Raw genomic sequence first — 144,179 nt, 5'->3', positions numbered from 1 at the left:
TTTAAAACAAAATGTAAAAAAAAGTAACAAATTGACTACGTGCTGCTGCCGAATCTTACAAGTATAATTGATAAAGAAAATAAAATTGGATAACAACGTAAAACGACAGTAGTGGGTGCATGCTGGTGGTGTTGGTGAAAACAGGGGTTGATCAGCAATGTAATACACAAAGTAATTCAAAGTGCTTTACAGAATAAGAAGGACATTAAAATCACACAAATCAAAACATAAATAATCACAAATAATCATCCTAAAATTAACATTAAAACGGAAGAGTGCAGCATAAAAACCTTTCAATAAGCAAATAAGCAATTAAAGATTGCTCAGACGTGCACAAATCACTCTAAAAAACAACTATAAGATGGTTAACAGCATAAAAGATGGAAGAATTGTCTGTAATGCTGTAAAAACAGACAAAAAATGTGTGAAAATACAATCTGCAATAATGCTGCCGGTGTGAAGCGCTTTCCTCGGTCTTCAGAAGCGGGACACGATGGCAGGTTTTCCTAGTGTTTTTTGAGCGGAGGACATAAAGTGAAGATTGACAGATGGAATGAACAACCTCTGTCAAAACTCCATCAGGCTTGTCTCCACTGCGAGTCTTTGTGCCTTCAAACACAAACACTCTAGCACCTGCACATTATATATAGCGCTCCTGCTGTGGTGTACCAGCAATTTCCACTATTTCATTGGAGGGAAAGTCATGTTTTATGTATTTTTGTGGACATGTGTGGTATAAACGCTGTATTGCATTTTAGAGCATGTATGAATTGTCATTTAAAGGTCCTTGAAATAAGTTGTTTACATTATTATTGTGCTGCAACTTCCAAAAAGTAGTGTTAATGTGTCAATGTATGCATGTATAATAATACACAGTAAAGGTTAAACAAGGGTGGAAAGTCTATGTGTTATAAAAAGTGCCCTGATTGTAGACCAGCTCCTCCGACATACACCTGCGTTATAAGGTAGTCTGTGTTAAACCCTTACAATTAACCTGCTGCTCTTTGGCCGGTGACATTAAGGCACAGACAGGAGCTGGTTCTGAAGTGTTCTCATTACTCCCTGTACAGCACAGGACTAATGTACACACCACTGCGTGTCTAATGTTTGGTGCAGTGCTCTCCCTCTGCCTCTAGGGGAGCAGACTGCAGGGTTTCTGACAGACTTCACTATGCTCTCATAGCAGCCCCAAAACTGAAACATTCATCTAAAATAAATTCAACTTCTGTAGAAAGGGAACATGAGTACAGCTCTATGTGTAATAGGCATATTCTCTGTAGGGTCTTTGGTTGATTTTGGCAGCTAGTGCCCCCCAGTGGTCAGACTGTATAAGGCCTCCTTACTTTCAATTACTACCAAAATAAATACAATGTAAGAAAAATGAATCTCTGTGTTTCAGTTTGAACTGTATGTCCGCATAGACTACAGCAGAGAATGTCAAAGCTCTGTTTCTCAAGGACTGTCTGTGGATGCAGAGGCTTATGCCAGGAGGCTGATAAAAGGAGGAGCTGCCTTCCCTGTTTAGACACTTGAGGTGAGAGGTTGTGCACACTCAAATGTCATTTTTAGCACTTGACTTCATTCTCACAGCTCTTCAATGAGGAATGCAGCATATGAAAAATTACTCCCATTACAGGCTTGACCCTACCTGATCTGAGCCATTGACCCTCACCCTCACCCTCTTATATGTGTGGCCTTTCCACAGCTTTGCAACCTCCTGACCTTTGGCTCCAACGTGCACGCTCATGTCACACATGCACATGCACAAATGCACAGCCAGTGCTCCAAGCCGCGCGTGCTCTTAGATTAATAATGACTGTGGAGGTAACTGCCAATAGTCACGTGGTTCATGTATGTAGCTCTCGCTCTTTCTAAATGAGTGTAAATGGATCTGTTTCACACCAAAGGACAGGAAATTAATCTGGTACTAATCACTAGCATGGACTACTTCACAAGTCCTCTCCATCAGGCAGTACAGGATCTATACTGACTAAATACTGCAAAATCACCACACCGTTAAATGCTTCAAAAACAATGAGAATAGTACCATTTTGTGAACAGCACTAATATATGAATGTATTTTATACCAGGGAAACCTTGGGATAGCAAACTGTGATCTAAAAATATTACCAGCTGGTAGATAATTGTCTTTGATAGAATACTTAAGCCTACTGGATATTTTTGCATATTCCCATCTGCCTGTAGCTGTATCTCTCGTATCGCTCATTACTCATGCAAGTGTTGCTGTGAAAATAAGACCTCCTATGGCTTCACAAACTCCAGTGAATCACTAAAAGTCGTTAATCAGAGTTCACTGCATATAAATACTTTGCCTAATATTCAAAAATTCCAAATACCGCAAGTCAATCCATGTCAGTTTATTTCTGCAAATACGGGAAATCTGTGTGGAACATCTATTTTTTTATGAGCTTAATGTCTGTGTACATTGTCCGTTGAAAAATAAAGACTAAACTAACTAAATAATTATGGCTGTGATGTTGTACACTTATAGTTTAAGGAAGTCTGTTTAGTTCTGATAAGTAGGAGACTAAATGTTATGCAATTTCTTTAAAAAAATAAAAAAATAAATAACGCTGTCAAACATAGCAGGTGTAAAGAGATGAAGAGCAAACTTGTTAAGTAATTGGCAAAAAAAAAAAAAAAAAAACACGTTAAAAATAATATATTTTGCAACATACTTAAAGATGCACTATGCAATTAACCTCAATTTTTTCAGTCACAGTGTGGTATTAAACTGAGTACACATGAATAACTATCTTGAAAAATATTCAATTACATATTTCTATTGACCATCTTGAAAAGCATCGTCACCTCTCCGCAGATCTGACTTGTAACACGGCTTACTAGCATCTCCATAGATCCTCCATCAGAAAAGTTGCATAGTGCACCATAAAATCAAATAGTAATGATACTTAAATCCATTAATTCTGAAACCCAAATGAACAAAAAAATATAACACAACGTTTAAAAAATATTTCAGGATTCAAACATTTGGCATCCTCATTGCAATCTGTATTTCCACGAGAATTGCCTACTGTAAAAATCTTTGAAGTTTTAATGAGATAGGCCTGGCGCTGACATACGGGCCATTTAAAGGCAGGGGGTGTATTAAAAACAACAGGAATAGAAACAAGGTCATTTGGGACAAGTGGCCAACTGTGATAACAAGGGACCAGTGAGAGGAGCGAGGGGTGTGACGGATGGGCTTCGGGGACAATATGCAGGGAGTGTAGCCTGAAATTTTAATCAAGTCGTGACCAAAATCAGATCTTTGGGTCCAGAATCTGAGGTGTTATGGAGTTTCGCATGGTCTTGACGGTCAAAAAATGCATATGAGAACTAAGAGAGGACGAGCATCACGTTGAAAAGTACTTGTTTGCAAATGAAACAAATCACCCCACTGGGTTTGGAGACCAGTCTTATAAAAACATAATTGGTTTTGACTAGTGTAGCATTTTAAATTAAACACTGAGCCGCAACAGCATAGAATAATCAAATAACCCAAATTGCTAAACTAAAATGATTGTCGATTAATTTCACAAGGACAAAAGCTTATGTATTACCTTCAACAGTACAAAATATGTTAATAAATAAAAGTATATCGCAAGCTTAAGTTGAAAAGCTTGTAAAAAAAGTGGCACTAGTTGTAAAAAAGATGTTGTTTTATCTTTTGTTCTAGGTCAGCGTAAAAAAAAGTGGTCAAGAGCGGACTTATTCCCTTTAGTCCTTTATCACACATCGATGGCTGTGGCTGCATTTCTCTATACTGTAACATTAAAATCATATACAAAAAAAAAAAAATCATAAGTATTACACCACCAAAATGTAATTCTTAGAAACAGAATAGTAAGCAATTATGTGTTAAAGCATCAAGGAGGAAATTGAAGTGGTGAGAATGTTCAGAGCAAAGATAAGAGTCACTTGAAACTGCCTTGACTAGAACTCTGCACACAGTACATTATTATTATAGAAACACACGGGTTCGGAAGCTGGCATTCCTACTTGATGCCCGTAGACAATGGGTGACCACAGTGGAGCGTATGGGGACCCGTCTCCTGATCTCGAGCGAGGCTTTGTCAGGAGCACCCAGCTGAAGGACACAGACGTGCTTCGGGATGATGGGAGAAACAGGAGCGTGCGGATTAACCCAACACAGCATGCACAGGGAGAACATGGAAACACCACAAACACAGCACCAGGGACAGAACCAGAGACTTTCTTACCTAACCAGTTTCTTTCATGAGTATTGAAAACTTTTATTGCAACCTACACATTCTATGATATTTGTTATAACGATGTGCCAAAACATATGGTATTTTTAGTACATTTCTCCAAACTGTAGCACTACAGTTCTGGCATTTATTCACAGAAATTAAACTTTCTAATGTAATACAGCTGGCATGATATTTTTTAACCAAAAATATGTCTGTAAAATGTATTTGTTTCTTTAAAAAAAGGTAATATGTAAGTGATGGGGCTGTGATTCCCAGCTCTAATTTGTTGCAGTCCTATCTAGTCCCCAGTAGCTCTCAAAACTCTTTCCTCACTAGCTAATATAGTTTAATCCCATTGAGAGAGCTTTGATTGGACTTTTATAAAGTTGAACACAACTTTCACATAGATAAGTGAATTTGCATAGAGTAATCAAATAGCACTAAATCCTGATAGACTGATTAGTTTTTTCCTTTGAATCTTAAACCAAAAAGTGATGTCTCAGCTGAACATGTTACTGTGGGCTATTTCCACTGGCCTCCCGTTGTTTGAGTGGGTGAAATTCAGACAGGACTCAAGTCTTCTGACAACTAAATCCAGCACGAGGGACGCACACTGCATTCAGATAAACTTTTTTTTACTTTAAGTTTAAGGGAAGTCATCTCTCTGGTATCGTTACACTTGTATAACTACAAACGTCTTCCAAATTATACTCTTTTTGTGGTTTATTTGTAAGCTATTGTTACAAAAGCAAATACCAGTGAATTAGAGCTGACATACTAACTAAGCAGGGAGGTTTTAAATTGGATTTGCAGATCAACATGGCTATTTGACTGCAAACTTTGTTCTTAAACATTTAGATGCTGAGATGCTGAGAGCGCGGGGCGTGGAGCTCTAAACAAGAGGTGTGTCGTGCCCAAATATCAGGTGGACTGGAGCAAATTGAGGGCATGGTGTGGTGCAGTCAGTGAACTGCCAGAATCGTAAAAAATAAATATCAAACTTTCCACTGAAAAACATAATGCCTAACATTCTCAAGGCATAAAAAGCCTTCTTTTATTTGGAAATGTATTAGGATGGTAAATGCAAAACACTTCAGAGGCAGGTATAGTGGCAAATGTTTGGCAAGTAGACACACGTAGAACGATAAATTGTCTGCTACTTCTAGTTGTGATACATAGGCCAACGTTTTGTAAGACTGGTGTTTATGACTAGCAAAAAATATGTACAACACGGGTTTGTAGGTGTAAACATCAAAGAGGACCAAGAGTCTGAAACAAAAAGTCAGAAGGGTTTTAATGAGTTCCACACAGGTAAAGTGAACAAAGAAGCGATGGACTCTCTGGAAAGGATAGAAAGAGAGAGTCCTGAGTCATGTGCATGTGGACAGCTTTTATAGTGTCTGTCAATGTATGTGTGTGTGTGTGTGTGTGTGTAAAGTGGGTCCTCTTCTGATCTGCATGGCGTTACACATTAACAAATTTTAAGCAAAGTCGAACAAGGTGACTGTTTTATAATCTTCTCAGAGTAGGGGTCACACTTTCCTTAGTGAGAGGGGCTACAGATAAGAAGTGGCCTTAACCAAAATGACCAGAACATAGCTGTTATCTTATTGTCCACACGTCTTTTTAAGGTCCCAGGCTGGTCTGCATAGCGTCATGATGATCCCCCACACATTCCATATCCACCGGTGGGCACGTGTTAAGTCCCTTAGCATTAGTAAATCAAGATAACAGTTTGATGTAGTGTGTGTTTGAAGTGTGTGTATATGAACTATTGGTATACATTGGCTATTTTAAAACTAAATTAAATGCTTCACAGTGAGATGTTCATATACCGTCTGAAAATCTCCCATTTAACACATGAACTGTCTCTCCCTCCTCAGTGCTTATCTGTCAATCATATCATGACTTGTGTGGAGCAAATGCAGGTTGTGCATCCTCCCCGTGTGTTACTGGTTTAATCCATGTCTGTGTGCAAAGTAATCCGCGAGACATCCACCCATTTGAGACCAAATGTAGTGGAGTGGACATCCGTGAGACGAGAACGTGAGCAGTCAGGAGTATGCAGTGTTGGAAACTCGTACCTCAGGTGAGAGACACGGGAGCAGACAGTGAGAGGAGATCAGCGGGTCTGCTGTGTGATGGGGAGCGCACGAGAAAGAAATGGGACTGCTGCGTAATGGGAGGCAAAAGAACGGAGGAACAAAGAGAAAACTGATAAGCTGGACATGTGATGCGCGTGGAGTGTTTAGAACAAAAGCCCAGCCAGTTCTGTCAAGGCCCATCCAAAGTTCTAATCCTGGCGTGCTACTTGGACGTCTTTACATCGTGGGGCTTCAGAGCTGTTTTATTGTACCCATATATGATTTTGTTTTTTTTTACAGCAGAGGACCATCTCTCCCTCGTAAAGCACTCACAACTCTCTTTGCTGCGTCGTAATAAAGCAAAGATCGAAAACATTACCCACGTTAGCAGTGACCATAGTGACACCATATATGTACTTGTACCGTCGCCACTCCATGCTCTTTATGCTAGCGTTAACGTTGTGTAGGAAGCGGGAATCCGTCCTGGACACGCCCGTTCGTTAGCGCTACTGCTCCATTAAGACTGGGGCCGACATACAGCCCTGATATAGTTTGGGGGATAGTCTCAACAACCGGAGCAACCTTCTCTTAATCTTGAGTTAGGATCCTGATTAGACGTCCCATCGAGGATTATCCGACAGTGACGTGCAAAGTAAAAACAAAAGGGTAGTTATTTTAGCTGTATAAATAAATTTCTTTGTCACTAACTCACATGCCCATTATGCTATTTTGTACACAATGCTCATTTCTCAGAACCGGTAGAAAGTACACTTTCTCTCAGAGTTTTGAATATTCCAGTATTACCCACAGTCATTAGAAGCGACTGCCTCTATCTCTCCAGGGGAAGTGCTTCTCTGTTTATTTGAGTCTGATTATTTGCATGATGTATTCTGGTGCTTTATATTCACTGATGGAGGGAAAGCGACATCCTGGCAGGCTCACATTGATGCCCAGGGCTGCTCAGGCTTACACACTAAGACTTGTTCATGACAGGGCTCAAAGGGCACACGTCTTTAGCCCAAATTAGTCACTGTTTATCCAGAGTCAATCCTGCTCAGGAAGGATGCGGAAATAGAAGAGTTGGGCTGCCAAACTGAGGAAGAACACATTTTGGACTAAGTATAATCAGTTGTTTACATTGGGCTAATGATGGTTAACCTTCTGTTGCTTACTACGATTAGTTTGTCTATACTCACCAACGTTATCTCCTGATGCATTGGGTTAAAGATGCACTTTTTTACCCGTTTTCAGGTTAAAGTGAGGGTGGTCTGATGGCTGATACCAATGGCTGATTTCTTCGCAGTTTTCGGGCACTGTGTTGCATGTAAAAAGGGGGGGAAAATCAGCTAACAACTCATAGGTACTTTGACTTAACTTTCTGGCGACTTGTTCTCGGTAACGCTCAAAGTACATTTTCTGCTCTGGCGCATGCTGCTCGTTGAGATGGAGAGTGTGTGATTGGGACAGAGAGGGGAGACAGGAGAGGGGAGGGCCGCTGATGCTGTGTGAATCTGTTAACCTTTCCGGCTTGTTGCAGTATCAAGCCTCGCGGACAGGATCGCACTCGGACACGTTTGTGGAGGATGACAAACGAGCTGTCCTTGCAGATGCCTGATTGCGTGACCTTTATTCACTAAGTGGCGCTGGTGGTGAGGGCAGTGACAGCGCTAAATGGAGCCCGTGTCAGTGAGGGCTCACTCTGGAAATGCACAATTCATTCACTGCATTACAATCATCACCCACCAAAGTACTGTACTGCCTCTGAACAGCTGTGGGCTATACTTATAAAGTTCAGATCAGGTTATCTCATCAAGTGTAAGGATTCAGAACTTACACTGGAAGTTCTGAAACCTGTGTAGTAAATACGTCTTAGATTGAACCAGGGGTCATGGGCAGCAGGGCATTAACTAGGCATTAAGTGTAGTATTAAGTGTAGCAGTGACACAGACAATCATTCCAGTACTGTAGAGTCCATTTAGAATCATAAATGATCCTTATGCATTATCTTTGGTGAGTAGTAGCACCAAGACTCCTCTCAGCCTTGCAATGGACTCATTTCCTCTCACATACAGTCACTATACAATAGGAGAAAGTTTTCAAGGACTATGAGCTAGAGCAGTGTTTCTTGAACTCTCATTACCCTGTACTCCAGGTCCTCTGCAGTATTTTGTTGTATTTTATTTATAAATTGAAACTTTATTCAAGCTTAATTTAACCTTTATAATGGTTTAAACTGAAATATATATTTTATTTCTACACTGTTAAGAATTACAACATTGGGTTCCTTGTAGGTCTATCATCAACTACAGAAATTAACCCTATAGTGTTGAATGCTATCGCCGCCGATAGACTCGTGGTTGCGGACTTTCCATTACTGTAACTCCGCAACCAATTGTGCTATGATGTAAATTCAAACGGCATCTCAAAGCGGAGGTATGGCGCTTTTTAAGGACTGAGCACGGTATAGACCATGGGTGCCCAAACTCTTTTTACCGAAGGCCATATCTTGAAAAATATTCGACATGGAGGGCCAGTGGTCAATACAGTCAATAATTGAGATGGGTATTTAACGTAGTTTTGACATCATACTTTAAATAAGGCTTGAAATGTTAATATTAGGTCTGTGTGGCAATGCAATGTGATGTTATTTAGGTTATATTGGTAGAATTACTCAAATTTGCCGTAAAAAGTACTGATTTTGATCATTTGGGCCAGTTCACCCCCTGGGCCATAGTTTGGACACCCCTGGTATAGACTATTATAGCTCACCTAGACTATCAGCATGCACTTTTGCCTTTTTTCACACAACTACCTCTCTTTTACATACCCATCCTTATTTTTCTGTTGATGCATCAAATAACTGACTGAGAGAATCCAGGCGGCACCTGCGCTCTGATTGGTCATCTTCGAAAGACAACGAAAGCACATTACCGCAATGACAGTAACATATTTAAAGAGCGTCATGCCTCTGAATTTACATGATAGCACAATTGGTTGCGGGGTTTACGGTAATGGAAAGTCCACAACCACGGGTCTATCAGCGGCAATAGCACCCAACGCTATAGAGTTAAACTAATGACATGCCCTGCTTTTCGACGACTAAAAGTTCTCAAACATTTCATTATCTCTATGATATGACCATGTAACTGCACTTAAAGTATTACAACTGCATGTGAGTTCCCAAAACAACTATTTATACAGAAAAGTACCATGGAAAAGTGTATTTATATGAAAAAGGCACATAATATACAGGATTCACTCCCAATGTTAATATTAATGCCTCTAAATTTAAAAATGAGTCAAAAAATCCAAACTTTGGTCTACGAAGGCAACATGGACCGATCGCCTAAATGACTAAAGCTCTATTTTCTTGAATACATTAACCTTTCTCTGCCCACTGCTCCCATAACCCTGACTGTTGTCTCCATGTTCGCTGCACATGTGGATGCTGCATGCTAAACAGTGGTACCTAGAGTCACTTTGCTTCAGTGCGTCTCCCCTACCTAATCGACTTAGAGGATGCCATCTCTATTTGCAAGCAGGACATTAAGCTTGTCTCTGGGGGAAATTCTGTCAAAGTAAATCACTTTTAATTAGAATAAACCTTAAGATTAGATCTGGCCTTTCCCTCACAGGCATTTGCATAGCTCTTCAGTCGTCGTCGTGATAAGTGGAATGTGAAGATGAGCGGAGAAGGACTGAAATACTCAACAGGTTATTTATATTCAACAGTGATAGATGTGGAAAAGTTTTGTTTTGATATTTTTACTGCATAAACAGATATTTTGCTTGAGAATATCAACAATAAACCAGTAGCCATGGCTTAGGGCTGCTTAGGGATCAATGGAACACTCGGGTGTAAGGGCTGTTCGATTATGGTAAACCTCAATCATCATTTTGGCCATAGTTTAAATCACTATTATTTTTCAAAAAGTAGAAAATGTATAAAAATAAAATATGATGGATCCCACAAGGTCGTAGAGCTCTTTTCAACTTGTCACTGTTTGACTTTCTAACTTTCTGTTGGTTGAATCAGCCATTTTGCTCAGCCATTGGAGGTGACTGCTGTTATGATTTCACATTAAAGAGCAATAATAATGTTAAATAATGAATGCAAGTGCTTTTGTAATATTGCTCTATAGAATCATATGCGTCAAAAAACGACAAGAAGGACAACTTCATTTCTCAGTCTTCCAGTTACATACACACAAGACAGTCGGGACCCGAGGGAGTTCATAGACTGGTAAAAATAAATACTGGCAAGTTACCTGGAAAACCCAAGCACACAAACAACATTGACTCAGTGGAAACATGAGAATTTACACAGAAATAAAGCCTTAAAAAAGGTTCAAAAGACGACGGTCTCTTAAGAGTAGATTCAGTACATAGCCTCAAACCAACAGAAGCAAAGTATAACAGTAAATACAAGACAAATGTCGTTTTCATATTGTACATACTGCAAAATGTTAAACTGAGTCTCTTAGTAAATGAATGTACAATTATTTAACTGCAAATTATAATACTCATACTCACATAATTCCCTCATAATTACAAACATATGTGTTACAATGTGATATACATGTATTTATTTATTTTGTATATTTTGTATAATTTGAGCCATGTAATTAAAAACATTGTTACTTTAAAAAAGTGTATACCCTGATGCCATTCGCAGGTACAAACAGCACTCTCTCTTTGCCCTCTGTGCTTCCTAACAGGCCAGGGCCAGGTTATGGATGATTTAATGTTTCACTCTATGACTTTGTTTGACAATGTTAGGCTACTTCCAAAATGCAATGGGGAAATAACATACCTCCCAGTTGCCTGGAACACAGCATAGATTTAACCATACTTGTACCTCTTTTTAGGTGGAAAAGTGCCGAAGGAACCGAGAAGTGACTAGTTCATATAAGTGCACCATTTATCATAGGAAATATGCATAATTACATTCTATTGTTACTGGAGCAGAGAGGCTGGCTGCAGTGGTATACCTCTGAGGCAGCTGTGACATGTCCCAGTCTCCCCTCACTCACTCAGGACAGTCCATCAGTCACCTGCTCCCCATCCTGCACCCCTCCTGAATCCCCTCCTGCAGGGGATCAATGTGTGCTGAGGTGGACAAACCACAGGACTCTGCATTAGTATTAGTATTCCTCTGAGGTGAGCCTGTCCCGCACCGACCGACAGCAGCAGACAGCAGCTTCACTGTCGATAGACTGATAAGACAAGCTAGACACAGCTCTGCGATGCAGGCCTGGGACGAGTGATCTAACCTGCAACCAGATAGACCTTTAGGAGCTAACACAATATACATGACATAACTACACAGAAATAATGTGTGAATACTTATGTCTTATCATACTCTGAGCCATGAGTCTACTCTCATGGCTCAGAGTAGGCAAGTTTTACTTGAAATAACTACTCAACTAAAATACTACAATAGCAATGTGTATAACTTATTTGCTGAAAAAAACAATTAATTAAATTAAATTTTGCAGTAAGTAAACATCATTGCATTAAATGTGAGATTTAAACTTCTAAACTTTTGCAATGTTTTTCATGTAAGTAGTAGTGTTTCATTAAAGCCGCTTCATGTAAGATAAGCCCCCTCCCCCAAAAAAGAAAATACAAAAAAAAAAAATAACCAACTTGAAAAACATTGCTGTGAGGGGGCCTGTCTCTCCACAGATCTGTCTTGTCGCCTTTCTGATCAAGGGTCTATAACCTGCTTGTCTCCATGGAGATGTCCTTACTGGGCCTTTAACATTTGAAACAATGGCTTAAAACTGATCTCTCTCCAAGTTTATGTTTAACTTTCTATCTCCATGGAGTCATGCAATTTTGCAGGTTGTCATGCAACCAACTGAAATGAAATGCTTCCCTGAATTTTCAAAACTCCATGCACTACACCAAACTTAACTACTTAAATCAAATCAGCATTTGAGATTCTACCTGTTCCTACAGTTATTTAGTCTCTCCTGGTATGGAGTTTAATATTCAGCAGAAGAACTACACAGCCACATCCACGCAGCCTAAACATATGTAAATATATAGTTTGGCATGTGCCATTACCGGAACAGATATGGACACCTCCGCAGGATGAATGGGTGGCTGGTGTATGGACAGTGGGATAGCATAATAAAAGGCAGCACAGGCATTAATCTGCTGCTGGGGATCGCTGATGTCTGCGGCATTATGGCAGACCACTAACATTTGTCACCACTGTGTGAGGGGAGTGCAGGCTAATGCTAAATCACTGTATGTGCGGTGCATACAGGATCATGGCTCTAGTCTAAAATGAGCTGCATTCTGAAAAATCCCCTGCACTATGGTAGAAAACAGATGTTATGGACTCCAAAACCATGACAACACCTCATTTTGATAATACGATTAGTTTTGGACTGGGTCTATTATAATAAAGCAAATGAGCACATAATTCAGTGATACGACCTTTACGGAACTCAGAGTACACTGTAGGGATTTCAAGTCTCTAATCAGTAATGGATTTTGTTCTCACATGCTAGAGAAGGCATTGTAAAGTACGAAGTAGAGCCTGTCATTAAGTACAAATACTGTAAAACATATTTGTGTGTCGGTCATAAATGAAATAAGCTGCGTTCTGTGTGGATCTGCTTGTTTTGGTCAGGTCTACCTTAAGGAACTGAAGTTGGGAATCAGTGAAAAAAACAAAAATTGCTGTCATATATGCAAAGTGCCACATGTTATAGGTGATAACAGAAAAATAAAAACCATAGGGCTACAACAATGAGGTTAAGAACTGGGAGAAGCTGATAAAGTTGTAAAAATGTGTGAGCAGTAGTTGAGCTAACAAAGAGATTCAAGGCACTCTTGTATACAAAAGTTTAAAGTCCTATTTTAACACATGGACTGAGCTATGCGTTTCAAAAACCATATGTCTTCCTCAGGACTTGGATGTGAACTACAATCAAACAAAACTGTGCATAAAGAACCTTTGTATTTAAGAATTTGCCATGAGGAAATACTCGCTCAACTTGAGTAATAAAAAAAGTTATATGCATGCCCCTTTGTAACTAACTGAAAAATAATCAACAGATAATCATTAGTTGCAAATCTAGTTCAAAGAGCCCCATTCAAGGTAGGTTAGAATGTTTATAATGCATGCATCAAGTAACTCCAAAACTCTACAAGTTGCCCGCTACCTATAAGACTAACAAGAAACTTCAGAGATCTTTGTCTGAACTCCAGGCACATTATTGTAAGTCATAACAGTTCAAAGCAAACAAAAGCGGTCTTCAAAGTAGCTCTAATAAATCCAATTCCCTGGTTAGATGAAGAATGACACCATCAACAATGGCTTGCATACACTCAGTGCATTATGGCCCAGTAAGCACACTAACAATGTGGTCAAGGGCAAGCATAATAATGCATTGATCGTCCTCTGAGAGTGTCATAATGAATGTGAATCAGACTGTGGTGTGTGCTTTTAACAATCAATATGCGTATGAATTATTGCCACCCTCTCTTTGATTGATTAGGTTCATTTATTTTTAAGTATACGGCAGCACTATATCAATTATAATTATCCAGTATTTTCCAAAAAGCATGTGGAGAAGTTGAAGAGGTTAAAAGATGAGATGTTTTTTGTTGGTAATAAGTTCGTTTTTGAAATTAATTTCCAGTGACTTGTCAATATTGCTGAAGTCTTACACATGCAGAGCAGGGGTTCGGCGCTGCATTAAGCTTTCATGAAAGTGAAAGTTAATTAGATATGATGACTGAACTCCTGGGATCGTAATTAGCCGAACTGCGTGACTGCTCTCCTGTAATTAAATGTCATTTTCCCTCAGTTCAGTGAGCCTGAAAAAACTGGGAACAAGACGAAAAGTGGAAGAGGAGAAAGAAGGAGAAGAGGAGGAACAGCATGGCTGGAAAAATGTCAAAAAAAAGTAATTCAACTCCCGTGGCTTGGTCCATGCAGGGCAGTTTGGGAACACAAGATGAGAAAAGATTTTTAGTAAACTTGGTAAAAGATCCATTCATGGATTTCATCTGCCTGTTTTCCTGTTCTGTGCAACGTTGAGGACTTTTACCCATTCAAAAGTTGTTATAAATTGTTTTTTTCACTATGTCAAAGGTCTCAATTTCTCATTATTCTGAAACAAATGAATACTTTCTTCACATAACATCCAATAATATGGATACACTGGAAAAACGCATTGACTGGTCTATACACAACACATCAAGTAATGGTTGATAATTAATATATAGGACTTTGACAAAAAAAAAAAAAAAAGTTATTGGCCAATATCTACAATCTAGATACCAGGTTGCCATAGCACCTTGAGAATACCCTGATTGGTTCTTGAAATCTAGGTTTAGTTCTGGTTAAAAATGGGATTGGAGAGTGCTGGGAATACCAGGTGTTGTGGTCGGGTGGTAGTGGCTCTGGGGTAAGAGAAAAATTCCACATAGACCAATAAATAGTTTTGTTGTGTCCTTGAGTAAAACATTTCACCCACCTTGGCTGCAATATGTAGGCTTGCTGTGAACCGAATTTCAGAAATAGCAAAGCATCACTAATACCTTGTAGTGCTGACATTTATATTGTGGTACGGGTCAAAAGAGCAAAAGAGAAAGGTCAGCAAACACATGAAAGGGTCAGACAGTGGAGGTGGTGATGAGGAGCGTGTAAGTCATGTTTTGGCAGGTAACAATATAGAAACATCAAAATAGTGGCTACAGCGTGTTTGTGGCAGGTGTCACATGGATCGCCCCGGGACAAGAGGAGAGCAAGGGGAGAAAGAGAGGGTCCAGCAGAGTGCTCCACAGGTCTGCTGCCCCGTGTGACGGAGGAGAAGTCAAAGCTGCAGGAACGAAACTATTGACTGACATCAGAGGACAAGCGCAAAGGACAATCAACGAGAGACAACAACAAGCTCCACTGCTGAGAGCTGCTGCAGTCCATCGACGCAGTTCATGAATGATAAAGGCCGGTGGAAAATTAGGTACACTATAAAATCAGAGTAAGATATTTAATTATTACTAATGATGTGACACTGTGTTTCATCGTTTACTAAAAGACTATTTGAATTATCTTGACCAGGGGTTCCCAAAATGGATATAAATATTGTAATGTGTCAGGAAGTTTGTCAACACCCAGGCTTATGCATCAGAATCAATGTCTTTTGTGCTCATATGATTTGCTACAATGCCTTTTGAAACCATTTCAGAATTGTTAAAATCCATTAAACATATTAACAGTTTGAAGCCTCTTTCATCTGTATCAGTTGTCAAGCGCTTTATGGGCAAATTCATTATTATCTGCTCAGCTGATAATGACTAAAGGCCTTTTTTAATCTGATTTTTACTGTGGACACTTTCATGTACTACCCCTGACAGAGAGAGTGTGTGCAGAGAAGCTAATTAGCTCTGACGGATGGAGAAGTGATGAGTGTGAATGTAATGAGAGTTTGGGTGTTTGCCTGAAAAAACGCCCCATGGCTTCCTGCTGAGGCTGGAATTAGAAAAACGACAGGTTAAAAACCCACCTGTGTCTTTGACTCAATCAAAAACTAGGCCTTTCCTCTGTCCTCCCGTGAGTTTGTAACAAATGTCATTATGGCACAGACTGTATTAGTAGCCCTTAGTAGTAGATATGGCTGTCATTCCGTGCCTATTCTCTTTCCAACCAACCACACAATTACATTTGTTCAGAGACGTGCTCTTCCCATCTGGGGCCTTTGTCTGGACTTAAAGGTTCTCTATGGATTTGCGTTGGCTTCCCTTGCTCTAACAAAGCAGTTTGGCATACAGTTAAAATGTGTGCAAATGAGCCTTACTGTAGCTGTTCCAGACATGACGCCATTTTTTTAGATTTGAGCTCATCCTACGAGGAAGTCGTCTGGTCGATTGTTTTTCCACTTAAGTGATTAGTTCCCTACAGCATCTACACAAACATTCAATTTGTTTATACCTCATTTGTGAATTGTCTGCTTCAGATTACTTGATCACTAAGCCTCTCTCTGAGACCAGTCTCCTGTTGAAAGTGACTATCACAGCAAATATCACATTTATATAAGCAGTTTACAAGCCTCCAGACAATGAAGGAGGTTCAGAGACCAACTATAGTCTCCTGTTTTTCTAAACAGTTGTGTCCGCTCTGACCTTACCCTCCTCTCTGCTGTTTGCGATGCCAGTGGCCGTCCCCTCCCGCCTGCCTGGGGGCACTTAAGGTGGCTACTGCTAATTCCACCTGAGCCCGTAATTACCTCATTAATTTGGTCTGACAGAGGAGGTCAGAACCCCAGTGTGATCCCCAGACTCCTAACACTGATATGAGCCTCTGATCAGAGAGGCCGTCACCCCAGCATCCCTTTAGCGACCCTACAAGTGTTTAACAAGGTTTATTGTGAGGGCTTGTCTGCATTTTCCCGCATCCTGGACTGATATGGTCAACAATATGATTATGGTGGAACAAATAATCCAAAGTCATGGTAAAAGACACTACAAAAGAATTATAAAAAGTACTTATAGTTTACCAGGTCTAAGCCAAGACTAAAACAATGCAAAAGGCTAAAAATCAATTAAAGAGCTAGGGACAAAAACAAAGACCTCTGAACAAAGGAGGGAAAGAATAGAATAGTATACTATACTATAGTATAGTATAGTCAAAAATAGAATTTTGGCACTCAAATAAGGAGTAATAAACATGTAAACAACAAACCAATGCAAAAGACTTTGAGGATTTTGCTCCCAAGGCAAGAACTGTAGAAAAAAAAAAACTATTGACTTAACATGTTTGATACATATATTGCAGACAAGGTAGACAATGATTTCTATGTTGCTTTAATAAAAAAAATGTTCACATCTTTGGGCATTCTTTAAAGATGACACAGACGGACAGGAATCCAGAGAAATACAATAGCTTGAAGGCAGACTGAGATGCTATCTGGACATTGAAGTAATAAGGCCAAGGCTAAAGGACGCTTGTGTTGGTCAGAATGGGTTGTTTGGGCATGTGTGGCGGCCCACCTGTCTCCACAATCAGAGAATTAAAAAGGCAAAGGAAAGACAGGCTGCGATAGAGAATGGACAGCGGGAGATAGGAAAAGGGCCAAAGAGAAAGAGGAGGATTGGACCAATGTCTGACATAGCTCTGGGAGGTGAGAATATTTCTAGGGGATACTGTAACACAAAAAAGGTCCAATTTCAGAAAATCTCCCTTTTTTAAATTTGGTAAACAATGGATCAGTCCCAGCTCAAATCACAAAATTAAGTGTTGAAAGATGCGATATTGTTATGCTTATGTATTACCATATTTTACTAAAACTGTGGCAATACTTAAACTGTGTTTCTGTAGATTCTTTTTGAAAAACTCCATCTGCCATCTGCTGTATGCAATGTGAATGCTGAATTACTTTTGTGTACTTCCCCAAAAGCTTTACAGGAACCAACACAGTGAAACATACTCTTAAAGACACTAGAGTTATGGTATGGAGTGTGCCAGCTGGAGACTGTACCACATGTGTTTGAACTGGGTCAAAGTTCATAATTACATCTACGCAGTGCAGATGTTGTTGCATTGAGTGCACTGGGATATGGCTGTTTTAAATGGTAATTATATGTAAAATTATTGCAATGTGCACAATGCAAAGCTCACTTCGATTGCATGTAAGTGGCGAGAGGAATCCAATATGGGAAGCTCGCACATCGATACAGTAAGTATATGCTAAACATGCAAACAGAAGGCCCATGTCTAACATGATTGTTTCTGCTCTGGAGGATGGGCCCCTGTATAAAGCCACATTAGGGTGTATAAACAGCTGTAATGTCAATGGCGTGCGAATATCAATGTGTAAAAGATGCACAGCTGAAAATACAGCACACTGCAGTCGTGACCACACTTAAGAATCTATGACCTGAGGCTACACCAAAGAGCACATTGTGAAACATGTGATGATGATGAGGGCAAAAATATGCTTTATAAATAATAAGCCATATTTCTTTTCTATTATTTATAAAGTTAAGTAAACTTGATTATGTAAAACAGTGAAGCAAAGGCACAGTGCTAGATATCAAAATATCTTTCTTTAAAAAAAAAAATTATATATATATATATATATATATATATATATATATATATATATATATATATATATATGGTGTTACAAAGTAACAAAGATATATGAAAAATGTATTTTAAATACATAGCGGTCATAGATTATCATGCAAAACATTTTCATTATCACAGTATGTCCATATTCTTGATATTGTTGGGTATGCAACATGTGCCATATCATCATAGTAAGAATTTAAACATCAGCAGTTACTTGTACAAAGAAACTTCTAGAATGAATGAATTCCCCAGCTGTTCATCCACTGTTGGAAACTAAAGTAATTTACTTCCCCTGGGTCTTAAAGACCGATTTAAGAGACAGTGTACGATTTGGTTCAGCCGCAAATCAAATTTTGCATAACATTAAATGAAGACAATTGACCAATATTGCACTATATTTTTCTCATAAGCTGTTACATAATCTTAATAAAAGTTACAAGGCTTTTGTGACAGTTGGACTTTCTTATTCCAAGAAATAATATTAAGCTGAACCCAAACAAGACCCTCCAACTATGTTTGAGAAATAATCACACAGAACAGCTTGAGGCGACAGGAAATGCAATAGGTGAGACAAAATTATTAGATACATAGTGTAGAAACTTTTCTTATATCAACTTTGCTAAAGTGGGCCAAAATGAACACAAAGCAATAAATCACCCCGATTTGTTATATATATCCTGATAGCTGATGCCACTGAAATCCTGTTTTTTTTCCTTTAACCTTGAAATACACTGGAGAGGCAGCTTACAGTCCATTAAATCAAGAAAGAAAGGAGAGGAGATGTATCACATTTGTGTTGATGGTCATATACGGCCAAAATTTGAGGTGCAAAGTGGTGATATGCTGCACAGGACGAGACATATGGAGAAAGCCATGTCCATTTGTGATAAGTGACTTTTGCCTTGAACCCTTCGCCTCTGTAATAAGAGTTGACACCTACTTGTGACATATGACTGGCTTGGAGATTGCCTGGGGGCCAAGATAGCATCCAACCATCCGATGAGGGGGATAGCCGATTTGAGCAATGAAGAAATCCCATGGTCTGTGGTCACTTAGATAGTATATCAGTAGAGATATGGATGCTGTGGGGGTACAGGGGGAGGACAGTCAGACAAAGTGGGAAGCAGGTGTCAGGGACGGATAGTGGTGCAAACATGTGGGTGTATTTTATAAAGATGCATATTCAATTGACTTTCACAAAAATAATTACATTAAACTAATTTCATAGTTATTTTAGCTTTCAAATAAGCTAAAATAACTATGAAGGAAGGTCTAAGAATAGGGGATGTCCTGTTTGTTTCACAGTTGGACATTTGCTTGCCGGTGTAATTGTCTGTTTTAAGGTTTGATTTGTGAAATTTGCAGTTATCATTTAGACCAGAGGTGGGCAAACTTTTTGTGACACTGGCCACAATGGGTTCTAAAATTTGAGCCAGGATCTATATATATGTATATATTACATTTGAATGATTTAATTAAATTAATGGTTATACTTTGGTCATGTTCGCCGTGTGTGGCCCCCGGGCCGTAGTTTGCCCATGTCTGATTTAGACTATTTAACTGTATTTGTTTAGAATGGGTTTACTCTCTGTTTAGTATTGTAGATTTTAGCATGATTGAGCACTGCATTTATATTTAGGCAGCTTTTATTTCACAGACAGGTTGTCATGGTGAATGAGAACGTGTTCTCAACCTTAATTAACCTACTTGGAAAAATGTTTAAACCGTCTAACAAAGCACTTAAAAAGGCTGCAAAAAAGTAAATAAAAAGAATAGAAATGTAGAGTAAATTTCCTGTAAAGGGTTCTTAAGCGATATTTCTGCAGTTTTAAGATTAAAGTACCAAGGGATTTATGGGCATGTTTAAGCACATTTTTGATGGACTGCAATACTATTATATAACCATAGTCATTACAATATGAAATAAAATCACATTATAATAGAATTATATAAACTATATATGGTGCGTCTGTGTATGGTTTTAATACCATCCACGTACTGTCAACATGCAGAAGTCATCATCTCATATACTGTATCAGCACTTTCTCATATTGTGCCATCTTAGTGTGTGGTCGCTTTCAGTCCATCAGTGAGATATGGATGTTGTGAGGCTGAAGGGGAGAACAGGGCAGACAAACTGGAGTAGAGGTGTCTTGGTGGGATAGAGGAGGAGACGGATGGGTGTACAGGTGAATATAAATCCACTGGGGACCTGCGGAGAGCCATTTATTCACAGATGTACCCGGTGGTTGGAGCGGTGAAAGGGCAGAGCAGATGCAGGCTCGGGTCGGTTTCATCCAGTTTGGGAGGTCCAGGTCAGTCAGGGACACCTGTCAAATAAGTCCTCCAAAGCCATCTTTCTCCATGGCGCACTATGACTATTATTTTGTTAGAAGCAGGAATACAACACAACTTCCTCAAAGCAGCCAACCAACACATTTACTCACAGACTGTTATTGCAAAAACGTCAACATATATACCCTGTAACTAGGTGTTTCAATTCAATAGATGATTAACCATCAAATATACCAAGACAAGTCATCCTGCAGTTACCAGTTCCCAGATAAAACCATACTGATGATCAACGGGACACAAAGAGAAGATCAGCACAGGTCTGTCCCACATTTCAAGAACAAAATAAACGACTATAATATATTGTTGATTTCAAATATTTTATGAAAGGAAAAATCCCATTCTTTTCCTAATTAGAGCCTCCATTCTCACTGAGAGGTTTTGCATTTGACAGTACAGTTCATGTGATTTTACTGACGCTAAATTATTCAATCCACACATCAGAAACACGAATATATATAAAATAAAGTTTAAAGCCTTCGTCTGATCATTCTGAAGTCATCACCTTCCCCCAATATTTATAGATCAGAGAGAATATTCCTTTAATAAGATGTATAATTTTTCACATTTAAATTCAGCCGATTTCACACTTGAGGAAAGAAGCGATTAAAAAACTATACACGTACAAACCTGTAGTCACAACTTTGATGGACAGTACAGTGGCCTTGGATGAATCCACTCCTCACACAGAGTACAGGGTCACACAGAGAAGTACAAAGTTGCTGTTAAGAGCTGAACTTTATGATGAAACTGATATTGATTGTTTGAGGTGATTGTCATTCTGCAAGTTGAAAGGCCTCCCATCTCCAGAGAATACAGGTGTCCTCAAATGTAGTTTCATACTGACGAGGATACGCTTAAAGTTCACCTCAGTTTTTAATCATTCTCAAATTGTGGGAAGTTGAAAGGGAGCCTATAATATTATGCACAAGTGTTCTGCAAAGATATAATGATGATATTACTTCATAAAATATATATATATAACGGGAGTTCTGTCCTGTTTGTTGATGTTGTTCTCATTTATGTATATGAGAAATACTGCATTATCTGACACTGCATTTCTGTGAGCACCCAAGTTAATTTATTGCTTCCTTGAGCCCTAATAGTGCCTCTTATCCAGGCCTACTATAGTAAAAATTTATGCTTTTGGCTAGACCCCTGCCCAATCTTAAGTACACGCGGGGATGTTTAATGCTGTGTTATTCAGCATTAAAGGTGATTATTTTAATATTATAGATGAACAAGGACAACTTTTGCGATGTCAAAGCTTTGGCAGTTACAGCTCTATTATAGTTACCAGGCACAAAAAGATGTGCACCTAGAACAAAAGAGAAGCTGGCTTATGACAAAAGATTAGAAGTTCCATCCCTGCCAACTCCAGAGCGTACGGCTGTACACGACCAATTGAAGTTATTGAAGGTAGAATTATTGAACACAAACAGAATGGCTCTACAAAACAATGACAGCACATAAATTCAGTGCACTGCTTGGTGGAAATCTCAATGGATTCTGTCCTCTCATGTTGAGGAGGAATATTTCTCCTATTTTCACTGGTCTGTACAAGCATCTGACAAAGTTCTATCACCGCCGTTTTTATTTTCATCAACACAATCTGTCTTAGTGGTTCACATTTTCAGTGTATTTGAGTTTAACTTCACCAATGCAAACTCAGGGTTCATGTGATAGAGCATGTCACAATATCACGGAGGAGCTAGAACTTTTGTCGTTTTAGGTCAATTACGTTTACCAAAATTATTTCTATTTGCGATAATGTTTCTGGTCATTGTCCAATTGGAAGACCCATTTGTGCCCATGCTTTAACTTCCTGGCTGATGTCTTAAAGATGTTGCGTCAGTATTTCCACATAATATTCTTTCCTTATGATGCCATCTATTTTGTGAAGTGCACCAGTCCCTCCTGCAGCAAAACAACCCCACAACGTGATACTGCCACCTCAGTATTTCACAGTTGGGATGGTGCTCTCAGACTTGCAAGCTTTTTCGTTTTTCCTCCAAATGTAACGATGCTCATTATGGCCAAACAGTTCAATTTTAGTTTCATCAGACCACAGGACATGTCTTCAAAAATTAAGGTCTTTATCCCTGTGTGCGCTTGCAAACTGTAATCCGGCTTTTTCATGTTTCTTTTGCAGTAATGGCTTCTTCCTGGTAGAGTGTCCTTTCAGCCCATGTTGGTACAGTACTCGTTTCACTGTGGATAATGACACACTCTTCACATTTCAGACCAAAGCATGTTCATCTCTGGGACACAGAACCAGTCTCCTTCCTGAGCGTTATGATGGCTGGACATTACCATGGTGTTTATACTTGCCTATTATTGATTAAACAGATAAATGTGGCACCTTCAGGAATCTGGAAATTGCACCCAAGGATGAAACAGTCTTGTGCAACTCCACAATGCTCTTCCTGATATCTTGGCTGATGTCTTTTGACTTTCCCATGATTTTACACAAAGAAGCAGTGTGTTTCAAATGTGCCTTGAAATACATCCAATGCTTACAATAAACCTATCAGAAGCTTCGAAAGACATGACATCATCATCTTGGTTTTAAAGGCAAAGTAATCTTTATGTAAATGTCTGACTTTGAAAAAGTAATGAAAAATTGTCTAAAAATCCTTCTCTAATTATTCTGGCATTTAGCAAATATAAATAAGTTTTGTAATCCTAACTGACCTAAAACAGAAAAAGTTTAGTCTGATTTCATGTCAGACAGTGAGAAAAAAAAGCATATGTGTCATTTTTTACACTGTATGTAAACTTCTGGTTTCAGCTGTATATGGTCCTAATAAATGTAATGTAGAAAAAGCAGAAAGGAAGTCACTACATGCCACATCCTGTCATATCTACATTATACACATGGGAAAAAGTATAATTGAACATACAATATATGAACATAGTCTATATATACTAAAGAGGCGTTAATATAACAAATCATCACAATGAAACATAACTAGGAATAAGACGAGATTAAAATTTAGACTCAATCATGATTAACAATATTATCATGATAATTATTAAACCTAAGTTTACAGTTTTTTGTTTGTTTTTTTTAAAGTCACTAAAACATCAATCATGTTTTTTTATTACCATAAATGTCCAACTATTGAGTGCACTGAATACTGGTCGCATCAGCTAAAATTGAAAAGAAAATACATTTTGTACATATATAAACTGTATTTGAATATAAGTCGCAGTTGTAACATGAGACATTTACACAAAAATGGTAAATTACAGGTATTCAGATTAATTCATGGTTGTTGTAAAACCATGCGCCGCTGCACTCAGCTGTGCAAAATGCTATTTAGCTAGCGCTAACCAAGCAATAGCAAAGTCAACACAAATACATACCATTATTCATACAAATCCAAACTAACACAAACTACATTCAATAGTTTATTTCACATGGTGTGTTACTTACAATGGATATTTTCAGCTCAAGTTTGGAAAACAGTGCAGCATGGTCTTATTGCAAATGTGAATCTAAGTTGCTCATGTTTGCCCTCGGAGCTGCGACTTTTTTTCGCCAGGCTCTGCAGAATGGTGGCTCATCGCTTTGTTGGTCTTGTTTTTCAAAGCCATAATAATTCCACTCATCAGACTTCACCTTCTCGAGTGGAGGATACGTCATCGGGATCCAGATCCACCTGCTTAGACATGACGGTGATGAAGAACCATCCCCAATTCAGAATAGTCAGAGAAGCTAACACGTTTCATTGCTATGATAGAGGGCCCCCTTGTGGTCAAACACCAGAACTAACATCTAAATATCTGAAAACGGAAACATGAGGCAGTCTGGTGCCGTAAAGGTGATTACAATCGGGTGCAATGATCACGATTATTAAAAAATGCCACAAATAATTAATTGCTTACCTTTTTTATCACGATTAGTGGTATTATCGTATATCGTCCCATCCCTAAATATAACTAGTTTGTAATATACAAATGCATACAATAGCTAGTATGTAACTGCAGAAAATGTTGAATGCCATCATATGCATTTCATATTCTTTTAATATACTATCTTTCAGTCTACATTCAATATGACATTTTCTTCAAAACAACTTTATCACTATGTTATTACCTGATATTTGCCATTGCCTAAGCCTAAGCCTGACTACCATATAATGGGTTAAATGCTATGTGGATTGTCCCTTTGAAATTACTTTCACTCACTAAACAGAACCACGCAATTTTCAGCTCCGACTATGAAAGTGTTTTTTTTCTTTTCTTCTTTTTTCCCATAAAAGCACAGCATGGTAGAAATCTGCCATCTTTTTGGTCCCAGAATTGGATTAGCCAAATGTTTCCCCACTGAGTCAAAGCGGCACAAACCTCAGAGGTGGTTGGTTTTATACGGTTTGTCTATGGAATGGAAAGGCATTGAATTATCTACAACAAAATGTGACTATACATGTACAGTAAAGTCCATTAATAAGCCAAACATCCATGCTCTCAGTTGGACTCATAACAATAAAAGGATGTGAAATGAGTGGAGGCCCTGGTGCATGCTGGGAGTGCTTTTAACACATGACTGGAGTCCACTGTGCAGGCAGACCTCTCACTGCGCTCTGGTCAGCTACACTTGCATATACAAGACAACCATTGACTGTGGTAGACGGTTACAGATATGAACATCTCAGTTTCACAGCTATTATCTCTATGAAACCTGATTGTGTAGTAAGACATGATCCTAATATGTGTAATATGTGTAATAATGTGAAATATGAATTTAAGTTAGTTGGGGTTAATCATATTCGTCTGATTGGTGCAGCTTAATCTGATTCACAATATGCACCCAAGTCCTGAATTGGAGGTAAGAAATTAGTATGTTTTTGTTTGTGTTTTTATGTATATCGATGTACTTGATATTCCTGCACTAACTTTAGAGTCCATTCATACTTAAATCTCAAATATGCATTGTTGTGTTTTTTTTAGCACATTTCTTTCTTGTATTGCCAAAACAGCTGCTGATCATCATTATCGGCTATTCTCACAGCTATAAACTACATTAATTTTGTCTGTCAACAGTTAAGTTTCATTAATATTTTGAGGTGTCATAATTAATGATTGAAACCTGCTACCTAATACATCCAATATTTCATTACTACATATCATTTGTTTGCGTTCCATGTGTGCAAATCGGAAAACGATATTAGCTGAAGAACAACGCATAACCTTTAAAAATAGATGCTTATATTTCATCTGAATGTTGTTTATGTAATAGCAATTGTGTTTACCCCCCGAGAACAAAGTTAATGATGTGCGCCAAAACAAACTGCACTTTCACTTACCCCGGCACTGGGTTGTGACTCAAGATGGGTAACTGGTTGGATGTTGTTTCACAGTATGTTTTTATGATTTGTTTTCAAATGTTATGTATGACCTACCTGGTGAAATAAAGAATAAATAAATAGATCGCCCCCATTGAAAGCACAATAATGTCTGGGTCACAGTTTGAGCCAACACACTATACTGTCACTGTCATGTACATTACCTTACTACTGCTAATACATGTGAAAATACTATGTGTAGGGCTGGGGAATAATCACGATTTATTTCTCGATATTTGATAAGATCTTCTTCCATCTTATTGAAAACACAGCTGGATTCGGGTATAGAGAGCAGGGTGTCAGGATCGCTACAGTTTTTTATCATTTTGTGTTGATTGAACCAATCATTCCAAAGAAATCCACATTTAAAATTTGCATGCAAGTGTTACCGTCATCGGCAAAAAACACGAGCAATGTCGCACTAACTGAGGTCTTAAGTTTCTGTAACTTGGATTATAATGATGAGAAGCACCAGAAGAAGGAAAAAGAAGAAAAGGTGAGGAGTTGGATCAGACAGAGGGATGGGGGGTGGGGCACGTGGTATCGCACATACAAAGGCACAGGGAGAGATTACACTGGACATTTTCTTAGTGATCTATGCTATTAAGATCTGAAACATAACACAATAACACAACTCCAACATAAGCAAACTGGTGAATGTTTAACTTGTCTTTAAATACTCCGACAATGCTCCAAGTGCAATGGCCACCCCAGTCCATTAAAGCTGAGCCTGGCCTGACAGAGGAGGCCAGATGGGTGTGATAGCTCTCTATATAACCCTGTCAGGGAGCAACTACTCTACCCACTATGTGCCTGTGTGTGTGTGTGTGTGTGTGGGGGGGGGGGGGGGGGGGGGTGTAAGATAGAGAAAGAGGCAGTGTGCATGTGTAGTCTCCCAGCCCCATGTGCCAAATGTGTCCAGAACTCACCTCCACTGATTGGCTGCGATCACAGTGAGGTCAAAGGTTAAAGGGAGGCTGGTACAGTTCATCAGATTCTTGACATGATATGTGGAGGCAGAAGAGAAGACAGGTATAGCTCTGCAGACCGTTGAAGAGAGATAACAAGAACAAAAGTATATAGCATTAACTTTAAGATATAGAGTAAGTGCAAATAGTCTGCACAAACCTGAACATGTAAGATAGCACAGAGGAAACATTTATCAAAATGTATAATGTACTATGTAGTATAGTAAGAGACTTAAAACATTATAAATGATTCCACAAATTAGGCCATCGACTTAAATGTGATGCTTGACACAATCCATGTATCACTATCAAACAAAGAATGCAAGGTACTGAAGGTGATTTCCAGATGCAGATCCTATGTATGTATGTATGTATGTAGCCTACACAGAACGGATGTAACTCTGTCAGCTTTGTATGCTGTTTTGTTAAAAGCTGACAGTGGAAAATGCACAAAGCGTTGTTTTTTTTATTTGTTTTCTTTTTTTTAAGATTAAGAATACTAATCCCCGGGAGAACAGCCCCCCTCTGTCGCTGTTTGAAAAGAAGCGAAGTGAGTGCTAGCATACACTCCCTCGGATTATAGAGAAAAAGGCCTTCCATCATAAAATGATTACAGCACCTCTTAGCCCATATGCAACCGGAGCTGAATGAATGACTAATTACCACAAATGGAGGCTAGGAAGTGAAGCAAAGAAAGTCTTACAGTATGTGACTTATTAGAAGTGAGCTGGATCTGTCCAGTTTTATCTCAATGGTCCACACTGTTACACTGACAGACAGTGACCAGAAAGAATGTGTGATGGAGTCAAGCATTGGCCCTGAGTATTGCAACTACCTCACAATACAATATCTACTCCGATAAAGTGTCCACGATACAATACTTGGAGCTTGATACGATACCAAAACCTGTCCAGATACAAATATTCTTAAAGCCAGTGTAAAAAGTTTACCAAATCAATCTTTTGTATAACTGCAATGTATAATTACGTTATTTAAAACTATCACGATGTGCGTCTCTGTTTTGATACATGTATTGTGAAGAAGTCTGTAGCAATATACTGTATCAGTGTTTACATAAGTGCAGCCCAAACACTCACTCCAATGTTTTGTTTAGTTTTTTTTTTTTTTTATTTCTGTTGCTTGTTGTATATTTGTCCGAAAATCTTTGGCAAATGTTTAAAGCAGGTGGTGATAGCAAGTTTTCCACCTTCAAAACAAGACAAACCCCAGCACTGGCACACTACATTCTGTTTACAATGGGATCAATGGAGCATTAACACAGCTCTGAAAACATTTGTAAAACAGAATGGAAAAACACGGCCTGTATTGAATTAAATTTCTTCTTCTTTTTTAGCTTTATTTACTTTTGGGTACAATAAGGAACAACAGGCTAGAGCAATTCAGTTTACAAAGAGAGTTCAATTGCTATGGATTTCCTTTTGAGGGCAATAAATTGTTTCTCATTGCCCTGGTGCGGTCCACATCTTGCTGAAGATATTACTGGATAGTGACAAGGGAAGAATTTTTTATGAATATAATCAAGTTTAATCAGCATGTGTTTCTAAAAACTACAGCTCAAATTGAATATTAAATGTACCAAGGCAGAGTGAGAAAAAAAAAAGAAAAGCATATTGAGTTGTATTGATGTTTTCTTCTTCTTCTTCTTCTTCTTCTCTCACATTTAAGTATCGCACCAAGAAGATTCACTTATGAACTATTCTTGACAGTCTTATTTTACTTTGCCTAATATTTTTTTTTTTACATTTTACATCGCCATAATTGCAATATTACTATTACTTAAGATTTTTTCCACACTTCAGTTCTAGTGCAGCCAGTTTTTAGATGTAGAGAATCATAAGATCTTTATTAAAAGTTTCCGTGTCAAAGCAAATGAGATATTCAGGCAGTTTATAGTAGTCCCTGAGTGTACAGTGATGGGTCTTAAATTCGCCTGAACCAAAGGGTTATGTGAAAGAGTGTATCTAAAGTTTTCAGAAGTAAAGGCTGAAGTCTGCCATGTTTATTATACACGGGCCAAAAAAAAAAAAGTTGCCAGCCACAAAAAAAAGGTCACGCTCTAATATTTTCGCTGTGGCATTGTTTCGATAAGATTCTGCGATGTCACAAGATTTATTTCCATCCATTGTTGCATGAAGTTTTTCACCAAGATGTTGCATTGATGATGGTCGAGTCTGACCACAGCACAAAGCCTTCTCCAGCACATCCCAAAAATTCTCAATGGGGTTAAGGTCTGGACTCTGTGGCGGACAATCCATGTGTGAAAATGATGTCTCATGCTCCTGATCCACTCTGTCACAATTTGAGTCTGATGAATCCTGGCATTGTCATCTTGGAATATGCCCGTGTCATCAGGGAAGAAAAAATCCATTGATGGAATAACCTGGACATTCAGTATATTCAGGTGTCAGCTGACCTCATTCTTTGAGCACAGACTGTTGCTGACGTTAGACTAATATCCAGTAGGAGGCTCATACCTATTTATTTTTTTGGCCAGTCAGTGTATCTCCATAGTCTAGTGCAGAAAGAAAGGTTGCGAACAATTTCTTTTCTGTAATTCAATGGAATACAAGATTTGTTTCGATGATAAAATTATCATTTTGATTTTAAACTGTTACATAATTCTGAGATATGTATTTTGAAGTTTTTGTCAAGCCAAAACCAAAAGTATTTATAGTATGTACCATTTAGTGCATAAAGTGGGTTTGTAGCTCGCACATCGCTAAACTTAATTTATCATTGAATGCAACAAAATTAAGATTTTTGAGGGAATTTTGGATTTCTTAAAACGTTTACTGCAGTTTTTAAATTGCCTGATCAGCAGGGGGAGCACTTGCACACAACAGCATCATCTGCATATACATGTATGAGGCTTTTTGTTAAATTGAAACTATGAAACTAAAAAATATAATGAAAAGTAACAGGCCCAAAATTGGGCCTAGGGGCACTCCTTTGCTTAAAGTAAAAAAAAAAAAAAAAAAAAAAATATATATATATATATATATATATATATATATATATATATATATATATATATATATATATATATTAACCTGTTGGCTATTACTGCCTTGGTTCTGCTTGAAAGATAATTTTGGATGAAGCTCATCAGTTCCCATGGACTTCTTTAGGTCTATGGAGCCGAGTGGATTTAAGACCACATTCAGATTCAACATTCTCAAGATCAGCTGATCACCATTATTATCCAAAATATCACATGCAGAGATTAAATGCCTATTAAAAGCATCACGTATTTCACCTTTAGAATTTGCAATACTAGGTTCTGAGAGGCTCTTACTGTCCTCCAGGACTTTGCCAGATTTCTGTGACTCTCTATCAGCGCAGACATGAAGTAAGAAGTGTGATGAAGACTTGCTCACTGAAATGTTTATACATTTCAGTGAGCAAGATGTCTTTGATGTCTTTTTAACTTTTGTATTTCGAATACACCCACTTGGACAATGATCACTAAAATCCTGCTGGAAAACACCATTTGCCTTATAATTATGGGGTTTGTTTGTGAAGATTACATCAATGAGTGTGCCTTTATTTAAATTTCTAGGGTCAAGTGTAGTCGGAATAGAAATTAGTTGTGTGAGATTCAGGTCATGGCATAGGTCATTCAAAGTTTCACACTCTTTCCCCAGACAGTTAATATTTATATCGCCCATTGTTAAGACCTCATAATTTTCTAGTTTAGAAAGCATCATGTACAGATTTTTAAGACAAATTTTGGGTGCGGAAGGTGCATGATAAATACCAGCAATAGCCAATTTTTTATCACAGTCATTTACATAGCTAACAGACAGAGGCAGATATTCAAAACATTTCGGCTTTGAGCAGGAGAATAGAAGGTCCATAGACAGATGATCTTTAAGATAAATGGCAACACCACCTCCTTTAGATTGCCTGTCACAACAAAAAACGATATATCTGGATCTGTTTGATTTGTCCAGACTTTAATGTAACCTAATTAAGACGCGATACTACATACACACTCTTTGGGGATACTAGGTCTATTTGAGATTGACCGGGATCTATTTGATATCTGGGAATTAGATTTGTTAGTAGTATTGATATTAAACATGTTACACAACCTCTGATAATTTATGTAATGTCTATGAGATTTTCTACGTGAAATCTGCACATCAATTTGTTTTAATGCTAAATGTAAATCAGTGAGCGCTGATTTTGTCAAAGAGTCACGTGAGACGACGTTCATCCTATGTGCAAAGAGTCACTCAGTTGGCCTGTTAGGTGCAGACACTAGCATTAGTTTGTTTTTTTTGTTTTTTTTTCCCCAACCCCATTGAAATGCAGTCACATGCAAATACATTATCCCCAAATTATCCACAAAAGGAACTCCTAGAGCACTGCAATAACCCTTCAGCTAGACGTGAAGTTGGTGAAGTTGATCTTGGGAGTCCTCCACATGCAGAGGACACAATGTCTTATCTAACTTTGCGTCTCATGTCTTTGTACTGCTTGCAAGGAGACAGCTCACCAGTGGCTGAGACCTTTTATGAATACAATAGCTTTAGAATCTTGTGAAATAAAAACAATTCTGACCTCCTCTAAAACCAATTTTGACCTTAATAATGTATCAATCATTTCATGTCATATGGGTTTATGGGCTGTCAGGTTTTAAGTTTACTTTGAAGAAAGATTTTCAAAGTTGTTGTTTTTTTGGGAAAAATCGTAGAAATAGAAAAGTGAACGTCTGGTTAGGCATTTAAAATGTATAGACGCAACCTCATATGGGAAAGATCAACATGGGTCACTGACATTGATCCACTATCCACTACCACCACTTTTATTTAAGACAAAATAGCATCAGGTCAAACATCAACAACATTTATTCATCGTCCTTTAATTATTTTTATGGCCAGTATTTCAGACCCTCTCCAGTAACTTTGGACATTGCGTGTGATACACCTTGGACACCATCTTAACATTAAGTTCTAATGAGCAAATAACACAAACACAAAATTGGAACTGTCATTGTCTTAATCGCAAAATACTGTACTGGATCTTAAGAATGTAGCTTTGGTAGAAAATCTATAAAGCAGTTCATAGGGTTGTCTCTGGTTTCTTGGTCCAAGATTCAAGCATTTTCCATCACATGAAAAAAAACGTTCTTTTAAGCATCACTAAGCCTCCAAGTGCAAGTTAAAAGCAACTCAATCAATCCATTATCGACTGTTTTAGCTTCGCACTGGATCTTCAGGTAAGTCTAAATGAGTAATCGAGTTAGCCCAAGAGCTTCGGGTAGCTTTGGTCTGGTAAATAAAATCCTTTTTGAACTGTCTGCCCTTACCAGTTGGGGGCACATTCTTCAAAAGGCAGACAACGTTGGCCCCAGCGCTCTGTGAGGTCAGAAGGAATCATCACATCTTACACTGCAACATCAAAATGTAACAAATGAAAGGCATGAAATTCTCTGTGTTAGGAGCACAGAGCATAGCATCAGGTGGCCGTGGTGCAGCGAGCTGAATGGCAGAAACACTGTACATGTCTTTACGAGAAGGTTCTAGGACAAAGAAAACTGCATCCATACACAAAAGTCGTTCAGAGAGGCTAAACCAAACATGTCCCACCAGTTCAGCTGAATCATAGCATCTGCTTAAGTCTACATCCTCATTGAAAAGTGGTATAGCTTTTTCACAAATCATATTTTTGTCCTGTTGACAGAACTCTAATAACTAATTTTCTTTTAATATATTTTCTTGTTGTATTAATTTCTTTTATTGGGTGTTATTTAAGGTGAGGCACTGTATTTGAATAAAAAAAGAGCTAAAAGTGAAACTGCCAGTAGTTTACTTATACAAAAATGTGAATAAAAATATAAATCCAATCCAATGCATTATGTTTGTATATTAGAAAAATACAGAGGGAATTTTGGGTATGTTTTTTAGTATATTCAAGTAAACAAGAGCTTTCAGGATTTATTTATTTTTTATTTTATTTTTTTATTTTATTTTTTTATTTATTTTATTTTTTTATTTATTTATTTTTTTAAATTATTATTATTATTATTATTTTTTAATTAAATACGAAAATAAGAAAAATAAAAAAAATAAAATAGGCTTAGAATTAGCCATCAACAAATCTTTCAGTTAACAGGATTTCGACAAATTTAAGTAAAGTTCTTTAAGGGTTGATCTTTATGTCCTTATGACCGAAAAATGCATTTTGTGAAAACAGTTATAACGTACAATAACAATGACTGCAAGTTGATCAAATAAAATAATTGTATCTAGGTGAAGATTGGACTGTTCTGTTTGTCTGTAGTGTCCCAATGAGAGCCAACTTTTTTGTAAATAATTCTCCAATATATTAAAAACAAACTGCATTTCACAGACATTTCTTAATAATTATGTATAGATTTACCTCACTAAACATCTCAGCTGCTAACACACGCTTTGATTATCACCAACCACCTCTCCACTCCACCCTCCTCTCCTGTTTTCCTTTCCTCCTTCACTGCTACAGTGTATTGCCACGGTGCTTACCTTTTCCCCTGCAGGGCTGTGTGTCTGCGGTAATGAATAGTACTTAATTGCCAACTGGGACCAAAGCCTTAAATATAAGTCTCAGGACAGTTAACCTGGGCCAGTATGAATGATAAACACACCTTAATAAATAGGCTCAGGCAAGGAGCACCGGAGAAAGCCATTCCTCTGCACGGGCTCCTCAGCACAATGCATTTTCTAGGACTCTTGCGATCATTGGGGTTCTTAAATGGAATTCCCAATCGCAGTTTCCAAAGAAATATCAAATACTTCTAGGTTATCTTATTCGTTTACTTAAGTGAAAGTTATTAGCGACAGTCAGTTCCGTTGTTAGTGTGTTTTGTTTTGTCAATTGGAGATTTTATGGTCCACTCTATAAGACGACCAAAGCGCAAATACTTTTTATGGAGCTATGGTTAAAAATTAGAACAGGTGGAGAATACAGAAGGTTAAATTGACTAATTTTGCCTTGACCATATCAAGAAAAAGAAAAGATCTTGTAGTCCACCACGCAGGATTTAGACAAGAAGCTGTGACGTTTGTGAGATTGACTTCTGAATAAGCATGTAACTTGTATTGTTGACTTTGCCTCTTAAAAATGTCTTGAGAAATCTTCTACAAGTGTGACTCGATTCAACCTTGGTATTCTAAAATGCTCTTTCCAAGCAGTATCACATTAACTGCTGCATTGGATAAAAATACTAGAGGTAATTTTGAAAGTACTGGAGATTCAACAGCAACAAAGTTAAGTGCTAGCTAAGATTCTTGCAAGGTTAAAGCAGTGCTGTGTTGCAATTTCTGTAACTCGGCCCATGCCAGCGAGGGGAAAACAGCCGGCTGTGAGTGAAGAATGATAGACTAACAGCAACAGAAATACTTAGGCAAGGATGAAGTCTGCTGACAGTCAACTCATAATATAGACTGAGTGGAAGAAGTTGCCAATTTAAAAAGTAGTTAGGAAAAGCAACAAAATATATACATTTGAATAAAGTTATAAGTATGGTTCTTAAAAGGTTAAGGGAGGTTTGAGCTCACAGCAACAACTATGATTAATGGATAAGATGTATATTGTTGTAATATTTTGGTTCATTTATCAAGTATTCAGCTTCATAATCTATAAAAGATCATCTACCCTTAACAAAATATCTAATGGTCCAATCCATCCTGAGATTGTTTTAATTGTCTCTAGTTGAATCTTATTGAGACTTTTAGCACGCAATCATTTTTAATTTAAAATATCACACCAAACACCTAATTGCAGTACAACATTAGGTTTTTCTTGTTGTTAAAGGGTAAAGAGCAGAGCTCAGCTCTGAGGTGATCCACTGCTCCTCTTGTATTTACAGTCTGTTATTAATCACAGGAAGATCATTTGCTGCTCTGAGCCGCCCAGGAGCTTAATTTCATTTGTTCCCATCGATTTAACGGCCATTTGAAAAACAGGGGGAGGAGGCAGTGGAGTGGAGGTCCAATACAAGCTATTGATCAGACTAAACAACCTTGTGCACACAGCAACACAGTTCAGGGAGGTGAAGAAATTACATTCTTTAAGGATCTCATGTGTTTAAGACTAATGTGAATATGACATGTTTGTAGAGGTTTCATCTAAACCCTATATATTCTCATTCATTATTATTTTTATTTTTTTTGTGAGGGACTATACAGCTCTCACAAAAGTGCACTGTAAATATAATAATGGAGAATGTAGTCATTTATATTGTATAATTTAGGGAAAAATAACCAAAATTTGCACTAAGCACATGTTACAACTACAAAACTTGAAGCTGAACACAATGCTCTACAAAACTATTCATCAGAATTTACGGGCCTGGAGGAGGAATTTATACATATGTTCTAATCAAATAAAGATTCTGCAAATCATTTCCTGATCATGCTTTTCATTTTATAATTAATAAAGACGAGATTTTGCTATCAGATTTTATAATTTTTTTGATGATGACAGAAATAAAATAAAATACAAAACACTGTGGTTGCACGTTGATCAATTTTAAGCTTCTCAACATTTGTATTGTCAAGATGAACGTCCATCGTAGCTTTAAAAGTACCACACAGGATCAGTACTCCCTCTGCAATCTGCATTCATTTACCTAGCAGACCTCCTGTTATCATGCTTACCGTAAATTTCGGACTACAGAGCGCACCTTGATATAAGCCGCACCAGCTAAATTTGAAGAGAAAATCAATTTTGTACATATATAAGCCGCACCTGAATAAAAGCCGCAGGTTTTCATATTGTAACATGAGATATTTACACAGAAAGATGGTGCACAGACACGCTTTTTTTTTAAACTGTGCCTGAAAATTGGCACCAACACGACAACAACACGGGATGAACACATCTGCAGGTTTAGAAAATAAAGCTGCACCAACACGGAAAATCTGCTTTTATTTCCTCTGAAAACTTTTGTCGTCTTTTTACATTGACCAAGTTGGATTCATTGATGTCGAGCTTACGTGCAGTGGCTCTATTTCAGGGGTCGGCAACTCGCGGCTCCGGAGCCGTATGCGCCTCTTTCCGCCTCATACTGCGGCTCTGCGTGGCTTGGGAACTGACACAGACACAGCTCACAGTCCTGCGTAAAGAGCCCTGATTTTCAGACGCTGTGCGCGCAGGGGTCAGGAGCAACTTTGGCCCGTCCCTAATGACACACTAATAAGCTCGTCCGTAGATGTATCATGAAAATCCTGCTGGAAATCGCCACAGAAATCTATTTGATGTAGTAGCAAGTATATTATCTGCTCTTGTCTCCGCGGTGACGTATCACGTATAACACATCAGACACGATGCCCAAAAGTAGAGCCACAAGCGAGTGAAAATGAGCCAAAACAAAAGTCTTTGGAGATCTTTTTAACAAAGGGGAAAAGGACAACTGAGGAGCCAGAAGAAGAGACTACGACCTCCAAGAAAAAGAAAGATAAATTTAACAGACAATGCCTACTTAAAATCTGGGTTTGTCGCTACAGGTGACTCACGCACAGAGTCCGCTCTGCGTAACATACGGGAAAAGCAAATAAGGCAATGAAACCTTCAAAACTGCTTTGGCACATGGAGAATAAGCACCTGGGATTAAACGATACGCTACGAGTTTTTTTGTTGTTGTTTTTTTAAAGAAACTGCGGAGTAGAGTAGACATAATCACATAATCAGCGCGATGCATGATGCAGCGGTTTGGTGAGTTGTATTTTTTTAATGCACTTAAGTTGTTTTTGCCATATTTATCTGCCACGTGTAGAAGGCTTGTCCGTGAAAGTAAAACCTACATTATTCCGTTACATTATTGTTATTATACAGTGTTATCTTCATTTTAGATGTCAAAAAGTATTTGCGGCTCCCAGTGTTTTATTTTACGTGGAAAGTGGGTCCAAATGGCTCTTTGCGTGTTAAAGGCCGACCCCTGCTCTGCTTCCTTTCTGTTTCTTTATCTTAAAAACTGCATCATATCCATTTCATGATGCGCAAAATGATCGTTCAAAATCAAAACTAGTGAATTCTTCAGAGCAGAATCTTTCCCCACGTCTGTCTCACTTTTACGTTTACAGCTAGAGAGCGCCCCCCAGGGGCCGTTATCCAGTAAAATTCCATATATAAGCCGCACTGCTGTAAAAGCCGCAGGGTTCAAAGCGTGGAAAAAAAGTAGCGGCTTATAATCCGAAATTTACGGTATTTTTTATTTAATAGTCATTGTGCCAAACCAAACCGACGTAGATTTCATTCCTATGTCTAATCCCTGATCTTATTCCAGAGTAAGCAGCCAGCCCATATCCACTTCTCTTTAAAATCTCACCAGGTATAGGTAAGTATAGTGAATGATGGATATATCTTGTTGGCTGGCTTACCTTATCACCACTCAGGCCACTATAGGTTTCATCAAGTCTCGCGATGGAGCCACTGATACAGGTAAAGCCGGGCAGCACACACGCACACTAAACAAGATTGGCTTGTCTCTGGCCTAAAATAAATGGTATTGCAGAAAGCTGAGATAGTCAAAGAATAAAAGAGAAGAGCGCTTTTAAGGTGCAGTGGGTGTGATAAAGGCTCAGCAGTGATTATGAAGCTAAAAGGAAAAAGAACGCATAGATTCATTTGGTTTTAAGGCGGCTGGTGGAAAACTGTCGAGGACTTTGTTGACTTAGTAATGGAAACACAGAGATTATAACATGGGTGAAGGATTTCGTATGATGGCGGACAAAGGTAAAACATATGTCTAGCTGCTTTGTGTTGATCGCAATAAAGTATATGCTCGAGTATGTTATTTCTTAAAACACTAAATACTATGGTGTTGAAATGTTGTTATCTTGCGTTTTGCGTCCAGATCTGTTCTCATAGTACGTGGTAAACCGATTAAAAACGTTTCATAAATGGAACAATAAGTACTGTTTACTAAAGGTGAACCACGCGACTTGTAACTTCTAACTTGTAAATGTCGGGGCGTCTACTCCCGCTCATCTCTAGGAACAGGTAACACCGTTGCCTGGAATGTTTCACAATATGGCGTTAAACTATCTGTCTTGTATTTATTCAAGATATGTTTCTATTGCTTAAAAAATACCATGATAAACAACAACGGGGTGAGGTTTCCCGCTTGTCTCCATGGAGATAGGCGAGTTTAATACTATACTATAGAACATTCCAGGTAGGCAGTTTTAAATCTATGGAGACAAGTGTGTAAGACCACCAGCAAATTCACATATGGCAGCTTTAAATTAGATATTGGACTTGTATTTCATCTCTCTCATTTTATTTTTTTTAATTTTTTTATATACAGCTTCTACTACACCTATTACAACAGTGTTTTTATTATTTCTACTGCATGCCTGGAGTAAACCCGGTTACAATAAGAACGCAAAACACTAATATTGAAAGCGTTTTTGAAAGTTTGCATTTTTATTCTATGCATTAGTTGGATTTACCTTGTAAGTTGTAAAAGTTTGTATTATCTTGAAGTTCAATAACCCTCTTTTCTGATATGTTTGATATTGTAACACGTCTCTCACAATCCCTCTGCTTTACCTTGAGCAAAAGCTACACGACCTCGCCACAAAGTCTGAAAGAATGGTCATGACCCGCAGAATACAACAGAAATCCAGGGGTTACTTTCGAGAGGAGAGGTGACAGCATTTGTCATGTGGGCTCTCAAAGGCACGTCCTCAACAAACGGCCCAACGTCAAAGAAACAAAAGCGAAAGAGGGAGAACGCAGGCTGTGACCACCTGCTCTGACACCAGGCCAACAACTTGACGAATAACATTTCAAGGCAAAAAGAAGAAAAGTAGCAGGACAAAAGAAAAAAAGTGAAAGGACTTGGACAAAAAAAGAAAAAAAAAAAAAACATGTCCTGCTGCTTGTGTCAAATAGAATAGTGAAAAGATTGATAACAGAGATTCACTGAGATGTCAAGCCACACAATAACCTGCGGAATAATTTTCACGTTACCAATAATTCAGCTGGAGAATTTGTTCCCCTCTATTGACAGATTCAACATTCAAGCACCCAACAGTGACCAGCCATTGAAAAGAAATACAATGTAAAATTCAATAAATACACAAATGGAAAAATAACTGAGGTTTTTCTAGGATTAAATTCCAACAGTAGACGCAACGTGTGTAATAATCCCTTATATATACATTTTTTAAATTCCAAATGTTCTATTATTAATATGAATCAGCCATGTAAAATGATCCTAAAATTATGTGGATTTTCCCCGGAGGTAAACCCAGGTGATTGTGGCTTAAGTAATCGCCAGTAATAAAACCAATTACCAAAAATAAATGTAGCAGACCTGGACGACTGAGGGTCTACACAGATATATAATGAAACAGCATGAAATCAGATGTAAAAGGCAGGCAATTATCATTTACATTTCAATTCAAATGTTCAGAAAGAAGACTGAAATGAAACTGTCCAGAATAATGGAAAGGTACAGAGCCGTCGTGACCGAAGTGAAAGGAGAAGAAATGGGAATTTGATTGTGAAAGGTCATGGGTCAAACTGAAGAGCCAACAGATCAAAAGGCAGTCGAGAAAAAGACATTTAGAGGAACAAAAATGATTGTGGTGCTGTAACAAATGAGTGAAAGAGTGAACGAGTGACTATAGCCCTGTCGCTTTGAGCTGATGTACCTTTTCCTCATCTTGTCTCGCAGATGGAGCGTTGGTCTCAGTTATAGAAAGAGCTGCTTGGGGAATTGGGAGGAGTTGGGATGGCTGGATTACAGGCCCAGCGTGGCCATCACTGTCACTCACATCGGAGCAGCCTGTTCTGGTGACACGCACTGATCCCCTGAGTCACAAAGAAGGATTTTTTTTTTGCCCCTACCAATTCCCAAAACACTTTCACAACAACAATTCCCTATGCTCCAGATTCTGCTGTTCTGCTTTTTGGATTTTTATTTGTCAAAACAGGATGGTGCATCTAACAAATGTCAGCTGCAAGGGAGAACCAACGACCACAAATAAAAGTAAGTGGGGCATTACAGAATTACAACGCGACTTAACTGTGGGACGTTTCAAACATTTTCAAGTGCTAAAAGGATCAAACTGTGACTTGATACAGCGCGATACTACAACATTATTCTTATCAAGTCTAGATTACATTGTACTTTTGTTAAAATTATATAGCCTGTTGTCACAAAAAGATTGGAAAATAGATGTTCCCTTAAAAACGTGGAAAAAATAACCAATTCCATGGTTTTGGTGTGTGTTCCAAGTATGTCCAACAGCAGGTGCGTACATGCTGAGTTGCTTTCTCGCTGCGCTCCCATTTACAGTCTGTACTTGTATGTGCGAACTATCCCCTTTTAGTGCGGCTTCACTCCTATGTCTATAAGAGGTGAGAAGAAGAAGAAGAAGCACATAAAGAAAATAAAGTGCGAGTAAAGATGCTGTCACTCTTAAATAATCATACTCAGGTATACACAAAAAGAAAAAATGTGATTGTATAAATATTCTGTTATGAAGAAAGGGAGAGAGACATAGTATGCAAATAAAAAAGTAGATGATATAGTTGACTGAGTACCCAAATCCCACTAAACTTTCAATATTATGATAGTGATTCCTCACCGTTTGCCTTGACAAAGTTGTATTTTGATTGATTCATGCATATTTGAGTGATTCAGTACTGTCCTATATTCAAAAATGTAGTCTTCACCTACCCTCCATCCCCGGGATGTCCAAACTTTTCTCATTAAGGGCCACATAGAAAAACACAGACAAAGCTGAGGGCCGACCGAGGGCCATGGACTGATCGCCAGTACAGTGAATACTTCAAATCTGTGTGTTTATTGCAAGTTAAACTGAGCCACTAGACATTTATTCATGCTTACATCCTCATTGGGACACATTAAATATCTGATATGGGCTTGTTAAAGTAGATTTTCAGAAATGTAGAGTAAAAAGTACTGTTTAAGGTAATATGGGCCGATTCACCTGGAAGGTTGAGGGCCAAGAAAAATTGGTCTGAGGGCTGGATTTGGGCCACGGGCCACACTTTGGGCATACTTGCTCTATCTCATCTCACTTTCTCTTTAGTGTATTCATCTTTTGGAATATAGGGTCTGGGGGCCCTTTGCTAATAGCTGTCCAGTCCCTGTATGACCGGAGCAGGAGATGTGCATTGCCAGCAGTAAGTCAGACTTATTCCCAGTGCATTAATGTATTTATTTATTTATGTATTTACAATGTAATCTTATTTCAAATGCATAAATTCCTCAAGTAAAAGTAGCAGTGAATTTGACACTTCACATCATTATCTCCGTGTCCATACAAACTGTGACGTTGATTTGCGCTGACCACTGGCTCAGACCTTGTTAGACAGACTCCTTTGATGAACGCTCCACCCCTGATCTTGAGAGGGCGGATGCGGGAGTATAGGAGCGGACTGAGCTAACACATTACCACACTTCCTGCTGCTATTTTCCAATTAGTCCAGTATTGATCTGCAGCAGGGTCCGCTTCTCTGCTTGAAGCCACTTCTCTCGCAGCTCTTTGTGATTTCTCTACTCACTCCGGGGTTAGGAAGAAAACACTTTGGTACATGCGTGTGATTTGTACCGGACTTAAGTCATTTCATTACATGTTTTTATTTATTTTATATCTCGACAGGTTAACAACTTCTTACTCTAACAGAAAGACGGTGAATCACTCTCATAACGAGCTGTGCAGTCATTGAAATGTAAATCGAATTGTGATCAAATCAAACTGGGTTGGGTTGTCAGTAAAAGCACATTGGAACAGCTTTCACTTTGGAAGGAAAAACATATTTTAAATTTCACCGTTGAAAGCGTTTAGTTTTATGCTATTAGGCCAAAATCAGCGCTTTACCAATTTTTCTATGTTGATCTGTTCTTGACCACAACTCACCATCTCATATTGTTATTGTGTCGAATATATCTATAATAAAACGTTACTCAACAAGTCCCAAAAGCAGGCTAACTCCTCTTCCATTCGGTTGCCAGGGCGACGTGGGGGTGCTCTTGTAGAACAAATCACACTGTCACACTGAGGACCTGTCAGATGAGCAAGACATCAACAGAGACATGACGGTGACACCTCACACCAGAGAGGGTCGCACTGGGGAGGGGGCATGTAGGGTCAACCAAGGACGACCACATTGTGACATTAGCCTCTCATTAACTTACAAGAGCTGATGAAGATGGTTAAGTCTATTCAGTGCGGTCCCCATACCTTCCCACTGTTTTCATAGTGACAACTTGTAAATGACATGGCCTATTTTAACATATATAGTAAAAGAATTATAGCTGACAATCAAATTATTACACATTAAGCATTTTCTATTCAGGTGTTCTGCAGATCCAGATTTTTCTGTAGTTTTTAAAATGTGATTACCATATTTTTCGGACTATATGTCAGTGTATAAACTGGACCAGCCAAAAAAATTCATAATAATGAAGAAAAAAACATTTGTAAGACGCACTATTTTTGGGGAAATTTCTTATACAAAATTCGAGACCAAGAACAAACATTTTATCTTTAAAGGCAAGTGATAATAACAATAAAATAGAGAGCAACAGCAGTACAGCACACTAATGTAACACATTTATATTTATTCAGCTACATACGTGTCTGGTATGTTTACATAAGATATTAACAGTTAATCAGATAACAAGCTAACAAGTTTACTCTTGATCTCACTCCAAATCACTAAATCCATTGAATTCTTCATCCTCTGTGTCACTTCTGAACAACTCCACCAACTCTGGAGGAAGTTCCTCTTCCTCTTCCGCTTCTGCGTGGCTGGCATCAGACTCAGAAGAACATGATTTTCTTTTAGTCTTTCTCAGATGTCTTTTAAATCACCGTAATGTTGAAATTTTTCATTTTCAATGGTACAGGAGTAGTAGATACTGGTAGACAAGCCTAGAGAGCCCTTACGCAGTTGTCAGTGTGACAATAACGAAGATGTGAAATTATATACTCAGATGCAACTTAGATTCCACATCTGAGTATAAGTCACACCCTCAGCCAAACTATGAAAAAAAGTGCGACTTATAGTCCAGAAAATACAATGTAATTTTTTATTTGAGATGGGAGGAAATAATATGAAGCTTGGGTGAATCAGAGTTTCCAGGGTGCTAAACGTTTTGACATGAGCACAGCTGTGAACCAAGGTCCAAAACTATGAACAATTAATCTAGCTCCAAATTATATAACAACTAAAACCCTGTGTTTGAAAAATGTGATAATGTTATAGTACCAATCAAGTTTTTTTCTAATTTGTTCATTGATTCATAGCTTTGACATCTCCCAACTCAAAACATGACCTTCTACTCCTCTGAGATATGATTTGAGGAAGCTGATCCGCTGGTCATTAATGAAGAAAACAGCTCAAACCCTTAATTAACAGCAAGTAAAGATTAAAATGTTGGCGGAATGCTAATGAGCAGCTAATTAGTTACTGGAATCCTTGTTAATGAATGTTTTGTTTTGTTTTCATGTTTTCTATTGTATTATTGATTTGATTATAGAGATCAGCACTGCAGGCGTGTTATTGTAAAAGCACAATTGAATGGGAGGATTGTGGAGACAAGGCTTTGGGGAGTCGAATGCAAATTGTCATTACAGTCACATATACTACAATGTGAGGAATGCTGTAGTGTCAGAGGTACACAAAATACTCCAAAGCACATACTATAAAATTAAAAAAAGGCTACAAATATTGAAAGTAATAGAAATAAATGCAAAAAGAAAAAAAGGAATTTAAAATGGGACAAAGTCGGAGCTTTACTGAATAGATTTAGAATGGTTTTGATCTGTATTAGTTGTTCATGATCATACGGCGACAAAAATAAATAAATAAATAAAAAATACTATTATATTATGATGTCTGTGTAATCAGATTTCAGTTTTCCTTTTACTATTATACTGATGTGATGAGAATTGCATTATATTTTAAAAACAGAGCAGTTTTTTTAATGGTCATTCTGTTATAGGAACTGATATTGAGCTTTATCCTTCCAAGTTTCAACTGATAGTACTGTGACAAATATCTCATTGCACAAACCTCCCAGCGTACAGTCTATTAGATGATAAATAAGGAAGGGCATCATGATGTAAACCCCTTTCTTCCAAATTAACTTTCGATTGGGGCCAGCACAAAGAAGACTTTGATTTTAGTAATATGATTTAGTGGCGGGAAAAAAAAGAGATAAAAACACAACAGGTAGAATTGTGGTTGATGGCGCTGCGGGTCAGTCGGGTTCAAGCTGCCCTCATCCTCAGACCAGACTGAAGAGTGTGTCTTTGAGGCAAAACGTGTGGATTAAGGGAGGCCTGAACTTGAAACAGGAAAGGACAGAGCAGTCAATAACGCACTGATTAATGATAATGGCATGCAAGCCAAGGGGATAATCTTTCTAAGCTCTTTTTATCTAAGGACCCATTGACTGGAAACACAGAGGACAGAAGGGAAAGCACAGATCCCCATGGTTACTCCAAGAGACTAAATATTTGTTATAGCATATGGAAAAAATGCTTAAAAATTAATACAAAATTTCAGATTTTAGATAAACTAAAATGGTCTAACCTGCAGTTGCAATAACAATTTCTAAATGTGAAAAAAAAAATGATTTAACTGCTATAGGATTGACTGTAGACCTGCTGATTTAAAAGGTCATTAATGATGATTACACTATGATTGAAATTTAATTAGCACATAGGCGTACTCAATCATAAAACCTTTTCTACAACTTTTTTCTACCTTTTCTGCAATGGATCAGACCTGGACAACTGAGGGATTACACACACATTTTCTACAAACGCACAACCCCTCATAGGTGAAGTCTGTTGCTGTCATGACCCCAGTCTGCTGTGTTTTGGTGCTGGTTTTCCCCCCTTCCCTTTTGTGTCAGAGCCCGGAGCTGGGCGGAGATTCCGGCTCCTCCCATGCACACCTGCAACCCATCCGTAATCAAGCCGCACCTGGGGAGGACAAAAGGACCCAGGACCGGACACTCAGCGCCGGGTCGTCCGCGTATCCTCAGTGGAATAGCTCAGCTTGGCTTTGTCTTGTTTTACGCTTATGACTTTTGTTCACAGTTGGATATCTTTTGTTCTTCACCAGATCCCGTGAACTTGAACCTGCACCGTGTCTTCGCTTCCGACCCAGCTCTCCACGACCGGTACGACCATGACCCCTCTCCGCCCAAAGAGTACTGCATACAACCCCACTTTCAACTGTTTGCTCCGTCTACCTTCATTCATATTATTGTGACTGTAAATAAACTTTGTTCAAATCTTTGTTCCCCCTGTCAGTCGTTAAGACAAGTTGTTGAGAATAGGGCTGCGCAGTTAATCACATTTTAACTGAGACAGATATTCAGTCATGTCTAATTGTTTTGTTTTTGTTTTTTAAGAGGTCTGCAACCAACCCTCACCTGCATAAAAGCATGTAGTTTGAAGGAGAGTTCACTTTGGAGGAAGAAAACTGACTATTTTGGTGTTACAAGGCACTGGTTAAAGATAGGGCTTGTTCAACTTCATGAAACAATATTGAAATCCGTTTTTATTTTGTTTTTGAAAAGAAAGGATAGTCCAAATTTGAGATTAATCAATATCATGTCACCCAGCCCAAAACTTCATGTGGGCAAGTGTCACAGCAAGCGCCAGGGTACAGCACACAAATGGGAAGATGAGGGAAAGGTGGAGTGAAGGATTATGGGATTGAAGCAGGACCTCCCACAGGATCCAGGTTCACAGTGCTCAGCAGGGATCTCTCCACTCGCAGCGAATGCAAACATCGGTTCTACAAAAACACACTAAAATACACCCGATCCATCTGCAGCAAGCTATCACGATTCTGTGTGTACTCTGCTGTGGATGCAAGGAATAATTGTGTCCATGACGATGCATAAATTAGTCGATGGTTGTGACAGGTCCATAGCAAAGTGAGGGAGCTGTTACATTTCTAAACAGTCTCTGATGGGTATGACTGATTGAACGGTCCCTGCATAAACCAATCATTTCCGATCCTCGTCTGTCGATAAGCGTTAGATACTGCACAGGAACAAATGTGTTATTGTAATGACGGTGGCTTGAATGATCATATTTGGTGGTGAAGGTGAAAGAAAATTGCACTGATGGATGATTTGACTGCCAAATGGACAGAGGAAGAAGCTTATGAAAATAGATGATAACCCCAAACAGTGTCGTTTAAGCATTTATAGAGAGAAAGAGCTTTGGAGTCATGTGACCTTCAGTGCAACAACAGCAGCATAACAGCATGTGCACCGGCGTAATAAAAAGTCTTTAAGTATCTTTAAATTACTAAAAACATTTGTAAAGTGGAGCAAAAGGATTGTTTGTAGAAATTTAGGCCTGTCACGATAACACATTTTGAACCACGATAGACTGGCACAAAGAAATATTGAGATAAATGATAATATTGAAACAACTTTATGCCACGGACATAAAACAGGAGAGTCCCAGTAAACCCATGTTTGCATATACTGTATCATTTAAAGGCCTGAACTGCAACAAAAGTTCTGAGAAGGTTTGTGAGTCCCTGAAGTCCAAATGCACAGATAAGTCTCTCCAAGTCTGGTTTAGACACATGCATATCCAAATCTAGAATCTGAAATTTAATTTAAAAAAAGGCACCAATTCTTTTTGTCCCCTCATCTATTACTTGTAATTTAGCCCCACTCTTCCAGTTAATCCTACATATGTAACTATACTACAAGACAGCATCCATATTGACCAGATTGTACATAATGGTCCATTTCTAATAGGTCTTTGCCATTCTTCTTTTCCTTCTCAGCTTTTGCATTTAGGAGCTGGCACCATTTCCTCTACCCCCCACGTTTCCTGTTCGATTGGCCCAATAGTTTATTCACTTTATGCAGACACAAAAGACATCAGCTTGAGTGATCAGCGGGCAGGGGCCATGGCACAGTTGATCAATGTGGCATTTGGCGGAGGTGCAAGAGGGAAGAGAAAGAGGGAGACAGAAATAGAAGAGAGAGAAACTACCCTCTAGCAAACTTGTATAGGTCGCTTACATGGGGAGAGTGTAGACTGTATAAACAAGTGGACAAAGTGTCTGTGACGTCACCCCTGGCGTTTAGCTCCAGTCAAGGGGTGAATTTGGAGCCGAGTTACATATTTGGTTAGTATCACAGCAACCAAGGAGCCAGTCCGGAGCACGGTTGTTGAAATTAACGCCCCTTCCTGGCCGCACCACTGGTTTAGCAGGGGGCGGCCACTTAGCAACTGTCAATCAAACCTGTTGCTAACGCTAGCTAGAAAAAAGGCGCCTTATTGGTCTGTTACAAATGTTCATATCTTGATTTACATTTATAGACAAAATAGACAAATAAAAAGCACCAGGATCATGTAGAGTGGATAAATACAAACATTTTACGACCAAAATGACGAGCCTGACAGCAGCAGTTATGGAGAGAGGGGCAATAGTTTTTCAATAGAAAGTGAATTGGAGCCAGAGTCGATGAAGCTGGAAGCGCGCCCATGCTCACTTCCTATTTGGAACGTGGAGGCTAGCAGGTTAGCCATGTGTATGTATATTTACAGTACATATACACTATGGGATAGATTTATGGAAACTTGTGCTGAGTTGAGCTGGGTTCACCTGTACTATTTTGTATACTCAATTTGCCCTACTACACGCAATGCTTAATATGTATAGTAAGAGGATTTCTGCATATTTTGTCCTGGCAATTTTGATAATGTGAAATATTGATCAATAAACTTCTTTGAAACTACGCCACTACAGATATTCAAATACATCGTCATTTACCATCACTAAAGAGATGGTATTTTACTTCTATGGGGTATTAACTGCTAACACAACATATTTAGATCAACATGTTACCTTTTATCGTTTGAAAATGTTATATTCATCAAAAACAATGTATTAACATAAGGGGTGTTGAAGAAAAATCGATTCTTAAAAAGGGTCATGATTCTACGTCTTAACAATTTTGGATTGATTCCAAATTCTTAAAAATCGGTTTGATATTATAATAACAGTGACTGCACCAGGGTAAAATGCCCCCCTTAAAATTCCATTGCTTCTACAGGGTTCACATGTTTCTCTTTGTCAGTAAATTGGCTCTGTGCACAAGGATAGCTGGCTAGTTTCAATCAGAGGGACAGTCAGCATGATCATGTCCGGTCTAATGTAATGTCTATGAAGTTTTTGCAGCTAAAATCAATAAATCCTGTCCCTTTAACTGGAACTAGCTGGCTACCATTGTGCACAGAGCCAACTGGAAATAAGCCTGTGCATTGTATTAAATGTGTTTAAAAACACGTGTTGTGCCATAACTCCATTAAAAACTGTTGTTGTGTGTTTAAGTCACTGTTTGCCTCTGAGCTCTCTTTACCGCTCCACACACCGGAGTGAGGAGGAGGGGGGGGGGGTGTCTCTGAGTACACCATAGACTGTAGTAAAAGCCGAAGTTAAATCTCTCAACTGGACAAAAAGTCGTAGGAGTGAAAACGTTTCACTGCTCATCCAAGCTGCTTCTTCAGTTCTGGTCAGATTGCTGGTTGACACTGCTTTATATCTATGTAGTCTTGGTCTATTAAATTACACTAAGTGTGAACTGAGCCTGGGACCTGCTTAGCACAATCATACAGCCTAAACAAGCCTACTGGCTAGCTCTTTTGTTTTCTTTGTTCCCTGTGTTTGCTTTGGGTGTGAGGATGGAGTTATAAATCGGTGATAAATTATGTCTCAGGCCCCCATTCCTGTTCAAGGAAGGATTGTCTTTCCTAACAAAAATATTCTTTAACTCCTCTCTCAAACCATTTCTTTTCTCTGGCTAAGATCTGAACCTCACTATCTTCAAAGGAGTGGTTAGTGGCTTTGAGATGGAGAAGTAAAGCAGACTGGTGCCCAGAGGAGATCTCGCGATGGTGTTGGTATATTCTCTAATTGAGTGGCTGTTTAGTTTCTCCAATGTAACGCTCAGAGTTTAAGTGTAGCTCCTCCCTTCAGATAGGGGCGAATTTGGAGTCATGTCCAAATTAGGAAGTGTGAGTATCAGAGCAACCAAAGACCCAATCCAGAGCGAGATCGTTGAAGAGAACGGCTGTTCCCACCCACTGGGTGGGAATGGGCTGGTTTAGCAGGGAGCGTACGCTTAGCAACACTGTCAATCAAACATGTTGCTAACATTAGCAGGAGCTACCTCGGGAAAAGAAGGCGCCTGATTTGTCTGTTATTAATGTTCATATCTTGATTTACAGACACAATTGCGAAATAAAAACACCAGGATCATGTAGAGCAGCACACACACAGAGAACCAGACTTATGTGACACTGCGCTGAGACAGAGGAGAGTTGAATGGGATATTAGCACTACTTTGAATCACTTTACTACTACTACTACTACTACTTCTATTTTACACATCCATCCGTATTTTTTCTTTTACGCATCGAATAAATGACTGGGAAAATCCCCGCAGCCCCGCGCTCTCATTCGTCACCTTCAGGACAACAGAGGCAGATTACCTTAATGATGATAAAATATTTAGGTAGCCCCATGTCTCCACTTTGAGACGCCATTTGAATTTACATGAGAGCATGACTGGGCGTGGAGTTACGCTGCTGGAAAGTCCGCAACCACGAGTCTATCGGCGACGATAGGATCCGACGCTATAGGGGAGATGGGGAGACAGCGCCGGGCGACATACACCACAATCTGCCAATGGATTGCGGATGCCTGGGCTGATATATCAGTCTGAACTGTGGTCCGAGCTTTCACGAAGGCAGGAATTGTCACTGAACTGCCAGACAACAGCAGCAACACGGATAATGGCGATTTTGACAAAACGGAATCGGGCACTTTGAATGAGCTCGCCCAACTGTTCAACTCAGACACTGAAGAGGAACAACTCGAGGGATTCATGAATGAGGAATGAACTGAAAAAGTGAGCTTTACGTGTTTCTTTCACATGTTTACAACTAAACAAGGCTGGGAGATATTGTGACTATGGACATTAATGTTTGAACAACGTTGAGTTATTGTTATTACTTTGCACTATTTCGAGAGTTCCTATATTGTGATGCATTAACTTGTTTTGTGAGTGAACAAAGTTTTCAGAATGTTTTTTTTTTTTTTATTCTATTAATAAAGTTTGACTGACTTATCTGACTGTTTTGTTGACATTCCCTTTAGCGCAGCTCCATCTCGTGGATGCGTAACACAACCCCAGATACTACAGTAGTTTATATTCTATGCGCCTTATAATGCGGTGCGCCCTATATATGTGAAATTTGTTTTAAAATAGGCCATTCATTGAAAGTGCGCCTTATATTCCGATGCGCCTTATAGTGCGGAAAATACGGTATGTATTTAAGTTTAATCACTGCAGTATGGAATTAACTGGGCCTAGATAATGATTGAGTAGATCTATTATTTTTATTGAATTATGAACTAATAAAATAATGATGGAATACAAATTAAGTACCATCTCCTAGATTCTTGTATGAATATGGGAAAAAATAAAAATAATTTGTATAGACGTACAGTTTATGTAAAAAAAAAAAAAAAGAAAAAAAAATTACAACTTGAAATGTGTAAAATAAAAGTTATTCGTTTTCGCTTCAGAATTGAATTTAGAATTGTGTTAGAATCAAGAATTGTTTTAGAATTCAAGAATCATTTTTTAATCTAATCTGGACCCCAATAATCAAAATCGAATCGCTAGAGACTTACATTTTTATTCACACCGTAATTAACATCTTTTAACAAGTCTCACTGTTGTTTTTGACGCTCTTAGACTCCCCTTTGCTCCCCGCTTTAAGTCACTCCCCCGTCAAAGCTTTATCACGTTCCAATCAGCATCCCGCTAATGAAATTACATCGCATCAGATTTGTCAAGTTGCCGTTTGTCACCGTCTGTACACTGACAGCTAAACGTAAGGAGGGTTAAAAATAGTTAAAATACTCAAACATGCATGAATGACATCTAAAACCTCTTCAGGCATTTTTTTTATTTATTTTTTTATTTTTTTTGATACGAGAGCAACATTATAATATGGTAGAAAGCTTAAAAAATGATTCTGCAAAATACCTCTGTACTCAAGACATAGTATATCAAAGTAGGGTCCAAGAAATAACTCAAATAAAAAAAAAAAAAGTAATCAGTATTTGGGGAAACTACCACCGGAGTCAGAGAAATTGTAAGAGCAAATGCTTGAATGTGATTAATACTGTTAATGTAATTCGAAGGTTAAAACATTAAATAATGAAGAAAATATGATGCTTTAAAAGGATCGAAGAAAAACAACAAAACAAATCACATTGGAGGGAGTGGTGCATAGTACTAACCCACCTCTGCATAATACGACCAACCTGTACAGAGGCAAGACCTGATCATTTTGTAATTTGTATGTACGGACTCAGAGCGATAGCACGCAGCCTCGATAGCATCTGATTCATTTGTTGATGTGGATAACAGCTCTTCCGTTATCGCTACAGTAGGAAATGTGCTAATGCAGCCTGATAAATGTCCCGCAGTAATGAAACCGTTTGTGAAAAAGGAAAAGAAGGGCATTGATCGAGCCCCATTCAAGTCTTTGTTTGTCTGTCCATCACAGTAATAGCACAGACACTATTGATTCCTTATATTGGCCCAAACAATGGTGGCGCCGTAAGTGTTTGCTTGTCACTTTTCAATGCGATTTCACCCATATGATAATTTCTCAAGACACAATGAAGCGTTCCCTGATAGTTTTGTTTATTGATTAAGACGTGTTGAAAGCGAGACCAGCTTTTCCTCTGCCTGCAGTGTTGTTTGCAATGCTACGCTAATTGTCTTCTGCTCTAAATTCAGAGAAAAAGCGGCACTGATAGCCTTTTTACTAGAGCATTCATTTAGTCCATTTTTGGTGAAGGTCTTTTGAAAGTGCGAGTTACACTGTGTCATTATGACTCATGATTTGTTTACACGCTACATTATTATCATTATTAATACCAAGGCATTTAGCTCCATGTCTGTTATATTATTTGAGATTGTGATAAGTGATTGTGTTGGTTTGGGGCAAATAAACAAATCAGTGTGTATTGTCTTTTCTGAACCAATGGCTGCAGAAGAAACACACACACAGAGAATGCATTTGCACAGCATTCATTCAAATCACAGAGGAATTTACACTGGAGTTTCTGATGTGATGTTTCATTTGTGCCAGGGTAATTAGAGCCAACAGTAGCACCTGCAGCAAAAGGCAGGATTCACCCCAAATCGTAAATGTAAAAAAATAAAAAATAAAATACATTGTTTTGATAACATGATAAAAAGGAAAAAGGGAATTGATTCTTTTTTATTACTTCTCAGAGGCTCAGATGGCACAGATTAAGGCTGGTTATATAATAAGATAGTATCATTTAAATACATTAAATTAATGTGCCTATTAATTCTTGGAGACACAAGTAGCCTACTCTGTATTCTAGGCATACAAAAATCACAATAACACCGACTGCCGATGTGCTATGGATCCACTGGCAAATATTTGCCTGGACTGATCAATAATTTGAACCAAAAAGGAAGCTTGGGGTTAAACCACATTAACTCCATATCTCCCATAGAGACGTTTCCCATGTGGTGTGCCTGTGTGTATTTGCGGCCAGTGTTAAACCAACTGTTTTGTGTGAACTGTGTGTTGTTTTACATGATTTTGGCTCAATCTCTGGGCCCCCACTGTTGACTGCTGCTATTTACAGTTTGTGTGTTTCTGACACATGCAGCCTGGTCAAATACACTCAGATAATCTATGCAAATGCAACACAGTGTTTTCTCAATCAAAAGCTATTTAGCTGCCTGCCTGCTCCTGTACGTGCTCCCAGAGGACTTCTGCTGGAGCTGGGCTGGAGAAATGAGCCTGATTAAAAACATCGCAAAGTGCTTTGTTTAGCGCTGACAACACGAGATGAGTTTGTGTTGCTTTAATACACGCTCAATACATTATCAGGAGTATGTTAGACACGTATTTCTTCATTTGCCGTTTCGTCAAAGCAAACAAGTTCAGTTTGTGAATATGTGTTGTATTACTCAATCATTCATAAAATACTTTCTCTACATTCACTTCTCTTCAACAATAAATCTCAAGTTTGTGCCACCTCGGTTGGATTTCAAATTGCCTGCCATGAGTCTGGAAAAGCGAAGCCCACAAAAAGGGGACATTTGTTTGTTATGGCAGGAAAGTGGAAAGAATCAATACAAGGGAGACAACTACATCTTAAAGTTGCTGAGGGTCACTAACATTATGCTCAAATGTAATGATTAATTCACATCTCATCCAACACAGATGGAATCAAAACTATTTTTATTCTGATATGGCATTACACATCTGAGCTGTGCTGTAAAAAAATGCTTTTACCCCTTGGCATTGATTTTAAATGCTGTAATTGCAAAACAAAAACTAAAATTATATGCCACAGCACCAGCACCACATTTGTTTATTTTGAACATGGATTCAGTTTTCTCTTTAACCATCATTTACAGACCCCAGTGATCGGAACCGCTTTGCTTGAGGCTACTTTGACAACATTTCTGATGAATTATGCATTTTTCTAAATATTAAACACACTCTGTCAGTGAGCTCGTGTCATTGTCACTGTGCCTACATTGAACATGCCAAATACTGTTCAACCTTATCCTATTTTCTCTGCACATCCTCTGCTAACGTCGGCACAGAGCTGAGCCAAAAAATGCCTCTTCAATCAACCCACTCTCCCTCCCACCCAATACATAAATTAAGCATTTTGCACTCCATTAGGTCTAAAACTGAAGAACACTGAAAAATTGCAGCGTTGGTGATCGAGTTTAGAGCTTAAACATGTCTGAAGGCTTATGGCTTACTCTGGTCATTTCTTATTGCAAATTATTCCGCCACCATCCGCCCTCAGAAAAAGTTAATTATATAAAGCACAAAAGTGTATTCTCCTCATAAACTTGTGCTTTCACTGGTGTTAAATATGCATCATTTATTATGCAACATATTACTGGGCCATATTATGCAATATGGACTTTTGAGCTTTAAAAAAAACACATATTATGCATTTATTATCGCTTTAATTCCCTTTTTAAAGATGTGTTTTGTCAACTTGGGATACGCATTTCACATCTTCTTAATTAAAATCATGTCTGCATTTGGTAAATATACTTTTATAAACTTCACCTTCATTTCCAACTAGGCATTTAGGTGCTGGAACTTCTTATGCTGTCAGCAACGGGAATGAGCAATAAGAGAGTAAACAAATAAGGTCCCTATCCTCCGTGAATGATTTGCTAAGAGCGCGTGAACAGTTTGACCGCAAAATGACTCTGGTGATAAAAACTGTGTAGGAGATGTTCGGATTTACCTGCCAAAACTACCATATGTTTTGCCACAAGAAAGCACGTGTGTTCTTAAAATCAGATTTTAATTGCGTTCCTTCACCAAAAGATGTATTTTGATTGATTCGTGCACATTTTTATCATGCTGTATTCAATAAAATGTCTGATTTCCACCGCACACTGCTGTATTCTTACATGCAATTATTCAACCAATTTAGACTCTGAGTCACACACAAGTAAGGTTCGTAAAAATGTCACATAGCCATTTTATTTTTATTTTTTGCCACATTTTTATTTATTTTTTTTACATTTCCGATGGTTAGTCTACTTACAGTTCCACAAACACTTTACAACAAGTATAATGAGCAGAGACAATCATTTGAACGTCTATACTTGTAGCGTCTGCATCCTTCTTGCCTCCTTGTCTTTGTCTCCTCCTCTTCTCTCGGTGGCTCCTTGCCCTCTTCTCCTCATCTCCGCTCCAAACTCCGGAGTCTCCTAATTCCTGTCATGCTAATTGGAGCTGACAGTCACAGCTAATTATGCATAGATAATCTGCTGCATCTGACTAATTATAATTCCCATTAGCTGCCGATAATGCTCATTAGATTAACTTTCTCCAGGAGAAATTGGAAATAATAGGCCAGGCTTGACGCGGCATCTTTTTTGGTAATCACGGAGCGGTGTGCCTTGGCAAGGAGGGAGAGAGGTTGTTTGTTTGGTGAAGATGAGACAGGCTGTTGGACTTCAATGGCCACAATGGAAACAGTTTGATCCCAATGATATCTGATCTGTCTGAACTGCACAAACTTAAATTAGGAAAGACAGCACAGCCAGGGGAGAGCATAACATGTCATGGTCAGAAAATAATGAACAGGATAGGTGACAGGAAGGAGGTAGCAAAGAGGCTGAATGGACGTCTGCTGCTACTTTACTTTTTAACATTTCATGGATTGTTCTGCGGCTAAAACAACAAAACTGTGATCTAAAGCCTAATCATGTAATAAGATAACCTTTCTATTTGCTACAGTCCATTAGGCAGTACCAATTGTCTGAAACGCACATATTACCTCTATAAAGAAAACTATCTGTTGCTTGGGCAGTTTTCCGTTTTCAAACTCCGTGCTTACATTTGTTGCATGATAGCACAATTTTGCGGGATTGACTTGCCCGCCTTGCTGTACTACCTGCTTCCTGTACCGCGGTGAGGGAGATTATTTACCCTTGGATTGATGTGCACTGGTGTCTGCAAAACAACATAAAAGCAGGCTTAGACCAGCTACACATAAAAATGGAAGCTCTATGTCAGTGGATTGAATAATTTAATCAACCTGAAACATGATGCACGCATGCATAGGACATTTCCATATTGTGCTGTTCTTGAGCTGAGGCTATATGTGCAGTGGTCCCTCCATATATCGCAGTTCACCTTCCGTGGTCTTTTTTTTTTTTTTTTTGTGCAATTTTGAACGTAGATTGTGTTCTGCGTCCTGATTGGCTAAGGGACTGTAGATCATCGTCAACTAATCTCCTTTGTGTCGTATCTCCTGTACAGTATAGAATGCATTCAGCCAAATTTATGTAATCTTTAATTTATTTGACACGTATTATTTTGTGTATTAACATTTATTTGGGTCATTAGTATTTAGTTTATTGTTGTGGTACAGCGCATTTGAGGAGCACACTGATAAAAAAGTAACAAGAGTGAATGTGCACAAGATGAGATGAGTTAAGTTGTTGAATAAAGACGAGCTGTACACTGTCCTGCCGTGATGGTCTATTTAATCAAGGAAGACAGCAAGAAAATGCATAATATTAAATCTAAATGTAACCCGCCAAACCCACAGCCTCAAAAGACTGGTGACAACAATATATTAGGGTTACATTTACATAAACGTTTGATCGCAGTGTGACTCTGAAGTCCTGTATGTTTGCAAGTTTTTTTCCCACTTAAGTGTTTCTCTGCACGGGGAGGTCGCCTCTGTGGATACTGTTGGAGCAGAGGCACGTGAACAACACATTTAAAGTGATCATCGAGGAAGGGGCATGTAATATACAAAGATTTGAATTTTGAGAGTGTTTCAACAAGAGAGAAATGTGAGTAAATGTTAATGTCTGTCTGAGAAAAGTGTATAAAGTGTGTGGTGAGATGTTTTACAGCCTTAAAACATATGTAATAATTGTAAAAAATAAAGCTGACTCCTTCGTGGATTTCGCCTATTACAGGCTATTTTTAGAATGTAACCCCCGAGATAAACGAGGGACCACTGTATATCAAAGTATACATCTCTGCACCTTATCTCCAACTTCCTCCCAGTGTCCACACAATAACCAATTTTACTGCAAAAACAAAACGAAACATGTATTTAATGCTGTTCTACCTTCAATGAGCACTCGCCTCTCTTTACGTCAAATCAACCACATCAAATTAATAACATCTGCAGCTTTTTACCTTAAAACACTGCAAAAATTAAAGGTATACTGTCAAAACCAGACTTGGAGAGACTTATTCATGCATTTGTCTCCAGTAGGTTAGGGTACTGTCACCACCTGCTCACTGGTGTCTCCAAACGAGCCTTAAGACAGCTGCAGTACATCCAGAACACTGCTGTTTGAGTCCTGACTAGAACCAGGAAGTACAAGCACATAAGTCCTGTGCTCAGGTCTCTGCACTGGCTCCTGTGGCTCAGAGAATGGATTTTAAAGCAGCTCTCCATGGCCTAGCACTAAAGTACATCTCCGACATGTTAGTGCCATATACTCTAAACCAGGGGTCCCCAACACTGTGCCCGCGGGCGCCATGTCGCCCCCAAGCCCCACATGAGTCGCCCGCAGACCGGTTCTAAAAATAGCACAACTCACTAATGAGCTGCATCTAAAATTTAATTTTATTCTGTTGCTATTTTTTTAATCACTCTTGCGTTTATATAGATTTAAAAATGACAATATCTTAAACTTATGTTCATTATACGTGAAGTTTAGATAAGTTAAGGTGAAGTCTGACCTACTCAGTTCAAAGGTCAGTATTGTGCACGTGACAAAACCAGTGCTCCGCTCGCCAGCGCTGTGAGGATGCGCTGAATAAGAGAGAGAAGAGATCACTTTCACAACAATTTAAGACTGTAAAAATAACCTGCGCGTATCTCATCTGCGACTGTGGTGACGGCAAAGCGGCACAATGTGGAGGGACACTTCACTACGTCTCACAAAGCTCCACACTAACTACCCACGGGGACGAGCGCTCCCCACGGGGACGAGCGCTCCCCACGGGGACGAGCGCTCCCCACGGGGACGAGCGCTCCCCACGGGGACGAGCGCTCCCCACGGGGACGAGCGCTCCCCACGGGGACGCACACTATGGGCAGAACAAGCCCAGAGCTAAACGCAGCTTTGGGTAAACAACAGGCTTTAAAAATATGTAAGCTTATTTTTCTTTAACATTACATAATTGATAACGTTATGAAACATGGTGCAATGTGTATTATTTATGTTTTGTTAAAAAGGTTTGTCAATGGATAGTGAAAATGGGACACTTTTCCTATGAGATGTAGTGATATAAGTGTCATCTGGAAATTTAACAATTACTAAGATTAGTAAAGTTAAAGTGCTGAATACTGATATCTGTTTCCCTCCTTGCTCATTGTTGATAATTATTTTGAGAAATCATTAATGTGATCAGTGTCTTGCAACATGATCAGTGTGTTCACATAGATGATTATCATTTATCATTATTAATAATGTATAACTAAAGGCAAACTGAGAAAATGTGTTATTTCAGAAGAGCGTCTCAAACTGGTAGCCCTTCGTATGACTCAGTGCCCATAAAAAAGCTCTCAGGTTAAAAAAGGTTGGTGACCCCTGCTCTAAACCATCTCACACCCCGAGGACTTCAGGGACCGGCCTCCTGCTGGTGCCCAGAGTCAGGGCTAAACAAGGGGAATCAGTGTTTCAGTTTTCTGCAGCTAAAAACTTCCGGAAGATGTGGCACGCCTCGATTTGACAATGTTTAAATCCAGGCTCAAAAGATTATTTACGTTTTGAATTGTTTATATTGTGATTTTACAATTTTTCTTATTCTGTAAAGCACTTTAAAATGACGTTGTGTACGAATTTTGCTATACAATTAAACTTGCCTTGCATTGCCTTTACATCAGGGAAACACAAACACTCCAGTGTGCCTAGACAAAGCAGGTTAAGTTGGTCATTAGCCTTTTAAATAAACTAAAATGTACTTGTAAATGCCATTGATCTTAGCCAAGGCTGCTGCATCATATTGTTCTAATCACACTTATACACTCAGTTAACTTAATGTTTTACTTGGTTGTTTTCATTCTTATGTCCTTGTTCATCGACTTGTTTTTAATTGCGTGTCTACGAAACAACTGCCCCTTGAAGTTGGTGGCTACTGCTACCCTGATGCTTGGTTATGCTGAGAAAACCATTAAGTGTTTTTGTACTAGTTCACCATGGCAAACCTCATTAACAACGAATAAACAGGAGCAAGAAGGGAAACTTTTTGTCCATACGTATAGTACAAGAGCTGATAAAACTGATATAATGCTTGACAACATATAGACAGTAGATTATTGTTTCCAGTTGAAGTAGAAGTATCTTGTGTTATTCTTGCCAAGGATAACAGGGATAAAGTAAACGTAATTTATTGACACAATTTAAGACTGAGGCAACTCAAAGCCAAAGGAACACACAGCTCCTAAAACCACAAATGGGTTATTGATTGTTCTGGAGGAAGAAGGAAGCAGTTATATTTAACCAGGAAGTTACACACTACCCACACTCAGCGCTATATGTACAGAGCAGTTCTGCATCTGACCAGCCTCACGATTTTATTTTATTTTATTTTAACCGTGTTCCTAATTCATAAAGTACAGTGAGTAAAGTGGTAATATCTATGGAAAATGTGCAATGTGATGTTGTCATAAGAAAATCTATATATGCTTGTTTTACTAGAGTGAAGGACGTGATGAATGGAAAAGGTACAGTGAATTTACAAAAACACTCAAAGAGCATCCACACCAAAGGAATCGAAGGCATCAAAGAGGTAACACAAATGTCTTTTCTGTCATTATTAGCATGTTTCAAGCGTCTGCAGAGACATCACAGTATGCATTTAACCTGCTCTGAGTGTTAGCATTAGCATTAGCCACAGACGTCAACAGCAGCTGCTCGCATCTACGTGACCTCATTCTGGAAAACACAGAATGGTATCGGATCGGTGATTTGGTCTGAGTACTCGCTAATGCTGACACCTGAAAAATGTGGTATCGGAGCTTTTATCAAAACCAGTATCAGTATCAGTATCAGAACAACCCTCTACTATACAGTTTCAGTTTTGCAGGTATAAGTGGTTGCTGAGGGGCTAAAATTTGTTGAGCTCAGCTGGAAGTACTCGAGTGAGAAGCTTGCATCGTGATAGCAATAATTTAGCTGAAAACTGTTAATTTCTATTTTCTACAGTTCAGTCTCTAACTTCTGCGCACTGCCGACTAAACTCAGCTGTGTCGCATTCAGCCGTGCACGTTCCTGTGACAACACATCAAATCGCCCGTCGGGAAAGGAGCTGACGGCACCTCAGGGTGTTTGAATAAAAGGACTTTGATACAAACTATACAAGATCCTATAGAGGAGTATATAGCTCTGTACTGTATGCTGTGATAGGACAAAAGAGCTCCCGTTCCTTTGCTCCACTTGTGCGCATTCATCTCTTTATTCAGCCCCTGGGGCCAACAGTAATCCTCCGTGTATCTACTGTGTGAGAGATTCTTCTACTTTCTGCACATTCGCACTGCCCTGAATTTGATCACAACCAGCACGCCTTACACACAGCAAGTTGAGATTGTCGTTTTTAACAGTGGCTGATACAGGCAGCTGCAAACAGGCGACATGCTAGTGGAAAGTGAGCAATGTTTTGATGATACTAATACTACATGTGATAAAACAGCATATATGGACAATGGCAATGGTAAAAAGAGTTATGGTTAATATGGACACAGGATCCCACCTAAATGTGCCACTGACACGCACGTTTCGGTGGAATTGCTAGTAGTAATGCGACCCAAGAAAAAAAGAAACAATAGCACTGTGATTATGGCAGCCCTCACTCTGGCCTCAAAAGAGAGTTTGATTTGATTCTGCATTTCATATTCGGGTAGCTCCAGGCATTCCAATTTTCACTGCAACAAAACAAAAACAGATCTCGTCTGTGCTGTGAACTAGAAAGAGGTGAAGGTAAAAGTCCTAACTTCAAAAACTTCAAGGGCATTCACAGACTTGAGGTTTCTATCATCTTCTCCCACCACATTGTCCACTCTTTTTTTAAGCAGAAAATACTCCAAAGACTTAAAAGGCAGGTAGCAGGTCCGCTACCTGTGTTTCTCTGTCTTGCACTCATACATCATTATGTTATACCGTGAACATTTTAAATCGCAATATTGACCTAAAACAACTTAATAAAAGAAACAAGTCTACTGAGTTTAAGTTTAGAAAACCGTGGTGCTCAATGGAAGCCGTCTCCGTAAACATCATAACAAAGATCTGCAAATCATGCTAGCAACCCAGATTTTTTTTCTTTTGTACCAAAGTGACTGCGCGATGCTGCTGAACAATTGAACAAGAAAATGATATTGGAGAACTACGTAAATAGACAGCAGTGGGCGTATGCTAAGGATGGGACAATAAACAAGAATATTGTTTATCGTAATAAAAGGGTAGGCACTAATCATTTGTGGGACTTATCTCCATGGAGACAATCAAGGGGTGGCACCAGGCAAAGTTACGGGTCAGGTTTATGGAGAGCTTACAGTAAGAATGCATGTTTCCCAAGACGGAGCTTCCACTGGAAAAGTTACATAACGCTCTTTCTATTACCTTAAAAATTACAACCTCTGCGATGAGGTAATTGAGCTTATTCAAATTGCAATTTCGATTTGATAGAGATATATTGTGCAGTCCCAGTTAATAACGGCACTAAAATAATATGAATACCAATTACTTCCTTAAAAAGCCAAACTTTGTGGCGAATGTCATTTGAAAATACTCCACTGGCCAACCCAGCTTGAGAGTACTTTAGTAAAGAGTGTCTTTGTTCCATTTTACTTTATAAATGGACTTGTATCATTTTATCCGTTATGCTTTTGTGAGAGTCGTTTGAGCACAGAAGATGGTTTTGGCTTTGTGCACAAGGACAAGTTACCAGGTCATGTGGATTGTTTAGTTCTATCTGAAAAATGTCCTCATTTTACCTTGGCCACCAGTATTAAAATTTAGGCAAAGCAAAGAGTGAAAGAATGGAAATAAATAAAAATGCAGAAAGTCATTAGTCAGTTGAGTTCCATTTAGATGTGGGCGTTATTAACAAACATTATACAGATATTCTTTTCTAAGACATCGATTAAATATTATGGCAATCATCACAAATGTGCAAAACGTGCCTATAAATTTTGTGAAAAATGTGCCTGTAGATTTTATGCTTGTGGGTAAAACCAACAAGCACAAAACAAACTGGAAATTGAACCACAAAAGTACAGAAATGTAACTTTGATTACACTACAAATGTTCATTCTTTTGATGTTTAAATAATCTCTTTTTACATCGTTTTGCATAGTTTTTTTGGTACAAATGACATGCTTAATATTAAAACTGTATGATCTACTTTTCAGTATTTGCCACCTCTAGTTGAACTGTTTGAATTCTTTGGTTTTTGAAGTCCTTGAAATAAGAGTTTAGAAGTCAGTTGTACTATATCAAACATTTTCATTTTCTCTTAGTAGTAGTTATTAGTTACAAATCCCACTCCCATCACTGCAATCTAACTCTACGTCTCACTTAACATCTTGGGCTTTCTGGTGTCCATCTTGTGACTAAACTTACGTAACAGAAGTCATCATTAGTCGTGGTCATCGGTTCATGGGGTAGATACAGAGCGTGCGAGTTAATGAGCGTGTTTTCTCAGATTCGGATTCAAGAAGTTGTCCATATCCCGACGCCTGTGCAAAGCCATCACTTCTCACATCGTAATTACCGTGCTGCAGCTGCCTGGCTCTCAGTTCAATTAACGGTGAAAGCTGAGGAAGAAGAGGTAGTATAGATTATTAACTTGAGTGTTTTACATGTTAGGGCCATTCAACAAACTTTGCATTTCATTTTATTTTATTTTAAATTGCAGAACATTAATGAACATTGATGGCTAATGATTGTCAGTTTTGCCAACCCAGTTACTGATCTATTTTAACATTTAACAAAAAAAAAATGGTTACACTGTTGGCATTTCACAACATATATATCAAAGAAATGCTAGAGATTGTGTAAGCGATGTATCTCACAATAAAAAATACTTCTCCCACACTGCATTTTCACATATTAAGCACATATAAAGTCTTCGTCTTCATCTGATTTTCTCTCAGCGCTCTGGCTCACGTCCCTCTGCTGCACATTTCTATAAGCAGAAACTACAGTGGGAGAAATTCAAAGGGGAGCTACACTGTCTCCAATGAGCTCCCGTAGCACCAAAATGGTGAGAAAGCACTATAGTGTATATTGTCCTATTTGCATGAGCAGACAGAAGGTTAATAACACCGTGCCTGCTGTGACAAAGGAGAAACAGCAGAGAGGGGCAGGTAGGAGGGATGGAAAGTGCTGATCCTAGACTTCTGCCTCCGGAGAATCCATCTAAGACACGAGGGAGGAGCGTGGAAGTAATTAGAGCCCTGGATATATGAAGGTTTCTGCACAGCACCACCTCCTCTTTTTACTGCATAACTCTAATTCCCCATAATGCACAGCGGAATGAAACGCAGGCAGTAAACAGTGGCCGAAAAGTAGTGGAAGTAGCGTTGACAGAAAAAGAGAAAGCAAAAAGTTGTTATGTGAAAATACATCCACAAATGTTCAGAAGTCAGTGCAGTTTTGGTGCTGAATGCCAAGCTGTTTTAAGGGTAGTGGGTTTTCAGGGCTTATTTTTTATTTTTCTGGGGACTATAGATTGCAAAAATTCTCATCCTAAATCAGGCATATTCAAATAGCAAGCATTGGTGCATATTTAGCCGTCCAGTTTATCTGATCTTGGGCTCATATTGCTAATGGGAAGTTGGGTCCAATACCCAATACAGACATTTATACTCAGATGTGACTTATATGTGAAATGATTCAAATATATAATTTCACATCTTCATTCATGTCACGCTGACAACCACGCAAGAGCGCTCTAGGCTCGTGTACCAGTGTGACAGCCACGCAGGAGAGGAAGCTGCACCTCATCTACTTCCAGAGTTGGTGGAGTTGTTCAGAAGCGACACCGAGGATGAAGACACAGTGGATTTAGTGATTTGGAGTGAGATCCAGAGTTAACTTGTTAGCTTATTTTTAACGCTCTAGCTATCTGATTAATGGTTAATATCTTACATTAACATATCAGACACATATTCAGTTTGCTGTCTATACTTCATGTAGCTAAATAAATATAAGTGTGTTACGTTAACGTGCTGTACTGCTATTCAGCCTGTTGTTCTCTATTTTATTGTTATTATTATAACTTGCCTTTAAAGATAAAATGTCTGTTCTTGGTCTTGGATTTTGTAAAATAAGTTTCCCCCAAAAATGTGACTTATATATGTTTTTTTCTTCATTATTATCCATTGTTTGGCTGGTGTGACTTATACTCCAGAGCGACTTATAGCCCAGAAAATACCGTACATTTACAGTGCAAAAATAAAAGCTTAATAATCCAATATACCACGGACTCTGCCTGAAGTGAGTGATAAAAATGAGAACAAAAGAAAAACTTTTTCAGAGTTTCTTGGAGTCATGTATAGTGGCTGAAGAGAGCAGCTCTGGAGTCACCAGTGGGATTTGACTATCAACCGGCTGGGGCTGAATCTTTACACTCCCAGGCATAATGAATCTTATTCTGGGCCCATCAGGTGTTTTTAGCCTCGTCGTCGCTATTCTAGGATCTCTAGCTTCTTATCTGTATCCTCGGATCATGCCAGCCTAGATATGAGTGCACTGGGAATACGCCGTGAATACATTTCTTAATTCAAAGTTACAAAGCTCTTTCCTTTTCCACCAGCAATATCCGCATTGCAATTGTTCGGCTGTGACAGTATTTCATGATAGGAATAAACAAACATATGCAAACAGTGACAATTAAACCCATACTTGCTGGAGCGTGAGAGGTTTGTGCATGTGCAAAAAAGGAAGAAAAAAAACTTGACTAAAAATAGCATGAGATCCATGGCAACCCTAGATTTGTTGTTTGCTGTCACTGAGAGGAGAGAGAAGCATGGGGACTTAAATAACACAAGGAGATTGGTTTGTGAAAGAGGCAAAGCCAAAACAAATTACTCTTTTTCTATCACTTTGGGGCCCGCCGGTAAAGCATCTGAAATAGCTTTGTGCCCAGGGACATTTTACCACTGAAATAATATGGCGGCAATATCCTCCGAGGCCCCTAAAAACAAAGGACAGAGATGGGATCCCGTGGTTTAGTGTGGTTCACAGGTGGCAAGTGCTACAACACATAACTGTTTTTAGACGTTTCATTTGCTCAACCGTCTCTGTCGCTTTCCATAAACGCAATCCAGGAGACATCCACTGAAGAGCTATTGTAAAATGTAAAAATGGGTTTGTCCAACGTTCTTATTCAGATGGGGGTTGGGCCAAATTAGGATGCTCACACAAAACAAATAACGCGCATAAATCAGGGAGGTAGTGCTTTAGGTTTGATCCGTTTCTTATCAGCAGCCGATTGTTGAACTCAGTGTTTCAAGCAACAGATGGAGATCTTTGCTTCACTCTATTTAGACTGACCTTCACCAGACCTTTGTATTCCCCATCTTTATAATGGCCCTTTAAACCCCAAAACAGAAGAGAAAAATCAATTGAAACTCTTGAAAATAACATAAATCACGATGAGGGAGGTATTGGAAATAGCTAATTACATTAAAAAAAATGCTATTTATTAAGCAAAGTGGTAGACTTGAAGAGAAAAATAAAGACAATGGCTATTAATATTGGTCTTGCTGCATATTCAAACACTTAGCAGTCAAAATTAATAAACATGTCTAGTTTCTTTTTAGTTTTTTAGGCATTTTTGTACTCGTCTGTACATTTCTCGTCTCCAGTCCTTGCGAGACAGTTACATACTTCTCAAGTCATTTGTAATTTGTGTAACAGATTAGACTGGGGAATTATTTAAATACAATAGTAAATGTAGTAACAACGGTAATTATATGCATCCTACAATTTGTTTTATATGAAGAGATTTTGTAAAATAGCTTGAGTTAAGTCGTGCTTTTGCCTCGCTCCTGTGTTGCCGTTCATTAATTTGCATCTTGTGGGTGATTCATCAACCTATTCCACTTGGGTATGTGCCCTCGTATACCACACACACACACACACACACACATACTCTCTCCCCTCTGTCTGCAGTAGTGTCCGGCGTTGCTCTCTGGTGCTTCTGCTGTAATGCCCGTGCTAAAGGCCTGGACCGGAGCCAGGGCTTGTCAGACTGGAGATGGATGGGCCCTCTACCAGGTGCCCACTGCTCCTCAGGCCAGCGCTGGACCAGACCGGACTGGATTTGGCATAGTTGAGATCCACTAAAGAGGCTAATGGGAAACCAGGACAGGATAAGCTGCTAAAGAAGCTGAATTGGTCCTGTGCAAAATGAGCAGTTTGATGTAAGGACGAGTAAAGCACATGGTAGTTTCGTTTTTCTGTGTCTAAAATACTATGTCAGGTGCTCTTCAGTTGTTCTTCAGGTGCTATGTTGCTACACAGTCAGTCAATGAATCAGTTATCAATACTGTATCCTCAAAATATTGGTTTGGTTTGGTCTACGGAAACACGCCAAATTTCTTCTGGCTGTTTATTGTCGGAAAACAAGGGTTTAAATAGGCCGTAAACCCACGCTTAAACAACAACAGCCTCAACACACTAAAGCGAGTCCAAAACTGACTAGTAACTAACGAATAGGACCTTCACATAAACAACGTGTCGGCATGGCAACCAAGTGTCACAAGCAGTTACATCAACAACAGCGCATTAACAGTTACAAGATTAACAAAAGGTGTCAACTCTCGATAAACACAAAATAAAAGAACATTACAATATTAATACAGGAGGCTATAAACATCACAGTGTCTTTAGCTGGGAGAATATAGTGAGCTGCACAACATAGCTCAGTTAATTATGTTCAGGGTAATTGAGTATTAGCAGAGTAGTAGCAAAATAAGGGATTTCACCCTACATTCTTCACAATCTTTTGACAGTAAATTTTGATAAACCATTTATTTTATTATGTAAAATAATCAGTGGCTCGAATTTGCTGAGCACAGTTAATATAAAATGCCCTACACAACACAATAAAAAAAATAATAAAAATGAAAGTATTTAGGGTGAATTCAGTTAAAATGGGACACTTTTTGTTAATTGTGTCAGAAAAAATTCCCCAAAAATGTTTCTACTTGCGTTTTTTTGTGTGTTTTCAATTTGTTTTAGATCTTGTTGTCAGTTATTGTGATTATCGGTTTGATTAATTAACCAAATATTTTAAGAACTGACAATATAAATTCCTCAAAAAACTCCTTCCCGAGCCGAGGGTCTGTTCAGGTAAGGTGGGACACTAAGTTTGGTGGGACAAGTGGGACAAATAAAAAAGAATGGGATTTCCTGTTGACAGTATGACACTATACATAAAAGCACATGTATTTACTCATGTTTTAGTACATTAAAATACATCTTACTGCGACACAAAAGACTGACCAAACTCATCTGAATTGGGAACCAAATTTCTTCTAAATGTCATTTTCACTTGTCTGTATCAAACCGAGTGAATGAAAATGATTTTCCACACTAAATACAGCAGTAATATTTTTTATAGAGCACAGTGGTTCACAACAAAGAGCAGCCCACATGTTTCTGAGCTGAGATAGTTAGTAGTGTGTGTCTATAGGCTCCACTATATGGACCTGTTTCATTGAGAGTTTTTTGTTGTTTTATTTCTTTTTGTGTCTTTATGACTGTATACAGACATTTCTGATATTATCTTACAGTATCTACATAATATATATTCAGTCGTTACCTATTTGTTTTGTATACACAGGGTCTGGGGCTACAATTTAAAACCACAATTGATAGGTGACTCTTTCATTTCCACATGTAAAAATACTAAAATATTTAATCATCCCACTTTACCTGATGTCCCGCCTGAATTCACCTTAATTTATGCAGCCCAACACTGAAATGCAATTCCCCCTTTTCTGCCTAAAAAAACGATCACTTGTTTTAGCTCAGCGCCTTGAATTCAATCTGTGAAAAGGGATTAATTAATTGCAAATAAGCACTAAGCAGCAGATAAACTAAAGGTGCATCTTGAGGAATACAAAAATGAGATCAATATTGCCTTTTCAAAATGCAACAGATATCCACAAATTCCCATTCCTTTCACTTCTAAGTCAAAACTGTAAAAGTAAAAATCATGAAACTGAAATGGAAAATCATGAAATATTAGTCCAAAAACAAGCCTGATATTGTTTAGTGTCAACACAGCAAGACCCAAATGGCTTATTTTCCCATTATATCCCATGTAAATTAAGGTTTCTACAACGTATGTAACAATGAGACCAATGTTCCCTCTAATTTTTCAGAGTCTGAGCAAACACACAAACTCCCTGGGCGTCCCATGGACCACTGTGAGCGACATCAGACGTGCGCACTGTGGTCATGCTGCATCACATCCATCCAAGTTAAATGGTTTATTAAAAGAATCAAATTACCGCATTTACATTTCTGTTCTAAGACTTTTAATTAAGTGCTTTAGCCACTTATACAATGAAAATGACAAAAATCTTGCTCATGACCTGTGTAGTATGTTAATGCTATTGGAAGTATAAATATTTAATTTTAACTATGGCAAAACATGAACTTCCAACCAAACCAAGACAACTGTAAACTCCAATGTTGAAAACACACTTAACATTTTTATGATAAAGCTCTGACTAAGCCATTGTGTGAAGCTTTTGCTGTGCACTGAGTGAGATTGTCCTACTGTGTCTGGGAGACAGTCCGGTAACTCTTTTTCAGTATATGACACGATCATTTGATTTTTACAACTCATAAACTAGTGACAGTCAATGACCAATACACACTGAGAGGAATCTGTATCTGCACACCCAGCTGCTCTATTACTGTACATTTACATATCATAACAAAACACAATATATAATGTGTATTTGTATATAAAATATATTTAAAATAAATATATATTTACAAACCACACCCTGCAAACAGTGAACAAACACACACACTTCAAAATGTAAACAAACACACTGGAGACTGAAAACACACTGTACATGGGGGGGGGGGCAGATTGGCATTAGCTAATGCTAATGATTACGCATGATATATATATATATATGACCCACAATTAAGTCAATAGCAGAATAAACCACACTTACCGACCAGGAACAGCATCCAGTCCATCAGCACATAAGGTCCTCTGCTCCTGAGTCCATCATGAGATCTTCACTCGGTTCCACGAACCGCTCCAGGTCCGAGATGCCTCTAGTTTAACTTGTACAAACATCCACAGTGTCCTCGGTCGTGTACTTCCTTTGTTTTGTCCGTTTCGTCATGTTTAAAACGCAAAACTGCTACAAAACAGTGCGCCAGAGCGCGGGCCGTCGGAACGTTAAGGGGATAAACACTTAGCATCATTAGCATCATTAGCATCATTAGCGAGTCTTCACTCCACATCGGCTAAAACTCTGGTAGCGGCGCATGAGGAGCCTGTCAATGACGTGGATAAGCTGCGCAGATACGTATGTGAATCACATAATTGTCTGGAGCAGCTCGTCCCCGGTCACACTCACTGACTCACGTTGAAAAATAGCGCAGAATGAATTGCTGTGTGTTTATTTTATTTTCAATTCCGATTCAATTTTTTTGTGCGCAGCGCAGATTTTCTGTCCGCGGAGTGTCAGCAGTGCGCAATTGCGCATGCGCGCAGCTTGGAGGGAACAGTGAATGAGACTATTCTGACAGTATATTTGACCCAAAGGTCTACAAAAACAAGACGAAAATATGGTTATCTTGGTCATGCAATGTCTAATGTTTCTCATGCTAAAATAATTAGTCCACTGCGAAGAAGGCTTTGAAAAATACAGCAATCCTCTATATAATTAAAGGAAAAAATGTCAGTTCAAGTAATGTTGGGGAAGACGATAAGTTTCACAAAAGAAAGGAGACCGTTATTGTAATTATGTAGTTTATTACTTTCGAATTAAATCGCTATACGCTACTTCCTAATAAATCAACAAAACCACTTTAACCAAAGACGTAAAAAGGCAACTTATAAGTCCAATGTTTGCGTGGAGACAATTGAAAGAGAACATTATCAGCGGTGAGGAGATCCAATCAGAGCAGATATCAGAGAGCACAGATTGCTTTATCTGAACCTAATGCGGTCATCACATTATTGTATTACAGAGACACGGCTCAAGCGAGGGGGAATACTGCGGGCCACCTTGATGCAAAACAATCTTTCATTCTTATCTCGCTAAATGCAATTCAATTTCCAAATCAAAAGGAATGTGTTTTTGAGCGAACATTTATTTTTCACCGATACAATGTCAGCCAGTGCCCAGCAGCGTGTGATCAGATACGTTTGTGTTAAATATACTATCATTACCCAATTAAATTAAAATTCATCTTACCTAAAGCCATGTGCTCTCCAGTCGTGTAATAACTACTATTATTCTAAAAAATGATGTGTCTTTACAATACAACCTCGGGCCAGAAACAATTGGACCAAAGAACGCCACTATAACTAGCACAAGGTTGTTAGCCGTAACATCAAGTTAATTACAAAATGTACGTGTTTAATATAAGGCACTTTTGTACTGAGAAAGGTGAGCTGAGGAGCAGATAATTAAATGACCTACACTTGTAATGGAGGGGTCAGAAACAAAGTTCTTTTGTTTAACATTCAGTAGCTTCAAGGAGGAGGTGAAGCAGGTCATAGAAATACAAATGTACAAGTATAAAGCCATAACTCTATCCACTCAATCTTTCTCAGATTATATCAAAATGTTCTAATTTATGTAGAGCAACTTAGCTGACTTTATATTGAATCGCGTAGCTATTCTTTTTGATTTCTGTAAAGCATTATTCTGCAAAACACATCAAAGTCAAAATGTGTAAAACAAACTTGTCAGGCGGAAATCAAAGCATCCCTTAGTTAAGTAGAAACCTGCTTTCTCACCGTCTTCATTACAATACAGTAAAACATTATTGTGTAATTCATTCCAAACAAAACACCCAACCAACGCCACTGAGAGAAACTGCAAACTACATCAACACTGAAGTGCAACAGGGAAATAAGTGTAAGGATTAACAGGGCCCAAAAGGATAACAGGAACTAAATTCTGTTATCTGATTGGCTGATGGTGAAGCAGTAAGGGATGTCTCTCTTCAGAGTCCAACAGTAATCAGCCATCATGACTGCATCCCAGCGTCCCTGATACCTGGTCTCCATCTCTTTTATGTCCTGATGGAATCTCTCCACCTGCTCATCACTCAGTGATCCCAGATTCTCAGGAAACCTGAAAATTTAGCTCCTTTTTGGAAAAAGGATGTGGAGCATCATCATTAAAACCACACTGGAGGAATCTTTGTCACTGATGTCAGGAACTTCTACAAAGACAGGTACTGGAATTTCATCACAGTGAGCTACAGGACGACGTGCTGATTCACGGTCAGGATACTTGAGGCTGCTTCGGTTCTTTCTGTTGATCCCAGTCACATCAATAGCCCAGAAGTAGCTATTGATGTCGGCTCCCTCCAAACCATGGGAATTCCAAACTTCAGACAACTCTTCTTGCCTTTAGTCCACTGACGCAGATACTCGGTGCATGACTTGCATGCCATGTGTGGCGCCCGAGCTTCATCTTGGTCACCAAGTTTAATCCCAAAATAAGCATGGTAAGCACGCTTTATGAAACTTGTGACTTGATTCCTGTTAGGAACATTGATGTATTCACCACAGATGTAGCAGAATATGTCAGGCTTATTTTTGCAAGATCTTCTAATCAAAGCCATTTCATTCACTTGTAATATAAAAAAAAATTAGTCATAAGTTGGCACATGCAAAATCTTCAGAATTTGTTTATAGTGAGAAATATAACAGAATTTTGCATCATATGACGTGAAAATACTCATACATGTAAACAAAATCGTCCAAAAACAAATATGTAGCTTAGTTCAGAACGTTGACCTGATTGAGCAAAACCAATCTGATTTTTGGATTCAGCACATCCAAATTATCCTAAATCAGCTAAAAAATCTTAGACAATAAATTTAGTGTTGACCAGTGTAATGCAACTTTCTACTGTAAGTCTTATCATGTTGTAAAAATAACCAGCACAAAGAAATATACACGATAAATATTGATGCTCAAAAATGATTGTTCCATCTGTCATATATTGAACTTTAAGTCGATATAGTAATTATCCTGACAGGCCTATCATTGGCTGAGAAACAGGAAGTAACAGTGGTGCACTATTCCAATAGTGGTGCACTTCACTTGAATAGGTGCGCACTGCTCCAGTATAATACATACACTAGCACTTGCTTTCAGTCACTAACATTACAAACCCACTTCAATCCTCACAACAATTGTCAGGCATATCAGCAACTCATCACAAAACTTCTCTGAGAGGCAATTGTGTGTGTGTGTGTTTGTTTGGCAGAAGAGGCATAGAAAGAAGGAGCAGAGAAGAGGAAAAGTGTAAATCTAACATAGGCCGTGTGGCAGAGCCCCCAGGATCAAATCCAATTCTGTGGAGATACACATTAAGCCCGTCAATCAGCAGTGTCCTTGGGAGGCAGCAGAATGGAGATGAGAGACAGAGGGGGGTCTCTTAGCCCTGAAAAGCCTGGACACAGACATTTAGACACACAGCAGTGAAGCCGCCGCTGCAAGAACCACTTCACTCAGGGAGGCCATATTTAAAAGCAACAGCAGAGCTACAGTCACAGTATCTACACTACAGTAGCTTTCTATTGAGCAGTGCAGGACAACTCGGGTCGCTACGTGCAGCATTAGACTGGAAATTTCTCTGCAACATCTTGCCTATCTATGGCCATGGATTTGATTTGAGAAAAAAAACGCACACACACACATTTTGACCACAGTGTTGTATATTGTTAGAGCAGGTTAAAGTAGTTAAAGTATCACAACACAGCATCCTGAATTGATACGCGTATTCTCAAGTTGTCTGATCCCATATATTGCCATTTCAATTTATTACATTTCGATTTATTACTATTTTATTGTAATAGTATTCCAATTTATTCTATTTTCCCGCCACAGAGTATATTGCAAAAGCAGCACTGTGTTCTGTCTGCATCTAATTATAAAGGATTTTATTGATCGCGAATTTGGAAGAAGAGTCTGCTGCTTAGAGCGTCTAGTGTGACCGGTGGACTTCTGCGTTGTGTTGCAAGGTGCTAAGGAGCCACAAGACACAGAGGGAACTTTTGGAGACAGTCACGTTTAATCTGTTTCCACAAAAGTACAAAACAAAAGTACAAAACCACACTATACGAAAGAAGACAACGGACAAAGTCAACATCTCCCCGCACTTGCCCACACGAGCGAACGAAAACAACGAAACAACACATGAGATCAATAAAATATAACCACAGATGTTGACAAAAGTAAAGATAATTACAAGAGGACACTTTAACATTGGGATCACGATAGATGACTGACCTCTTCTCAAGACTGATTCGCAAAGGGAAGAGTATAGAGGGAGTCAAACCTCAAATTTATACCAGGAGCAAGGTGAAGGACACACGAAGAAGAAAGTAAACACAGAAGACGGTTTGAAAATCAGCTAACCCTGCTTTAACTTCTCCAGTATTGTTTAGACTCTTTGGCATCACAATATTGCAACCATTATCACACCCCAAATCGAACAGAACATTGAACTTTGCTTTTTAACCCAACGTTTTAAAAGGGTTTCATCATTTTGAAGTTAGAAGTCAACCTTTCTGGCAGCTCGGCGTCCACTGGCCTGCACGTCTCCTCATCAGACGCGGCGGTCTAATGATGTGTTAATGTCATGATTGAACTGCCGCGGATGCTTGTCAGTGGTGGAGCTGCAGGGAGGCCCCAGAGCAGCCCCTTTGATGTGGGGGATAATTACTTGTGCAGTTAAGGTAATTAGCAAAAGTCCAGAATAAAACGTGAATAGGCTAAGTGTCGCTTCCCCTGCGCGTCAGTGGACCCACGCTGAGAGACAAACAGCATGGGAGAGATATTCACTGCTTAAAGGAAAATCAGATCTTGCAACAGGGAAATAAGTGTAAGGATTAACAGGGCCCAAAAGGATAACAGGAACTAAATTCTGTTATCTGATTGGCTGATGGTGAAGCAGTAATAAAAGAACAGCTGCAGTGACTTTAGTTAATCTTAGGCCATTTGAGAGAAAACTAAACGGTCACCATCTAGATGTCTGTAGAGGCGGAGACAATAAAAACACGAACAAGCCGAGTGAGACGGAGCGTACATCCCGATTCTGACAAACGAGGCATCCTTTAGTTCACTTATTCTCACTGAACATTGTTATGCAAGAAGAGAACACAGTAAAATGTTTTAGTTTGGTTTTTTTTTTCATTATTTTGGGACTGGGAACTCTGGGATTTTTTTTTTTTTTTGAAACCTTTTTGAAACCTTATTTATTTTTATTTTTTTGTGATAAAATTTTTATTGTTTACATAATAACAACAAAAACACAATAACCCCCCCCCCCAAAAAAATAATAAATAAAAATTAATAAATTAATAATAATAATAATAATAATAATAATAATAATAATAATAATAATAATAATAATAATAATAATAATAAACTTAAATTTTGAAGCATTTTCCAGAATTGGGGTAAAAGTGGCAGTGAAAAAATATAAAAACGAGGTAGCTTGATAATTCTTTCATTGAAATTGTTGGTTGTCGTGTCCCAATCTTCTGAACTGTAAAGACCTAAATTCACCTAGAGGGACAGTTTTTTTTTTTTTTATTAATCTTTGAAATGATAACTTTATTCATAACATAAATTCCCCAAACTCACTGAGCGCACAGAAACTGATTAAAAGGATGCGCTGTGTTTGCCCACTCTTTTACTGATAGATGAATGACATTTCTAATAGCTCTCCCCATGACCCACACAGCACAAAAACATTGTCTCCCATCGCACACAAATGTTCACATGTCGTGGGCCCGTTGGATGCCGTCGCCACAGAAACAGATGGAGATAAGGGCCCTGCTGAAGTAATGTCAGTCTGCAGCCAAATGGATAAACCTGGAATAAAGCGCGATGCCAGGGTTTTCAGCCAGAGATAAGAATGTTAGTGCCTCCGATCTGAGCGAGACAAGGCTGAGATATCTCTGCGAGGTGGAGAGGAGAAGAGCTCGCGTCTTCACGGTGATTCGGGAAGGTGAGTTTCAATGGATCACACTGACATCAACCACTAACCTACACAAGGATTATAATCACACCAATGTTCCAAATTACTATGCAGGTTGTATTTAAGTGTAATGAGGGTACATTTTTTAGTTTTCCAGTGAAACTCATGGATGGTATTGTGTCTCAGGGCTCTTTGGGTCAGTGAAATCAATCTCAGAGACCCGTGCCAATTAGTTTGCGAGGTAAGTCCAATTAAAGGAAAAACTACTTAAGAAGGACGTTCCACATTATTAAGCAACCATTTTCAAGCAACATGGGAAAGAAAAAGGATCTCTCAGGTGTCGTAAAGCAGGAAATAGTTGAATGCCTTCGACAAAGTATGAAAACCTTAGATACTTCGTTAAGGCTTAAGCGTGATCATCGTATTGCATCGTAATAAGATTCAAATTGTACTCCGAAGGTTGTTGACTTGAAAATTATGATGACTGGCATTTATATTGACAATATGGCAAAATCAGAGAAAAATATATAATCTGAATAATCTAAATAAATCAAAATAAAGTTCAAAAAGTACAAAAAAGTCCTCAATTCACTGGAGCCCATATTAGCAGAGTAGCACAGATGACACACACAAGCAAAATACATGAGCTAAAACACACTCCTCTTTCAGGTGAGACACAAATTATGTCGCCTTTTACATGTCAAAAAGAGGCAGTACCTGATTTATTTTCATGTAATATAGTTCACTTTGTTTTGCGTCATTTTAAGGTCAAAATTAAGCAGCTGTGTGATGTTTACACCCAATTATTAGGCCTGTCACAAAAACAAATTCTAAAGTGTGATATATTGGTGAAATAAATATAGACAATAAACGATAATATTGAAACCAAACAAAGCAGAATTATACCCAAAAAAGTATGCTAAATGTACAGTTGTTACAAAGATGTGAGCTGTTATAAACACTTAAGTAATCATCTTGTATCTATAATGAGTGAAAGTTAATAACACTGGGTTACAAAAAAAAAACATTTTTGAAAGTTGTCTGTGTTTTTTCAACTGAATTAGGACCATTTTGCACCGCTGAATCCAAAAATGATATCCATCTTTCTCAGTCAGGTCAGGTTTTTATGCTAATTTGATTTTTAAAAATCTGATCTTCTGACTAAATTGATTACAATTTTGTGACATTATCAGTTGATTTTCTTTAATATTTTTCATCCAAAAAATGTTTTAGGAGATAAAAAATAGTTTTCTAACAGAATGTATTAATTAAATGTTATGTTATGTTAATTGATAAAGGTAAGTACATGTAAATTGGAACGTTACGTTATCATTGTGCAAAATTCAGAACATGAACTTCTGTTTCTATGAACCCCTTGAATGCTCAGCAGCAGGGATGTCTCTCTTCAGAGTCCAACAGTAATCAGCCATCATGACTGCATCCCAGCGTCCCTGATACCTGGTCTCCATCTCTTTTATGTCCTGATGGAATCTCTCCACCTGCTCATCACTCAGTGATCCCAGATTCTCAGGAAACCTGAAAATTTAGCTCCTTTTTGGAAAAAGGATGTGGAGCATCATCATTAAAACCACACTGGAGGAATCTTTGTCACTGATGTCAGGAACTTCTACAAAGACAGGTACTGGAATTTCATCACAGTGAGCTACAGGACGACGTGCTGATTCACGGTCAGGATACTTGAGGCTGCTTCGGTTCTTTCTGTTGATCCCAGTCACATCAATAGCCCAGAAGTAGCTATTGATGTCGGCTCCCTCCAAACCATGGGAATTCCAAACTTCAGACAACTCTTCTTGCCTTTAGTCCACTGACGCAGATACTCGGTGCATGACTTGCATGCCATGTGTGGCGCCCGAGCTTCATCTTGGTCACCAAGTTTAATCCCAAAATAAGCATGGTAAGCACGCTTTATGAAACTTGTGACTTGATTCCTGTTAGGAACATTGATGTATTCACCACAGATGTAGCAGAATATGTCAGGCTTATTTTTGCAAGATCTTCTAATCAAAGCCATTTCATTCACTTGTAATATAAAAAAAAATTAGTCATAAGTTGGCACATGCAAAATCTTCAGAATTTGTTTATAGTGAGAAATATAACAGAATTTTGCATCATATGACGTGAAAATACTCATACATGTAAACAAAATCGTCCAAAAACAAATATGTAGCTTAGTTCAGAACGTTGACCTGATTGAGCAAAACCAATCTGATTTTTGGATTCAGCACATCCAAATTATCCTAAATCAGCTAAAAAATCTTAGACAATAAATTTAGTGTTGACCAGTGTAATGCAACTTTCTACTGTAAGTCTTATCATGTTGTAAAAATAACCAGCACAAAGAAATATACACGATAAATATTGATGCTCAAAAATGATTGTTCCATCTGTCATATATTGAACTTTAAGTCGATATAGTAATTATCCTGACAGGCCTATCATTGGCTGAGAAACAGGAAGTAACAGTGGTGCACTATTCCAATAGTGGTGCACTTCACTTGAATAGGTGCGCACTGCTCCAGTATAATACATACACTAGCACTTGCTTTCAGTCACTAACATTACAAACCCACTTCAATCCTCACAACAATTGTCAGGCATATCAGCAACTCATCACAAAACTTCTCTGAGAGGCAATTGTGTGTGTGTGTGTTTGTTTGGCAGAAGAGGCATAGAAAGAAGGAGCAGAGAAGAGGAAAAGTGTAAATCTAACATAGGCCGTGTGGCAGAGCCCCCAGGATCAAATCCAATTCTGTGGAGATACACATTAAGCCCGTCAATCAGCAGTGTCCTTGGGAGGCAGCAGAATGGAGATGAGAGACAGAGGGGGGTCTCTTAGCCCTGAAAAGCCTGGACACAGACATTTAGACACACAGCAGTGAAGCCGCCGCTGCAAGAACCACTTCACTCAGGGAGGCCATATTTAAAAGCAACAGCAGAGCTACAGTCACAGTATCTACACTACAGTAGCTTTCTATTGAGCAGTGCAGGACAACTCGGGTCGCTACGTGCAGCATTAGACTGGAAATTTCTCTGCAACATCTTGCCTATCTATGGCCATGGATTTGATTTGAGAAAAAAAACGCACACACACACATTTTGACCACAGTGTTGTATATTGTTAGAGCAGGTTAAAGTAGTTAAAGTATCACAACACAGCATCCTGAATTGATACGCGTATTCTCAAGTTGTCTGATCCCATATATTGCCATTTCAATTTATTACATTTCGATTTATTACTATTTTATTGTAATAGTATTCCAATTTATTCTATTTTCCCGCCACAGAGTATATTGCAAAAGCAGCACTGTGTTCTGTCTGCATCTAATTATAAAGGATTTTATTGATCGCGAATTTGGAAGAAGAGTCTGCTGCTTAGAGCGTCTAGTGTGACCGGTGGACTTCTGCGTTGTGTTGCAAGGTGCTAAGGAGCCACAAGACACAGAGGGAACTTTTGGAGACAGTCACGTTTAATCTGTTTCCACAAAAGTACAAAACAAAAGTACAAAACCACACTATACGAAAGAAGACAACGGACAAAGTCAACATCTCCCCGCACTTGCCCACACGAGCGAACGAAAACAACGAAACAACACATGAGATCAATAAAATATAACCACAGATGTTGACAAAAGTAAAGATAATTACAAGAGGACACTTTAACATTGGGATCACGATAGATGACTGACCTCTTCTCAAGACTGATTCGCAAAGGGAAGAGTATAGAGGGAGTCAAACCTCAAATTTATACCAGGAGCAAGGTGAAGGACACACGAAGAAGAAAGTAAACACAGAAGACGGTTTGAAAATCAGCTAACCCTGCTTTAACTTCTCCAGTATTGTTTAGACTCTTTGGCATCACAATATTGCAACCATTATCACACCCCAAATCGAACAGAACATTGAACTTTGCTTTTTAACCCAACGTTTTAAAAGGGTTTCATCATTTTGAAGTTAGAAGTCAACCTTTCTGGCAGCTCGGCGTCCACTGGCCTGCACGTCTCCTCATCAGACGCGGCGGTCTAATGATGTGTTAATGTCATGATTGAACTGCCGCGGATGCTTGTCAGTGGTGGAGCTGCAGGGAGGCCCCAGAGCAGCCCCTTTGATGTGGGGGATAATTACTTGTGCAGTTAAGGTAATTAGCAAAAGTCCAGAATAAAACGTGAATAGGCTAAGTGTCGCTTCCCCTGCGCGTCAGTGGACCCACGCTGAGAGACAAACAGCATGGGAGAGATATTCACTGCTTAAAGGAAAATCAGATCTTCAATTTGAAAGCGCGGGTTTCGGAAAGTCAGATTTAATATTAAGCTTGTGTTTTACTTACTTATTTAACATACCCAACGCTGAATTTGTAATGGCATTAAACTTATCTCCATGGCGACAAGCAGGAGATATCACCATGCCAAATTAGAGATGAGACTTTTTAATGAATAAACGCAAGATAATAAATGCAAGATAGACATTAGTGTCATTAGACTCAAATATTACACTACACAAACGTTGGGTTTTGTTATTCTTGTCTGCATGAATGGGACACTGAAAGGCTGAGCTGGGGTGTTTGTGGAACTAATTACTTCAAATACTGTGGAAAGGTGTTTGAAAATACGCCGCTTTTTGTTTGATTAAAAATAGCCAAAAACACTCCTTCTGGGACCACTGAGTTTTCTCTTTTTGGCTTCATTCAGCGTTTCCATTCACCTGTTTACAAAGTGGTTTTTGAAGCTTTTCTTCTTCCCAGTCAATGAATATTAAGGCGGTTGGTGCTGACAGCTGCCCAGGAATAACTGCTGATGTTGCATTGTAACCCTGGAAAATAAACACATTTTAACTGAATTAATAATGACCATTTTTCATAATCAGTTTTGAGATATTTTCTCATTGGTCATGCGCGGTCATGCTGTCATGAGTGAGTGACAAGCAGAAAAAAACAAAAAACAAAACAATCACAGTGAAATATGGACTCTCAGAGAAGGTCATCATCTTAAAGGAGACATAGAGATTGGAGTTGTGTCATCACACCTCACCACGACTTACCTTAATGTTAAATCTATGGAGATTTAAGATACTAAATACTAGTGCTTAATATTCATTCAAAAAGTATTTCAGCACTACTGGGGTTGTTCCAAACCAATACTACGCTGAATACTGCATGCACTGTACTGCATTTCACCTATACTCCTTATCTGCGCCCACAGATCTGTACTGACTTGTGATTTTTATAATATATAATAATAAAAAATAAATAGATAAAATAAAATAAAAAATAAAATAAAATACATAAAAAATTGTAAATAAATAAAAAAAATTAAATAAATAAATAAATGATTGAAAAATTTAAATCCGCTGCTTGCGATGATGAAATAGCTCTATGAGGGGTCACAGCCCTTTTAGAAATTAAAATTGTGACCCCAGCACTAGAAAAAAAAAAAAAAAAAAAAGATTAACTAAACTGTCATATCATTTGTCCATTTGCAAAACTTTTTTTTATTGGATCAGTGTTTCCTACAAGTTTCTACTGTCACTATGGTGGCATAATTAATTATTTTATTCAATACAATATATGGAGAATAATGTGGCTCTGCTGATTATTATTATTAAAAAAAAAAAAAAAAAAAAAAAAAAAAGACTAGTAATATATAGTTACTTCTATATGTTTGAGATAATACTACAGGTATAAAGTTAGTTTTACCAGTTTTTTAGTTCAGAGCATTTTTATTTTTAGCAAAAATTGGACTATGGGGGCCACCACAGTCTCCTTCATTACACTGTGGATTATTACAGCAAATTATCTGATAAGTCAACAGTGTAACTAAAAGTGCTTTTCGCATTACTGTGGATCCTGAGATAAGTATTGTTGCAAATAATTGGGTCATTTGGCATCTTTAATAACAATCTAACATGACTCTCTTCAGAAATTTACATTCATTTAAATTCCTTTGAAGTTGTTTGTTTGGCTCACCTTGGAAACACACCATTTCTACTTCCCCTCTGTGGTAAGAATTAAACGCACCCCATAAATATTTATCTACCCTGGGCGTGTGCTATTCTGGCCCGCTGTTTTTGAACATAACCACTGGAGATTGTGCCTATCAGGGACCCAAACGAAACAAAGATGCAGAGAAGAGAGGAGGGGGACAGGGAGGTGCGGGGTTAGCGAAAAAGATTATATTTTTTGGTGCATCGGCCAAAATGGAAAGTGAATGATGTTTAATGCAGGAGATAGGGAAAGGGTTCAGTGGGAGCTTCTTTAAGAGTCACCACACATATTGGATATTTTTAGGCAAAAAACTTGTTGGATTTCCTTGCGTACTTGTTATCATTTTTAAACCTCAGTGACCCTTCCAAGTCTAAATGGATTGGGATGTTTTTTCATCGTTTAATTATTTCTGTTAGAGCAATCCACTTGTCCATAATAGTGTTGTGAGAATAGCAAAACTTCAGTTCGATACTCGCTATTGAATTTCAAAACCATGATTATTTTTTCTTCTTTTTTGTGTTTTTGAGTGCAGTTACCCGCACAAAATGTTAGTAGTTTCTTTAATATTAGGTTACACTTCTATTCTAGTTACGATAAAGATCAAGATCAGTCTAAAACTTTGCAGGAAAGGTTGCGTATCTCGTATTTAACTTGTAATTTCTTTCAACATGAATACTTATTTAAATGAGTATTTCAGTTACTTTCAGTTTCACAAAGCTACACCACAAACTGCCCTTTTTTGTTCACCATGAGTTGTCCTTCATTTTTCAAATTTTAAACAAAAAATCTGAGTTAAATTTAGCAGGAATTACTCTCAAGGCCTGACACAGAGTGCAACACATAAGCGATTCTGGCTGTCACTCCTTGACGTGGATCTGCGGAGGAACAGGGCCCAGGTTCCTAATCAGACGTATGAATATGAAGTATGAGTGCGCACACACACACACACACACACACACATATATACACACAGACACCAAACCCCGAGGAATGGATACTGTTGTGTGGAACTGTGACATCTCCTCAATGAGCAGCATGACACCTCCAACAGGGGGCGACATCAGTGTCAACCTCCATGCTCACGTGACTGGAGGAAGAAAGAACCAGGCTATATTCATCACTTTGCAATTACTTGAGGACCTACATCAGGGGTGTCCAAACTTTTTTCACCAAGTGCCGTATACTGAAACGTATTTGAAGCGGAGGACCACAGGGAGTCAAACGGCGCGTTTAACACAGGTTTGACAGAGACGTTGTACCTTTAATAAGACTTGGAAGATCATTTTTTAGAACTGTGTCACAATGCAAGTGATGTTATTCAGGTTATAGAGGGAGAATTTCTTTAATTTGTAGTAAAAAAATACTTCCTGATCAGTTGGGCCAGTTTAGGAGGAGGCATGAGGGCCAATAAATATTGATCTGAGGGCTGCATTTGGCCCCTGGGCCGTAGTTTGGCCAACCCTGACCTACATGAACCAATAGTACTTCTATGTGTACAGTATATTTGTACAGTGCACACCTAATCTATGTGAAAAAAGTAACTCGTAGACTTTTTATTATTTGCGACAAGTCAATGTTGTGCAATTAACTGTGTTTTAATCAAGTTGAGATCCTATTGTTGCAAATTTAATCTACAGCCAGTCCTCGCTCAGTTAAAGCATGTGGTTTGGAAAACGATTCAGACTTTGGAGGAATGAAGTAGGTTTTTTGTGGCACTGATTAAAAGTTTGTCAATAGAAAAACATAAAAATAAATTGAATTTGAAATTGGGATTGATCAATACAAAGAGAAAAAAAGTAAAATAATTGCTAGATACCACCCTGCCTGATATTTGATTTATTTTGATTAAACCCATACGCAGAAACATCACATATAAACAAATATTTTCAGAGTTATACGTTTATCTGAATGCATCTCAAAGAAACCCATCTTAAAGCCCACACCTGTATTGTCAGCCCCCCTCCGGCCCTACCTGTAATCCTGCACACACTAATGATCTGGGCCTGAACTCCGTCAAAGTCATCTGACACTGATGTGGGGAGATTGATATTCACGCTTGACTCGCCGCCCGCTCCACTTGACTGCCGTGTTTACCTCCCAGCACAATTAGTATCTGCACAAGACAGACAGACAGAGCCAGGAGAGAGGAGAGGCGTGAGGAGCGGCGCAGAGTTGGAGTGACTGCATTAGCGCCAATTGTTTATGAAAAGATGGGAGATGTCTTTCACTGTGGCTGAAGGTGGCTTTCTCCATCAAGGGGCCATTACCAGCTCATTTAATCCCCATAAAGCCGTTTTACCTCACTGAAAGCCAGTAAGCTTCAAATAACAACAGCTAGATTGGCTTAAGTCGAATGCATATTTCAACAGTTTCCATCTGAATTTGCATCAAAGACGGGCCTCGCTTTGGCCTCCATTTTGGCACAAGGAAACGTTGCACAGTGATATGACAGGGCCTCCTCGTCCACTTTTCATAACTAGTTTTAGGTAAAGGCAGTATTAGAGACCAAGTACTCAGCAGTAAACAAACATGTAAGCACATTTTAGACAGATGGAAGTAGGGCCGGGGCGATATGGCAATAAAAACTGTGATTTTATTACTGTGACAATATGTTTTTTTGGTAAAATTGCCAATTGTTAATGCAGCTCTCAGCTCAAATTCTTCCCTCCCTCTTGTCCTATTGGTCAATCTGTAAGACTCTGAGTGAAACAGCTGGATTTAATGAACATTTGGAAGAAGTAGATGACTTAATTTACTTTTACAAGTCAATGTAAAAGTAGGATAGGATCGACATAATGCTTTGGCTCCAAGAATGCTGTGATATATGTGTTTTTGCTTGTTATAAACCTAAAAATATGTAAAATGCATAGATTAGGAACAGGAAAAGGAGTCACACAAAGTTGAAGTCTTAATCTGAAGGCTTTTTTTAAAATTAAGATCATGAACCACTCACACATCTATAAGCAAACTGTAGATTATACAATGAATTTTACAAGCTTTTTTGACCAGATTTTGCTACGAATCTCTAAAAATATGGCTAAACTATGTTATTAGCCATGTTTAATTATACTAAAATAGCCTACTTTTAAAAATCCAGGAGAGAAGAAAGCATTTTCACTTTACAAATCGCATTAAACAAATCAAACTAAACAGAACATATCTTACAGCAACAATCAAAATGTAACGCTGCAAAGTAAAGTAAGTTAAAAAAGTAGAGCATGGTTGGATAAAGTGGAGGAGCCTCGTGTTTGGGAGTCTGGCACAAACTAGATCACCTGCAGAAAAGGGAGAGACAGGAGACAGAAGGAGCTAAATGACAGGCGTCTTTAGCACGCTTTGACATTTGACATCATGTGTAATAATCAGTATTATAATCGTACAAAAACGGTGATGAAAGTGGCCCATCGGGTGAAACTGATATTCACCTAAGCGGGGAACCGGGAGGAGCAGGGAGAGCAGGTTGAGTCTGAGGGAAGGGGAAATAAGGAAGGTTTTTTAAAGAACCACAGCTCCTCTCAGTGGATGCCATAGTGGACGCACACAAACTGAACAAGTTGTGCTTTGTTTCTTTGGGACAGGATATTAGGGCTTTTTGAATATTTAGTGGATTCTACTCATCAAGTAAATATCAAGGTCAAGGGATTTTTTGTGGATTTTCATTGCTTTTGCTCAAGGAAACCCAAGTCAGTCGTTTTTACTAAGAGACCAAAACTGTTAGTACTTATGTCTTAGATTGCAAAGAAATAATAGTTACACTCATGAATGATGTTAAAAGTCACACAGTTTACAATGGATTCTGCCATTTTATTCTGATACAAAACGGACCCTGCAAAACATAACAGATGTAAAAAAAAAAAAAAAAACAACTAAAAAAAACAAGTTCATAATAATTATAAAATGAAACATTGTAAAACACATTAAAATACAAAATAATAAATGTTTAGAGTAACAAGATATGAAAGAATACAAAAGACAAAAGGCAGGATCCACCACCGCAATAGTACCACAATCATTGTTCCTGGAGAATAACGTAATGGAAATACTTTACAATAAGTTAACACAGGCACATCTTGCTATAGCTACAACAAACCATGTAACAGTCCAATGTTAAAACACCTTTGTTGTTTTTGGCAAAAGTTTCACACAAAATCAAAATAATAATGAAAACACATTTGATAGCAAACTTTTTGGTTTCTTGAGAACAGTATGCCCCTTGTCTACAATTACGCATTCAAATACCAAATCATATAAATATATGTAAAAATAGAATGATTTTGGTAGAAAATGAATTTATGCAAGATGGGAGCATATGTTATAAACTTCAATAAATTAAAATACATACAAATTCAGATTCACAATGTTGTAGCCCTAGTGTCAACGTTCAGGCTTTTCCTTTTTTCATCATAAGTAACACTTACAAAATACCACTCGAAACATTTAGTGCCAAAAAGCATCAAGTATAAATACTAAAAAAGTCCTGTACAGTACCCAAATCTGTCAAAACTATAAAATAAGTTAGGCAACTGTAGACATTATTTACAGTTTATATAAAAATGTATTCAAAACTTCAAGTGTGGGCCAAAAACCTTCAGGTAACTAGGCAGCTTTCAATCGTGGTTTTAGGTAAGAAATATTGATTGGTCATTCATCAAAAGTCAGTACATTATTTTGTAAGAGCATCTAAAATATAGAATAATGCGAAGAAATGTTTTTTATGCAACCGGGTAAATGAGTGTTTTAATATGCATAATAGTAATAGAAATCTTTATATTTACCTGTCTAATTAATAATTCAGTGTCCACATTATTCTTTTTTTAGATGCATTTGTAAGTTAACAGCGTAATGCCCTTGAGTGTATGGTTGAAGCACAGTTACAAGCCCGGTTTTACTGAGAAAGACACATTTGTTTCAGCAGCAGCCATATTGGCAAGTGGTAAGCAGTGTTCATGAGAGAACGTGGAGAGAGGGAGAGCACCGTTCAGCAGGTGTTCACTAAACATGTGAGTCTCCGATGTACAGCTCTGGACAACAAAGTAAAAGAAGAGACCACTGACGATGTAAGCCTGTAAGCCTGTGTGTGTCAAATACATATGAAAACATCCCTAACAAACCACCAAGCAACAGTAAGAGAGTCATATAACATTACATAAAAAGTCTGTGAAAAACAGGTGAATAACACACATGAAAACTATAATTACAAATCCAGGTTATTCAATAGAATATGGATTTCTCATTAATGTATTGTCAAAAAATAAACGAAGATAAATCTTTAGTTCATACCGTTTCTTTCTCATGTTCATTATATTTACCAATTCACTGCTGTAATTTCAAATCAGTTTTTGTTCCACTTCAGTTTGATAAAAAGTTTGAGAATCACTCCTGTAAAGAACAAAGTGTTCCGTTCCACATCCTACCTCTATAAAAGATAAAAGCGGATGCTTCTGCAGTGGTCTCTTGTTTTCCCAGAGCTGTAAAACTTAGATAAATGATATTTGGTAAAGGCGAGGTACTGTTACAGGACATCAGTCCAAGTCACTGAGGTCGCTGACTGGCTCGTCCTGTACAATGCTCAGGTGGTTCATGGCACGGCTGAAGGCGATCTGGACCGCTTTACGGATGCTTGACGTGCGACCTTCCATCATTTTGATCTTGTCGATGGTCTTGTCTATCCCCAGGGGAACCATCTTGGATCTGGGAAGCCACTGCCTGAAGCAGGAAAACAACATCATGAGCAAAGTGGATTTTTTTTTTCCTGAAAGCAACACTGACTTTTAAGGATGAGAAAGCTCTCAAGGTGAAAAGGACAAATGCAGATGCTAGTTCACACTGGATTAAAACCTTAAAGAGTTTATAGGTTTGACTCCTTGTGTGTGGTGTTATATTTACCACAACACACAAGGAGTTAAACCTTGTTCTGAGTTCTGGAACGATCATTTTTCTGATGAAATTATAAAGAAGACTCAGTGAGAAAACTAGAATTACTAGTTTTCAGACCTCTGTCAGACAATTACAGTTTAGCTAAGAACAATAGTGCCTGTATGTGTAGGAGGTACTTTTTCTCTGCAGTTTCGTAGTGAATTTTTAGCAGATCTTAAAACTTCTTAACAAAAAGGTTTAAAATAGTCGTACCATGAAAAACAAAAATTAAAAACTATTAATTAGCTTCTAGATAATAATTACATTTGGAAGACAACACTTGAATATAATGGTCACAGGTTTTTCTGATGTACTAAAATCAAATAAACTCCTCTGTGAACCTGAGCCGTTTATTGCCTGTTGACGATTTATAGCACTTGGCCACAGCAGAATAATGGTGAGCTGATGGACAGGCTGACACGCTTCCCCTTGTAGAGCCGAGTGTGGCCTTAAATCACTCCGGACGATCGGGCACTCACCAGCTGCGCTTGTTGTCGAAGAAGAGCACGAGGTAGAGTTTCTCTTCGGCCTTGTACTGCATCTGCTCCCCGATCCGCAGCACGTCAGAGGGAGGCTGCGGGATGGACGCCCTGTTGAGTTGGCAGCGAGGCATGTGGGGGTCGATGATCTGAGCGGGGGAGAAAGGGAGAGAGACGGAGTGAGTTAGACACAAGCATGATCACACATTATTATACACATCAAGAATGCAAACGGTTTGATATAAATAAGTGCTGCAAATATGGTGCAAAAAGGGATAGTTCAAGAGTAAATCAGGGAGCTACTGAGGAAAAGAGCTACAAGGTCAGACAAAGCTTTTGATGCATGATAGATTTTACAGAATTTGCCATATTTCAAATAGCGCTGAGTATCATGTCACATAGTAAATTTTGGGTTTGCTTGCAACTTAAGTAGTAGTCATATAGGCATATTGATTGATTTGGTTGATGGTGATTTGGGCAACTATAAAACAGAATCTTCTCTATTTCTTTATATATGGGAGAACAAAAAGAAATTCCTGATGAAATATATCCTGATTCTCCATGCATCCACACCAATTATTTACAACCTGAACTATCCCTTTAACAGCACCAATTGTTTTCTTTTTCTCATGCCTCTCCATGCTGAGGTCAATTACACAGTTATAGGCTGCCACCTAGAGGAAATGTTGAATGAATTACACTTCGGAACGTGACCATCTACACTCTTGATGAAATGAAGTGCCATGTTTATGATCCAAAGTGTCTCAATGTGAAGTGATAGAAAGTCCCCAGAGAAAGAGATCATGAATTCACTGTCGCACATGTGCTCCACAAACACTCACCAGGGCAGGATAGGAAGGGTATCCACTACATTTGGCCCAAACTAGCTTTAGGGGTTCCAGTGCAACTGTTGCAGCACTAGCAGGCATCCAAATATTGCTGTTGCCAACCTCTAGAGAAGCAGGGACAACACCGGACATGTTAAGTGTGAGTTTAAACAACACCCAAAGTACAAGAACAAGCACACCTCCAAAAGCCATGCAGAGAGTAGAGTAGAGCCAAAGCATAATCAGGCTTAGAAAAAGATTAGATTAACATATCCTGTGTTACGCACCAGTGGAAATGACAAATATTATAATCTAATAATTTTTGCCATGGATATTAAATGAGAAGATCCTATTCACACAGCGCCTGACTTGGGTAATTGTTGGCTGTTAATTTATAACCCAGTTGATTATAATGAGTCAATCGGGCACATTATCAGTCTCCAATGTGCAAGTTGTTAGATTTGTCTAGATGAAGGTAATTTAATTTACAAAAAGTGCTTTTAATCAAATGTTTTAATTCAAATTTATTTTTACTAGTGTCACCTATAATCAAATTAAATGTTTCAGATGTTGAATAAACTGTTAATAACGCAAAGTAGTTGGAAAAATGTTCTAAGTTAACACACCTGCAGCTAATCGAGCAGCTTTTGCAAAATTCCCAGTTTCTATGCAGGCAATTAATTCACTCTTGTCATCCACAGTGTGTCTCCGGACCAAGGCGGGCTTTCCCTTTCCACATTTCGGAAGACTGAGAACAGCACTAAATGTAAAAGAACACAGGTAACAGTACAATAAATAATTTCTTTGCAGTGAGTACTATTGCGTGTAATTCGGTGCTTTCATCTTCATAGGACTTCTGTGGCTAAATGAAAAACAAAGTGAAACAATTACCTGGTGCTTCCTGGTAAACTGCTGCAGGAGGAGATGGATGACTCAGAGGCACAGCGGCGGCGAGGCTCCACAGGTCGACCGGTTCTGCTGGGATCTGCACGCTGCGTCTGATGCTCCGTCTGATGCTCCGTCTCCAGGAAACCTCTCGACAAGCCTGAAAAGACATGCACAAGCAATGTATCACACCATAGTGATTCCTCTGCTACACAAAGTACAATCATAGAAAGACATGTTTTGAGAGTTCAAACAGAACAATAACAGAATTCCAGTACTAATGCTTGGGGATTGGTCACAGGATATGTTGAACTCATGGTTGTGAGATTACTTTCCGGCTTTGACAATGTCCTGAATTTCCTCCTCACACTTTAGCCCCTGCCTTCAGAAAAAAACATTTAATCAGAGCCATAGAGCCAAAAACCCCAGCCAAAAGTAGGACTTGGACTCATGGAAGCTCTATGTTCAAAATGCACACAGATATGAGTAGATGTGGTCTGTCCTTTGAGTTAACTGACTCTTTAACAATAAAAATAAAGTAAAAATAGTAAAGTAAGTAAAAACTGTCATGGTGCCTCCATGTTTGTTTATGGCCATGTTTACTTCCATTTTGGTAAATCTATGAACAGACTTTGAGCACTCTGTACTAGTTATTTAACAGACACAGGCCACAGAGCTGACATTAGAAAAAGCTAGGATTAAACCTGGACTGAGGTAATTATTAAACTCCCCAAAAGATCAACTCAGACTAAATTAGTACCCAGGTTAAAAGGAAAATATGTATTACTAGCAGTAACAGAAAGCCGCATTTGCTTATTCTATATTATTTTATACAGGACTACTCATGTTTCAACCCCCACTTGATGATAATGAAGAGAACTGACTGCTCACAAGTGTTATTTTTGGTTCAATTTAGCACTGCAAACAACTGATTAATGTAAGTGAGGTACTGGTTATTTGTAATGTTTACGCAGTTGGAATCACGAGCTGCAAGTAGAGCTTAGTACACAATTGCTAATTTAATCAGGAAGGATTTTAATTTAGCTTAACAAGGTACTGATGATTCACTCCTTTTAAACAGAAGATTTTTTTCTCCTGTGTGAGAAATCTGCATAATTATCTAATAGCATATTGTGATATTAGTTCTCTGGGGGGAAAATGTATAAGTCTCTGATTAAAAGCAAAATACAGAGGAATAAATAAAGTATTCCCATTCTTATTTTAGATTTTAGGGGAATCAGTATATAAATGTTTTGGGGTTTTTTTCTAAACATTTTGCAGATTTTAGCATCTAAATGTATTTTTCCATACAAAAAAAAAAGGTTCAGTGCAGTGAGACCAATTCTAGACTCACCATCTGTTGAATGTCTCTCCCCACTCTTCACTCCCAATCGATGCCACATGCTGTCCTGTCTAACAAAGCTAATTCACCACAAAAGACAACAGATTTGCTTTACTACCGCCATAGCTTACCTGTGTCGAGTCGTTTGACAGGAGACTCCTCTTCCTCCTCTTCATCATATCTACTCCCGCTGTTCTTTCTCTTTCTGTGGATTAGGTTCTCCAGCCTGGGTATGACCACTGACAATATAGACGTGGAGCCTGAATCATCCTCAGACCCCTCCTCTTTCTCAGTGCCATTGCTTTTATCAGGCATTACCTCTTCACTTTTAAGGACTTTTTGAGGACTAGCAACTTTAGATTTTTTAAACAAAACTGCAGTCCGGCGATTGACCGTGCCTGTGGGCTCTGCAACCACTGACGTATCCAAAACACTTATGTGTCTGCCTAATAATGAGCTTTCATGCGAGTGTCCATTTAGACAAGGGGCAGAAAGCAAGTCTGGGATCTCTTCATCAAATAACGTTGGCATGCTGTGTCCTTTGTCGTCACAGGCTTGTTCGATGTCTATTGGTTTCAGTGTTGGGGGCTCTGGGTTTGCTTCTGAGTGGATGAGAGGAGGTATGGAGTTTGACGGCTCTAGTTTTGGAGGAAGAGATTTGTCAACTGTAATGTTGAGAGAAAAAAAGACAGAAAAACAAAAAAAAAAGTTATAATTGTTGCTAAGGGAGTCATACAAGTCATTTCATCTTTGGCCACACATTATTCTCATTATTCATCCAAATTCTACAGTAGTTACTAGTTTAAGCTGCTTTGAAATGTTTCCAGGACTTACCTGTGCCTTGTGGAAAAGCTCTCTAAAGTTTTAGAAATCTAGAACAATGTGTACTAGTAAAATTAGTAAATACAAAAGTACATATTCTAAATTATCACTGTTTTCCACGAAGCACATGACAATTTACAAGTCCCATGCCCCCATTAAAGCCAATATACTATAGTTCTGTGTATACATTAGTTTCATTTGCTGACAAACCTGCGTAGATTCTATAAATGCCCATCTTTTCAGTGTATGCTCATGATCAATTAAAAAATCTGACCAAAACACTTCCAATTATGCTCTTATTTATGACTCATCTGTGCCACAAATATAAACAATCCTAGAGTTATAGCCTGGGACTACCACATGTACCTTCATCATCTGTATAATGCCCATTCATTTTTAATCTGTCTTCTTTGGGTTTTTGCGAGAGGCCTGAGGATGCTGCGTTGGAAGAGCTGTGGCGGTGACAGGGCTGGACTCTCTTCAGACTCATTTCATTTCGCACGTCGTTGATGGTCTTTTTGAGGAGCTTGAGTCGTTTGCTGCGGGAGGGACTGGACTTCATGGCGAATGTCAGATCGAACTTCTCCAGTAATTGCTGTAGCTGCTTCTCCAGGGGGAGATGGGCACGGTTGGCTGGGGCTAGTACACGGTCAACTACAACAATGAAAAAGACCAGATGTGAACAACTTGTGGTTTACAGCACTTTTTAAAATTCAGGAATGCAAAATGTTAAGTGAAATGATATCTGACAACAGACCAATTTATCAAAACTAAAATTTGTTTATATCTGGAGTAGAACTTGGACTTTGACATGCACCAAATCTGTACCAGTGAGAAATAGTAAAAGGTACATTAGGTAACTTTTTTGGGTCTGCCACCTGCTTGTCTCCATGTAGATGTGATTGCTTTGCCTGAAATATTCCACAGTATGGCATGAAACCTATCTATCAATATTGAAGAAACGCATGTGATGCCAACAGGCCAAGTTTGTTTGTTCTTTTGTTTTTCTGCAGTGTAACACCTGCAATTTTGAATAAATGAAAGATGGATAAATTTAAAGCCATACAGTGGAACATTCCAGGTTGTTCCTGGGCTTTGTTTATTTGTTCATATTTTATCTTCTGTTCTCTTTTTATGCAGTTTCTGTCATTATAAAAGAAAAATTCAGAATGAACGTGAATGAAGACTTGCTTAGCATAATTCTCAGTTTTGACTCACCATCTTCCCAAGAAAATGTAGGGACTGTTTTCACTTCAGGAGCTTCATCCAAATGCAGGCCACTTTCAGTATCAAAGCCAATGGTCTCTAAGTCCCGCCGGGCTTTTCTAAGCACGACTCCACCCTGATCTCTGAGCCGGACAGCTGCACGGTGAAAGTACGTATCCTTTGAGTTGTATTTCATGCAGTTGTCGATGATCAAGTTAAAGTCTTCTTCAAACTGGGCAAAGCTTCTGTAGACTTGGCCATCAATGCGCTGCCGCATGGTGGAAAAGTCCATAGGATGTTTAATGTGGTCAAGGTAATCGGGCACCTAAAAAAAATAATGATAACAAACGATGATTTAAGTAAATTACAATCATTATTATTATTAGTAGATTCAACATAAGGCCCTGTTCTTAACCGCAGCCCAAATAAAGTTAAAACGGTGGTGACAACAACAGCAATTGTGTCCTAAATCAAGAAAATGAATAGGACAAAGTTGCCGACAAATGTATTTCTGAAATTCTGTACTACAATACCGAATTAACAGACTGTGGTACGGTGGCTGCCTCTGGAGGTACTGCAGTTTGAGTATAGGTTTTATTTAGAGGTCAATCTATGAAAGTGTTTGTCCTACTTTAAAGGACACTAGAACTAACTTATTCATGGTTTCGTCTCATTTTATACCATGTTTAGCCAGAATTTAGGCCTGATAGTCCAGGTTTAGATCTGAAGAACTCAGAAGGATAAATATAATCTTACATAGTACTTGGTGTAAAAAAAATGAATGAACCACTGCTTAATGCATGTCTTAAGAAACAAACCAGGGGCCTCAAAAGCAGCTTGAAAGAGTCTGTACGGACAAAATGCAAATTTCACAGACATGAAAAAATATTGCGATTTATAAAATCCTTGGTGCACACTCCTTGATGCACTTCGCTCTTAAAGTTTGCGGTCTGCAGCAGAAATCTGCACACATGATCCCACCTCATGTCACGTCATGTCACATTTCACCATAAAAGAACAATGGAATGTAAGTTCTGAATGAGATTTACCTAAACACGGACTGATAATGAGCAGGTTTGCTTGACACAGGGGCAAAGAGGCAAGGGCTCAGGGGGAGACACTGCAGCAAAGAACGCAGGCGCATAAACTTTTAGAGAAAACGTGAACTCTGTTTCTCTGGAACAACTTTTTGACACTTATCCTGTCATGTAAGCATTTAAAAGTGCTAAAAAGTGCAAAAAAATGTTTACTGTGTGTTTTTCAGTCTTTTTGCAGTCTGAAACACACACAATAAGGGGTTTTATTCTCATATTGCTTTATGCACCCTCGTGCACACTGAGGTTTTAGTGTGTGTACAAGTGCATGTGTAGGGGGGGCGTGGGAATACATGGATGTGTTTAATTTCAGCCATTCTGTAGCCACACGCACATGTAGGTCTATGGGTTTGAGAGAGGAGAGGCAAGACACGGAGCCACTGTGTGTTTGTGTGAGGAGTGAGAGGACAGTGGAGCTGTGGTGCTGTGTGTGTGACCGTAGCACGTCTTAGATCGTCTTTGAGCCCTATGCTTCCTCTGTGGATCAACTGTAGGAGAGTGTGAATCCAGTGACCATTCCGTAAGGGGGCACAGTGACACTGCAGGGATCATCTAACATCAGTGTCAGCCAGTGCCAATGCAATCCGGGGCACGCAATGCACTTTATTCCCCTCTAATGCCCGCAACACTTTGGAAAATAAAGATACTCAAATCAATTGTGTGTGTTTCTCACATGCTAAATGGTCAGAGTTCATTAGATTCAGTTAATATTCTATAAACATGAAGTCATCAGAAAATAAAGACAATCGCCCAACGTGGGGCTCGAACCCACGACCCTGAGATTAAGAGTCTCATGCTCTACCGACTGAGCTAGCCGGGCATGTGCAGACCTGGCTCAGAGCTTTGCACAGTCACCACCTGCTGCCGGAAATCAGTCTCTGGTTTCACACCAATCAGGAACCCTACATTTCTCAACATACTACACTGTGCACATGCAATAAATGAAATCAATCATAGAGAGAAACAAACTGTTAAGAAATCTATTGTCCGTTTTTTTATGTGATGTGCACAGGCTTTTATTTTATGGAGGTAGCAGTGCACAGTATTTTCTTTTATTACACGGTGTTTAATAATAGTATTTACACTGGTGTCCACTAAACATTATACCGAACAACAACATTGTGTTTGTATTGTATTTATTGACAGATTCATTGATACTGGTGATTATATCAAAAGGTTCAACAGGTATATAGTTTATGTTTCTATTGATTTCAGTAGTAATGACTGCAAAGCTTGATGCAAATGTGTGCATTTTGACTTGAAAAGATTTGTCAGAGTTTACAACAGAAAGAAAAACAGTTGCCCAACAGGGTCTTGAACCAACCACTCTGCGATTAAGAGTCACAATCTACTGACTTAGCTACCCAGGTTTAATACCAGTCCATTATAAAGTGCCAGTAAATTAAAAAAAATAGTTTAGTAATACCTCATTGACATCAACAGGTTGGGCATAGATCCTTGCTTGGTCTTTTGCTTGTAGTTGCTCCAAAACACCTCTGAGGAAAATACTGAAGGGAGTCAACTGCATCTCAAGAAGGGTCTCCTGAAGCCTAATCTGGAAGGCACACAACCATTGCTTTGTTTATACAAGACATAAGAACGGTTAGCACACTCACCTCAAAACAACACAAACACTTTGAATTACTTATGAACCTGAACATGCTTAATAGACTTATTCCCCCGGCTTTGTGCTTCTGACTGACATCTGGAGAGTGTCTGGGTACAACATTACTCATTGCACTCACCATGTCCCTCATTGGCACTGGTTGGGATGAGCCAAACAGAACATTTAGTCACAAATACCTCTTCTCTCTTGATCTTCTCCCTCTTTCGGATCAGTTCCAGTAACAGCCGCGCTCGCTCCAGGTCGTGCCTCAGACGGTGCCACTCTTTCAGTTGGTCTTTAAGGGCTCTGCTCTCATCGTCATTCCTTTTCTGTGAATTCACATTAATTTGTTTCAGAACTCGCTTCTTAAGCAATTACAGGGTGTTTTTTCATATTTTAGATTGTATTTTGTGTTTTGTCCTATACATGTTTTAAATCGACAAAATAGTAATGAAGCAATGAAGGCCAATTGGCTGTTTTTTTCTGTTTTCTCAGCTACTTAAAACAAACTACCTCTAGTCTACAGTCTATTTTGCAACACTGAAAGGTGAGGCATAACATTATGACCATATAGCCACAGTTGAAGTAGTAGTAGTAGTAACATTTAAATTAAGTTAAAGTAATTAAAGTTGAATAAAAGGCTGTGCAGGTCATAATGTTTTACACCTGTTCAGTAAGTTTTCTACAAACTACAGGTAAAAGTAAAAAAACTGATGGTGTTCAGTGGTTGACTGACAGATGAACAAACCGGTTGTGCATTCTTCTTGGCCTGGAGGCTTGTCTGGAGTCGTTGGATGAGGGGGAGGTTATTCCTGGACTCTCTCTTCAGTGTCCAGTAATTCAGGGCGAGCTCAACAAAAGCCCTCTTCTTCTGAACAGACACCTGGTTGAGTATAGTTTGTAACCTGGGGCAAAGCAGTAGACAAACTAGTTGAAGGTAAAAGTCTGGTAGATGTTCACAGCAACTAATATAAAGTAAAGTATTGTTATCAAATACATTTTCTTTTATCTTAAAAAAAATTATAATAATCTTGGAATACTTCTTTTAGGTCTAAGATGGTGCTGTCCAAACAATTATGGGTAAAAAATTGTGTCAACATGAAAACTCCGTCTAATTCAGTATATACTGTTCTATACACGAGATTTGCATATTTCAGGAGGCAGTCCATTTAGTTTAACAAAATGGAGGTGGGCTGTGGGAGTGATTTTGACTGAAAGGCTAAAACTAAGATTTTTGTTTGTTTGTACCTGTGAGTAGGAAACAAAGGCACTGGGCTGGCTGGCGTTTCAGGTTCACTTTCTACTTCAGGCTCTGTTTTCTTACTCTTCTTTTTCAGATTTCCTTTTGAATGTCCTTTGTCGCTCTGCTTACATAATCCATTTTTTGGTTTGACTTTATTGTATATGTTCAGTGGTCTTCTTACACATCCGTGAGGTGTGTGCGAGCCGCAGTACGACGTTTTCTTCACATAAAAATTGGCCTCTCTTGTGTCTGCCTCTTTGACTGGCTCCAGCTTCATATAGAGACCAGCCTTTTGGGCACAGCTCACATGAAAAGCAGTGTAACAGTTGACTTTGTGGCACTGGATGCACGCCCCAACACCTTTTTCTTTACAGAGGTAGCATGTGAGTTTCCAGCGAGTTGAGGGGATTTGGCCAACCCCATCTATAGGTTCGATAAAAGTCGTATTGGAAAAACCCACTTCAGGTATCCACAGTGCGCAAACAACATGCCCCCAGCGGTCATCGTCAGTCCTTTTCACTGCTCCACCTAAGTTGGGACATAGGATACAGTCTGCAGGCTGGTTAGGAGACTGGAGGCAGTGGCGGCACAACCACTGGCCTTCTGGGATATAGGGAACACCGTAGCATTCCTGGTGAACAGCAATGCTACACATACCACAAAACAGCATGGTATTAGCATCACGATCCTCTCCAGCCATGCAAATACAACACACTGAATCATCATCTAACGGAGTGAGATTTTCACTGCTCTGATCTAAACTTTCCAGATACACCTCTTTCTCAAACCGGTCAATTAAAAACTCAAACACATTGTAGGACACTTGACTGATGCCCTCACATCGTCGTCTCTCATTGACCAAATCCAGCCAAGCATAGTCTTCCTCGTCCATGTCATACTCCGTTTCCTCATCCAACTCTTCTTCAGTTTTCTCCTTGTATTTGTAGTAAGCTGCAGTGCGCTGGCGAACTGCTGGGATGTTATATTCAATTGTACGAAATTGTGGCTCAGGAAGTTTAGGGCCAGGAGGGGGCAGTGGTGGTTGTTGATCTTCATCACAGTTGATTCCCAGAGCAGCATTTCTTTTCTCTTTGTTTTTTTTTAACCTAACAGACCGCAAAAGAACTTGTTGTGGTTTGTCAGCATTTTCTTTATTACTTGTACACTTCATCATTTCTTGCAACATGGGGTCCTCATCTGTGATAACCTCCAGCTTGTCGAATATGCTTATTCGGTGTAAGCGCCCATCCACCTCGAACTCCACCATACGCTGTGCCTGTTCGTATGTGAGAATCTGTTTGTTGGGAGAAGGTTTGATAGGAGACGGTGGCCTTGGTGGAGCCGCAGCCCGGGGAGGCCGGACTCTCTTCCTCATATTTTTGAAACTCCGTGTTCCTGCAAAACCACATGGTAAATGAGACAAAATGTAAGGCAGAGCAATGTTTTTAATTGATTTAAACTGTGTGTATATATCGGTATGTGAGTTTGCCAATGTAGTGTTCATTTTATCAACTTTTTTGTTTAGTATTACAAACTACAATGAAAATAATGTGGTTCACCTTTAGACCCAGTTTAGAGCTGGAATAGTCCTGTTATGTACTAGATTTAAATCTGGTGGTACTCAGAAACCCAAATGTTTTCTTTGGTGGTACTTGGTGTGAAAAGTTGAGAGACACTGGTCTCTCCTAATTACTCTGACTCTAATAAGGTGCGATTCCATTGTGTTATCTACATTTTACAAGTGCGAAGGGAAATAATCCCACTGATTTAAATATTTGAGAAAAAGTAAAAAAAAAAAAAAAAGTTGTGATTGATTGAGTACAACAAAGGAGAGAGCCTCGTTGATATTGTTTTGTTACTTTTAGGGGCTGGTCACTGGGCTCAGCGGGGGCATTTAAACCCTGTGAGAGGCGGTCACAGGGCTCAATTGAGCTTTGACTACAGCCTGGTTAACACTTGCCAATTTGGCGTCAAAAGCAACTGGCTTGTCTCGGATTTCATCAAATTAGCCAAGCTGCTAACAATAACATAGCTAAAAAGCTAGCTAGCAACGAAACCGCCCCCAACTCTGAGCAAATGGCGTAAAATACAACGAAGCCCTTTAAATGTGCATGTCCCGTGTTTGTAAAAGGCTGGGCTGCTCTATGGAGAAGGTTCGGGACTCTTTCCGCGTTTAGAGAAAGAACAAGATATACACATACCTCCGTCTGCGAGGTTTTGTTAGAAGATGGAGATGGTGGCTTGTCCGCAGCTTCACAAAGCCACGACAGGCCCTGCTCAGCGGCTCTAGCTCCGTGCACACTGTCCTCATCCGAAAGACACTCCTTGCTATAGCGGTAAAACAGAAGGCGTATTTTGGGTCAAACGATACGTTTGCTTTAAATTTCGCGGTTTTACAAATATGTTTGCTCTTTAAAAGCAGTTGGAAGGCTACAGCAACTCCTTGCTAGCTATCCCGAGCTAGAAAACAGCAGAACAGCGGTTCATCCCCCAACAATGCTTTGAGAGCAGACAACTCCCACCCGCAGCAGCGGCAGCACACTCACAACAGCCAGAGCCATGAGCCACAGCAGTGACGGAGGTCATGTTAGTGTTGAGCTGTAGCGCTCACACAAAAGCCCATCTGTCACACAATCAATGCGTCTCCCTTTGTCAGCCTGTGTATCCTTATTGAGACAAAGCTCCAAACAAAGCCTGTGTCTATAGGACACAATATATCACGTTAGCATAAAACAATGCTATGCTCATTACCGAAATCGACTAAAATAAGTACAAGTCTGTGGGTCATATGAGTTTGTGATGGAGCTGAAGAGGCTAAAACGTGAACAAACGCCAAGGACCACAGACGCACGTTGCCATAACAACACACGCCCGAACCCGCGTGCGTGCGTCGTCCCTGTGACAAATTCAAAAGGTCAATAAAAATAGACAAACGGAACAAATTACTTTTGTTACTGCTATTATATCAAAACTTGACTCATTTCCATTATTTACTGGCCGGGCCTTCCGAATAGTGAGGAAAATCGGACATGTACATGAAATTGTGGACCCATTCCCGAGTACCATTCACTCACTCACCGTTCAGTGTTTACTAATCAGGCTCATTTTGTCTGCGTTTCGTACAACTCACTTACCTGTGAAGGTCACAGCAATGTAGCCATGGCATATGATCACAGACTATATACACACACATTATATTTACACTCTATAGGTATAGCCCAACTGATCGTTTAGCTTACACCCTATAGATAATGGCGTTATTTGTACTTAGGCTATTGTGTGAATATGACCAGAAACCAACTAAACTAAAATACTTTGGGGTGAGACAAATATTTAAGGTTTCTGTACGGGTTTGTCGCTGGTTCGACCATTAGTTCGACCTCTTTCTGTGACATCATCCTTCCGTCCGCCGCTGCGTGGCGCTGCACTGCTGCGGCCGAGCGTGAACTAAGCAGAGCAGGAGACAAAAGCAACAAAGTGAGCCCCTCCGGATCAATCAAATGTGTAAGATTTAACTGTTTAGGAGCCGAAACCAAGCTCTGACATTGCCGCACAGCACCGTAAGTACCATGTGATCATAAACGTGTGTCTAAAAGTAGGTTAAATGTAACCAGGGCGTCGTAGCATTTCATGGTCTGATCCAGATCCGTGTGGTTCGTATGTGGCCACGGCTGGTTCTGCCTCGGCAGGTTAGCTTCTGTCCTGAGTGTGGCCTAGCTGCTGCTAACCAGCTAGCAGTCTAGTTGTAAACTGAGATTTAGCCGGTTGTGGTCATTCAAGAATAGTGTTTTGGGTCATGTTACGATGTGTGGGATTTGTGTTATTCAGAGCCATGTGACACAAGTTTTGTATCCATGTCTGAATAACTCTGTGTGTACATTAGCAAAGATTGTTAGCATTATGATGGCTGTATTTACTGTAGTGGAGCTATAAATACCATTTGCTTGTTTCATCGGGTTAATTATTTAACAATTTATGAAATAATCTCGCCCAGTCATTCAGTCTTTAATTACCGGCATATATCTTTTAAGAGAATCGATGTGAAGGCTAAGGGTTAGCTATTTTTACTGCCCCTCCACATCTTCCTGATTAGCACTGAGACCAAACCCGGAAAAACCGGTGTTGAGATGGCCTATGAGATGAGTCCTGTTACTTTGTTTGATATTTGTTTAAAACGTAGATGTAATGGTTTGTTGTATCTGTGAAATGCTGTGTAAATTACGTGTCCTGTATGTATACACTGTGAATACACGGGTCAAGCTACGCCTATGTAGACGTGGAGTTGTCTTCAAGCGGACTATTACGCAGTCTTAATATCGTTATATTTAATCAAAACCGACTCGGAGGCAAAAATGTGAAATCTAAATGGCAAAATACCAAGATCAATGTATGTATGTATGTATTAATGTATGTATTAATATCATTATTATTTTAGTATTATTATTATTATTAGTATTATTATTTTATTTTGTGTATGTTTAAGAACAAGAGGAGAAAATATAGAAACTGATGCTAATGATTTACATATGCATTGCACCCTTCTATTGAGACTCAAATTAATTCAAGTCGTCTTTCAAGTCAAATCAAACTTTGTTCATGAAGTACTTTTAATACATCTGTGCTTCTGCTCTCTCTCTCAGGTCTCCTTAAATGGGGTGGGACAGGCAGACCTCCTGTGCCCCATGTAGCCTCATCCAAACTACATCACCTGCATAATGTTGCTGTATCCATGACGACACCCGCTGAAACTCCCTTCATCTGAAGACACTGCCTCATTATTCACCACCAGTTTTTGGGCTGCTACAATGGACGGAGAGGAGGAGGTCTCTCACATGAGCGATGACTTGGACAGTGACTTTAACAGCATCATAGAAAGAAAAAAAAGGGAAGCGAAAGGGAGATGTTTAAGAATTGAGGGAGAAGATGGCTATGTGTTTCAATCCTACAGCTTGCACTCACAAAGAAGCTCAGTTACAAAGAAGGCTCTCTCTAGTCAATCTACTACACTGGATACTGCAACGTCTCTTAATTTATCTCAGGTGAACAAAGCTAAAGTACCAGATTCTCAAGATGCTGACACTGATAATATGGAGTGTGAAAACTATGAAAACGGAAATGAAGAAAATCTACATAACAAAGACAATTGTGATGATCTAAATGGCTTAGAGGACATTCCCGATGATGAAAGTTTAGCTTTCGGCAGCTCAGTTGGCCCATTTGTAACTAAAGACTGTGATGATTATTCTAGTTTACTAAGTGGATACTCAAGTACACTCTATGATGTTGCAATGGACGCTGTAACACAGAGTCTTTTGTCATCTGTAAGAAGTCAGTCAAACGCAAGGAAAAAGTCCCCTGCCTGGAATCACTTTTGTATATCTCCACGAGACAGTACCAAAGCAATCTGTTTATACTGCATGAAAGAGTTCAGCCGAGGTAAAAACGAGAAAGACCTGAGTACTAGTTGTTTGATGAGGCATGTACGAAGGGCTCACCCCACTGTGCTTTTGCAAGATGGCACAGATGCATCCTCGGCCAGTTTCACCAACTCTCTCGCCTCACCCTTGATACCTCTTTCTCCAAACTCACCAAAAAATGGAGACTTGACAAATGATGTCATTCCTCCTGCCTCAAAGATCACTTCACTGTCCACCTCTGAAGGAGAAAATTCAGACCAGTCATCCAAAGAAGTGTTACCCAAAGTCGAACCAAAACTAGAACCATTTCCCAATGTTGACTCTTTTAGCTCTCTACTCTTATCACATTCCAATGACATTAGTGAAGAGCTGTCAGACGGAGGACAAGAGCGACTTCCTGGGACCACCAAAAGTGCAAGCACACGTCGCAGATCTGCTGTATGGAAACACTTCTACCTGTCACCTACAGACAGTTCTAAAGCAGTGTGTATTCATTGCATGAATGAATTCAGTAGGGGCAAAAATGGTAAAGATCTTGGAACAAGTTGTCTCATACGACACATGTGGAGGGCCCATAAAGAGGTAGTAATTGAGGAAAATGGACAAGGCAATCACATTCCCCCTCCATACACTGCCCCACCGTCCCTTTTGTCTCGAACTCAGCTACAAGATGCACTGGATATTAAAAAATCTCCCCAGCTTCCCTCCTCACCAGAAACAACATCTGACGATATACCCCAAAATCTAAATATCAAAGATGAGTGTGAAGAAATCCTGCCCCCCTCAGAGCAAGAGTCCTCTCTCAATCTGTCTTTGCCTGCTCAAGAAGATGGCACGTCCCTTAACTCGTCACCTTGCAATCTGTCAGAAGGGCCAAGCACCACTCAGGACCACTCCATTTTTCAGCAAAACAAAAAAATAATGAAAAGGGTGAAGTCTGAAGTATGGCATCATTTTATAGTGTCACCAGTTGATCAGTTAAAAGCACTGTGCCGCTATTGTCCGTGTGTCATCAGTCGGGGGAAGCGGGGTGACTTTGGTACAAGCTGTTTAATGAGACATCTTATGAGACGGCATCCGGATGTCCTCAAAAACACAAAAGTTGACGACAAAGAAACCTCTCTGCTTCCCTTTACCAGCCTCATTCCAACGGATGAACTTACTTCACAAGAAGCAGAAAGCCCTCCTGAAAAAGAGAAAAAGTCACCGTCAAGTAAGAAGACATCCAAACTGTGGAATCATTTCTCTATTTCTTCCACTGACCCGACAAAAGTAGTTTGTTTGCACTGTAACCGCACAATGAGCAGAGGCAAAAAAACAACAAACCTCGGCACGAGCTGTCTGTTTAGGCACATGCAGAGGTTTCATGGACATGTTCTTGAAACTAAAAAGACTTCTATCTCAGGTGATGTGCCCTCTGCTGAAACTGATGTAAAACAAGAGCTAACATATGAACAGAATAATGACATGTATGATGAACATCACCCGGTTGCCAAAAAAATCACCAAACTATTAGCAGAAATGCTTGCACTGGATTTGCAGCCCTCAGCTATTGTGGAGAATGCTGGATTGAACCGACTACTAGAGTACCTCCAGCCTCAGTATTCTCTGCCGCCCTCCTCTTACTTTACCAGCACTGCCATACCTGACATGTATGAGAGGGTCAAGGACGTAGTACTCACCCACCTGAAAGAAGCAGAAGGTGGCGTAGTGCACTTCACCACCAGTATTTGGGTCAGTAGTCAGACAAGGGAATACCTGACCCTTAATGCTCACTGGGCCTCATACGAGTCCAGGGTCAAGCCTCAGGGTCAGGACTTTCATTGCTCTGCTCTCCTCAGTGTCTCCCAAATAGACTGTGACACTGACATGCAGGACATCCCAAAGCAGCTGGAATATTTGTGGGACACGTGGGTCACCTCATCAAGGCTGAAGAGAGGGTTCATTGTAACTGACAACAACACCATTAGAAACACATTGGAGGACCATGGCCATGCTACCATGCAGTGTTTTGGACATACTGTTGATCTAATTGTTAATGAAGCCATAAAGAGTCAGAGAATGGTTCAAAACCTCCTGAGTATAGCCCGAAAGATCTGTGAACGTGTGCACCGCTCAGCAAAGGCCAAGGAAAAACTGGCTGAACTGCAGAGGGCGCACGAGCTGCCCGAAAATCAGCTGATCCAGGATGTCCCCTCAAAATGGCGGACGTCATTCTTTATGCTGGAGCGGATGGTGGAGCAGAGGAAAGCCATTGATGAACTGTCCATTGAGTGCAATTTCAGGGAAATAATCAGCTGTGACCAGTGGGAAGTGATGCTGTCAGTCTGCAATGCACTGAAACCTTTCGAAGTGGCCTGCAGGGAGATGGTCACTCGCACTGCCACTCTGGGACAAGTTATACCACTCATACACATCCTCAATAGAAAAATAGACCTACTATTCGATGAGACTGTGGGTATTGACAATATGCTGAAATCTCTCAAAGAGGCAATGGTCAGTAGGATGTCGTCAATGCTGCATGACCCCCGCTACACCTGGGCCACTATGTTAGACCCACGATACAAAACCTCCCTTTTCACAGAGGAGGAGGCCGAGTGTTGTAAACAAGACCTGATCCGTGAGCTGGACTCGGACTGCACTACCTCAGATGATGTAAATTCCCATTTGGCCAATGGCTGCGACGAGTCTTACAAAACATCAAACTCAAAGAAAGACAACCTATGGACTCTTATGAACGACGTCAGACAAGACAAACATGAGGAGAAACCAAAGTCTTCAGAGCTGGCAGTGCTGGAGTACCTCGAGGAAGACATACTTGATCAAAACTGTGATCCGCTTGATTATTGGAACCTTAAAAAGTTCTTGTGGCCCAATTTAGCCAAAGTAGCCGCCCGTTATGTTGGCTGTCCCCCCAGCATTATCCCAGCAGAAACATTGTTCAGCACAGCAAGTGTCAACTGTGCCCTCAATCAACCTAGACCTCTACTGGAAAACATGGAAGGTCTACTCTTCCTCAAGGTTAACCTGCCGATGATTTATTTTCAATACTGATCCTATTATAGCATTAGCAACCCTTTAAAAACCAGGACCAAGCCACGTAGCTGTGAAGTTAAGGTATTTTTAATTGTACAATAACGGCCATTATCAAAATAAGGTGATATTTCTGGCTCAGAAAAGCTCAAAATTCAAGTTACACTTTTTGCAGATGTTAAGGGGCAACCTAAATATTGTTATTTATGTCATAATTGTAAGTTTATAGTATTATTTTTTTCAGTTCCGTGCCATTGGTGTTACAGCTTTTTGAAAGACAAACACACAGGCAAAAATGCAATAAAATGGAAAGATGTAATAATTTTATGTGAAATTATGGTAAATGGTAACATCAGCAGTGTAACACCATTGCCTCTACATTAGAAAGTGTCTATTTATGTAATAGGGGGCTGCAACATCAGTTACTGTAACACCAATGACAAATTTCTATAAAATGTAACTTCTTAAATATTGTTTCTCACTGCAAAAGTAACATTCTGTATCCTAGTAAGATAGGTTCAATTAGAAAATGATACAATTACGTTTAAGAAAAATGCTTTATACTGTTGCAAAAGAGCATAACAAAAATGATGTTTCAAAGTGAACTATGGTAAAATTTGATGTTTTAAAGTTTTGTTTTTTTTACTTTAACTAATCAAAAGGCACCCGCAAATGTTTCACAGAAATAGTCTTTTTTACATGGTCATTTCTGATCTGAGAAATATTTGCTCACATATTTTTTTAACATACAAAATACTGGTTAGTAATGCGGATAAGACCAATGACAAAATCAGGGGATACTTTTGATCACTTATTTTTGCTTAGTTTAGCCCATGGTATTTGCTTCATATTTGAAAAGTTTTCCCATAATCAGATATGGATTTTTTTTTTAATGTTTCTGTATGTTTACATAGGGGTTAAGTATACCAATACTTAATAAATAATAGTTATTTAAAAAGTAAAAATTACAAAATTATGATCTGAAACCATCACCATTGTATAAAAGTGTGTTGGATTGAATGCTTTTGGCTAGTTTGAGTATGTTACTTTGAAAAGGTTTTTAGTTAGTTATGGCTGGATATTGTGGGGACATGTTTGTCACCTTATTTTGAAAATGGCCCATATCAATTTATACACTGATTTTTCAATGCAAAAGGCCAGACTTGGAGGGTTAATTGTATTGTACTACTGTTAAAACACTTTGAAAAGTGTATCAGGGAGGGAGGGGGTTTCTAGCTGTAGGGGTTTGTTATGTGTTGCTTGTAAATTTTCTTTGTCTTGTGTCTTCTCTCTCTCCTTGTGCCTTACCAAAAAACTACTTCAGGTCAAAATGCTGTACATATTTTTTTCTTTACATTTTTGATCAGATCACATCAGGATGTTTTTTGATCACTATGAATTATGATCATGATGTTTTTGTTTTGTTTTTTTAATGAACTTTCGCCCAAAAATAAATGCTGTGACTGAAAAATGTGTTAAGTTAATATTATTTAATTTCATTGTGAATTGTGGCTCGCGGTACTGTCATTTAGAAATAGAATTTCTATTTTACTTAAACTTGCTGAAATGTTATTGCTGTATTTTGAGAGTAAACCATTTGTCTTCATTATACAATTTGTCTATTAAGCACAATTTAAGTTTGTCTGGGATTAAATTATGGGTTTAATATTGAGTAAACAATGTACTGTACATTTTTATAATAAATTACTTCAGAACCTAATTTCATAAATGTTTTAGGATTGAGACTGGAACCATGCAAATTTTGTGGTTGTTTGTAAATAAAGGTTTTCCTTATGCACACAAATTGTGTTTTCATTTTTATGCCTCAGAACACTGATTTAAACATAGTGTTAAAACTATTTGTTACATTTAAACTACATGACAGTACTTTGCATTCATTAGTTGAGTGGAATGCTGATGTAGAGTCAGAGTCATACAACATACTGTAATTTTTTATCTTTACTTCATGGGACACAATGAAAACAAGTAGAAAATATAACTGTACCAGCATAAATCAGCTATATAAAATGACAATTGTTTTACTATTCAAAACATTCTTCAATGCAGATGTAGACTAAAAAAATATATGGTTATTTTTCAAAAACTGCCGCCATGTCAACTGTGTTTGATCCGCTCCATCAGTACAGTCTTTTGTTGAAACAGCACATATACAGGTGGAACATGGAAGAAGTTCAGGATGATTTTACTGTAACCATCTATGAAAGCCATAGGTCGATGAGTGCCTCTTAGTTGTTGTATCCTGGTAACATTTGCCTCCATTAATAGGTGTGTATACAGTTTGATCTCTGGATTTGTTGAGCTCATATCTTCACGTTTGTCGTATCTATGACAATACATTGATTAAAACATGTACCTTTATGATAACAACTAACTGACATAATTAAACTATGACACATACCTCCAGTTTTTGTGCAGCTCCAAGAATCTCGACACCCCAGTTTCAGCTGCAAATGTATCTATATGAACAATGACATCTGCAAAAAATATGTTAGTATGTGAACAAGCACAAAATGAAATATTAATTACAAATAAATGTCTTACCTGTGTTTGATGGCTGTAATCTGTGTAGTTCTAGCATCCCCGTGCCTCCAGGGTAGTTGTGATGGGATAAGTAAAGGCAGAAGCCTGAGTATCCCATGTTCACCAGCAGATGGCCAATAACAACTACAGACCCCAGTTTGTACATCCATGACTTATGATAGTTTGACAGACTGAAAGTAAAGAGAATTGTATTGTGTTGTTATTTGTGTAAGTAATTTTAAGTTGTTGTTTTGTTTTTTTTTTAGAATATTTTCAGTAAAAGCTTACATGAATGAGCATCCTCGAGCAGCCACCAAGTTTAGCACTGGAAAGGTGTAAATTATGAAGCGCAGCTCTTTATGAGGCAGCAGTGAATATAAAAGGATAAATCCCACCGTGGGAAGGAAAATAATCTTCATCCGCCGATCAAGGAGGCCAAGAGGGACAAAGAACAAGGTGCATCCCAGAGCTCGAGGCACAGCAGAGTAAAAGTACCACAGAAAGGGAGAGGTTTACTGGAGACAGCAGTCAAGAAAAACAACTTAAAAACACTTCATTCACACATCATTTCCAGTGTAAAAATTAAATAAAAGGATATTCCCCAGTTTGAACTTTTGTTGAGGACGGTGTTGTACCACAAAACCTGTCCCTCAGGCCAAAGAGGTTTCCCCCAAAAGAACGTGTCTACTGCAACAGTAAGTCCTACAAAATACAATTAGACATATATAACCATGTAGTCATACCATTTATGATATGGTGAAGCTCTTAGATGTTGAAGCTACCTAAAGACAGTATGCCAGCTGGTAAGGCAAAGGAAATTAGCTTCACTACACCAAGCCTTCTGCTCAGTAAGGACATCAATAACATCAGACCCATTAAGATGCACAATTCTGACCGAAAAACAATGATGACAAATGCTGAGAAGCAAATAAAGCAGCCATATCTCTGTGCCGTCCAAGACGTGAAGGCTACAATAACTGTGAAATAAACGTGATCAAATGTTAGTGTACCAAAATATATGTACTCTTTTTCAAACAATTAGAGGAAAACTTACCAAGAGGCAGTGCAAAAACATTGGGAAGGGTCCTGGTGCTGTAAAACATTAAATGGAACTGGGAGGCACATGTTAGACAGAAGAGCCCTGCCACTGTGGAGCCAAACTGCCTTCTCACCTCTTTTTGCATGTACCAAAGTGCTCCAATGACACACACTCCCAAAGATGCACGGACTGTGACACAAAATCCAACAATTATGAACAATACAATTACAATAAATTTATATTGTCAAAAAAGTAACTAATATATAACATACAAACATACCTATTAACTGTGCATAGAACTTTGGGGCGGCGATTTGATGAAACAGAAATACAAGTGGAGAGCTGAGACCAGACAAAAATAAGGGCCCGAGGAATGTCCTTGGAACCACTCCTGGGAACTCATGATGGTCATACTGAAAATACAAGATGTAATATTAGTTCATCATGCAGTTTGGATAATTGCTTGTAATTGATATAATTTGCATTGTAGTATCTCTTATTTGATATTTGTTTTATTTACAAAAACAAGAAAACACTGCAAATGCATCATTCATTGTGATATGTATTTTGTAGTCTAAATGTAATAGTCAGGTTGGTACACGTACATCTGCATTTCTTACCTTCTCAAGCTCAAATCTGTGGAACAAAATGTCATGCACCGCTTGTAAATTAAAGCTCTCTTCTACTTTTGTGAAAGGACATATGAATAAATGAAGGAGAGCCACGAAAAGTAACAAAAAGAGCAGTGACAGCCCCATAACATTCCTCTTTTCAGCCATGACAGCTTCAGTGTTACCGACACTTCCGCCACTGACAGGAAGTAGTATTCACGTTATTTTAAAGCTGTAAAAAAATCACATATTTGTTTTCTTTAATCATAAAACTGCAAATGGGTTAATATATCAGTCACATAACTATGTCTAAATTGGAACCGTAAGGTTTAAAAATATTTTGTTAGGCTTCCTGAACATTCCACGTGAGAAACGTTCTGTTTGTCCCGGGCGTGGCGGCTTCTCATTGGTTATATCTTTGATTGACAGGTCTTTGTGGTCAATCACCATCAGCCACAATTCGCCTAAGAGGCTGACGCGGAAATCTAAAACCGCATCCCATTTTTCAAAGCCGGCATGTAAATATAACTTTATCGGGCTTTGCATACATAACCCTAATTTAATATGAACGGTTGGAGGAGGTAGTTTAGATGTTATCGACGTATAGGACGCTTTAGTGGCTTAGGAGCTCCGAATGGTTGTGTCCTGATGTGCATGCGATCTGAGCAGAAATGCTACTATCCATGGGTCTAGATCTGAGGCTCCTGCGGCTATTGTTGTGTGTTTTTCTTGTTTTTATTTTTCAAGCAGTAGAGGCCAAGAAAGACTTAAAGAGCGCGTGTTCGACCTGTCGACAAATCACTGATAACTTCAGTAAGGTGAGAGTAAGAGTCCAGATCTGCTGATGTTCTTTATGTCTACCATCCCTAAGTAACAATATTGACTTATAAATTAGTCTTAATGCTTAGTCTCACTCCCTTCTCTTTTAGGGCCTTGAGAAAACGGCGAACCAGAACTTTGGAGGAGGCAACACTGCTTGGGAGGAGAGAAAACTTGCTAAATATGAAACAAGGTGAGGGCAGACCTCAGATCAATGTAAGTGTGGGTTATAAAGGCCATACAGGCTATACACTCATTCTGCACACTGAGCAATTGTCAAGTATTTTCAGTACATTGAGCTAGTGTTGTTTGATGACTATGTTTCATGGGCTCAAGAGCTACACACCTACCAAATAAGTAAAAGCCTTACACAAGTCTCAACCCGATTTACTCCCTGTGCCAAGTTTGGGCAAAGACCAAGTAGAAGGTCAAGTCACAAAGACTACCCGAGCAAAAGCCACCAGGTAACGGTGTGCACGCTGAATGTTATCATTTATTCAGATAGTGTAATGTTTTCAACATCTACACTATCCGTCAACAGTTTGGGCACACTCTCATTCAATTTTTATTTATTTATTTTTGTTTTCTACTTTTTACATTTTATATATATACAGAAGACAGAATAAAATGTGACACAAGATATATGGAATTATGTTGTAAAGAAAAAAATATTGAATAACTCAACTCAATATATTTTTATATTTTACATTCAAATGCTCCGAGTAGCCACCCTTTCTGCAAACCCTTGACCTTCTGTCAGTAAGCTTCACAATGAAGTCTCCTGAAATGTTTTTTCCTTCACAGCTGTCAAGGTCAAGAAATGCCAAGAGTACAAAACGGTGAACAGGGCAAAAGATGTCCATTTAAAAAAATGTTTAAGTTTATTTTTTGCTTACTGTATTCCATAAAAATGCAAACGTGTTTCTGAACTTTTGACTGGTGGTGTATCAATTTAAAAGTTAATTCAATTGTCATTCTTCTCGAACTGAGTGCATGCAAAGGAAAGTGTCTATATGTATTTTCCAATTATGTTCCCAATCTACAGCCCTTAAATCAGTGTATTATCTCTGTTTCAGTGAGATTCGTCTGATGGAGATTATTGAGGGGCTGTGCGATAGCAGCAGTTTTGAGTGCAATCGAATGCTTGAGGAACATGAAGACCATTTTGAAACTTGGTGGTTCAAGAGGTATGTGCGGGCCAGTGCAAGTGCCTTTTTACCTCTAGCATTGGACCATTTAGGTTTTCAGTATTCCGTATGGCTGTTGATGTGCAATTTCTCAAATTGTGATTGTTGCATTCTACAAATGATTTAATCAGCCAATCTTGTTGCAGTGATAGGATGTGGTTTGGGCAGAAGTTGTGCTAAGGGGGCGGATCATGTGTAACAAGAATGATTACCATAGATTTATGTCTGCAACTATTTATCAGCTTTTGTTTTAGTCTCACTTTACCAGATTGTAACTTTTATATTAACACCTGTGGTCATGGAAAACTTTCTTCAAGACAGAATCAATGGAATTCTTAAAAACACTTCAATTCTATTTCGGTATATTATCCAATTAAACCTTACTTATAACAACAATAGACCCATAAAAGTGACATTAATTTTAGAGGTATGTTTGTTGTTTTGGAGTGCCGTGCTTTTGTATCTGAGGCGCATTCTGTTCAGACTGTTTCTGTGAAGCAAGATTGGTGACTTCAGATTAGACTCATGATTAAACCTGCAGGAGCTGAAATAAGCGTTTTTCTAGGAAAGCAAAAAACCCTGATCTCCACAAGTGGTTCTGCATTGAGACCATCAAAGTTTGCTGTCCAAAGGGAACTTTTGGTCCAGATTGTAATGGTAAGATCCGTTATACAGGTTTTTTTTTCCCCCAGTGTACTTGATTTGCTGAAATGTATTTCAAAATCTCCTGTTTTCTAGCCTGTGTTGGAGGCTCTGAGAGGCCATGTCATGGGAATGGACAGTGTGACGGTGACGGGACTCGAGGAGGGAACGGGAAGTGCAGTTGTGACTCTGGGTATGAGGGGGAGTTCTGCCTGGACTGTAGAGATGGGTACTTTAATGAAGAGGCAAATGACACATTTTCGCTCTGCACAGGTACTGCATATATTGCCACACGGGCTACAAATAAAACTTATGGTATTCATATCAAACTTGGGGTTGTTTTCTATAAACCAAATGGGTCTTTGTTTGCTTGTTTTTGCTTGTGACAGAATGCCATTTGTCCTGTAAAACTTGCAGTGGACCAACTCATCAGGACTGTGATGAATGCAAGGATGGCTGGGAGGAAGATGACAATGAAGCTTGTGTTGGTAAGGGGGCATTTCATTTCATTAAAGATTGATAGTTACTATGCCACCTTAAATCCTTATGAAATCTAATGTAAAACCTCTGTTATATAATTATTTTTGTATAAAACAGATGTCAATGAGTGCACTAATGATGCCACACCTTGTAAAGAAGATGAGCACTGCCTTAACACAGAGGGCTCCTTCTCTTGCAAAGGTAGGGAAATGTTAAGGTCTACGTAGAATACTTACAAACTAAACTAGATGCAGTGATGTCACATGTCATAGTGCCATAACCATATTACATGTGTTTGTGTCTATGATAAACAGCTTGCGATAAAGTGTGCTCTGGCTGCACTGGTCCAGGGCCAGAAAACTGTAAGGCTTGTGCCAGCGGATACCAGGACATAGAGGGCAATTGCACTGGTATGTAAAAAAACAATACACAACATACACAATGGCTCTTACATAATTATATTGATTTGCAAGGCATTGCTGTTTTAGTTAGTGATGAATAAAAAAAAAAGTATAAATAAAATTATTGTGTTTGGACAGATGTGGACGAGTGTTCCCAGCAGGAGCCAGTCTGCACAAAAGAGCATCAGGAGTGTGTCAACACTAAAGGCAGTTTTCTATGCATTTGTGCATATGGATATGAGGAGGAAGAAGGGGAATGTGTGCAAAAACCACAGCAAGGTGAGGGCAGCAGCTCCATGATGCCGAATGTGGAGTGCATCAAGCTTCACTTCACTTGAAATCTGTTATTTTAAAAAATGTATTACACAGACACACTACAGTCTGTTTGAAGCTCTTTTATTTCTAATTCCAGAAAAAGAATCATCAGAAACTACACCAGATCCTACTGAGACATCTGAACATGTGGAGCTTTGACGATTGGTCAGAGCTGCTCATTTTAAACTTGACTTCAGCACATGGCACATCCTCTGCAGTCAGACCCACAGAAGTGGTTACAAGTATTTTATTTCTTTGGGATCATGGATTTATGGACTGAGAGACATTTTTACTCATTCTTTTTTGTGTTTCCCGTCTTCTCAACATGTTGTGTCATGTCTTTCTAAAACAAGGAAGGAAAAGTATTAAATAAACTAAGTGTAAATTTAATCAAAATGGTTTTGGCAACATTTTTATTTTCATTTATTTATTTATTTATTTTTACAGAGTGGCAATCTTTTTTCGTCGTTTTTCAAATGGTACAGTGAATAGATTTTACCACCAGATGGCAGTAGAAGCTCATAGTTGTAATGATGCAGGCCACATTTGGTTTGAATTCAGTGATTTGATGTTACCTTACTTGTTTCTCACAACATTTATTTTAATTTAAATGCAATATATATTAGAGAGAGGGATGGTTGAACAAATGCTTTCCTTACGTGACGAATATAAAACTGCAGTAAACATTCAAACATTTGGGTAGGTTTGTATGTCTTTTGTTTGTCTTATTTGTCTTATTTTGAAATTGAGTTGGTTTAGGCTAATCCCACCGCTGGCCCTTAACAAACTTAATGTATGTTAAAAACGGCTATACACAAAATGCCTCCCTACATAAGCGGTCTTTAAGGGAAGTGCCTGTTCCCTGTGCTTCCTTGTCACATAATTGGGAAACACCTTTTAAAGATCCTGTTCAGTAGGGCCTTCCTGTGGCCCTCATTTGGATCAAAGCATATTTTCCTAACCCATGTCTCACATTGCCATAAAACTCCAGCTTCCTGCTTGGTGATGTCAGCTGTTGGGACTTGATAGGACCCTTGGAGGTGGAGGTGCCAGAGCCAGTCCAGACCTGCCTGAACGGGAGGTGCAGCAGTTGGGAGGCAGTCACACTCAGCCCCCTTCTTAGCACATAACACTTACAACACTGCTTCTGTTTAACCCCACAGCTCAGTTACCTAATGCTATGAGGTCTGCCAACAAAGGGCCCAACCAGCATTTATCTGTCATTGGGAAACAGAAAACACAGGAAAATAACGTCTAAAGCAAATGTGGGTTAACAATTTGGTGGTGATGGTAGATAATCCACCTTTATCATTAATTTCTAAATACTAAAACTATTCTGTTAGGAGGTTAGTCACCTGCTTGTCTCCATGGTGATATTTTTTGCCTAGAATGTTCCACATAGTAATAATAACCTTATTTGTCTTTCATACATTAAATTACAAACTTACTTATTACTACGAGTTGGGTTGCTTCTCCACAGAACTGGCCTGTAACTTAATCTGGTGGTGTTTCCATGGAGACAAATGCGTTTAATGCCAAATTGTAGAACATTCTAGCCAAAGCAATAAAATCTCCATGGAGACAAGCAGGTGGCCGACCCTCCAAGATAAAGTTAGGCTACATAGTGCACCTTTAAAGAACACCTATTGTGATTGTGTCTGCTGTATAGTTATAATCTATGACAACCGTGGATCAATATGTTATAATTTGCACATTTTAAATTGCAGTATTCATCTAAAACAACTTAATAAAAGAAACAAGTCCGCTGATTTCCACGTTAGAAAGCTGTGGTGCCCAATGGGAGCTGAACCTTGTAGCTGTTGGCTGCAGATCATACAAGTGAGTAGCAGATTTTTTTTTTTTTTTTTTTTTTAGAATTTATGCTGGTGGCAGTGAAAACGGATGTTGATTGGCAATATGGCGTCTTGAAATAACCGATTAAAGATTGCTCAGACATGCACAACTCACTCCAAATACAGCGTTGGGTGAGTAAATGTTGAGAGGAAACAACTATAGCATGGTTAAAAGCTCTAAAAAGTCGATTTTGCATAATAGGTCTGCTTTAAACCGCTGCCACAGACACTGACTGCATACTTGCCTGCACATTTGAAACGGCCACTTACAAAGAAGACTATTATACACTGGATTTCCTATATGTCATGTGACTCATCATAGTTAGAAATGCATTGCCTACAAACACATTTACTTTAGTAGGTGCCCTGGTTTTGTGCTTTTATGAGCATTAAAACAACGGTGTAGGCTTATAACTTTCACGAGGAGGAACGTCATCTACATGATTCAATAGAAATAAAGTTAAAACTATACTTCAGAACATTTTCCATCGAGATTTATCAAATTTATGCCATAAATTACATACTGTGGGATTGGGATGAGGTTACTGCACTTCTTTAAGTATCAATAACTCACAACGCCATCTAGTGGTGTAATGTAACTCAGGCTTTTCTGATCACATTCCAAAATGCACTGTAAATAATCCTACTTGTTTTGTCTTATAGTAATCCAGCCTAATTGTGAAAAGGTGAAACCATGAATCATCAAAACATTACCGTGCAAACATGTGTAGTATCTAAGGACTGGGAGCATAACAACAACATTACAAACAATAATTTAAAGGGTCCATTAGTCAGCGGTAAATGTAATGTGTCATGAAAGGCTTAAGGTAGAAGCTGTTGGTCTCAAAGTGGACCAGGGCTGAGAGCGCTACATCAGCAGGAGCTACGGTGAGCATGACTCAGCACAATGACTAATGCATGAGTCAGCCTATAAGCTAAGATACAAATGTAATGGATGTCAATTGATCTGAGGTTTTAGGTGATGGTTTTGTAACAAGAGATTTGCCTTTTGTAAAATAATGCTATGGAATGTAGTTGTAAAAGTGAGATGCCTATGAGTAACTGCCAACTGTGCTCTTTGCAGTAACGGAGGTCTATTGATTTTAGTTCAGGAAAAATAATACACTCAAGCCACCGTTATACAGCTCCTGAGTAGTGCAATGTTTCTTCCTGTTGGAGTTTAAAGGGCCCATATTACCCTATTTTCTGGTTTGTGTTACAATGTTGTTGCCTCATCAAAACATACCTGGAGTTGTGTTTTGTTTCATTCACACATGTTTAACACGCAAATCCTAGATATTTACAGTAAATAGAAAACACTCTTTCCACCTTGTGATGTCACGTGGTAATACATGAAGTGCTCCACTGCGTTTTTAAACTCCATACGCCTTCACTTGAATCATTTGGATCATTTCAGCCCTGGAACTGACAACCACTACTCAACTAAAGGTAAAAAGGAGCTATTAACTTGAAAACTACCACTTCGTAACATCACAAGGTGGAACAGAGCATTTTGAGCTTTGGAGATGTAGATAGACTAATAATAAAGAGTTACTCAAACGTGTGTGAATGATACAAAGCACAACTCTGAGTATGTTTTTGAGGAGGTAACAACATTCTAACATGGCTTAAAACTCACAAGAGTCAATTTTTTCTTAGTATACGACCTCTAAAGTCTTTAATAATTAGTTGTGTTGGTGTTTAAAAGTCTGTCTTGATGTTTTGATTCTATACCTTCACTAACTGAGGAATAGATCAATATATAGGTCTATAGAGGCTCAGACAGTAGACCAAATAATGGGCAAATGGTCTTTTTTTTTTTAAATTCTAGCCCTACTATGATCATACCTTATTTTTAAAATGTGGAGGCAATATTTGTAAGGTGATTTATTATTATTTATTTATTTATTTATTTATTTATTTATTTATTTATTTATTTATTTATTATTATTATTATTATTATTATTATTATTATTATTATTATTATTATTATTATTATTATTATTATTATTATTATTATTATTATTATTATATTTTATTTTATTTTTTATTTGTAAGGCAAGGCAAGGCAAGTTTATTTGTATAGCACAATTCGTACACAAGGTAATTCAAAGTGCTTTACAGAATAAGACATTAAAATCACACAAATCAAAACATAAATAATCACAAATAATCATCATAAAATTAACATTAAAAGAGAAGAGTGCAGAATAAAAACCTGTCAGTCATATGCACAGCTAAACAGAACTGTTTTGAGTCTGGATTTAAACATTGTCAAAGTAGAGGCCTGTCTCACATCTTCAGGAAGACTGTTCCAAGTTTTAGCTGCATAAAACTTAAACGCTGATTCCCCATGTTTAGTCCTGACTCTGGGCACCAGCAGGAGGCCGATCCCTGAAGTCCTCAAATTGCGAGATGGTTCATATGGCACTAACATGTCGGAGATATACTTTGGACCTAGGCCATGGAGAGACTTATACACAAGCAGAGCTGCTTTAAAGTCTATTCTTTGAGCTACAGGAAGCCAGTGCAGAGACCTGAGCACAGGACTTATGTGCTCGTACTTCCTGGTTCTAGTCAGGACCCGAGCAGCAGTGTTCTGGATGTACTGCAGCTGTGTTAAGGCTCGTTTGGAGAGGCCAGTGAGCAGGCCGTTACAGTAGTCTAACCTACTGGAGACAAATGCATGGATAAGTCTCTCTAAGTCTGGCTTTGACAGTAAACCTTTGATTTTTGCAATGTTTTTTTAGGTGGTAAAAAGCTGCAGATGTTATTGATTTGATGTGGCTGTTAAAGTTCAAGTCTGAGTCCATTATTACCCCTAGATTTCTAGCCTGATTTGAAGGTTTTAGAGAGAGAGACTGGAGGTGACTGCTGACACTTTCTCTATGTTTCTGTGGACCAAAGATGATGACTTCAGTCTTGTCTGAGTTAAGCTGGAGAAAGTTGTTTTGCATCCACACACTGATCTGTTGGATGCAGTGGCAGAGTGAATCCACTGGTCCATATTCACCTGCTGCTAGTGAAACATAGATCTGAGTGTCATCTGCATAGTTGTGGTAAGACACATTATTGCTGCGTATTAACTGGCCTAACGGCAGCATGTAGAGATTGAACAGCAGGGGTCCCAGGATTGAACCCTGGGGCACCCCACAGTTCAGGGACATTTTATCTGATATACATTTTCCAATTTCAACAAAGTGCTCCCTGTTTTCTAAATAGGACTTGAACCAGTTTAGTGCCGTACCAGAGATGCCCACCCAGTCCCCTAGTCTCTGTAAGAAGATCCCATGATCCACAGTGTCAAAAGCAGCACTCAGATCTAACAGGATCAAGACTGAGACTTTGCCTGCATCAGTGCTCAGGCGGATGTCATTTGTCACCTTGACCAGTCTCAGTGCTGTGGTGGGGTCTAAAACCTGATTGGAAAACATCAAAGGAGTTGTTCATTTCGAGGAAGTTAATAAGCTGTTGGTAAACAACTTTTTCAAGGACTTTGCCTAAAAATGGCAGATTTGAGATTGGTCGATAATTGTTCAATATTGTGGCATCAAGACTGCTCTTCTTTAGGAGAGGCTTGATAACCGCAGTTTTCAAAGCACTTGGGAATGTTCCAGATTGAAGTGACATATTAACTATGTGAGTGAGTGGTGACAGCAAACTGTTGAGCACAGACTTTAAAAATTTAGTGGGTAACACATCGAGGCAGCATGTAGATGAACTCAGACTGGTGACAATCTCTTGGACAGTTTTATCAGTTACAGGTGTAAAGTGAGTCAGCTCTAAGTGTCTAGGTGGGTGCTGGGTTGTTATTTGTGTTGTGGAATTTATGGCATTTTTAATACCCTGAACCTTGTCATTAAAGAATACTGCAAACTCATTGCACTTAGATGTGGAAATTAGTTCTAACGGCAGTGGAGCTGGGGGGTTTGTTAATCTGTTTACCGTTGCAAACATGATACGAGAGTTTTTACTACAACTTCCAATAACGTCAGAAAAATACCTTTGTATTGTATTATTATTATTATCACCAACACTCATGCACACCCCGCATTCATACTTGGCAGTGTAAAGAGTAAAGTGTCTTGCCTAAGAGCACAACAGGTTCCACACTAGAGTCACTACTGTCCCCTGTGGCACCTGGTATTCTCAGCGCTCTCTTTCAGTAACTAATCAGGCCTGTCCTTGCTCTGCACTGACAAACAGGCACAATGATCACACAAGTTTAATAGAACAGAAAAAAGATTAAACCATCTATCACTAATTTTGGCAAACAAGTGACTATTCTGGTTCAAATGAGTCCTTGTCTAATCTTGGATCACTAATGGCTTTATTTCAGTCTGCTCTTGTCAACAGAGAAAGGGTTTGCTGCTAAAATCTGCAGGATGACTCAGTGACAATGATGAATCAGTATTGTCGGCCCAGTTTTGGAATGACTAAATTAACAAGGACGCTCTTACTAAAACTTTCCACCGACATCTAGAAAGACGGCTCATGTGACCACCAGAATAATGTTTATGCTTTGCAGCGGCCTCCCTGTTTGGTGTGGCAGAAGCTAATCCTTTCTGGGAACATAGGGACGTGGCTGGTTTGTGTGTCCGCACGTGCTCTCTCGCCCCGTGCATCTGGAGCTGTGGTCAGGGGGGGCACCGCGCTCTCTCAGCTTCACTTTGTTGTGGGTTTCTTGTGCCAGTAAAAGTCAGCTGTGCAGCACATGGTTGGCCGAAAAGGGTGAGTCTGAGGACAGGCCTGGAGAGGAGATTCACTCTTTAACTTTATTTGTCTAGAAAAAAATGTGCTCATTCCATGTCCTTTTTGCTTTGACTTTGTTTGTGCACATTGTTCCTAAAGTTGCACTATTTGACTTTCCTGGTGGGAGATTGGGGGTTTCCATGGAGCTGTTATTGCTTCACCTGAAATTGTCTACAGTATGACTTTATGCGTGTACATATGTATCCATAGGTGTTTTTACTACTCATGCATTCTTCTTACCATGAGCATATTCATTCTTCCTACCAATTTTGAGGTTGCCTCTCTGCAGATCTTGACCCTGATGACATCGTGCACCTGCTTGTTTCCGTGAAGATAGATGTGTCTAATGCCCATGTGTCAAACTCAAGGCCCGGGGGCCAACTGCGGCCCGCCATGTCATTTTATGTGGCCCGTGACAAGGTAAATTTAAATGTATGACTGTCTTAAAATGTCAGTTTATCAGGAGTTACGCAGTTACACAGACTTTTTTTTATAACATTGCAAATTTGAGACTAACCATTTTGTGGTTCAGCTGTGATGTGGCCTCCGGTGAAATTGAGTTCGACACCCCTGGCACAGCAGCTGCATAGTGTACCTTTAATATCTCAGTTGAAACCTGATTTTTTCACTAAAAACAATTTAATACAGTCAAAAAATCAAAAAGCAACAGCATCACATCTGGATTGTCTGTAGTTTTAGTTGTGAATTTACCATGTTATTTTGGTTTTACTGGTGAATGCGGGGAAAAAAAAAAGTTTGTGTAAATAGAAAAAACAGACCACACATTTACGCAGATATATGTTCACATCATCCAAGTATTACTCAAAAAACTGTTATCAACATACGCCATATACACACACACTCTATCGACATGCAACCTGATTATTCAAACAGAACAGACAAAAAAAAGTCATGTTATTCAATAGTTATAAATGTCAACTGCCCCACACTTTGCCAACATTTTAAAAAACTTCCTTCTTCTTGCTCCAATGCACACACACGATTGCTGGCTTCCCCAATTTTGCTGTTTGTTTGGTCAGGGTCAGGGCACCCTACTCTCAAATAAATTGTTAGCCTGTCTCTTCCTCCTCTTCACTCACTGACAGTCAAATCTCCCAGCTCCTTTTTCCCATCGCTATCTTTCCACAACAGCTCTTTGTTCCATTGTGGGGCCGAGATAATGACAGTGGCAGAGTTAAACACAGAAGGAGGAAAATGCATTTTTAAAGCTAGAAGCCAGATGTGGTACCAGGCGCTTTTGTTGAGCTGTCAGCGGCCTGCACTGCCCAAAACTGGTCTTAAACTGGTGCGGTCAACCCTATTCTCCTTTTACCCAACGGGACAACCAACCACCAAACCATTAAGACAAACAAATTGCACATGTCAAGAACCAGTCAGCAAATCCAGAATGATATCTTTATGTGTTTTTTTATACAGATTTATATCAGTCTGGTCCCCACGTTCTCCATTACAAATAAAATCACATTTATCTCACCTCAGATTCATAGAGTTTAATGCTTTGCCCCTAGATCCTGCAGAAATCTGAAATGTTTTACAACCTACTGTGATATTTTTTCCTTTATTTTTTCCCTGGCTAATCCACTTGTCACGCCCCATTTAAAACAAGAGATTCACCGGTGACCAGATCCACATCTTCATAAAGTATTGAAGAAGTGTGTATTCTGGGCCCCAGGCAAAAGAACCAGAGCTACTATACTGAGGAAAAATGGACACATCACAATGGCTATGGCTTCTCAGGTGAGCAGTGAGTTGTTGACAGGGGTGACCATCGGGCCTTGCGTGTGGTCCAGAATACAAACTTATCTAATGCTTTATAAAGATGTGAGTCTGGTCACACATGGGCGTGAGTGACGGTAGGATGAGCCAATGAAGGACATGCAAAAAAAGGAAAAAAAACACTGACTGAGAAACATCATTTCTGCAGAATCACTGAGCGAAGCACTAAACTCTCTAAATCTGAGGTGAGATAAATGATTTTGTTCGAATTGATGGGTGACCAATGGGGTGACTGGAGACCGGATTGATGTCTCTCTATAAAAATATGGAGAGATATTCTGGTCTTGCAACACCTGACTCTCATTTAGGTGTGTCATGATCCCTGCCGTTCCTGCCCCTTTTTGCACCTCCCCACTCCCTCCTGTGTCCGAGCCTGAAGCTGAGGCAGAGATTTTCGGCTCCTCCCGTGCGCACCTGGGGTTAATCACCGATCAACCACACCTGGGAAGGATAAGAGGAGCCAGGACCTGACACCCAGCTCCAGATCGTCCGTGTATCTTTGTTTTACCCCCTACTTGGCTCCGTTCTTGTTTTTTTTGTTTTTTTGCGCTCTTTGGATTTTACTTACTGGATATTCTTGCTCCTCACCAGATCCTGCTCCCTGGACCCGCCCTGCCCTTCCGTCTCCAACCCTGCTCTTCCCCACTGGTACCGTCCGCTCTGTGTCAGACCCTGCTCCTCACGCTCTCACCTTGGACCACGGCGCTCTCCCCGATTCACCGTTTGATCTACCGTCATTTTGCACTTCTGTTGTAAATAAACACTGTTAAACTATTCCCTGAGTTCTTTCTTTTTGGTCCCCCTTGCCCATCGTTATGACAACGTGTCCTGGACAACCATTTAGATCCCTATCCTTCATCGTCCCACTTATTTAGAGAATGTTCCACATTTTCATTAATGCCCGGAAATTATATTAAAAGAGAGATTTACATAGAAAACAATCATGTTTTTATTTCTTACAGTGAGAATAAACCAAGGCTTTTTGGGTGTACTGGCTTTCTGGGTTATGATATGCTATTCCATTCTCCAAAAGCAAGAAATCATGTGGTGTCATTGCATTTTCTAGGAGCTTAAATCTATTTGCAACTAATCTTTTATGTCATTAATGTGAGATGATTTCACTGTAATATTTATCTTTTTCAGAAGCAAATAAGAACTGAATAGACCAGCTTTGACAGTCCATAAGTGTGCAGTGGAATGAGAAGGGTGAAAGAGTTTAACAGACTCTGGAATGGCGGTCAGAGCGCTGCAGAATTTCTTTGGACTCTTTTCGACTTGACCTGACAGACGCCGTATGTTGAGGTTGACTTTAAACTCACTCTTTGGCAGGAGCGGGGAGCATCTGGGGCTGTATGCAAAAGCTATAGCGCCGTGGCCTGAGGTGAGCTGGAGGAAATGAGAAATATCTGTTGTGTGCAAAAGAGATGGAGCAATGCATTCTGGGCTATGAAACATATATGAACCCGAGTGCACATATGGAGGAACGGCTCTGGTCTTATCAGCTTTAAACTTACAAGGCCGTTTTGAGTGCTCATTGGTATTGGAACTTGCATATACGCTGTGATGCACTACAGAGATAAATATAATACGTGTTTTTGTTATTTAAATGAATTTGAAAGTACAGGGGTTGTTACAGTTGGAAGTTAACCAAATACTGATTGCACAAGCCTGTAATAACCAATAATTGATATAATATGGTTATGGTTCACTGTTTGGGTTATTGCTCCCATTTATATTTATATATCCCATTGGTTAGTGAAAGGCATGTTTGGATTCTGTTACCCCAGCCACCAGAAATGAAAGAAAGAATTGAGACTTTGTTTATAAAATGTTGAAATGACAACCAACAGCAAAACCGTTTAGGACTGAAAACAGTACTAGAGCCACATTATTGGGGTAGCTTTCTCAATTGACATTCCAAAGCTGAACCACAGAAAACCAAACAAAACAAAATATGACCTGGCGGATTCTTGACATATGAAATATTGATAAAATAGCATGTTTTTGTAGTCCCAAAATGACCTCAGAGCTCTGAACCTCTGACTATGCCTATATCACTGTAAGAACTGTGAGATTAGCAGGATATAAATGTGATACTGGACAATCCCAATCTTTATATAAACTGTGTGTAATTTGTGATATAACTAACCTTTCTCAGTTGATTGGACAAAGAATGGGGTAGAGTCCCATGCCGGCTGCTGCTGCTGCTGTTATTGGCATGTCAGATTGTGCTGAGTTGGAAAGACAAATTAACACGAGGCACCTCTGTTTGAAGTCAGAGCCAGCTTCCATATCGTCTTGCACATGTAAAAATGTCTGCTTGGCACCACTGTGATACTGAAATGTTTTCTGTGCACAGGTCTCTGATGTTATGTGGTGTAGCCTCTGATCTCTCTTTCTCATTAGGAAAGAGCGGGGATGTATTTTGAATCTAAGAAGTGATTTGTAAATGAAAAGACAAAGAGTCTACACTGTTTAGTAAAGCTAATTTAACTGCAGGCTTTTGCGAAATTTAAAGCATTAAACGCATATAGAACCCTTTACAATTTTTCTATGGCTCATTAATGACAAATAGTGCAGCACTGAAAAATCATGGTTGATATATTATATGCATTATTATCTTTAAATAAATAATAAAAAAGTCTAAAAGGCCTTCACCGTGCACTTTTTAGCGATGTTCCAATAATATGTTTCTTAAGGACCTTGTTTACTTGGTACCATAAACACTCGTATACTACTATATATCATGATAGTAGTAAGTAAACAAGTAAGTAGCATAATAATAAAAAATAATAAAAAAAATATTAATAATAATAATAATAAAAAAAATAAGTAATAATAATAATAATAATAATAATAATAATAATAATAATAATAATAATAATAATAATAATAATAATAATAATAATAATAATAATAATAATAATAATAGTAATCATAATAGTAATAGTAATAATAAATAAATAAATCCAAAAATTTAACCCTCCACAGCACTTAGTAACTAATTCTATAGGTGGAATTTAAAAAAAGTGAAAACATTACTTCAATTTGAGGATCTTGTCATAGATTTTAAAATAATTACATTGGTAAATTGTCACATTTTTATATAACGCTTTTCCACCTTCAAGGCACTCAAAGCGCTTTACATCAAGAAACCACTCACTCATTCACACACACACATTAATTCACTAGTGTGCGCAGACACCAGGAGCGAAGGGGGTTAAGTGTCTTGCTTGTGTCTCGATGATGTTTTACGTCGAAAGCGGGCTTCGAACCAGCAACCTTCGGATCAGCGGACAAACACGCTAACTGAGCTACTGTCACACGCTATCACTGAAAACCCCATAAAACGCCTCATATTGCGATCCAATTAACTTCAGCAGACAGCGTGCATCCGTCATGACCAAGATTTTGACCTATTTCACATGCATTGTTTGATATGAAAAAAAACAAACAGTGTTCACCATTGTTCACTTAGCACCTGCAGAAACATACAGCTCTACCTCGCACAGCTCACTTCAAAGCATTTTCCACTAACACACGGTTGGACACCACTTCAAAGCCTTTTTTTTTCTTCCCAGAATCCATCGCTCCTTCTTCTGTCCCTAAAAAAAAAAATAGTAGGCTAGGTGTTGTTGTGAGTGTGTTACTATGGGAGACGGGGCAGTGTTGACAGTGGAGATTGTAAACACACTTGGAGAAGGTAGTGGTTTTCCGGGATTCAGGAGGTCACAGACAGACAGCACACACTGACGGCACAGGGATTAGTTTGTTCACAGGGAGATACCAAAGACTGGGAGGGCTCGAATGCACCTGGGGAGTATCAGCAGTTTCAGTAGATATAGTCTATATAGGGGCTTAGTGAAAAGTACAAAAACAATATATATATACACTTTTGAATCTTCAGTAGCTCCTATAACTCTTAAGTTATACTCACCAAATTTTAGCAGTAGGTAAACTGAACCTTCCGAGATTTTTAGCAATATATACGGTTATAATTTTTCACTTACACTTGAACTTATCACTACTTAAACTAAGGGAAGTAAAAATGACCCAGTTTTTAAAAATAATGTTTTTAAGTGTCCACCATCTTCGGTTTCGCTCTGATTTGCCCGATCCAACACACTTTGCATAACATTTGAAAGCATTTCTGTACTTGTGACTCTTATTTGATCCTCGATATTACATTTTAAGTCGTTTATTGTCTGAGGTTTATTCACAAACGCCATTTCTTTAAGATCGCCCCACAGGAAGAAATCGGGACTAGTCAGGTCTGTGGAGATCACATACTGCCCCCTGTCTTTAAAAACGACTTATTATTCCTTTAATGGCATTTACGCTTGGGGCATCTCTGGTATGAAAATGTCTATGGTAACACCGCTGGATTTCTGAATTTGACCCATGTGACTCAAAGTATTACTGTACAATGAGGGTTCGTTCTTTGGTGCTGTATTTGCTCATATTAATATCGGAAGGGTAGTTCTAAATGCTCTGAAAAAATAAAATAAAAATATTTAGAAACAAAAGAGTTATACTTTTTTTTTTCAACTGTCAGTGACTTTTGAGCGACCTTGTATATAACCAAAATTTTGTTAATTTAATTCTGATTAATCTGGTTCACTCAAAAAGTCCTTATTCCTTATTTTCGGGTTGTATTATTTTGTATGAGGCTGCTCTCCATTGAAATGAGTGGGATTTCTACTTAATTCGAAGTTCCACCACAAAGAAAGCACAGTTTAGTCGTATTTACGGCAAAAGTGGGAGGCTTGGAATAAGGCAGTGGTTCTTAACCTTGTTGGAGGTACTGAACCCCACCAGTTCCATATGCACATTCACCGAACCCTTCTGTATTGAAAAATAAAATATAATTTTTTTCAAATTCAAAACATATGTTTGTTTTACTGGTGCACAAAATGAACCGTGCATTAACATCACTGTGTTCAAAGAATAAAACCAATACAATGCATGAACTCACAACAAATTACATACAAACCTTTTCACAAAGACATGACTTTTTTAATACTACCACACTGAAATTATTTAAATTTTTAACCTTATGTATTCCAATTATGAACTTATTGTATTTATGCTATTTATTCTTTTTAACATTTTAACACACAGCCACCACCTAATTTCCATCAGGCTAGAATAATAATGAATATTTACTGCAAATCAGTGTGACTTCTGCTGTTGCCTTTGAGAGACCAGGTCAGAAATGCATGGCTTCACCTTGGCAAGTGCCACTCTCATGTCATTTTCACAGCAAAGTCTGTTCCTTTTCTTCGTTTTTATGTCATTTTATGTTTTTATGCCGTTCAAATGGGTCGGGCGGATACTTCGATAGGCACAGCAAATCATATGAAGATGAACGTCTCTCCCACTTTAGTCATACATTTGTCTTAGGCTATGCTGCCACCTGCACAGTGATGAATTATAGATAGCTCTGTAAACTATTTAAGAAATTCAAACTTTTGACTGTACGTAGCCTGCAGGCCAACATCTGACAAAACCACACGTTGATACAGACCTATTTATGTTTTTCATCTGGCTGTACTGAATTCATTTCCTCAAGTATTCTTTGTTTTGATATGGTGGTCCAAAATGTAAGCGTCTGTGCGGTTTGAGTATCCATCACTGCAAAATAATAAAAAAACAACAACAACATGTGATTAAGAGTGAAACGTCTATTTCCCCTCTTTCGGGACAACGAGTGGTCTGTGGTTAAAAGTGTTCTGATGAAGCATAAAGCACGAGCGGACAGAAGGAGACAGAACAGCACGCTGTCACTCAGGGGCGTCGGACAGAGGGGGTGGAGGGTACTGTTTATCTAGGACCCAGTGCAGAGAGGGGCCCTTCATAAAGACTGTAATTAGCATTTTTCGTTAGGTATGTGCAGGCCCATCAATTTATGTATTTATTATTATTTATAATTTGCAGCTGACAAACTGAATGGTACATTTTATGATCAATATTCATAATTATGTCGTTAGTGTGACAGAATGTATGTGGGATTGTGATAGACTGTCCCACTGTTCAGGAGGAGGCAGCAGACACCGACTCCAGGCTGAGCGCAACAAATTGTACACATTATACCGGCTTTTTATGAACGATGCTGGTTTTGATGAGGCGGAGGTAGAGACTAACTGTCATTTTGTATTCCTATTAAGTTAAAATAATAAAGATTTTATAACAGGGAAGGTTCAGATGCTGGTCAGATGATTGTGAACAGGGCCAAAAGGAAGTCACGTATGAGTTCAGCGTTCCTGGGAGTTCATTTTATATATCATTTTATATATTTATGCAGGTACATGAGGACACTTAGAAACCCGATCCTCTTTATGCGTTGGGTTATTTAGATACGTAACAAAAATAGGGGGTACTTCAGATGCTCGGATGTTTTCTGACAAAGAAAAAACTGGATAGTATTTGAATTAAAGTTTTGGGGGTTACATCAGTATCACAATAATATATAATACTGATAACAAACTGTTTACCATTAAACAGGCGTGTGTGCCTAGAGTGTGACATAAATCGTACCGGTTACTGGAGGTAAAAAAGGTCGTGAACCCGTGATCTGTTTTGATGAATGTCGCTCTCTGCTCTCCACCTCAACACCACACTCACATCTGTCTCGTTCAATAAACCTTTACGGCTTTGTATACAAAATTTTCAAAGAACTTGACTTAAAACTCAAAAGTAAATTTAAATCTATTCCCTACGTGTACTTATTCCCCTCTTGGTAGTAAACGGATCTGATATCCCTATCTCGCTATCTGCCAATCTGCTAGCACCGACCCACTAGCGCTCAACCAAAACACGCTCTCATTTTCCGCTGGTTTCCTCAGTGTGATCCCTGTTTTATTGGGTGCTTTGGTGTGTAATGTTGCAGAGTAATAAGAGAGGACACGAGCCTTCATCTAAACCTTCAAAGCCACCGGACCACATTAAAGCGGAGAGAGTGATCTGTCACAACAGCAGTACACATCACCACCATTTTGTCTTTATTAGAACTGAGTGGATATGAAACAGCATGTACCTTCTCTGTCCAACTATATAAAGCTCATTTCCTGTTGGTTATATCAGTTCATATAGCTTTGTTTTGTTTTTTTGTTTTTTTTTGTGGGGGGAGTAGGGAATTGCTCAAAAAATGATCACAGAAGGGATGAGAAGATAAGCCAGGGATGACCACACCAACAATGTGTTTCATAAGATACTTTGGGGTGCTATAAATGTTTTTGTTTTAGCTTAAAGAAAAAGGTTAAAGTCTGTGGTTGTTCATTTGTAATTCATATTTTTCTCAGAATATGTATAACTGCATCCGAAAAGTGTACACAGTTGGATACTTTATTCTATCTATCTTTATTTTGGCAGGAAAGTTGTGATACAGTTTTTGGTTACAACCCATATGTCTGGAAAATCCTGATCAAAATGAGTTCTTGGTTACATGACCCCTGCAGAAATCATTAGATAAAGTATATGTAACCAAACTATTTATGTCGAAGTATCCGAGTACATATCAGCTCCTCCAGATGTACCACTGCGACCTTTAAGATTTGATTCACAACACCTCAATCATACAGTAGTTCCCAGGTTTATGTGGTTCAAATTCCGCTCTTAACATAAAACATTGTTGGTAGAGCGGTCAAATCCCCTGCCCCATAGGTTGGCGGTGCAATCCCAGCTCCTACAGATGAATACTGCCATCATGTCCTTGGGCAAGACACTTAACCCACCTCACCCCCAGTGTCTACGTACACTGATGTATGAATGTGTGTGTGAGGGGTGAATGGTTCCTAGATGTAAAGCGCTTTGAGTGCCTTGAAGGTAGAAAAACACTAAAAGTGGCCATTTACGTACATTTAGAAAAATCTGTTTAAATTGGACTAGACTAGTTATCCAGTTTTCCCAGCGTGCATGTAATCGTACTGAGTGATACAGTGACAGTGATGCTCAGAACTGTTACACTGACATGTTAGACCGATGTAACTTTTAAATATTGAAAATTGCAGTATTATAATACACAACAAGCTTTTTGCAATAAGCAGATTTCAAAGATGAGTCTCGTTTCATACATCTATAAATCTTATCAGAAGGTTTTTGTACATTTTTTTTTTTTTAAGATGACAGATTTGTTGTTGTTGCATGTTCCCTGTGCAGCTAAAATAATGCGGTTGGAGTGAGAGGGCTGAACAGCTGAACAGGCCTGAGTGCAGAGTGAGTGGCATGTCCCAGACCTGGCGCTCCTCATGGCAGATATACACCCAAAAGTGCTGAGCGGACAGGGAGGGGGGGCAGGGCTTAGCTGACCCAGCACTGCTCCCCCCCTCCCCTCTGTGCACGAGACATCAGCAAACGCCTCTGTCTCATTCACATTTTGGAGGTGGAATTTAACCTAAACTGACTGAACTCTGTGCTTGGCAGAAACATGGGAGGGTAGTAGATTTTTAAAGTGCTATGTAGTACAACAATCAGATCGATCAGCGTACATGTTATAAGTGTATCAGCAGTGTTTTTCATTAGATTTACCTGGAATTGTCTTGGGGCAGATTGCATCGCACTATAAAATGACAGTAGGTCTAATCATACGTTTCAAGTACATTGCAAAAATACTGATTCGATATAGTGATCATTCATAGAATCAATATTTTTTTTTTTTATATTTTATTATGTAGGGTGTGTCTCGCCTGATACCACCATAACAGTTCACTGTATTCTCCAATTGTCCACTAGGGGTTGCTCTTGCTGTGAGATGGCTCTAATGTCCCTGTCCTGTGCCCTACATATGTCACGGGTTAAACGACACTTGAGCATCTGCAGTTAAAGTCATTTCAAAGGCCTCGTACACTGCTATGAACACTACAGAACTGTCCCGTGGTGATCTTTCAGTAGGGGGCGCTCTCCGGTTCCTGTCCTGGGATATCACCTCAGGGTCCAGGTTTTCACTCCACAAAAGCCCTTTAAAACAGCTGCAGTAAACAACACCAGGACTTCTTATGTTTTCCTGGAAGAGCGTGCCCTATGGTGCAGAGGTTGTTTGTGTCAATGGTAAATACAGAGCCAAAGGATAACCTATTTTAAGACTGTAGTTTGTTGTTGACATGATCCGTTTTGCATGTTGCACAATGCAGGTACCTTAAATAGAGTAAAATGAACTCATCAGTTGTTATATACGCCACAGGGACACACGGGTCTGAATAGATTAAGGTCAAATGCCTCACACGTTTGTTTTTTTTCTTCACCGTAGCTGGTTTCAGTAGGAAGGATATCTGCTTACAAATATATGTATGTATAATGCAAGTCACCATGCAAATCTTTTACTGGGGAAAAGGCGTCACGTGTAAAAAAAAATACTTCATTGCTCATTCCATGTTACAACACAATCACTGACAGTCTTATGGAGTATTGCAGTGTTTGGAAGCGTGCACACAATATCCACGGGTTTCAGTTTCCCGTTAAATGCAATATTTGAAGTGCTTTTCTCAATTCAAAATATATAATGTTTACTTTTAAAGTTTTTAGTTTCTGTGGCAAATATTTTTTCATTTTTCTGAAACACATAGATTTACATATTTGGCTATATCCCGGGTGAAGGGTCATGGACTCTTTTGCCTTAACCATACTACACATCTGAAGATTTATTCATCCTTTTGTTGCATTTTGATACAATTTTATATAAAAGGACCATAGTGTGTTGATAGTGATTTATTTGGTCGGATTGAAAACAAAGTAATCGTTTACAATGAACAAAATGTTAAATAATCATCTAAAAATAGCCCTAAATACCTCTAAATATACCAGGGGTGATGTTTCCTTTAGAAATATTGCAAATTTTAACATCGCCCTTTTGTTGGATTATATATTAAAAAGAACAAAATGCGTCGTAGTGTACCATCCTGTTGTGATATCCTTAAATGATGTCATCTTATGAGTTGAATGATCCATCACTTTGACTTCTCCATCAATCATCTCATCATAAACTGCTTTGCTATCACAAACCTTACAGGTAAATAAATATTGCTGACATGTACATTTTTTGCCTTTGCTGCCTGGACTTTGAATCGCCGTCGCCCCATAGCCATGAATCAAAGCTCCATCCATTCATCCGGTGCGAAAATGTAAATTAAGTGTGCGACCAAATGACTACACAGCTTGATCTGGCTCCTTTTACATAATAACTCTGGAATGGAGAAGGCTTCCTGTAGCCAAGTACTAGCTGCTCAAGCCTGGCCTCCATCCTGTTCCTTGGAGTCTTTAGCCACGGATTTGAATTTTTACACAATGTGGCGACAAACAGCGAGGAGACTGGACACCCACTCACCAGCCTGCCCACCCCCACACGGACACACACGCACACACACAAACACACACACACGCAAACATACACTAACATGGACTGCTGGCAATATGAAGAGATCTGGCTCTAGATCCGTGGAATGGTTGATAGCAGAACAGAAGACTCAATTTTTCCATTCATTTTTACAAGACAGCAAACTTAAAAATAATCAGGTTTTGGATTGAAAACTCTCAGCTCAAGACATTGCTTGTAGCTATTTGTGAGTTGTGAAGAAATGTTGCAAAACAAAGGAAATATTGACGATTTGTTGCATTATTATTTGCTTTGCGCTAACCCCAAGCCCTGATAAATAGAGGAAAGTTTGAAGAATACCCTCGATCCTAGAGATTTAGCATTATGTTTGTTTTCTAAGAATGTGATGAACCAGTTATACTTTTTAAAGGTGCAGAATCAGAAGACTTTTATTGCCATTGTCGGTGAACACAACTCACAAACTAGGAACTTTCTTTGATGATAAAGTGCAACATAAAAACACTGAATAAGTACAAATAAGGGCATGCATAAAGTTAAAAAAGATATGCTTAAAAAATAAAATAAAATACTTAGAGGTACAACATCAGAACCACAGTGCAAACATGGCTTATTAAGTTGACCAATATTGTAAAGTATTTGATGTTTAAGAGCTCTTCGTGGGTGTAAAAGCACGCTTACACACGATATACACACAAAAACAAACAACACATAGCTCATCAAATCACGGGGGCGTCCGTACGTGGCGCCATCTTGGATTATGTAACTTTTCTGGTTGAGAGATAACAATACACAGCATGGCATTACGCGTATCTATCTCGCATTTATTCAATTATAGGTGTTTTTATTGCTCAAAAGTACCTTGGAAACATGCGTCCGTACTCTCCGCTCGACTCTCCTTTCCATAGATCTAACTTGTAACTCCTACCGGTGGCTTTGTTTGTGCTTATATTCATGGACGCAGGCTTTACGTGCGTTTGACTGTTAGATTGTAATTGATCAAAATCATAAATAAAACTGTATAAAAGTAATTCTGGATAATACTATGATTCCGTTTATAATTCATTCACTGAACTCATTGTGATCAACCGCACCGCTGTCCGTGAGCACCCTTGATGTTCAACTTTGTAATGGTCTTTGGAAGAACCTCTCAGTCGTCAGGTGTAAAAGCGAACGCGTGAATTCAACAGTAAGCGTGAAAGAGCTTTTGAATGGATGGCTCTTGTAGATGCTCCAGTCCTCTCCTCTGTTTCCATCGCAGCGTCACCTCCCACTCACTCACTGCGGCTCACATGTGGGTACGAGCCAGCAGAGCACTCCCAGATGGACTACTACAGAGACTTATGTAACCAGGGCATGTTCAAACCGCGCTCCAACTTTAAACAGCACGCCGTTGTCAAATTTTTCCTCCGAAATGTAGACTGTTATCTTCTTCTCTTATTCATAATGTTTGCTTATTTGCTGAAATTTAACACCTTGAAATTATAGGGAAATGGAGATGAATTCAGCAACGAATGTTTCCCACAGGTGTAACTTCGGCATTGCATTTCAGAATGAGAATTATTTTATCCATCCCTAAGGAAGAATTGGTCATGGTTGCACGTACTATTTACAGTAGTATTTATTATACCTACCCAGCCACCAGCGAGCACCAAGTAGCAGTAGATCAACAAAAGCATAAATATTCAAGATATAGAGTATATAGGTTCCTCATTGTTACTTTTATAATTTTGTAATAACCTAAGAAAGTAAAATGCGTTGCGTTTTGGTTAAAAAAAATAATGATAATGTAATCTTCGGGCTTCTGAAGCAGCTCACAGCTCTTGTTAAATATGCATAATGTACAAATTATGCATATCAATGGGTTTCAGAATAATGAAAAATTACGTCCGGTGCCATTGCCGGATGCTGAAAACCATACATAAACCTTAAAACACAGAACTTGCATGACCAGTGTCAACCTTTGCAACATAATTTAGTTTCAAATGAAAGTAATACCTTACAGTGATAAACATGCACAATGATTAGAATGTTTTTTTTGCCTGTCAACATGGTGGAGTTTGATTTATTTGATTTATTTGAAGTCACAGTCCCAAACTGCAGGCTTTCTTTGGCTATGTGGATTTTTCTTGGTTAATTAGCAGCTCTAAACTTGACAGGTGAGCATTTGCCTTCCCCTCTCAGGTCGATCTATCTTGACCTGTCAAAACTGAGTTGTGAGCTTTAGAATTGCTTCAGTCATTGCCAGTGGGTTGTAGCGGTTTTTAAAGTCTTGCTCATTCATGATTTGGTTTTCCAACACTGTTAATTTGGTGCCTCTTCTCTAGTCTTTGGTCCCACACCCAGGTCTCTTTGGTCTGTGCACACTCACAGTATGACCACCGTTTACAGGCTCAGAGCAGAAGACGCGAGTGTGAGACAGATGTGAGGAATGCCACGTCCGCTCTGACTACACACACTGCTGACAAGAATCTGAGCAGCTGACGTGTCCAGACTCCCAACAAGATATTTACTGGATCCTCTTCAAAACTCATTATTCCAATATTTTTGAAATAATGCATTTCTTTCCTTTAGTACAGTCATTAATTAATTTGTCACACAAACCCCCAACCGAACTTAAAATATACTATAAAAATGTGTAAATCTTACTTTTTTTTGGTTTATATTTGCTCTTGGATTTTCAAATCTCTTTACCCAGTTTAAGCTTTGCCTGATAAGCCCCTATAATAGAATAGGGTTGTCAGCCAGAGGGTTTTTGGCAAAAAACAATTAAAGGAGGCAACTTTTGCAAAATCGACCTTTCTGAGCTTTTAACCAAGTTATATTTATTTCCCTTCATCTGCTTCTGCTTTAGATTTAGCTTACATCCATGCATGTTCCAGCTCACACGTGTAGAGTTAAACAGTGACAATGTCATGGGGTCATTTTTCAAAAACAAATTTAAAATAAATAATTAATAATAATAATTAAAAAAAAATTAAAATGAAATCTTGCTTGCTACGATGAAATGCCACTATGAAGGGGTGAGGCCTCTCAGCTCTGCAGTTTTAAACAGGATGTTTAAAACATTTTAAATCAATGTGTGTGTGCGAAATTTCATTACTGTATCACAAAACCTTTTCACACATCAAGACACTTGATAAAACAAAACAAAAAAACAGAGTTAATTTATTAGTTGCAGAGCAAGGTGGCACTGACATTCATCCAAGTTTGAAATCACTTTCCCACAGAACACATTAGTGGCCCACCAGTATCTCTCCTTGCTGCCGCACTCTTCATTATACAAAATGGAAAACAGTGAAAAAGTTCAAGAACACAGTGTACTGGCATTCTCACAAAAGGCAGGCTGGCATCCACTGTGACATGACATACTCGCAGCACATGACTTTACATAACTCTGAGAGAGTAAATGGCACCAAAGCCACTTTGTGAAATTGAGTTTTAACTGCACATGGCAAAAACACATTTCATTTTCCTGCTCCTTGCATTTAAACCCATAACAAATCTGACACAGTAAAATGTAAATGTAATATTTCACAACAGACGCTCACATAAAGCCACCGACGAAGGCAACACTAACCAAAGGCACAGGAGCTCATTTTGAGATGTTCACTGTACAGATCCACTATATTGCCAATGCCCTTGCCATTCAATGTAAATTAACACAAAATATGATATAACTTTAAAGCCATAGTAGGTAATGTTTTCCTATACAGTTATTTTCAGTTATTATTCAGTTCAGTTATTACTCTGAAAAACCTAGAGGAAAATACGTCCTTACTTTAGCCATAACCTTCCATATTCTGTATGGCATAAAAGGTATCGCCATGGAGAATGTTCCAAAGCATGGTTTTAAATATTATAATTCATTGCATAAAAGTAACTGAAGGGTCTAATGTGGAAAACACCTTTAAATTATAATCTAATACAGTACATATCATGACCACGACCATTCACTCCCATGTTATTCACTATAGGACCATTTAGAGGGAGCATCTGTTTGGTCAAAGAAAACCCTTTGTGAATCTTGGGCACTAACCACTCCAACCATATTTACTCAAAACCATGTTGTTTAGAGGGCTCTTTTCATACATTCAAATAACGAAATAATAAAGCAGTCAAAATGTTGGCTGTTAAAACCCACCTGCATTCACGCCGCCTAAACCGTTGCGTCTTTATGTTTCTGTAAACCCTATAGATCATGTTTAATGGATTACTTCATTCTTTCTGAGTCCAAATCTGTGAAAAAAGCAGCAGAGCATGTTTAATAGTCTCTGTTTGGGGCCCTGCTTCTCTCTCTCCTGGCTGCATCGCACTATTATCTAAACAAAAGGTGTCTTGTGTAGGCACTCTGAAAATACAAGCCTTATTCAACACAGTCCGTTGTTTACAGAACAATTACTCCTGTATGTTACCTCCTGCGTTGGGACCCCTCAGTGCTGGACATGGGGGTTCTGGTTGGTCTCTCTGGACTAAATTAAATTTGTTCTTATGCTACTGAAAAAACAGTGTTGAGAATGGTTGCTGTATTCATTGTGAGCTAAAGTTGTAAGGAGAAATTTTATTGCGTCTGGGGACTAGGTGAACCACTTGGAGGTTTTATTTGATTTAAGATTTTGGTTGGGTTTCACAGTTAAGGAAGTGGAGTAATACTGGTGTGTCTATTGGATTTGTATTGAATGAGAGCTATCGCCAGTATGAATTCAATAAAGCACAAAAGATTTGGTCGAATTTTAACAACAATAGTCACATTATTGTTATTGGAGTGGTCACAAATATTATTATAACTATATTGGGTTAGTCATAATTTACAAAAATGTGGGAAAATAATAAAGCTTGACACGGTTTATAACAAAAGTAAGTGTTGTGCATGTTACAAAATTTGTGTATGTTCACTTTTAAAATACTTTTATACATATATACATTGTTTTTGTATGAGATATTTTGTATTTTTGCAGGGCTTAGAGGATCTTTGGTTAGAAATGGGGATCCAAAAAACACAGTTCATACAACCTCACAGGCAAAGAACCATTTTAAAGGGCTGTGCGTCTAGTTAGAGTAACAATAATTAGCTAATATCTCGTGGCGCCAAAGTCAGAGCCAACCTCAAAAAAGTCTGTCTTTCTGATGGTTCTCACATGAGTGCCATCTGACCCTATTGACCCCAATGATTGCCATAAGACTTCAAAGTGTGGACGACATGCGGAGGTTAAAGCAGAGGTTAAACTGTGTGAGAATCCTCCTGCATTCACTCAGGGTGGCCTACCGGGTTGAAAGCCGAGAGGAGAATGCCCATTACAACACAGGGATTTCCAGTCAGTTTATGCAAATCCTGAGACTTGGGTGTAGGCAAAGAGTCAGGCGAGGCAAAAGTCTGACGAATGTATTCAAACAAACCTGCTTGTTTAGGCGGTCGGTCGTCATGGTATTCAAGTAAACAGAATTTTGAAGTACTCTGGAGTAATGAAGTAAAACAGACCCTAATATGTTTATTATTGCAAACTATACAGTCAAATACCGTGGTGAATGTTTTAAAACTTTTTTTTTTTTTGTTAATATGCAAAAGCTGTGTGAGATTTGTCATTTGTCGCTCTACACTGTCATGTCATGTCTAATAAAGCCTACGGACCAAAGGAAAAAAAAAAAAAAGGCTGGTAGGTTCATAAATAGGTTCATTAATTAGCATTTTTAGAAGTGTTATTGTTGTAAGTATTATTACATTCAGATTATTTTAGTGTTTTGCCTTGTTGGAATGGTTTAAAACGTACCTACAATTGTATTTCTACTCTCATTCATGCTGATTTCGGTCACTTTTTACAGTCTTCTGTAAAAAGAATTTTGCCTCCAAGCACCGACCATTTCCCAGGATTGTGAAACAGGTGCAGACCCTGCGCAGTTCAAGTCTATAAATCATCTTCAAACTCGTTTTGAGCATTTCTGACATCAAATTGAGTTCATTACTTACGTGCTTACATTAACGTGTCGGTGCATGTTCCTCATTACCTAGTTTAATCATTTACTCTATGATTATTTCCTCTGCTGCCAGTAGGTGGCAAACTGTGTCAGAGTATGGGAGCTGTAAAATAACGCATAGCCCTTTAATTGGGCATTATTTTCAGTAGCAAGACATGAGTAAAGCAAAGCAAAGTACTCAAGAGAAAGTTTAAAGCCCTATAAATAATGCTTAATATTTTTTCATTAAAATTAAAATCAGATTGCCGTATGTTATCAAGAGGAAGTACAGAATACCCGCCACTGGACATTTACAGGACTAATTTGAGTGTATGGATGTATGTGACTTACACCAGATGGCACAGAGAAAGCATTTCATCTGTAAGTGACCGTCAATAACATATAAAGTGCATTTTACTGACAAGAGGACTTTACTTAGACGCTATCTCCCCTCCGATTGCATGTGGCGGTCTTTAGGGAGAAACGTGACAGTGACAAATGGCCCCTTTTCCACTTCACTGCTGTATTATGTGAAAATACAATAGCTTGGAATGCAACCTGTATTAGACATTTGAAAAGACCAGGATGTTGCTGATGCCCATAGGATCTTTTTAGTCAACAAGCCCTGCCCCGAGCCCCCAGCCAATAACAAAAGAGCGCTGTGCATGTCCCAGGACGATTAACCAAACAAATGCCCCAAATGTGACAGTGGCACAAACATGCGGAGGGGTGCACGTGGGCATTCCTCACATGCCTGTATGTTTGTATGGGGTTCAATGGGGTTCAGAGAGGATTGAGGGCAAAGCTATGGTCGGGCATTGCAGCTAACGCCCTCACTGAACTCCCAACCAGCAACCAAATGGATTTAGCAGTGGATGAGATAGGCCTAGAAGCAATGTATCACAAGATGTCATTCAAGAGACGTGCTATAGAAGGCAGGCTAACGGGCAACACTGTCTGGAAGGGAGGTTGATAAGTAGGTGGCTGTATAGTGCTTTACTATTGTGTCATGAGAAAACAGAAATGTATCCACTGCTTCAAAGGTACATATTACAAAAGTCCAAATAAACACATTTCTTATACAAAACAACAGCAAAAATCAGTAAAGATAAGAACGACAAGTATGATGATAATGAGATAATGCTCGCTCAATTAAAAAAAACCAAAAAATGTATGCGTAATAACTTGTATTGATACTGTACCATACTGATAATTTGATAAAAATAGGAACCAAAACAACCAGTGGTGCATGAAAAACAATTTGCGAATGAGTTCCCTTAAGCAATGATGAATAGGAGTCATGAGTCAGGGATAGTCTGACCTCAAACTTCTGCTTGTTTATTTATGAATGATCAAAGTAAAGAAACAAACCTATATAACCAAGGCTGCACTGAATGATGCAGACGGCCCCGCTCCTATGGAAAGGTCTGAAACACAAATGAACACTCTGCTCACGTCAGTACTGCACACGTGTCTGCAGTGTAACGCGTACCACCATCACCTGCACACAATGACTCCTCACCTTGAGCCTGTCTCCCATTCAGGTAGAGCTTAATAATGCACTTTCACTCAGCTGAAACCTATAGCTATTCATAAATGTCATAAAAATAAACAACATACCATCAGAAATGTTGCACATAACTTCAGCTATGCAGCATTACTAACCTTTTTTAAATTCACTCTTCTCTGTATCTTTGGACTCGGAACAAAGAAATACAGCCCTCATTTGTGAAGGAGTTTTGAAAATACAACATACAATGAAAGACCATGGGCAGCTATTCTCTAAAATAATGTCTAAACCTTGATAACAAAGCTCACGCAAAGATTTCTTTCTGCAACAAATATTCATTCAGGGCAATTCAAAGGAGCAGGTTGACACTGGGGGTATGATGAAAGAGAGGAAGTCCGAAACCACGTGCAGTAGCTCAGTCGTGAACTTGTCCGTCAACCCAAAGGTCAGACGATATGTTTTCAGTCGGACCAAGTTCTATGTTGTGCCCTTAGGCAACGGTATAAAGGTGGTCTGTGTGTGCGTGGCGGTGGCTGACGGCCGATAACGTAGATTGGCAGCCTTGCTTGTGTCAGTCTACCCCAGGACAGCTGTGACAGAAGCAGCTTACCACCCCTGAGTATGGAGTGGATGAATAAAGACTACAGTGTATCGCTTTGAGAGGGTTCAACAAGCCTTATTTTTAAGCTTCGAAAGTAAGTTTTGAAGCAGTGGTACAGTGTTTTCAGTGTTTATCCAGCAACCCAATATATCAGTGGAGGAACCAACAAGCTACTGTCTACCCAAAATGTCTCCTAAATGATTCTGTTCTGCCTATCGCAATTATTTCACAACCAAAGTGTAGACCATGGTTTTAGCAGCATCGCAAACTCTAATCTTAGATAATTGATAATAAATGTTCTGAACTGATTGAATTTGCCCTTTGTGCAAAGTCTGAGTCACGCATTTTCTGGTAATTTACAGAAGCATACGGTAAAAGTGTATGTATCAGTGTGATCATGTGACGTACCCCTCCCACCTCTATTAGGTCAGGATCTGCTCGTGGCCAGTGAGCCAACCGTGACGTGGGACGATCAGTGACGCAGAATCACCCTCTCCTCGTCACATCCTGGAAAAAAAAAAAAAAAAACATCTAGAGAGAAAGAGAAAGAGAGAGCGAAAGGGCACTCCTCAGCTCTTTCCAGCTCTTGAATAATTAAAGCAATGCCAAGCAGTTCACTGGGCTGATTACTAACATGAGGAGAGCAGCACTGACTCATTATAGCCGAGGCTGTGTGTACAAGTATACATGAAGGAGAACAAATATTTAATAGGAAAAACTGTAAATGTGTGCAGAAATGTGAAATGTAAACAGTAATAGTCTCTGTGATATGTTGATAGCAGGATCAGTTGCAGTCACATGGTATATACCCTTGCCTGTGGACATGAACAGGAAGCCATGAGTCTTTCACAATGCATTTTTTCAAACAATAGATCACTTTAGATCGCTTTTCTTTATAAAATCTGTGAAATTGTGTTTTAAAGGTTGCCAGTCATCATTTCCTGCTTTTGCAATGGGTTTACAAATGTCCTCTGTGAGTCAAGCATTCAGCATATGCTCTTTTGTCCTCATGAATTATATGAATATTTGATTTAGGAACGACATGGTATTATGCATTTTTGCTAATTGTTGCTAATGTGAACTTTTGACCTACCGAAGCCTCTCTTCTACATCCTAAGCATCATCTGATTCTCTTCTCTGCATCCTGGATTTATTTCAGCTTGATTCCAGTTTAGTCCTTATTGGATTTATTAATGAATTAATTTATCTTTTGCAGTGTCTCCAACTGGGAATTCCATTGAACATGTCCGGTTCAGTCCATCTTGCTGTAAGAGTTTAGGTAAGAGTTTGCGTAATCCTGGTTCAGATCTAGGTCAGGTCACCAGGTTTGGTTCCTTCTTCAGTCTTGGTTTAGTCCCGGTTCATTCAGTCTCTAGTTAAGTTCCTGTTTCATTCCTGGGTCAGACCTGGTTCAAGCATGGTTCTGTCTCTAATTCAGTCCTAAGCCTGCTTCAGTTCCTGCTTTGGTTCAGTCTGGTTTATTCCGTGGTTCAGTCCTAGATCAGTCCCTGGTTCAGTTCCAGTTAAACCCCTGGCTCACCCCCCCGTTTCAATTCTGTTTCAATCTTCCTTCAGTCCTTGTTCATGTGTTATTTTATGTTTTATATCCCTGGCGTATATATCCCGCAAGTGTTTGGGGTCTTTAAAATACCATGAAATCCTTTTAAGGACACTTTATATGCCAATATGAGTGTTCTAAAAGGCCAAATCATCTCTAGTCCCACTAATGCAATTCTGTGTGGTCTGCTCTCCACTGACGAAGAGCCCTGGGGTTGAGTGCTTCTATAGGAAGTAGTAAATCAGTGTGGGAGGCAGTGATTTCCATCTAACCAAATGTATTTCAGTCCTGCTTTTACCCTCCCTGCCTCCGGGCCACCGTACTGCTGGGCCTCAGAGGGACAGTGGTGACAGTGGCACCGGCTGACGACAGCGAGCTCATAATTAGTGGTTTTCTGATAAGGCTGAAGGGAAAGCAACTGGATGGGACGACCGCAGTAACCCCTCATTTTGACTCCCCGTACTGTCCTGTCCTGGGAATAAGCATCCAGGGCCACCACATGGATTTTTCCCCTCCAAATCTAAATTCACAACATACCAAAGAATGAATAAAATATATGGTGCAAGCAGAATGTCAAAGCGTCAGTATTTACACATGAATATTTTATTGATGTGGTTCAACCAATATCAGATTTATTCAGCACACAAACAAACTTGGCCATACAAGCAGTATTTTATGTTATGTAGGGATCAAATATACGTGCATTAGATCTCATGGGGCTTTATTATTTTACCTACTGGTCCATCTTCAACGCACAATTACACAGTATTATGTCTGATGTTTCACTACTGCTTAAGAAAAAAAGAAAGAAAGAAACGCCATAATGTGGGTAATGATTCTGTGCTGCTCTTGTCTTCTGGTCTGCAAAATCAATATCCATCAAACGTTCACAGGTTATGGACTGTAGTGGGCACGCAACAGACTACTATGTTATGTTTTTCAAATAAACAGTGAGATGTACATTAACATAATTGACATAGAAACACTTGCGCAGTTATACAATTCAATAGTTACACTATTGTGGGGATGTGTAAAATGTTCTGCAGAGTTGACTTTTGCTCGGTCGACACATTCTACCCTTCCTGACGTGTTCACAGATCATCAATATTAACCACATTAGACCACAATGTATATAACAATTCCTCTAAATTTAGGTGGAAGTTGTGTGTGTATTTTACATTTACTTTTATTTTTATTTTACTTACTTAAATATAGAGTACATATATGTGTATTTGTACCCTTTTTTGACATACATTTTTTAAAACTATTTTTGCTATGCTTAAAATTTTACTACCTTGATATTAAAACTATTCTTATCATGCAATTTGAGTAAGTAATTTCATTTGTGGATTAATACAGTTTAAGTTTAAAATAATTACATGTTTAAAGAGGAGGTATTTCACTTCTATGGGTATTAACCGCTAACACATTTAGATCATCATGTTATCTTTTATTGTGTTGAAAATGCAATATTCGCAGAAAACAACGTATTAATAAGTTTGTTTTTGAGTGCCCCCTTCCTTTGCTCCCTGTGCAAACTCACTCCCCCTTCAGAGTGCTATCACATGAAACTCAGTGTGTGTTCCGTTAACGAAACTATTGCACGTTGTATCAGGTTTGTGAAGTTGTTGTGTAAAGTTTTGGATCCCGTTTTTGTATAGTTATTGTCGTGTGGGAGTATGGATAATGTAGGCTGAGCATTGCACAGAATCTGACAGCTAACCCTGAGGAGGGTTCAAATAGGGCCCGGGAGAGATCGTAAAATGACTGAAACATACATGGATGACATATTGAACCTGTTCAGGCATGTTTTTGATCGATTTGGCATAATACACCCTCTTTAAAGATTCATTATATAACTTTTCCTGAAGAAGAGTCCATGGAGATGTTATTACACGGTATGGAATTGAACGTTTACTTACATTTCCATGGAGAAACGCAGGTGACGTCATCAGACCAAGTTACATGTCAGATCTATGGAGAAGCACAGACCTTACTCACAGTAGAATGCATTGGTTTTTGAAGGTATTTTAAGCAATAAACGCAAGATAGATGCATCACAAACTGTGGAGCATACAAAAGCAATGATATTTCCGTGGAGAGAAACAGGTGCACCAGAAAAAGTTGCATTGTACACATTTAAGACTTTGAAGTATATCTGGAATTGTTTTATTTGTTGACGTTGTATATGTTTAGTTCTTATGTTCTTTTGACTTACATTACGTAATAGTTCAACTCTACTGAACACTGTCCGTCTGTCAGTCATCATCTCATATCAACACATTATGCCCTGTCACCCCATATTAAATGAATGTGTAGTACAGCGTATACAGTGCACATTTACCCTTTAACTTCCTCCATACCTCCTACTTGCACTTGTTCTAATTCACGGTCAGTTGCGCGATTTTCACAGACGCACATTATGAGAGTCCTGCATCAGATATAACATGTATTAAACTAGGAACATCCATATATGGTCAAAGCAATCTCTCACTCTCCCCTCCAGCGTTTCCTGACCAGTCTTTGTGCTTTATACCCTCCAGATGAACCCCCAATGCAAGGTAGAAGGCAGCAGTGGCACCAAAGCACTCTGACTATAGCAGTGCACGTATGAAGACATGGGGAGATTTGATATTTATAGGTTTCTTAACAAGTCTTGAAAATGTTGCTGACCACTATTTTTCTTTCATTGGATGTAGCTCTGCTCTCCTCTTCACCAGCTGGTGGGATGGCCTCTGTCATATCTCGTCAGTTTGATATATTCTTTTTTTTTTTTTTTTTTTTTTTGAAGAGTTCATGTGGTAAAGATAGAAGGAAAAAAGAGGGGAAATGTGTATGCAGTTATAAATGTATGTATGAGGCAGGCCTGTCTTAAGAAAGAGAATGAATCTGTTCGTTTCTTTATTGTGTGTGCTTGGTAATAAAACATTTAAACAGTTTATTAACCATTCACCGTTTTGTCATTCAGATTGCAATTATATAATTC

At 38.8% G+C, this 144,179-nt stretch overlaps 4 protein-coding genes, 1 long non-coding RNA gene and 1 other non-coding gene across 9 annotated transcripts; 2 read left to right on the top strand and 4 right to left on the bottom strand.

The window, feature by feature from the left end:
* Positions 1-65,889: 65,889 nt before the first annotated feature.
* Positions 65,890-83,167, bottom strand: LOC129457376 (uncharacterized). Its single transcript, XR_008649212.1, has 3 exons — positions 82,914-83,167; positions 79,663-79,770; positions 65,890-66,081 (listed from the first exon to the last, which is right to left on the bottom strand). It is a non-coding gene; the product is annotated as an uncharacterized LOC129457376 (long non-coding RNA).
* Positions 83,168-84,727: 1,560 nt separating this feature from the next.
* Positions 84,728-99,067, bottom strand: brd1a (bromodomain containing 1a). 3 transcript variants are annotated; one of them, XM_033989455.2, is made up of 13 exons: positions 98,563-99,067; positions 96,367-97,756; positions 95,867-96,023; positions 95,316-95,447; positions 94,939-95,067; positions 92,431-92,743; positions 91,579-91,866; positions 90,522-91,055; positions 89,055-89,208; positions 88,790-88,923; positions 88,179-88,288; positions 87,337-87,485; positions 84,728-86,647 (listed from the first exon to the last, which is right to left on the bottom strand). In XM_033989455.2, exons 2-13 carry the CDS (start codon positions 97,734-97,736, stop codon positions 86,464-86,466), a joined length of 3,654 nt encoding a protein of 1,217 aa, XP_033845346.1. In that variant the 5' UTR covers positions 97,737-97,756; positions 98,563-99,067; the 3' UTR covers positions 84,728-86,463. The 3 variants fall into 3 exon arrangements, 2 of the variants coding, with proteins under 2 accessions (XP_033845346.1, XP_033845345.1); XM_033989454.2 differs by having other exon boundaries at positions 84,734-86,647; positions 95,855-96,023; positions 98,563-99,025; XR_004543010.2 differs by lacking the exon at positions 88,179-88,288 and having other exon boundaries at positions 86,509-86,647; positions 95,855-96,023; positions 98,563-99,028.
* Positions 94,260-94,332, bottom strand: trnak-cuu (transfer RNA lysine (anticodon CUU)). Its single transcript has one exon. It is a non-coding gene; the product is annotated as a tRNA-Lys (tRNA).
* A 705-nt stretch (positions 99,068-99,772) lies between the features above and the next one.
* zbed4 (zinc finger, BED-type containing 4) lies at positions 99,773-106,615 on the top strand. The gene is made up of 2 exons (XM_033989029.2): positions 99,773-99,921; positions 101,002-106,615. The coding sequence occupies exon 2, from the start codon at positions 101,167-101,169 to the stop codon at positions 104,830-104,832; it is 3,666 nt and encodes a 1,221-aa protein (XP_033844920.1). The 5' UTR covers positions 99,773-99,921; positions 101,002-101,166; the 3' UTR covers positions 104,833-106,615.
* A 170-nt stretch (positions 106,616-106,785) lies between these two features.
* On the bottom strand, positions 106,786-109,190 carry alg12 (ALG12 alpha-1,6-mannosyltransferase). Of its 2 annotated transcripts, none has more exons than XM_055231592.1 (9): positions 109,012-109,190; positions 108,672-108,804; positions 108,407-108,580; positions 108,135-108,329; positions 107,952-108,054; positions 107,641-107,865; positions 107,374-107,543; positions 107,231-107,306; positions 106,786-107,155 (listed from the first exon to the last, which is right to left on the bottom strand). In XM_055231592.1, the coding sequence occupies exons 1-9, from the start codon at positions 109,168-109,170 to the stop codon at positions 106,927-106,929; spliced, it is 1,464 nt and encodes a 487-aa protein (XP_055087567.1). In that variant the 5' UTR covers positions 109,171-109,190; the 3' UTR covers positions 106,786-106,926. The 2 variants fall into 2 exon arrangements, with proteins under 2 accessions (XP_055087567.1, XP_055087569.1); XM_055231594.1 differs by having other exon boundaries at positions 108,135-108,242.
* A 270-nt stretch (positions 109,191-109,460) lies between these two features.
* On the top strand, positions 109,461-113,234 carry creld2 (cysteine-rich with EGF-like domains 2). Its single transcript, XM_033990239.2, has 10 exons — positions 109,461-109,820; positions 109,932-110,014; positions 110,898-111,008; positions 111,574-111,665; positions 111,747-111,923; positions 112,040-112,138; positions 112,248-112,331; positions 112,445-112,540; positions 112,670-112,810; positions 112,944-113,234. Exons 1-10 carry the CDS (start codon positions 109,674-109,676, stop codon positions 113,003-113,005), a joined length of 1,092 nt encoding a protein of 363 aa, XP_033846130.1. The 5' UTR covers positions 109,461-109,673; the 3' UTR covers positions 113,006-113,234.
* The last annotated feature ends 30,945 nt before the right edge of the window (positions 113,235-144,179 follow it).

This window comes from Periophthalmus magnuspinnatus, chromosome 23 (assembly GCF_009829125.3).
Source record: "Periophthalmus magnuspinnatus isolate fPerMag1 chromosome 23, fPerMag1.2.pri, whole genome shotgun sequence".
Lineage (NCBI taxonomy): Eukaryota > Metazoa > Chordata > Actinopteri > Gobiiformes > Gobiidae > Periophthalmus > Periophthalmus magnuspinnatus.
Note: the sequence above shows the minus strand (reverse complement) of the source record. Positions and strands in the feature narration are given on the sequence as shown.

What these genes read in the sequence shown, in the direction of transcription:
- brd1a (XM_033989454.2), bottom strand. Translation starts at nt 97,736, where the DNA reads ATGAGGAAGAGAGTCCGGCCTCCCCGGGCTGCGGCTCCACCAAGGCCA. An exon ending in AACCTGTTGATGTCAATGAG is followed by an intron (nt 92,744 to 94,938) that starts GTATTACTAAAC and finishes TATTTTTTTTAG; the next exon opens with GTGCCCGATTACCTTGACCA. An exon ending in AGCTGCTCGATTAGCTGCAG is followed by an intron (nt 88,289 to 88,789) that starts GTGTGTTAACTT and finishes CTGCTTCTCTAG; the next exon opens with AGGTTGGCAACAGCAATATT.
- zbed4 (XM_033989029.2), top strand. Translation starts at nt 101,167, where the DNA reads ATGGACGGAGAGGAGGAGGTCTCTCACATGAGCGATGACTTGGACAGT.
- alg12 (XM_055231592.1), bottom strand. Translation starts at nt 109,170, where the DNA reads ATGGCTGAAAAGAGGAATGTTATGGGGCTGTCACTGCTCTTTTTGTTA. An exon ending in ACAGATTTGAGCTTGAGAAG is followed by an intron (nt 108,805 to 109,011) that starts GTAAGAAATGCA and finishes TTGTATTTTCAG; the next exon opens with TATGACCATCATGAGTTCCC. An exon ending in GCTCGAGGATGCTCATTCAT is followed by an intron (nt 107,544 to 107,640) that starts GTAAGCTTTTAC and finishes CTTTACTTTCAG; the next exon opens with TCTGTCAAACTATCATAAGT.
- creld2 (XM_033990239.2), top strand. Translation starts at nt 109,674, where the DNA reads ATGCTACTATCCATGGGTCTAGATCTGAGGCTCCTGCGGCTATTGTTG. An exon ending in GAAACTTGGTGGTTCAAGAG is followed by an intron (nt 111,009 to 111,573) that starts GTATGTGCGGGC and finishes GCGTTTTTCTAG; the next exon opens with GAAAGCAAAAAACCCTGATC. An exon ending in TGACAATGAAGCTTGTGTTG is followed by an intron (nt 112,139 to 112,247) that starts GTAAGGGGGCAT and finishes TGTATAAAACAG; the next exon opens with ATGTCAATGAGTGCACTAAT.